Raw genomic sequence first — 144,179 nt, forward strand, 5'->3', positions numbered from 1 at the left:
TCCTAATTCCCTCTTGTATCATCATGACTAACTCTAATCTAAGGCATTTACAGATATAATATTTGTACTTTAAACATATATCTTTGTATGGTGTTCCTTACGGGCGTCTCCTTTGTAGCAGCTCTGGGTAGCGTTGCTGCAAGAGACTTCAGACGGAAAAAAGCACGTCCCAAACACGCCGATGAAGCACTGGCGACACTGCAGGCCATAAGCTGCAGATAAAAAACAGAGCAAGGTTAGGCTTCAAGTCGAACTCACTCCACCACATACTTTAGACTTTATCTGACGCACGGTAGTTCTCGGAAATCACTGTGCCCATGAGGGAAGTGACGGGCTATTCAGGTGGAAGAATGTGCCTACGAGCGTCAGTTTATCTTTTAAGACTTCGCTAAACCTTTTTGGTAGATGGTTTTATAGGAATTCACATGTTTTCCTTCTTGTTTACCCCCGACACTAAAACATGTACAATAAATTGGTCAAGTAAAAGGGGACATCATTAACTAAGTGGGACTGACGCCTAAATGTGCTATACAGGTGGTCACCACTTTCAGACCTAGTTTAGGACCGGTTTATTATGCTAATCCGGGTGATACTTCAAGCAAAGTACAAACTCTTTTTTTGTGTGAATTGAAAAATACAATAAGATAACACCAACTACGCACTCACTCACTCGCACCCACCCTGTCCCACCCCGACTGTCCAGGCATGGTTAAAAAAAAAAGGAAAAGGAAAGAAAATCAATCAAAAAACACTAGTAAACAAGAGACACCACTGCTTTTAAATGTTCCACTGATTTTGTTTTCACCTTTCCAAATGTCTTTTCACATTAAAACAATATGAGTGAATCAAACTACAAAGAATAAACACTGTTCTTTATCTATTTAGTGGCCCACTCTTAAACAATGTTAAGCACGATAGCAATACAATGGATACACCTTCATGGGAATCATAATAATATTTGTATCTTACCCGCTGCGATGAAGATGCTGAAGACAGTCAAAGTCTTGCACATGGAGTTCATCTTTCCTTTCAGGTGAACAGATAAAATATCAACAATCTGAGCTCGTCCTAACAATGGTGGAATTAGCAGCTTGTTTGGAGTGAAGTCAGTGAAGAGTTTGCCGGGGACGTTGTAGGAGTCAAAGTGAACCCGATCCAGTTTGTCCGGTTTGAGACAATAGGGGTGTCGACATGCACAGTCTCAGTTTACGACTCACTAATTGTTTAAATGTTCATTGAATCTAAGTAAATGTTTGAAGGGAAAGTAGTGAATGTTTTGTTTTATAGTGGAGAGATGGAAAAAAGTATACATTATCAGTCTAAACATACAATTTATGATATTATTAATTATGTACACAGAGCAAAGCGATAATACTTGTGACGATTTTCTTTCTCGTCATAGTTCAAGGAAGTGTTGTAAGTATTTGTGAGAGCAGTTTCCTTGTTAGATTAAGCCCCTCTGTTCATGAGAAGAGTTATGTGAGTTCGGTGTTGAATGTCCGATTGATCATGCGTTACGTTTCCAACAAGAAGTGACTCCAAGTCGTTACAACGGTGCTGTGCCCAAACCAAAACCGTATTTACATTTGTTTGCAACTCTTTAAGTATTGGGTTGCTATAGGAGACCGATTTGTGATCAAGGAATATCTTTAAAGCAAACCAGGAAACTAGAATCAGATTATTTGCAACAAGGTAATATTTTTACTCGAACAAAATGAGGAAAATCACAAACAGTTTATTTGATTTCCAAAAGCTTTTAATGTGGGTTTGTTTCCTTACAATCTTTTTGAACAATGAGCTCCTCCCTTAAGCGTTAGTGAGTTAGCAGCTTTGTGATTTCAATTCCGGGTCAGTTTGACTTTATTTTGGTCACATGGCTCAAAAAAAAAAAAAAGATTCAAAGTAATTGTATTTTCATTATAAAAGCGCAGGTCCGGTTTAAATGTAAAGGGCTTCACGTATGAAACATCCCCTGATTATTCGTTTAGAGGAAGTCTAATACAGTTTTTGGACACTAAACAGGGATATATCAGTATTGGCTAAACAATCTGACTAACCTTTCACGGTTTATGAAAGTATTATTTACTTTTTACATTGAAATACGTGGTTTTGTTTTTGTGGATGACACAGGCAGAAGGCACAAAGTACATAGCCTATCCTTCACTTTATTTCAATCCAAATACCGTAAATACCGCTAAAATGTGGCTTGTCATGTGATTTTAAAAAGATCTTTTTTATGATCCGTCCTTACACATCACACGACAAAAACCTGCTGCCGAATAGACGTTGATTACGAACCAAATGTCCAATTCCAAAGAAAAAGAGCATCATATCCTTATTGGAACTGTCACAGTCTTACAAGTCTTAACTGCACAAAACAGTCTGTTAAGGGGAGACACTGCAGGCAAAACTCCATTTATTCAGTTTTCAGGTTTTGGGCCAAATTGGTCTCTGAACATGTAAGCTTTCACCCGGAAACAGAAAATATGCCTAATCTTCACAATAACATGTTTATATATTGCGCTGATTCAATGTTCCCCCATAGACTTATATGGGACAATGCAATTTCAAGGGCCTTTTTCTCAAAACACATTTTTTTGTCATTCTGGCGACGCTATGTCCACGTCAGTCGGACCTAAAGACTTCAAATTTTCCAGCCTTGGACTGAACAATATTTGGAAGATTTTTTCAAAGGGATTTTTTATTATCTAATCCATGGCCCCATTTATTGAGTTTTGAATGTCAAAAAATGAGGCGAAAATTAATTTTTTTACACATTTTTCCACTAAAAAACAGCTTATTTTAAAACTAAACAAGAAATCCAAAATCCCCTCGGAAAAAATCTTGGCAACTCATTCATCAATAAAATGAAACAATACATTTGAATGCAGCTCTATCCATTATTCAGATTTCGTCATCGAAAAGATGGGAAATTTGGGGCATTTTTAGGCATAAAACACCATGTTAAAGATAGACCAAGATAAAATGACAGAAAACTTGCCATGTATTTTTTTTCTCACATTTATGCCAGTGATCTACAGCAAAAGTTTCAAATTGATATCTGTAAATTTAATTTTTTTCCCTATTCACCTGCAGTGTCTCGCCAGCCAGAAATTCAAGGTTAGTTTGGGGTTTGTACATTGTTATAAGCCAATACTGTATAGTCATAATGTCATGATGTCATTGCTGCAGCCCAAAATAAAACACATTGTTCCACTTTCTGCAGCCAAAACCTGCGCTGGAGGGACAGTTTACAGACTGAAGTCGAAGTTCATCCCGAGAGCCAAAAGCAGAGCTCCCAAGGCCGACCCCAGAGCCAGAGGGGCGAGTCCAGGCCCCGCCCGATTGCACAGGTTGGTGGAACAGCATTGCGTGGACAATGTCAGATTGCTGTTGATGTTGTTGAAGAGAGAGACAGTGGTGGTGCTATTGCAAGTGCCTGGTTCAATGCAGCCTTTAGAGTGAAGCGTCTCTGCGATACCAGTCAGTGCTGAGGAAATAAAAAATAATAAAGAGACGGTGATACAATAATCCTGACTCTTATCCCAACTATAAACAAGTATAAAGACAGTGAGTTACCAGGAGGTATAGTCAGTGTTTTCTTGGCTTTAGTACAGAAACAGAGCTGCCAAATGTTTATCTCTCGCTGCCCCTTGTTACTCTGCTGTTTCTATCATCCAGGTTCTTACTGTGCTCTATTGTGTTAGTTTGTTTGATGTAATTTGCCATAAGTTTATCTAGTTATAAAGCATAACAAAGGAGTGGGGGAAAAGTCCACTAGATATGGAAGAAGTTCATGACCTTGATTCAAAGAAAAAAAGGTTTTATGAAGTAAAAATGAATCAATGTATGAACTGGCATTGATTCTGCTGCTGATGGTGATTATTTCAGTTGTTATTTATATGTATATTATGTCATAATTCAGTTTTTTCAAAGTAGGGATTAGCTAAATGGAGATAATGACTAAAACCATGACTGAATAAACAAACAAGCACCATTTTAGTCTTAAAAAAAATAACTCAATTGGGTTGAAATGAAATAGATTATATATAGAAAAATGTATAGTCTGCTGGCAAAACCAACACTGCTTTTGAGTATGTGCTGCTGTTATGTTGCATTGATGCCATTTAAAAACTGCACATTTTGTGGACTTTTTTAACTGAGGAACATTTTTATCAATAGACAACGTTTTATTTATTTACTTTGTTGAATCATTTTTTTCTGCTTTTGTTTTGTAATTGTTGAATTCTAAAATTTACAGTTTACCTTTTTATTTCTTTATTTAGTGACAAAAATGTTGACATAAACTGAGGCGTTGTCATGTTTTCATTTGTGTATTTTTCCCCATGCCAATAACACATAAATATTACACCATGTCGCATTTTCATGATGCAATGTTGCCTCCTGCTGAACATTACAGAGATCGTTTTCTCTGCTGGAGCCAGTGATTAAAGGTTGTCATTCACTGTCGAGTTTAACCAGGGCCGTGACTGTGTTTGACTTTCCATTGCTAATCACTTCCTGCCAGGATCAAATACAGGTGGGTCTGTTTGCCAAATGAACATAGCTTCAAATAATGTTATCTGAACATGTCCTGTTATCTGAACATGTCCTGGGAATTTTTTAGCAGCTACAGCAAACTGTTTTTGTCTCTTTAGAACAATTACTGTACAAAATTCAGACCAGATAAAAACATTAACTCTTTACAGAAAAGGTCCAGGCTCAAACCCAGGACCATCAGCCACTGTGGCGAATATTTCGAATTTCAACATCAGTAGGCAGGTTGAGGCAGTAGATGTTTTAGATTCAGTCATTAAGCTTATTACGAAGAGTGCACGACTACAGAGATAATACTAATACTGTGGTACTCACATGCGACTCCAGTGTAGCAGGAGGTTTCAGCAGCGGAGCAGTTGATCTGTTGAGAGATGGCGAAGTATCCGAGGATCAAGGTGTCACTGGTGTAGCACATGAGGCTTTGCACTGGAAACACAAAAGTGCAAATCAAAGCCTTATACCTCACAATGCAGTATATGTCGGTCAGGGGTAGGGGTAGGGGCAAGTTTCCTTGGTATAGGGCTGATTTTCGTCATCGTGAAAAGACCAAGGAATCTGAATCTGCCCATTTTAGCCTTAAGTAAAGCATCACTTTCTACAAATGCCAATGTTGTACATCATATATGACCTACGTGGGTGTTCTGTTTGGACATTTTGAAGTAATTGACAATATTTCTCACATTTTTACAGTACTTTAACTCTAAGAATGCTAAATTACTCTCTGATTTGTGTAATAATATTTCTCTAAATCATCTTGAGGGCCATAAGTTCTATGACGGAGGGCCAGATTTGGTCCCAGGGCCTGACGTTGCAGTAGGTTGATTTTTTGCCATGAAATGTATTTGACCAGGGGGAAATTTGGCCGATTACCAGGCACACTCACTGCTGCACCATTTGAAAAGACAATGTGTTGATTTCATGTTGCTTGTATTTACATGCAGTTTTAAAGTGATGCTCTGCAATATTGCAAAATAAGGAGAAAGATAATATGAAATAAACGATCAAGCTCCCTCCTCCTCCTCCTCTCCAGATTAGTCAAATTTGAAAGGCGTATGAAGGGAAAATACAGGTGAAATATTAGAATATCGTTCAAAAGTTCATTTATTTCTGTCATTCAACTTAAAATGTGAAACTAATTTATCGTTTATAATTTGTTATAATTTTGAAGATTATGGTTTACAGCCCATTTTCAATTTTTTTTAATTTTATGACATCGCAAATAAAGTCTGTACATATCTCACTTTGCATGTATTGAGTCTACATCATATATTAGTTTCACAGTTGAAGTTGATTGACAGAAATAAATGAACTTTTGAACGATATTCTAATATTTCACCTGTATTTTCCCTTCATATGCCTTTCAAATTTGACTTTGTAATCTGGAGAGGAGGAGGAGGGAGCTTGATCGTATATTTCATATTATCTTTCATATTATCTTTCTCCTTATTTTGCAATATTGCAGACCGTCACTTTAAAACTGCATGTAAATACAATTAACATCAAATCAACAATATTTAAATTTTCCGAGTTTCACTTGTTTTAGAGTATATATGGGTATCACTTTATTTTACAGTACCTTGATACATTGTACCTAACTTCAATTTAGTACAATGTAATGAGCTTTGTAACAGTCTGTAATAACTTGTACCTCTGTAGTACGTACTCAATGGAATAACTTGTATTAGTACTTTGTAGGTACATAATGGGAGCCTTAGGGTTAGGGCTAGGGTTGGAGTCAGAATTATGTCTTATTACATTGTGTACCTACAAACAACAAATACATATTATTTCATTGTGTATCTAACCCATTGGTACAACTTATTACACATTGTTACAGAGCACATTACACTGTACGAAATTTAGTGATGTACAATGTATCAAGGGTAGTGTAGAATAAAGTGTCACCAAAATAGGCCTTCCCTACAATCTGGTGACCTCATGAATTATCTTGAAATGGCCCCGACCCCCAGATTGCGAACAGAAAAGAAAAGAAAAGGCTTTCCTCAATAAAACTATCAGTACAAATGAATCTGAAACCTCTCTTACCTGAAACAGCAAGCACCAGAATGGCCACACAGCTCCACACAAACGTCTTCATGATGATGTCTTTCAGTGAGTTTCTGTCCAGAATTGGTCTCAGGTTTAAAGCGCCAGTACGTGAGTGATACATATATATATACAGATACGTCAGCAAATCTGATAAGAACATTTGTTTATGGTTCGGCGAGATTAAAAACTGGAGCCACCCACTTTTGACAGTCTTGTATTCTATTGTCTGTTCATTTTTATTATTTTTTTTTATCTGACAGAGAACATTAGGGACTCTTTAACTTTTACTCCACTAGACCAGGCAGGAACAACCAGTTGCTCTCCAGCCCTTTCTCGTTTGCTCACCAAACACTTTCTACGTCACATTTCAGATGCAGTTTATTTTTGTTCTGAACTTACTGAACACAATCTGCAAACTATTGGTTCAATTATCAACTCATTTCCTTTGAAATGTCAACATGGCTGCTAATTCTCCAGGGTGAACAACGCCTAAGTCGTAAATTACACAAGTGTCTTTGAAGCGAGAGTAGATCTGTGACATTTTTGTTGCGGAAATGTAGCTAGTTGAGTAAAACAGGTTGGAGACCCCTGGTGTAGGCACTCAGTCATCCAGGAATTTCCCATCGTAGTAGAGATTTAAAGTGATAGTATGTCAGATTGCAAAAGGGAGAGAGAGAAATTTCAAAATTAAACAATCAAGCCCCTCCCCCTTCTCCTCCTGATTGGACCTGGCAGTTTATGTTTATGTAAATGTTTTGGCCCCTCCACCCTTGGAGGAATTTATTAAATGGAAAGATGGTAATCTTAGAACCAGATCAGCCACTGGAGGGGACTGTGAGGTTGCATTCAGACGAATTTTGTAAATAGTGTCACATTCAGGGTCATTTAAATAGCGAGAGGAAGCAGAAAAGTAAAATATACTATTTTGTGGTTGTGCTGCTGCTGCACCTAATTTACCACTTGTTTCTGTCAATATCATCGTATTATCGTGGCCATGCCGCCTTTGCTCTGCCCAATCCCGTCAGACCTTGGAAGCTATGCAGGGAAGGGCCTGGGCAGTACTTGGATGGGAGATCGTTTGGGAACATCAGGAAGCCTCGCAAATGTAGTGAGCGAGTGAGTGGTTGGTGGTGGTCGGAGAGGCCGATGGCGCAGACTGGTTGCCTCGCTTACGTCAGTCTACCCCAGGGCAGCTGTGCTACAATAGTAGCTTACCACCGCCAGTGAGTGTCCAGAAAAGTGCTATATAAAACCGATGCATTATTGGGGCCCAAAATCTGATGTGTAAATAAGAACATGCTGTATGAGTAAAAGTTGGGGACATGACTCTGCTGCTGATCCACTTTTGTATTTATTACTCATTTTGCACATGAGCAAACACTTGGTAAATGGTAAATGACCCCTTTATGTCCATTTTTGTTTTTTTAAGTAATTGTTACGAGGACTAAATCTGACACATTTACACAAAGTAACTGTACTGAGCGTTCACCATTGTGCACACTGCAAAAAGTAATTTTGACATAAGTACTTTTGTCCTTGATTTGAGTGTCTAATATCAAGAAATCTGTCCATGGAGCAAGAAGTTTGCATTGATAAAAGATAAAAGAAATCACAGCACTCAAAACTAGATAAAGCAGGTAATTTTACTTGAAATAAAACTGTTTTAATTGTTTCATCTTAATTTGTAAATATCTTGCCCCACGGACAGATTTCTTGATATTAGACTCTCAAATCAAGGACAAAAGTGCCTATTTCAAGAAAATGTCACTTATGTTAAGATTACTTTTAGCAGTGCACTGTCCTGTCCATATAATCAAATAGAGTAAAGTACAGACTGTCACTTTAAATATTGTCTACTGGACTGGGTTGATTGAGTTGAAAATGTTTTGCTTCGATCTTCTCTTTTCACGCTTGTACTTAAATGTAAGACTTACTAATATGTAAAAAGAAAGTCCAAACCTTTGTGTTACTTCAGTAAACAGTGCTTTAGACAGTGCAGGGACATTAGCCTTACAAGGAAGTATTACTATGGCAAGTGTTTTGACCTCTTAGAAAGTCACATGAAAACCACAACACTGATAACTTTTTAGATTTTATTGTTTTTCACATTGAACATTGATTAAAGGATAAATAAAAAAAAAAGAAGTTATGGAAGATTTACAGCTCAGCATTTTCCTGAAACGCTCCATCGTCGACTTCCACAAGAGACTCGAGGCTTCAACGCGATTCATTTAACGATACAATGGCCACAGACCGGATAAAGGAGGGGCGTCCCAACTTCTAGCATCGGGGGTCGCAATGGTCATTTGCAAAAAAAGATTGTTAGCTGTTAACATTTTATATTGAGAATGAAGGAAGTATTCAGGCTTGGCACTTCATAAAATCTTTCCCAAAATATTATTACGGTTTGAATTAAACTAAACTTTAAACTTCAAGTTAAAAGTTCTACCAATTCAAATTTGTATTAATAGTTTGGACGCCCCTTGTTCAAATAATCATGGTACACAGGGAGCAGCTTTCGGTCAGATTTATTGCTGTGCAAACAGAGAGAGGGATAAGAACGGGGATCCGTTTACATGTAGCTCCCCCAGACCGCAGCCAGGGCGGCGGCACTGAGCGCCACGGACAGGCTCATGGCGTTGGCTGATGCTCCGCCGGTGAGGTCGACCGGGTTGCACTTGTCGGTGGAACAACACTGACTTTGCATGGTGTACGAGACGGTGAAGAAGGTCGGGCCGAAGGTGCCGTTGGTGGTCATGGTTGCATTGGTGGGGCAAGCGCTACCCTCTGTGCATCCCTGTTGGTTGAAGCCAGCGAAGCTAGACACACCGCCGAAGGCTTAGGGAGAGAAAAGAGTACAATTAAACATATGGTTGGATCGATCGATCAATCTATCTATCTATCTATCTATCTATCTATCTATCTATCTATCTATCTATCTATCTATCTATCTATCTATCTATCTATCTATCTATCTATCTATCTATCTATCTATCTATCTATCTATCTATCTATCTATCTATCTATCTATCTATCTATCTATCTATCTATCTATCGTGACCCGGAGCGCCGCATTGCAAAACACTACACCGAGAGACAAAGGCCGACTAAGAGCACCCAGAAAAACTGGATGCATGAGTTTGACCGAGCCTCCCAGAATGATCCTGGAACCGGCTGATCCGGCTGCACAGAAACAAAAGCCACTGACTCATGCTCATGTGATGTGCCTTAATTGTCGCTATAGTTTCATTGTCTCATTTTGTGTTCAATCCAATGGAAAATGCCAGTCTGGTGAGCCCGTTTATGGGCCTGTTTTTGTGATTGTAGGTTTGAATGAGCAGAGGAACTTGTTGTGCAAGTTTTTCTTGTTTCCAAATGAAGAAGTTTGCGTCAGTCTCACAATCAAGCAATGTTTGTATTTATATCGCGCTTTTCAACCACCTCTGATACACCTCTGAAGTAAAATTCCCATAAATTTTCCCTGATAGACTTTTTCAATGTTTTTGCATCCGTTTTAAAGCACAACAGAGGCTAATCTGTCATGAAAAAAAAAAATGATTCAAACTGATTCGAACCAGTTTTTGGAAAAGTTAGTGGTCAAAATTAGTTGGATTTTTGAAACCGCTGTTGATGTCTGTCATGTGTGATGTGGAAGGATGGTTTAGGTGGTACTTACTGGCTTTTGAGGTGTAGCACACGCTGGTGTTGGTGGTGCAGGTCAGAGAGGAGGAGCTTAAGCAGAAGCCGAATACACCGAGTGAGCACTTGTTGCAGTCCAGGGACTCCACTGAAATGGGAGAAAAAGGTTAAAACCACATTCCAAAGATAGATGTTGAAACGTATCCAGAACAGTAAAGTAAATGCTTTTTCTGTCTTCATTTAACGTCCATTGTGCTCTATATTCAACAAATTTGGGAAAAACAAAATATATAAAATCTAAGTCTAAGTTTTCGTAAGTGAGACCTAAGTTATTTTTACCTAAGTTCTTCTTATTTTTAACCTAGACACTTTCTCTGACTTCATTAGTCAAAAGCATTAACGGTTGACCACACCTAAGGCCATTTTCTGCACCTAATCCTTAACCTGAGCCCCGCCCGTTTCAGGTAACAACCAATATTTTCTTATCAAACAGCAAACGTCTGTGTGTGAATTAGCCGACGCCATCGTCATTGAGAGCGACTGTTATCTCAAACATGTGTTTTCCGTTGCCACAAACAATACAACTAATGGCCTCGATTGTGTGATTCAAAATAACTATTTAAGCTGCTCTGGTAGTGGAATGATCACAAAACAATAAATCGAAAAGACTCAAAACGAAGGCCACATTTTCTCAATTTAAATGTTCCCGCCTAATTTCAAGACGATTTTTCAATTCTCAAATATTTACTTATTCCCAACTTCTTGCCTGATAAAACAAAACAAAACAAAATCCCATATAATTATTGACTCGATTTTTGTTAATTACCCAGGTAGATGGAGGCGATCACAGCGACAATTCCGATCAGGATCTTGGCCATTTCGTTGGTTTTGTTTTGGGGAAGCTTAAAAAAGAAAAAAGTCCCTTTGCTTTGCTTGTCTCTTGAGGTTGGAAGGTGGAGAATGATGCTGCGCTGGACTCCGGCCGCCCTTTTTATCGGGACGACTCGAGGAGCAGGTCGGACCAGAACTGATGCTTTGGGGAGTGGACCGGAGCCTTTCTGTCGTATGAGGTGGAAGGAATGTCAGCTATGAGGCTTACCAGAAGGAACTACCTTCAGGTACATGCAGTCACACACACACAACGTCAAATTCGAAAAGCGCCAAGGAAAGATTTTGTAAGATGTTTGAGAAGGAAGTAACCAAAACAAAGTAATTTGAGTAGATAAGTAAAAAAAAAAAATCAATTCACTCAAAGTTCGATGATATTTCTCATTTTAAGTACAAAAATCCTTATTTCACTGACAGATATAATACTTGGCAAATCAAAATTATTTAAAATAAGTGTAAAATGTATTAAATGTATTGAGTAATTTTAACTTATTACAGTGTTTTACTTAAACAACACTAGAGTTACTTAAAGTTGTGAAAAGAGAAATGAATGAATATAATAGTCCTTTTTTACCCCCGAAGATCTGTACCAAGGAAAATGCTAGTACTATTTTGTCATGCTCAAGTGAAACAAAAAGCAAGAGACAATGGCCCAGTAGTTTTATGAGAGAAGAGTTGAATACAGATAAAACTAAGATAATTGTCTGTGGCCCACAAAAACAAAGAGAGATTGTCATCGGTCATCATTCACAGGGACCGAAAAGTCAAGTTAGAAATCTGGGGGTAATCATGGACTCAGGCCTGAATTTTAGCAATCAGATTAAGTTCATCACATCAGTGGCCTACAACCATCAGAAAAACACTGCTAAAATGAAAAAACATAGTGTCCAAACCATCCCTCCTGGAACCGCCACCTTAACATGGTGGAGGGGTTTGAGCACCCAAATGATCCTGGAGCTCTGTTGTTGGGGCTTCGTGCCCCTGTAGGGTCTCCATTGGCAAACAGGTTCTCGGTGATGGGTCAGACAAGGAGCGGTTCAGAAGCCCCTTATTCTGTGGACCCACCACCTGCAGGAGGAGCCATTAGGGGCTGGTGCAATGTGATCTCCACGACCCGGATGGATGGATGGATGGATGGATGGTGTCTAAACCAGACTTAGAGAGACTATTCATGCATTTGTCTCCAGTCGGTTAGACCAGTGGTTCTCAACGTTTTTTGTCTTTCGTTCCCCTTGGGCCTTTCAGTGGTCAACCGTGTACCCCCTACGTCAAGGATGTTGCAGTTTATTTAGAAAGTAATTATTGAAAAGTGGTGTTTGTAAGAAAAAGGACAATGTTGCAGTCAAAAGAAACCTAAAATTATTCTTCTCCCTTTTTTCAATGTGAAATAATTCCAAGTACCCCCTGCTAGGTCCTCGAGTACCCCCAGGGGTCCCCGTACCCCTGGTTGGGAAACACTGGGTTAGACTATTGTAACGGCCTGCTCATTGGCCTCTCAAAACAAGCTGTCAGACAGCTGCATTATATCCAAAATGCTGTGGCTCGAGTCCTGACCAGAACCAGGAAATACAACCATATTAGTCCAGTGCTCAGGTCTCTGCACTGGCTTCCTGTCGCTCACAGAATAGATTTTAAAAAGGTTCTGCTTGTGTACAAGTCTCCTTGTGGCTCCGTGAGGACGTGAAACAGGCTTCAACCCTGACTATGTTTAAGTCCAGGCTGAAAGGACAAGTATTTATTCCTGCCTATTGATTGTATTTTAACACATTTATATATATGCAATGTACTTGATTTGTTTAATTGCTTTTTATTGTATTTTTTATTGTGTTTGGTTGTTTGGTGTTGCTGTGAGGGACAGTGAGTTGTCACGTACATGAAATGTGCCATACAAAGAACCTGCCTTGCCTATTCTTGTTGAGTAATGGAAAAGAAAAGGCCAGTCAAAGACTTGTTGGTCAGGTCAGTAAATACAGGTTTGTAGTGAGCCCTTGGGGAATGTGAGTCATTGCTGGTGGTCGGGGCAGAAGCGTCAACATTGTTTTTTGTGGATGAAGATAATTAACAATTTTTAATCTTCATAATGATGAATGAAGGTTTATTTCGGTTACAAACATGGAACAAACTATATACAGCATAATGAATGTATGAATGTATGAATGAATGAATGAATGAATGAATGAATCCTATTTTATTTGGACCATAAAAAGCAACACTATACTTATACAACCTGCCACGAGTGAGAAACCACATCTGCAGCTCAATACATTTACAAATTAAGGGTGCATTATGCAGCTTTTCATGTGAGAAAAAAAAAGCGGTTGTATGAGTGGTCAGCGTTTGGAGCAGGGAGTGACCGAGTGATGTTATTACACCGGAAAGTAACGCTCAACCATGGACTGTTGTATGCGACCTGGCAGCTCACTGTGGAGACGGACAAAAGGTGGACTATATTTTGGCAGGAAAAGGGATGAACTGTGAAGGGAACAACCTGCTCTGGAGAACTGAACTAATGCTGAGGCCAAGTAAAAGCTAATTTATTATACAATTATGAACTATTACTGCCGTCAACACTTTCCCTTCAAGGCCAAGCAACGGGCTCAACCAGATAAGAACTGAGCTCCTTGGCTCATATTTTGCATATCATATTTGCACTGACTTTCAGGATTGTAAGCAACTGCACACACATACACCCCCCAAACCACGCCCCCGTCGTTCTGCGTCTGCCTCAACCCATTTATTCAGCGCCACAAGAAACAAGAAAAAAATTCTGCCTTGTGTACTGTGTTTTTCCCATGTCTTGATGTTTTTTATGTGGGCTTTGCCTTAACTTGAACCTGATTGTAATTTTGCATATCTTCTTTTGTTAGGCGCATTGAGTTGCCTTGTGTAATAAATGCACGGTATAAATAAACAGGCCACTGTTGTCTCTATGATGCTCCAGGATCCATTTTATTGTAAGTTTTCTGGTCAGAGGGTTTGTCAGTAGTGAAAACCTTCCAAACAACTGATCGGAGTGTCTTAGAGATCACTGTGATGGAAAGTAAAGCTGACCACTCATACAGCTGCTACTACTACTATACTATGAGGTCAAATACGCACTAATATCAAGGTATTGAGCTTCACATGTGGTATCTCACGCGCGGCAGGTTGTATAGGTTGTTGTTGTTTTTTTTTGGTCCAAATAAAATAGGATTCATTCTGTATGTGGTATATAGTTTGTTCCATGTTACACAAATTATGCTGAAACATCTACAACAGTTTTATTTATAGGTAAATTTTCATTCTTTTATCTAGTTTTTAGTGTAGTGATTTCTACACACAAATATCAACCTGTATGTTATTTTATCTTAGTGTCCTGTTTCTTTTACTTATTAGGCTTCCTTTTGTTATTGCTTGAGCACTGTGCTCTAAATCCAAGTTGTCAGGGATAGTCAAGGTGAACACTTCCTACAGTTACAAACAAAGAGGGTAACCGAGAGCTGCCGGGGCCTATTATGCCAGCCTGGTTACAGCACAACATCTAAACGAAAAACAAAGGACTTTTAAATGTAAGTCAGAGTGCCTCAGATTCTCTCTCTTTTCAGTCTTTATCAAACAAGTACAAATGTTTTTGCTGCTTTGTTTTCCATATATAGGGGAGCCCGGGTATGGTTGTAACACTTTTTGCTTCAGCACCTGTAACTCAGTGAATTTTTGAGCCAGAGTTCTAAAACTTTTATGCAAAGTACCCACATTTGTTAACTACAAATGGCACCAATTCAAACCTCTGAAAGAATATCACAAACCTTGTGAGGTGATGTGAAATACACAGTGGTCCTTTGTTACAACCTACCCACCACCGGGGTCAGTTGTAACAGTTAAACAAAAGAAGCAAAAACAGAGGCCACGTCATGTGATCTGCTTCAAATAGAGGTTTATTTAAATAAAAGAACAATGTCTCTCTCTCTCTAACCTGTCATACGTGGAGTCAGTCCATATTACAGGTCTGCTGTCTGAGTCAAATAGTCAACACTTCCTCCAGAACCTCAGAGAGAACATTGTTGATGCTTCAGTATAACCTACACTGGGACAATCACTGGACCTTGTTCTCTCAGCTTCTGCTGTGTTTTGCAGTATCTGCTCATTGTTATATGGCAGATCACATGTGCTTTGGAACTGATCTGACTGACCTTCTTTCTGACCTCATCAGAAGCTTTTTTTAAACATTAGCACACATCTGCCAATCCTTCTTTTCCACTGTCTAGGCCTTCTGTAAAAGTATTAAAATCAAGTAATTATTAACTGTATAGGAGATGATTCATGTTACAACCATCCCCACCCCTGTCAGCCATTGTTTCGCTAACTGTATTAGCATAATGGTTTGAGATTAGTAGGGAATATGTGCAACACATTTTGCCTGAGAAACTACAATTGAATCTAGTCTAAGTCATATGGTTTTATGTGCAATAGTATAAACACTAAACAAAATATAGTCTTGGTCAAAAAATGTACTTGACACCCACCATGTGGGATCATTGAGGAAGTGGGTACATTTGTTCATTTGACTCATATCTTATCCCTGAGTGGTGGAATTGGTGATGTTACAACTGTCCCCATGTTACAACAACACCCGGTCTCCCCTACACAACAATGTATTCATATATTTGTTAAAGAATCATTTTAAACTGTTTCTTGAGATCGTCCCACAAATCGACCCCTTTAACAGAAGTACTGTTCCCTCAAACCAACATAATATATTTTTAGGCAGTATTTTCTTCTTGACTTTATACACAAACAGCAGTTTTCAGACTTACTAAATTGTACCATTTAATTGCTTTAAATTCAGAGAATATTGTGTTCGGTGAATGATTGACTTTCCTTTTTTATTTGGCTTTACTTTCATCTTTTAGCTTTGCGTTTCAAGGAGATGCACTGCATAACATTTACAGTGGGGAAAAAAAGTATTTGTCCAAAATCCAATAGAAAGTCTGTGGGAAACTGACCAAATACTTTTTTCCCCCACTGTACTTGACTTAAAACATGCACAACAGGCTAATGCTGCTGCGAGGTACAAGCCTATAGCAGTATAATAACATCTAGCCGGGCGCTGCTCTGCCCCTGACAAGACTGTCCCAAAAGCACTGAAGGATGGGTCAAAAGCAGAGGACAAATTTCTCAAGTGACAGAGTCTGAGTAAACAAATACCAAAATGCCAAGAGCCTGTCGATATGTGTTGATCTATCAGCTCAAATGATCACAGACACTTGAGCTGAGTGCCAGATCCACTTATCAGATGTTTCAGCCGATGCAAACCTCTTCACCCGTGCAAACCCAAACATTGTTCACAGATTCATATGAGCTAAAAACTATATAAAATAGAGAGAAGCTGAAATCCTGTGTTTCCATACTGTCAATGTGCAGGAGCCAATGGTTTGTGCATGAAAGACCCATAAAGAAAGTCCACAAACTAGAAACAATCATCGACGTCAAGGCTAAAAAATGTTTTTTATACAGATGCTGCCATAAACTTTTTTTCAAAATGGCAAGTTTTTTTTTCTTTTTAAATTGACACTGGTTTAAAGCTACCATCAGTACTTACCCAATACTATCCCATCAAACTAAGTAATAAAAACACAAAAGCCCTTTAACATTAAAGGCCTCGAGACGTTTGTGGTGTCATTTAAAACCCAGCTGTAAAAGTGGAACTAATGATGTTCTTGCTTTGGTCAAACTGTAGTTGAAGTTATATTTCAAGTTTTTTCCCCTCTTGGCATTTTGGTAATTATAAAAAAAATACTGTAATACAGAAACTTGTTTTACACTGAATTTATTTTGTGATTCACTTGAGCAAAATCAGACTAAACCGAGACGAGATTCAGTAACTATTGTGTTTTATAAGGAACATTTAAGGATTTATTTGTAATTCTGTTTTTACAATATAATCCCCAGGTGGGGCTTCAAGAGGAAAACTTAAACTAAGCAGTAAAAAACAAACAGTCAGCAACATTTAATTTTGATAGTCAATAAATGGCATTGGTGACTCAGCATTTGATGCCTCTCTATAAAAACAAAAGGGTGTGGTCAGATTCCTTATTTGATGTTCACTGTCCTGAACTAACATGGAGCAGTCGAAAAACTCTGTCTCTTTTCTTTTTACATCAGCTTTTCCCAACCATTCCCTTTCTAAAAAATCTAAATTTATGAGGTTGTGGATGAAATGATTTAATATGATCTTTTTTTTTAAACAAATCTTTCCTTCTTCTTAGAAAACACGCAAGTGAGTGTTGCCTTAAATATGTCCATGAAGTTCATTGAAATTCAACTTTACATTGTAAAACTTCTCAAATAAAGATGTTGTAGTGATTTCATGATCTGCTCTTCAGTCACTTTCCTTAGTCACTAATCTTACCATGAGCTCTTCATGGGTTTGGGTAAGGGAGAGTTTGTGTTTTGTGGGAGTTTAGGGCCTTTGATATGGTTAGTCTGGTGTTATAAGTGATTTGTCTCAGGTGCTCTGTGGAGTGTGTCAGACTGTTTTTAATGCAGGCTAGCTGATACCATAGAAATGCGCTAGCCTAGCACTAGCCTAGTGCCACGAAACTCTTCAAATATAAAAACTGCATGAATTACAAAAAAATATCTTCAGAAATCAGCAACACTCTGGCTAACGAGGAAATGAGGCCCTATGTATAAAATCCAGAAATATCCCTTTCAATAACCACTTATGTATTTGAAATATGGTTGTTTCTTTGGCTCAGAAAACTGAATATTGCATGTGTCTAGCTCAGATTGTGATACTGTTGTTTCGAAAGCGTCTCCGGCTCGAAGGTTCTTTGGAAATCGTGTTTGGCGCCTTGAATCATGACTGAAGAATCCCCTGAAGCAGGCCAAAGGAATCTTCTGGAAAAACCAGTTCATCCGGTGATGGTTACACGAAACCAGAGAGCAGATCAACACAAAGACATCCTTTTGGTTTGGTTTAATCACTTTATTAAAATCCAATTGAAACAAAACCCATTTAAAAATAGCGTCAGTCGAATCCGCCGCCGTTTCAAACACAGGCAATTTTCATGAGGCAGGAATTCGACTTCTGACATTTCAATAGTGTATTTACAAAGGCATTTAAAAGCTTCCCATGCGCCAACACATATCAAAAATAAAACCAAGCATTTCTGTAAAAACAAGCACAAATTTGAAAAGGCTTTAACCACAATGGCCTCCCGTTTATAAGTGATATAAATTATTAAAACTACAAATCATTGCGTGAAATGCTTTGGCTGTGAGGATGGGGATTTTTTTTTTTTTTTTCAAAACCAATAAAGCAAAACAGAGGAAGTGGCGAGACAACACAAATGATAAATATGCTCGAGGGCTTTACATTGACGTCGCTGTGAAGGATACGCCGACAGACGGACTTGGACGTTAAAATGTGCTGCGAGGTGAACATTTTTGCAATCACTGGAATGCAAAATGTGCGCTAATTTTTGTAAAACATCGTCTCAGTCATCATCTGGCCTGACTTATCATTTTTGAATTTGTTTGTTTTAGCTCAAGAACTAAAGAGAAACGGTGTCTTTAAAAAGTAAAAAAAAAAACACAGTAAAACATCCCCAATAATAGACGATTCCCTGTGAGCCAACGTAAACCGGGCAGAACGTTGGGCGGATTTCAAAGCGTCCTCTCGGACTTGACAGTTGTTGATAAAGTAATGGCCTCTGCGTCATTGAAGCTAAACAAAAGTCCAATTCATATCAAAGAGGCAGGTGAGCGGGTGCATCCCTCTCAGCGACTGAAACCAAACATCGACGATAAAACTCTGGATGGGACTTTGCCGACGCCGATCCATTGGAACCAATAGGTGGCGTTCACGATTTCGAATGTGATGATGTCATAATGGCAGGTGGAGGGCAGGGTCAATACAACTCTATGGGAGAAATGCAGTTTTTGGAAGAAATCTACGAAACGAAAATTGACAAATGTTTTTCCTCATCAGTATTTGATCGTGATTCGATTCACAAACCTGACATATTATTTTTATGTCTGAAAGTCCTTTCTATTGGACACGGTCATGTTTTTGCCCCCCCGAAAAAGATTGACCTAGCGTCCATTTTTGACCATTGTTATAATCTGTATGAGAGCGACTAGTCCAGTGCTGGAGGCGAGAATATTTTTCCTAGGATAGTTGGCAGATCAAGCAGTCACAAGTCATGAGAGTGAAACATCACACATATATCCAATTAGCTTAACCCTGACCCTGCCCTAGCCACTAACCTTAAGGATAGTGGGCCGGTGCCTAATCTTAAAGTTAGTCTCTGATTGGATGATGAATGTCCACCGTTTACCAACTATCCTAGGAAAAATATTTTTGCGTGCTGGAGGGGTTCATATTCGTGTTCATTTTTCAGTAAAATTACGCCCCGATAAACACAATGCCCTTTCCTGCATTATACAGTAACCACAGTGCTCAGATCTTTCACTTTTATTCAATTACTTTTCGGGAACAATTCCAGAAGGGCCGCCACATTTGCCACAGCAGCGGTAAGAATGTCCCATCTAGAGTTTTATCATGTATATGTGGTTTGGCACAGTAAAAACATCTCGCTGCTTTTGGAGGTCGGGGTTAGACGAGAGAGTTGGCGGCGAAAACAGCCATGACAGAGGCCAGGGCGAGCTGCAGTGCCCCGGGCAGGCCAGCGGGGGCGCTGTTGCACAGGTCGGTTTCGCAACAGGTCTTGGTCATGGAGTAGATCGATGTGTTGCTGGAAGAGGGGAAGTTGACGTTGCTGGATTTGTTGCACTCAGCAACGGCCAGGCAGCCCTTCATCTTGAGGACCAGGATGCCAGCTGCAGAGACAGAGGCAGAGTCAGGCCACATCTGTCAAAGGGTCTGTAGGAACGGCTGAGGTACAGCAGATGTGGAGAGAGACACATGGATCTATACTGAAAAGGGAACTGTGCCCAAAATCAACACATCGTTACCGTGGGGTCCGGTTACATCTTACAATGTTTACTGAGCACTGACACAGGTGAAGTGAGTTCAGATGCTTTGTCATGTCACTGTGTGAATGAGGAGGTGCTGACAGGAAATCAGGTTTTATTTTCTCGTCAGGTGATGGTTATGAAACTGAAGTCAAACTTTAATTAGGTCTTATACATTATATAGGAAACATTTTTTCAAGTGCAAAATTCCTTAAATCCAACTTCTGTAGAAGTTCAATTTATTTACATTTCATAAACTCATAGTTAAAACTCTGTGCTCTGAGGTGTTAAATGGAGCAGTGTTCAATAGTGTTCAAAATTTCAAACAAAAAAAAAGAAGATAGACCCTGGGCTTTTTACTTTTGTCATAAACGTCAGGTCAGTCAGTGATCTTGGTCGCTCAGCATTAGTGCTTACCTCCTTTTCCTTCGCCGCTGAAGCAGTGCTCTCCGGCAGCACAGGTGACCTCTGAGGTGGCGCATAAATCCCCAATTCCAATGTCACACTTGTAACAGCGCAGCGCCTCCACTGGACACACACAGAACAGACACTTTACTCACACCATCACATTTGTGACAACTGTATACATACAAGATTATACATTATAATTCAGCAGATCAATGTCATTTCGGTTCATTGGACTTTCATCTCTCATCTGAAAGGTGGCAGCTCAATCACTGCTGCTGCAATACCGCCGCTGTGTCCTTGGGCAGGACTCTTTCCAAAGTATAATGTTGTATGAATGTGTTCATTTCTATGAAATGTCCTTTAACCAACAAGAGAACCTTTTAACAGCGTCTAATGCAAGTAACACTAAAGATGCTGAAGAAAAAGGGTCAGGACTTAACCAGGGTTGATGATTGAAACAAGGACTGATCAATGACATATTAGTCCAGTGCTCAGATCTCTGCCCTGACTTCCTGTCGCTGAGAAAATAGATTCTAAAAACAGCTCGTACAAGTCTCTTCATAGTCTAAGCATTAAGGTGCATCTCTGACATGTTGGAGCCATATGAATCATCTCAGCTCTGACAACCTCAGGGAGTGGTCTCCAACTGGTCCCAGAGTCAGGACTTAACGTGAAGAGGGTGCGTGTCCGTTTTATGAAACTAAAATCTGAAACAGACTTAAAGATGTGAGACAGGCCTCAACTCTCACAATGTTCAAATTTACGACCAGTTTGCATTTAGCTGTGTTTTGAAAGCTAACTCTAGTTTATTTGCACCTTTTTGTGTTGTATTGTATGTATTTATACTTTATTTCAGTAAAAGAAATGTGAAGCACTTTGAATTACTTTGTGCTCCACAAATAACCCTTACCAAACAAAGCTTTTGATTAGAAAATATTCAGAAATACGATAATTGCAGTTTGTACGGGACATCCTGAACAAAAGCTACTCAATCACATCATGTTCAAAACATCCGCTCTTTAATGTTGGCACCGAGACGAGCTACAAGATGTACCAGAAGCACTGAACCTGACTGGCAGCTTGGAGCTCAGAGTTGTTGGGCACCTTTCACAAGAGGAAAAATCTCTGGGTCTGTCTGCGTGAAGGAAGTTAAAAGTTGTAGCATTTTTTGATGAATTCATCAAACATGACTTTGACACATCTTTATTAGTTATTATTAACTGTTGTGTCGTGTGTGCTTTGGAGCAGAAAACAGACTGAAAGCAAAAGCTTGATTTATAATGGTTTGAACACAAAATGAGTCAGTAAAGCCGTTCTTGTGCTTAGGAATAGTCAGTTTTTACCACACATGGCACTTCTTATTCAAAACAAGTTTCAGGGTAAAAATGCTGCTCATTGCCTCTTATTTAATCAGGCCATTTTGTTTGACTTGTTTACTGTTCAGCCACTATGACCTCCCTGTAGAACATCTGTAGAAATCTGGTCACACTGGTTGGGTGTAGGGTAATCACATGGATGTAATAACACTGCAATAAAAACTAAAAGTAAACTGCTGACTTGGCTGCTCCCCTCAGACACTGAATGTGTTGTGCTGAATATTACATTGGACAGTTTCGGTGCATCTAGATGTATTTTAGGACCTAGTGATCGGCCGCTGCCTGTCCTCTACACTTCGGTGGAAAGTAGGTTACAGCAAATGATCTTTACTCTCGCAGGTGGAATTCCCCAAAGTGAGTGACATACGTGCAGGGCTGAAGGAACAGGTTGGACCGGGACAGGTGTCAGCGACGGGAAGAGCACACGGCCTGAGGACATCACTCATGTGCCTCGTGTCAGACGCCTGCTGTAGTTCAGCTTAGTTTAAGGATTGGTACGTTTACAAAGATAGGAAAGCATTTTCAGTTTGTTTGCGTACATATCCGTCGTCCAGGCAAGTTCCTTAGCCAATATTTCAATGATCTGGACTCAGGTTTTAATTGATGTAGAGGGGGACTTTTTGAAACCTTTTGTTGCAAGGATCCCATTGCAGTGTTGGAAGTATGTCAAAGAAAATCAAAGTCTTTGTGAAATATAATTTCAAATTTTGATGACATCCCTTTCAGATTGGACGAGAGACGTTATTAACCTTAATATGACATCGCAATGAGAAATTTCTAACAAGTGCACCAATGAAGTAATCGCAAAAGGCCCATTATCCTATAAATCCTGTTAATAATGGACACCTTTGTTCTGCGTTCCTCCTCCTATATCAAACAATACAGGAGGGTGAAATAGGTTTTGTTGTAGTGGCTACATAATACACATGAGTCATAATGAATCATTATTTTCTGTGTGCGAGTCTGACGTCAGATGTGGAGACTGCTCCTATGCTTTATGTAAAGTTGGATTAACAATAAAACACACCTATCAAGTGACGTCTCTTAATGACATCATCAAACTAATGAAAACACTCATTCATTTACTGGCGTTGTTGAGAACACGTCGTTTACAACAACCACAGGTGGGTTTTGAGTAACATATTTTGTCAAAACAATTTCATTTTCACAAAAGGAAAGTCATCATTTGTAAATAATAAAATGTGGACTCGACACGTGACTTGTTTTTTTCTCAAATCCACATTTTGATTTTCCTCCGAAGGGAAAATAACAGGGACAGTCTCATCTCCATCTATTAAATGGAGTAATTCAGTTTTCATTGTTGATTTTGTAAAAGTTAATTTAGACACTTCCCTCAAACTAAAGGCTGTGGTTAAAGGGGTGGAGCCGTTTATTCTGGCACGTTTATTCTCAGCCGATTGCTCCGAATAATGAAATGAGCCACACCACATGATGCCGTTTACAATGCAACTCCCATCAGCTGACAATTACAACACGCACTGCAAGTTTTTCTTTTTTTTTATTAATCCACTCCACACCCAGTCAGTTTCGGTCACACCTAAATAAATAATATTCTAACCACCATGTACTTTTATCGTATCAATGTCCATACTATGATCCACCACACATTCTTGATTCATGGCTAGCGCAGCTTTACGTGCAAAACTAAACGCCGACTGTCTCAGCATCACATGGAAAAGTTGCAATTTAAAGTGGCATGTGGTAAAACCGCTCCCCATCGACGACATCTCAGAGAAATGTTGTCCGACGTGTGTTTTTTCCCCTGAATCCAGTCCGACCTGATGCTGGTGTTTAAGTGGCTACTGATATTCAAATGCTACTGAACTCATTTACAGAGCAGCAGCACAGACTAATGAGGACAATGCTGTTTGTTCTGTCTGTAATTGTTCTCTCTGGACAGACTGGCCTCTCAGGTGTTTGTCAAACCCTTCACGCTCACTGAACAAACACAGGACCTCGACTGTGACTGCGGGGAAGTAAACCACCGGATAAAACATTCAAGTTACGCAACTGGTCAGGGGGGAGCCTGGTGTACATGAATCGCCTAAAAATGCTCTTGGAAAAAGCATTATTTTGCTGAAAGAAAAATGAAATTGTCAAGAAAAATCAGCGTCACAGCTCTACTTCCGGATCCGCAGATGTGCAAGAAGCTACAAAAAAACTTTTACGATATATGCTATTGGCCGATATCATGCCAATAAAAAGGTTTCCTGTTTTTCCAATCAGAGCCTTGAAATCTCCCACATTTCCTCCAGTTTGGCTTTACTCAAATCTGAAAGCTTCTTGAACAAAGTGTCAAAATCGCGACAACAACGGGGATGAAAATGCAACAGCAAAACAAGTGACCAAAAAAGCAGCAAAAGAGCGACAAAAATGACTGATAATACCCCTAAGAAAGCGCCCCCTGCTGTCACAGTTCAACACTGACACATTTTACAGTCTAGAAGCAACATACAGCCTGAGAAAAAACCCAGTAAAAAGAAACGCAGAGTTCAAGTCTTCATTTAGCCCCAGAGTTAGATCTATTTCAAAGTTCCATTATTTGATCTTATTTGAAGTAGATTTAGTTTTGCATAGTCCTGGTTCAATGATGTTTCTCAGTTAATTCTGTCTTTTTGTTAAATTTCCCGCCGTCACTAGACCCGTAAACAGAGCCGTGTACGCGTAAGATGGTTACATTATGTGTATGTATGTTACGACACAAATGATGCAAGAGTCATGTGCAGGTGTTAATTAGAAATGAGTTTGATTTATGGAACAATTTCAAGTAATCCATCAGGTTTAGCGCAAACGCACACAGGTTTTCCGACCTCGTTCTCGGAATAGTTTCTAAACCATCAAACATTTAACAGATGAAGCTGATCTTATCTTATCTGTGGTTGTTTATTTGCCATTAATTGAGTGAGACAGATGCTAGAAAATATAAAGAGACATTCTTATTGTGTTTTTAAATCATGTTTTTTAAATAAATGAATTGTTAATCCAACAGTTGAAATTAAACACAGCCACAGTGTCTAGTTGTAGGCCTGTCACAATAGCAAAATTTGAAGTTCAATACATTGAGGGAGGCAAGAATATTATTATTATATTACCATTATTAGATCTTGGAAGTTAAGCAGGGAAGGGCCCGGTCGGTGCTTGGATGGGAGACCGTTTGGGAACACCAGAAAGCCGAGTGAATGTAGTGTATAGGGGAGTGGTTGGTGGTGGTCAGAGGGGCCGATGGCACGGACTGGTTGCCTCGCTTCCGTCAGTCTAACCCAGGGCAGCTGTGGCTAGGGAGTATGGAGTGAATGAATAATGACGACAGCGTAGCGCTTTGAGAAACTTGGTATAGGCTTGTAAAGCGCAATACAAGACTACAAGTGTTTATTATTATTAACCAAGTGCGTTTCTCCAGTTGAACTTTACCCAATTACCAACGCCTCATTTGAAAGCTAAGACCTACAAAACAATCTAAATGGCTACTTTTTTGCTCGTCGTCACTTTTTTGACATTGCTTTTTTGTTGGGTTTTCATCACATTTTCAGCACTTTTTTGACAAAAGCTCTCTTCTGGCTTTTTTGTTTTCGTCACACATTGTGTCACTTTTTCATAGCTGTTTTTGCTGCATGTTCATCCTTGTTTTTGTCTCTTTTTTGACACTTTTTTCAAGAAGATTTCAGATTTGGGTAAAGCCAAACTGGAGAAAATGTGCTTGGTTCAGGTGGGGGTGTTTTTTTGCCACTGAAACCAACTCCATTTTTCTCTCTCCACAGTAATCTCTGGTTTTAAAATATTAACAAGGACTGGACAATATGGGAAAACAAATGAGTCACGATTTTGTTTCTCATATTGATCGATCGATTTTTTGATTCAATTTTATAGTTTCATAATAAAGATAAATAAATGTAGCCGATTCCTGAACACAGACATGGCTTTTATACAAACAAAAACGGCATAAACACACAACAAGTCTCATCCAATCTCCAAAACTAGGGGCCGTTTCTGCAACATTTTCCTGTCGTTTATTGAGTGATAAGCTGATAATGTATTTATTGTTACAGGCCTAGTGTCCCGTCTCTTAAAAGTCGCTCTTGCGAAGTATTTGTCACGTCCAGATGCTGCTGAGTCATGTACAGTTGTGCACGTTGACATTTATACACTCTCTCTTCTAAACTGTTGTTGTCACGAACTGTTCCTGCCTAAACAGCGAGTGTCAGTGAGTCACGTCTTTACAAAACCTCAGGCTTCTCCAAAAACCCACAACTAAATGAAAAACTAAACTATCACAACTTTAAGGTCGGTTTAAATGCGGAATTTTGTGTAACAATTATGAGGAGAGACATTTTACTTCAGGAAACAGCGGGAGATTTTGGAGTAAAAAGCCTTGACGTGCAAAATCCAGACTGACATTGATTACTCATGTCATTCCCACGACTCAGACTCAGAGCCAACACAAAGAAGGAGCCACTTCATAATTATACATGTTCAGTGAGATGTTTCTTCAACACGACATGGATGTGAACAACATAACAGCCTGATGATAATTACTACTTTACGTAATAAAAACAATGATGGTTCACAATAACTCAAAACAATAAGAAAACTGAGCATATTGTTTAGTCATTGATATATTTAGCGATAAAGTAGCCATTTTGTAGAACCACTTTGTAAAACTCGACATATATATGAAACAGCTACAACACAAAACAGATAAAATGTTGCAGAAAACAGTCAACAATCTCCTCCAGAAGCCAGAGACATGAGCGGGAGCGGTCCATGCAAATCACACACACTCCTACTGCCCCCTGCTGGTTACTCTTTGAACAGCACCTCTGAAGGACAGCACTGGTGCAAACTTTCTGATCTCTTAAACACCCTTTTTCCACTTTAGAAATAAAAATGGAAGTAATGCAAGTCATTGATGAGTCGTCTTTTATAATTTATTGATACATTAAAAACTTGCCATCTCTTTAACTGTTACAGATAAAAGGCATACAGTAACTTGGGAAATGAAGCCGGTTAACCCCTTAACTCCCACCTGAACCGAGCGCATTTTCTCCAGTTTGGCTTTACCTCAGTCCAAAAGCTTCTGGAAAAAAGCTGTGAAAATAACAACAAAACTGAGACGAAAACAATGATGGAAATGTGACAAAAAAGGGAGAAAACATTGACAAAAAAGTGATGAAAAATTGATGAAAAAATGGCAAAAATGTCATAAGAAATGGACAAAAATGGATGAAAAAATGACAAAAAATTGACAAAAATGTGATACATATTTGACCAAAAAATTACAAAAAATGGACAAAAAATTACAAAAATGTGACAAAAAATGACAAAAAAATGACAAAATAGTTACAAAAATGAGTTGAATACCCAACAAAAATATGATGGAAAAAAAAACCTGATGACACGAGGAAAAAGATCCTCTCGGTTCAGGTGGGAGTTAAGAGGTTAAGTCACGTAACTAAGTACAGATCACGTGCAGGTACTTTGTTTGTGTCACACTGCAAGTTTCTGTTGTTCTGCATAAATAGGGCTGTGAATCTGGAGGTTTTGATTTGTAATTCTTTAGTTTCTACCTCTCACAATAGCAGGAAAACGCTGACATCTCCAATAACACTTACAATGACTACTCTATTCTTATCAACTTAATCCACAGTATCACACATCCATCCAAAGCATCTGATGTGGTCAAAGGAATCCCAAACCGCAGACACTTATCCCCTTCAAAACGGCGGTGTGACCATTGTGTCCTGAGCAAAATAACGCAAGTCATGAACAAACAAATGTGGCCATAGTAAATATTAAAATGTAGGTAAATTATGAGCTGCTGCAGAAACCAGCAACAGAAGAGAGATGCAAACGCAAATGCCTCTGTGCAAATACCGTCCGTGACCGGCGACAGGAGCCCAGAGGGCAAACGAAGGGGTGTGACGTTAAAGCTTATTTGTTTTGTTTTCAGACTCTTGTTGGCTTTACACATATCAAACAATGCAGTTGAGTGAGTCACCGTTTAAAAAGGCAGATAAAGTAACCACGTTCAAACTCTAGAGGGCAGACACTTCCAGAATAAGACACACCTGCCATTGAACACCCAGCCTCCAGGCATCACCGCAATTCAAACAGATCCTTGTCTCCCACAAAACACACAAAACTGGATCTGACCGGACGGGCTCAAACAGCTCAAGATCTGGAGGTTCTTCTCGAATCATCATCAAAAACCCTTCACCTGGTGGATCTAATGTCACAAAGACACTTCCCAACATAAACAACAACAAAACCTCCCCTCCTACAGTTTTCTCTTTGTTCTTGGTCCTTTGTGACGGATCCAGGTCATCGTCTTATTTCTGGTGAGACTCAAAAGACATTTAACACCGTCAGCCGAAAACATGCCTGATGCTTACATAAGTGATTTGAAATAAAAAAGTGTAGTTTTATTTAGGTGTTTCCCAAACTCTCCCAGTCTCCATAGTCTACAATCAAAAGGAACAAAAGGAAAGTTCAGGCTGGTCCTTTGTAAAGCAGGAACTATTGGTATTCCAAATCTCAAGGATGAATACAACCCAAGCCAGTCACAAAGGACTTCAGGCAGGGTCCTTTGTTTCCTGAGCAAATATATTTAACTAACTATGTTGCTATGATATTCAACTGACTGCAACAGGAAGGGCATGCACAATGAAAAAACACTGTAGGTCGAAGTACTTGATTGAGTTATCTGAAGTACTGATCTGACTGGTCAAATATTATTATTAAAGGTGGCTCAGTCAAATTGCTACTTGAGTGAAAGTACTAAAGTATTTGCTGTAGAAAATACTATAATATTCAAAAAGTACGTGACAGTTGTGAATAACTTGAAGATGAAGATCGTGCCCAGATTATCCATCTGTACGGCAACACGGCAGGGACAAAACTTCTATGTAATGAAGGTTAAATCACCAACTGGTCTGGGTTTTCGTGAATTTGGATCAAACCCAGTCCAGTCACTACTATGAACGATTGCACAGCGCCACCTACTGTTCATGAAGGGTGCATTACAAGGCTTAAGACGGAACAAACTATGTGGCAAGTAGAAAGTAGAAAGTATTATATTTATTTGTAATATTTTCAAATCAAAGCAAAAATCTCACCAGAAATACTACTCAAGTAAAGTACAGATCCTCAACACTACTCAAGGACTTAAAGGCACACTGTGTAACATTGTAGATCATACTGTTGCCACTGCCAGCAATACAAAACTGCGGTAATCCAAAAAAAAAAACATGTTTAAATCTTTTATTTGGCTGCCTTTAGTTTGTTCAGGTTTGTTTTTAGGTATTTTGCCAACGAATAAACCATCTGTAAAAAAAAAATGGAGGCAAAAGGGGAGGCAGATTTCTCACTGGATCACCGTAGTAACAGAGTAAATGCTAAACGATAGCAAACAAACTTACAAATCCGGCAGACTTGGAACCAAATGAGGAAGGGCTGGGGCACTCTGAATTTGCATAGAGTTTTTATTTACAACGTAATCGACACATTACGACTATACAGTATGTGGTCGTCATCAGGAAGTAGAAGCGACAGGTGGGGCTCACACCTGTGATGTCTACTTCCCCTGATGAAGACTCCAGCCCCTCCTCATCTGCTTGTACTTCATTCAGTTACTGTGTGACATGTTACACTTTGTGGCTTCAAGTGAGTTGACTTTGTTACCGGCCACCTCTGGTAAAAACCCTCCACATGACCGCTGATTCACTGGAACCTCAACTGGAAAAACAAAAACAGTATGTTCCATAATATTTTCATTCCCGGCCCCGCCCCAGTCAGTGCGCTCGTCTCCATCGTCCCTCTGCCCCTCGGAAAAAATGTAAAAACCTTCTTTCCATTCACATTCGGTCTGTGTATACTTTGTGCGAGAGCGGTTCATGCCACTCTCTCAGACTAAAGTGTTTACTCAAACCCAGCTGACGGACAGACAGACGGTCCAGCCTGTGCTCCCCAGAGACCCACACGCCCATGGACCCGTCCCGGCCACAGACTCCAGAAGCACAGGAGCCAAACACGCCTCCCGCCTGTCATTACCTGCACTCGCAAACAACTATTTCCTCTAATCCTAAAGCTGCAAGGGCCCACACCTGTAGGCTGAGTGCATCCCCCAAACATGGCATAAAGTTCTCGTCAGGAAAGGTGTGGTCTGAAACAGGACACCCAGAACAACAAGAGGCAAAGGCCAAGCAGGACAAAACTGAAAGAAAGGCCCTAAAACACAATAGTGCCAAAGGACAAACAGTGTCTCGAGTGAAGAGCTGCCTGGGAAATGTGAGACACAGGGCTGCTCCCGACTGTTTGGAGGCGAGGAATTTCTCATATAACAACACGCAGGTCGAGGCATGATTCAGACGCCCGTAATAACACGCCAAAACTCAATATGTGCTCTGCAGAAGACTAACTTTAGCACATTACGTGAAACAGAGGTGAATCAGCGCGGTCACAGGACTTTGAGGAGGATTTGGGAGGTTTCAAGAACTGTCGAAGTTGAGAAATCAAACCAAGAGAGGCAGAAGTAATCCGTCTAGAGCCAGATTTGTTGATGACGGTAACCAGAAGTTCAAACAAGCAATTCAGAGAGTCAGTAGAGGCATTGTGATTATCAAGATAAGATAATCCTTTATTGATCTCAACTCCCATGTCCTTTTTTCTGACAAAGTCTAGAGATTGTGACATGTACAATGAACATGCAATACATGATGTCTTGATGTTCGGTGCCACTACTGAGATAATCTGTCATGGGTGTCACATATTCCACAAATACATGCAGGGTACAATGCAGGTACATCTTGTCCAAGCATCCGTTCATAATGCATGGCCTAAGTCTCTTAGCTTACAAGACAACATAGTTACAATAAAATATGATTCTATAGAACTCTTAGGTACTCTTAAGTGGGGGGAAAACGTGACACTAAAAAGGTTATGAGAGAGATCTTAATCTTTGTATGCAGTGTAAACAACTCCAGATATTCAACAGTTGCAGCCACTGAAGAAGTTTTGAAAAAAATATTTCAATACCTATAATTTCATGCAAATGTGGATTTCAAAGCAACAATTCATAAAGGCGTGTCTATCAGATTCTAAACGGTGCTGTGAATCTACAGCCTGCGGTTCACTGTAAGCAAACTAAGGGGAAGCTGAATAGGCTTTTTGACTAGTGATGAGAATGCACTTTAATTTGCCTGTACCAACCTATCTGTGGTAAGCAATCACACACTACTTTGCAATTAAAATTGAAATGAAACGAAATCGATCGGTCGGAACAGGAAGAAATGTAGTGGGTGGTTATTTGAATTTTTGTATAGCTTTTTAAAATAATAATACATCACCTACATATATTTTGTTTTCACATTTAAAAAAAAAAGGAAAAAGGACATGGCACAAACAGTTGAAAAGTGACATCACCACTCTTTTGAGATAATCTAACCACCAGTAATAGCATTAAACTATAAAACTATTATGATATGGATAGTTCAGAAGCAAATGAAGTACTTATTACTCCAACAGCACTAATTTTCACTCGTTTCCTCCGCCCTGACAGTGAATTTGCCGTTGCCTGTTCTGTTGGTGGGGCTTAACGGATCCTTCTCCTGAACACACCCAGCTTTAACTCCCGACTTTGCGACAAATCCCAAGGAGGGAAGAAAAAAAAAAAGTGTCTCCGTGACGTTTTCTTGAATCTTTACAGAAAATATTGTTGGCTTAACCATCCTGTCTTTAAAAATGTAATGTAACTAAATGACATTAAATTTCCGATCGATTTTTGACGTCAACGTAACGTCATTTAGTTACATTGCGTCAGTTTGTTGATTGAAAAAGAAAAGAAAAAAACGGAAATAGTTAGGCTTTATCTTACCTGCAGCGAAGCAGAAGGCCACGGCGATAAGCTTGAGAATTGTTGGGTTCATGTTTGCGTGGAGGTTTTTGGTTGAAAAGCTGACAGCGCTCACAGTGAAGAAGACCGTTATGGTAAAACTCCGTCAAATGAACTTTTTCTTCATCACTGAGTTTATATACAGGCGCCGCCCCGCAGTTGCCCCACCGTCCAATCGGAATCAGGGAGGGTCGCTATGGAAACGCCACGCCCAATCGCGGTCTCTCATCAGAGGCTACGCGACTGTACACGCTATGTGAAACGACGGCTTATAAGGTTTGACCGCAACTCTATTGGGTCACATCAAGGTTGAGGTTTTCAAACTTTTCAATCGCTTCAGAAAGTATTTGACTGTCATCCATGTGTACTAGAGGACAAAATCAAGTTAAGCTGTGGAATTTAATGTGACAATCACGTGATGCAATGACACGCTATACAAAACAAAATATAGCTTACAAAACAGAAACAAGACAAGACAAAAAAAAAAGGGTCCCCATGAGTTTATCCAAAATCATTGATATGTCCCAGTTTGACACGGGAACTGTCCCAGGTGTCCAGGTTTTTTGGCAAATATGATCCCCAATCAATGTCATTGGGCCATGTGAATGTTAATTACAATGATTTAAAGGGATGTTTCAGGATTTTTGATATAGGGCCTCATTTCCTTGTTATCCAGAGTGTTGCTGATTTCTGGAGATATTTTTTTTGTAATTCATGCAATTGAAGAGTTTCGTGGCGCAAGGCTAGTGCATTTATATGGTATCAGCTACCCTGCATTAAAAACAGTCTGACACACTCCACAGAGCACCTGAGGCAAATCACTTATAACAACAGACTAACGATATAAATGTCTGTGTTGATAGAATAATTTCAACCATTTTGCATTTAAATGAACTTATATTTGAGCAGCATCGGCTTCGTGGTTGTATAAGCTACGCAGCGGCGGAGTGATCTGCTAGGAAATAGTCCCTCAAAATGCGATCATTCATGTGATGCAAGGTCAGTTATATTCCAAAAAATGATTCTATTGACACAGACATTTATATGGTTAGTCTGGTGTTATAAGTGATTTGCTTCAGGTGCACTGTGGAGCGGGTCAGACGGTTTTTAATGCAGGCTAGCTGATACCATAGAAATGCGCCAGCCTAGCACTAGCCTAGCGCCACGTAACTCTTCAAATATAAGAACACTTTGGATAACTAGGAAATGATTCTATGTAAAAAATCCTGAAATATCCCTTTAACCAATTAAAAATCTACACTATCATCTAAATTCTGATTGGATCGTGTCATTACCAAAATACATAAAGTTTAACCATTCTGGAAAAAAGAGTGAACATTTGGCTCCCTGCAACAAATTCCCTACTTGTGTCCCAGTTTTTAAGAGCAAAAATCTGGTCACCCTCATCTTGCTTCACAGAAAGAAGGTGTAGAGTTCAGTTCCCAGGCCTGGTGGGACCATAGTGTATTGATTTGATGCACAGATGTTCCAGGGATGCATACACTCTGATTGTACATGGAAGCACAGAAGTTCTTGCATATACAAATATTGCTTTGAACTATGTTTCTCTGGGCATTCTCTGGTTTCCCCCACTTCCAAAAACATGCAGGTCCTGTTGGCACACAGTGGCAGTGCCAGAGACCCTACATCTGATGTACAATTTCATGGTACAATTGTATAATGACAAATAAAGGACTTATTTACTTACTTCTCTGCAGCAGTAAAGACATTTCTGCTCAACCGATAGAATACATGTGAATGCATTTTATTGGCAAATGTTATGCTCCTTTGGAATAGTCATATCGTTGGTATAGCCAAATCGTTGGTATAGTCAAATCGTTGGTATAGTCAAATCATTGGTATAGCCAAATCATCGCCTCAGTTTACTTAGGGTCACATCAGTCATCACTTTTCAAACTGTCCAATGAAATGATTCCATTCCCATGAGAACAATGACCCCCTTCTTTACAAACCAGGCCAGACTAATTTAATTGTTTCAAAATATGAGCACATTATGTTCTGCACAATTTCTCAATAGTGTTATTTTATTAATGTACTTTATGAGAATGTGACATGGCTTTAAGGTTTGCAGCAGATACCCACTGTTTTTTGTGCCATGAATGCAATAAGACTATAAGATTGGATTTGGTTGATGCCAAAGTGTTTCGATTTGCGGAACATTGAAAGGCCTGTGTTTACCGGGTCATAGCATCATAATCTAACGTTGATATTTGAAACGTTGATATTTGTTGATTTGAAGTTGAAGTTAGTCCAAACAACATTTGCTATTGCTATTTTATTCTAGTTTACATTTCCATGCATTAACTTTCTGTCTGATGTAGATAAATCCTCAGTCACTCCGAGATGAGACTTCTACCAGGTGACACTTGAGAAAAACAAAGCACCAGTTTTAAACATTTCATCGACCTCCATGGCTTGTGTACTCCTCCTTTAACTAAGTATTTTATTGTTTACCTGCAGAGTTAAAGATATTCTGTCAGCTCAGGGTGATGCGGCTGCAGTGACATAATGCACCATGTAGAGGTAATCGCTGTTTGCCGTCCCATTGAGTTCCTAACCACAGAAACTATGGTGCCTGGGCTGGTCCTGGACTCCAAAAACAAACAGTGCAATGGTGTTAGGGATTTTAGTGGGACATTCCTGAGTCACCAAAACAGGTGTAACACTTCAGTGATTTGCATGAGACAATCATTGAAAATATACAGTAATCTGAGTGTACTTGTCCTTTAGTTAATGTTAAGAGCAGCTAAACCTTTGTAAACTCACATGTCAGAGATGCCAAACAAGTTCCTAATGTTATAGACATCAACAGTGCTTTTTTGAGTTTGAAAGAGGACCTAATGTATTTAATATCTGGCAAACTGTTCAAGCTATCTTTATCATTTTAATGGGAACAGTACAGTTTTGTTTGTGAGTCATGTGACCACAATTTGTTTAACGCAAATAATGTCAAGCTGAACCTGAATTGAAATCACAAAGATTGACTGTAAGCAAAGTGGATTCAAGTGTTGCGTCCATTTTAAATATTTTTGGTTAACATTGATGTGTCTGCTTTTCTTTTTCTCTCCCAGAAGTCGTGGTTGGTTTGAGTCTGGTCCAGCAGCTGTGAGGTGGGAAAGGTTCTGAACAAGGAAGTAATAAGGATTTTTTAGAAAAAGTCAGCTTCAATTTCCTTCTGTCTTACTGCCACATCTTTTACTCCGTGGTTTATTAACTAGTCAAGCTTACACTTTATCACTTTATCTGTTTGCTTTGGGCTTTTAGGCTGTCACATATGATCGACTTTGTGCCGGTCGAGACAGTGTAAACAAACTCAGATTTGTGTAAATGAATGAATAAATCTCTAATTGAAATAAATAAAAGTACTCAGTTTTATCCCCTTTTTTGCTATACTGTCCAATCTACTGCATCCTACGGGCTAAATAATCATTAAAAAAGCCGACTAGTCATCCCCCATATAGGGCCAGTTTAAGCACAGTGAGAAGTTAAATAGACACACTTTCTCCAGGCATAACTCAAATCTAAAAGCTTCTTGAAAAAAGCATAAAATAGCGACAAATCGAGAAGAAAAATGAAAAAAAAATTGGATGAAAAAGAGACAAAAATGTGATGAAAAATAGGTAAGGCAAGTTTATTTGTAGAGCACAATTCATACACAAGGCAATTCAAAGTGCTTCACAGTTGCATAAAATTACAAGAAAACAGATAAAATCAATAAAAACCTCAACATAAAATTAATCAATTACAGTAAAAGGCAAGAGTGCAGATGCAATATTTTCAGTAATATGCTCGGGCAAAAGGAACTGTTTTCAGCCTGGATTTGAACATTGTCAGAGTTGAGGCCTGTCTCACATCCTCATGAAGACTGTTCCAGATTTTAGCTGCATGAAACTGAAACGCAGCCTCACCATGTTTATTATTGACTCTGGGAACCACCAGGAGGCCCCTCCCTGACGTTCTCAGGGCCCGAGATGGTTCATGCGGCTGTAACATGTCAGAGATGTACTTTGGTGCTAAACCATGAAAAGACTGGAACACAAGCAGAGCTGGTTTAAAATCTATTCTCTGAGCGACAGGAAGCCAGTGCAGAGACCGGAGCACTGGACTAATATGGTCGTATTTCCTGGTTCTTGTCAGGACTTTGGACTTTGTCATAAAAAATATTGCAAACTCATTGCACTTAGATGTAGAGATAAGTTCTAAGGGCAGTGGAACTGGAGGGTTAGTGAATCTGTTTACTGTGGAAACCAGAACACGCACATTGTTTCTGCAGTTTGATTTTAGAGAAGTACTTCTCCCTTGCTCCACGCAAATTCTAGTTGAACACACAAAGCACTTCTTTGTAAACCTCAAAATTAATCTGTAGCTTTGACTTCCGGCATTTCCGTTCGGCTTTTCGGCACTCCCTTTTCTGTGCCCTGACCGAATCTTCACTTCTCCAAGGTAGACAAAAAATAGACAAAAGTTTGAAAAAGAGGGAAAAATGTGACGAAAATGCAACACAAAATCAACATACGAGCAACAAAAAGTGGCAAAAAATGTGATAAAAAAAAAACAGTTAAAAAAATGACGACGACACAGCAACAACGCAAGGAAAAAGATCCATTTACATCAGTTTTGTACGTCTCAGCTTTCAAATGAGGCGTTACTCTGGCTGGAGGCTGCAAGCTCCAGTCGAGAAGCTTTTAGATTTGGGTAAAGCCAAACTGGAGAAAATGCAGGTGATTAAGAGGTTAATAATTATGTACAATCTTAAGATAGTAGGTGCAGTTCTAAGTTTTGTTCCACACTGGCCTAACTGGATTTATCGGGCAGGTGCAGGCAAGTTTTGAAAAAAAAAAAAGGCTACAGGCATAAATATTAGTTTTAAGACGTTTGAAATTGAGTCGTTTTTTGTGAGTCACGGATAATGTTTCTTAAGAAAAAAAAAAAGTCTGAACCTGAATCGAAATCACAAAGCTACCTGCTCATCTGTCCTGCCTTTCTCATGTTTATACTGTCACAGAGAGTCAACAGGAATAAGGACAGCCACGGAGTACTGCGTTAAATACATCATAAAATGCTAACGAACGATTAGCCACTGTGACTAGCTTACAGGTATAACATAATGCAATATAGAAAAAGGTCTTCTGGCGAATGAATGCCTTGTAAATGTTTGAAACTTTCAGTGTGTATGGAAGTGCTTTTGGCCAAATCGGCAACTTGGTTTGATTTTGTAAATTCAAACTTTTAGAGATAGATATTGACCAGTTTCTGCCTAATTTAAGTCTATGGCAAGCTGTCTGTTATGGCGCTGACTGTCCTGCGTAACCATGGAGATCACTTTTAAAGCAGAACTATGTAACTTTTTCACCTTAATAAAACCTTTTCTTAGTCCCTCTGAGGGTAATACAAGTGTTAAAGGAATAGGCCACCGTTTTTACATACTAAGATATGTTCTTACCTGACCTTAGTCGAGTTAATATATCCCCGTCTGGTCTCTGTCACGCAAACGGAGCACATACGCAGCCTCTCCCACATGTCATATAGCTCCAAAAAAGCTCAAGATAGAAGCTACCAAGCTCTTCCACATGTTCCCTATTTAAATAAAGTTACGTGATGTGTTTTCATGCGAAGTATATTTACACAGAAATGTAACATGTCGATTTTATAAGCAGATAAAAAGGAGTACTATATTGTGAGGCGTAATGATACGAGGAGCAAAACGTCCGCGCAGTAACTCCTAAAGACTTCCCCCGCTCACTTCCGTCAATAGAAGCTGCGTGACTTGTAGAGAGCCTTTTACAACAAGCAGAAAATATATTTTCGGAAAGTGCTGCGCATTCCTACCTCATGGTCGAGGTCCTGAGTCCTGTGTCGTCGTCCAGGGTGAGTTGGAAATCTGTGAAACATTACTACACTATATACTTTCTGCTTGTTATCACAGCCCAGCACGATGCACGTAAAAGGCATTGTTCACAAGTTATCGACGCTTCTTCAACTGTTCTCTGCTAGCTCTCTCTACAAGTCACGCAGCTTCTATTGACAGAAGTGAGCGGGGGAAGTCTTTAGGAGTTACTGCGCAGACGTTGTGCTCCTGAATCATTACGCCTTACAATATAGTCTCCCTTTTTATCTGCTTATAAAATCGACATGCTACATTTCTGTGTAAATATACTTCGCATGAAAACACTTCACGTAACTTTATTTAAATAGGGAACACGTGGAAGAGCTTGGTAGCTTCTATCGTGAGCTTTTTTGGAGCTATATGACATGTGGGAGAGGCTGCGTATGTGCTCCATTTACGTGACAGAGCACACGGACAAAGACCAGACGGGGATATATTAATTTGACTAAGGTTAGGTAAGAACATATCTTAGTATGTAAAAACAGTGGCCTATTCCTTTAATGGGATGACTGTTATTTTTTTTCTCCCTCTGGTGTTTCTGGCCAGAAAACCACTCTTTCAACCTTCCCTGCCTCCGACCCGGCAACCCCAATACACACTCACTGCTCTCAGTTGTCTACAATATCACTTTTAGTTCACATTTCTGAGGTTTATGACAAGGCGGACAGGTAAGTCCTGACTACACTGCGTTCCAAATTATTATGCAAATGACATTTTTCTAAGATTTTCTAAATTGTCAACTCAAATGAGAGTCAGTATAATTTTTCAGTCTTTAACTGGTAGAGGATCATTTAAATGTGGTGGAAAAAAATTCCTAGTGACAACAGTATTTTTTTCAAAAATAAATATAGTAAAAACCTCAAAATCCACTGTTCCAAGTTATTATGCAACTCATCGTTTCAATACATTTTAAAGCTCGTAATTAACTGAAAATGGTCATTTGTTGTATTTGTAGCATTAGGAGGTCATATTTACTGAAATCAAAAGCTATTTCAATCAAAAAAAATATTAACAGGTCAAGTTATATTCTACCATAGGAGCCCTTGTGTGATAGCAGCTTCAAAATTCTTACATCCATTAAAATTGTAAGTTTTTGGACAGTTTCTGCTTGGATTCCTTTGCAGGATGTTAGAATAGCCTCCCAGAGCTGCTGTTGGATGAAAACTGCCTCCCACCCTCATAGAAGTTTTTTTTGTTGAGGCTCCAAAGGTTCTCAATAAGGTTAAAGTCAGGGGAGGAGGGGGTCCACATCATGAGTTTCTCTCCTTTTATGCCCATAGCAGCCAGTGATGCAGAGGTATTCTTTACAGTATGACATGGTGCGTTGTCATGCATGAAGAGGATCCTGTTAGGGAAAGCACAGCTCTTTTTTTTGTAGCATAGAAGACAGTTGTCAGTCAGAAACTCCACATATTTTTCAAAGGTCATTTTCACACCTTCAGGGAGCCTAAAAGGGCCTAAAGGGGCCGACCAGCTCTCTCACCATGATTCTGGCCCAAAACATGACTCCGCCACCTCTTTACTGACGTCACAGCCTTGTTGGGACATTGTGGTCATTCACCAACCATTCACTACTCCATTGAGTTAACCATCCAGGGCTACACGGTGCTCATCAGTGAACAAGACTGTTTGAAAATGAGTCCTCATGTATTTCTGAGCCACTCCAGCCGTTTCTGTTCATCAGCGTTCAATTAGCCATTTAGGGGAGGCCCGGATAGAAGGTTTATGCACAACTGCAGCCTCTGGAGGGTCCTACACCTTCATGTTTGGGAGACTCCAGAGGCACCAGCAGCTTCAAATACTTGTATGCTGCTTTGTAGCATCTGTTCTCATAATCTGATGTGTTTGTCTGGCAGAAACCGTCCATATTGTGCCTTTATCGGCACAAAATGGAGTGTGCTCTGAATCATCCACAGATCTCTTATCTGTATGATGATTAAGCTTAATCTTTCATGAAATATTGAAGGTTTTCATACCTAGACCAAGGCATTCAACTATTTCACACTTTTCATCAACAGAAAGTCCCTTTTTCTTTACCATATTGCTTGAAAATGATGATCTGCTTAATAAAGTGGAACACCCTTTTTCAGTAGTTTTTCCCTTAACTGGGCTTAACCCGACAACTAATCATCCCAGGTCTCTGAGATTAATGTCAGTGATTCATAGAGCCCCAAGACACGATACCATCCATGAGTTTCATTATTATTGCTTTTTTTTTTACCTTTTTGACACAAAAATCCAATTTGCATAATAATTTGGAACGCAGTGTATATTCTGTCAACAGCTTTCGGGTTGTTGCAAAACCTTGTTATTTGGTTTATCACGATCAGAATATGCAAACAGGCTATCGGGCAAAGCTAACTGTGGGCCACTTATGCAGTATTTACAGCCAAGTTTGACAAATCGTCATTATATAATTGGGTTGTGGCACAATGTACAATATCCCTCTCTCCCTTTGTCTTTTCTGTCAACGTAGTATTTATTCACACGGATAATTAATGAGTAGAAGAAAAAAAACGCAACATGCCATGACAGCTGAAGTGGCGCTTGTGGGTCTTTACTTAGTTCTGCTTTAATAAACCAGTCAAACAAAAACACACACATTTTAAAGCACTCCCAGTTTATCAGCCTCTTGAGCAGTTTGATAGCGGTTTATTGAAAGTGAAGTATCGCAGCTGACGCCATGGTAACGCAGGACAATCAGCACCATGTTGGCAAATAACAGACAGCTTTCCACGGACTAAAGATGCATTATGTAACGTTTTATGCAGAAAACAAAATTTGACCTTCCCAGAATCTGCAATAAATCCATCATCAGGCAAAACAAGAATCCCTAAAAGGCCCTGGTGTGTCTTAGAGGCCACCGGGAAATACCAACTTTTGTTATCCACAGTTTCTGCCTCCTTTAAAAGAGGCAGAAACTGATCAATATTAATCTCTTAAAGTTTAAAATAAATTGTCTTTATGGACAGCCGAACTTCCATTCACACTGAAAGTTTTGAACATACATACAGAATCTTTAAGTCGCCAGAAGACTTTTTATACTTTTTTTTAATATATTATGTTAGACCTGTGTTGGGACCGAGTGGGCCTTGGTCATGGCACTATGAGAATATGCCTAATAATAATGATTTGTGATTGTTTGAATAAAGTGTGGTTTGTTTGTTTGTTTGCTTGAATAAATAAAGTATGCTCATCAATAGAGGTTTTACAAGGCTGTAGCCTAGTAGTTCAGGAAAATGTGTGCTATGATCATATTATGCTTTAACTGTTCATAAATAAACCTGCATTGTTTTGTGAATAATTGTAAAAAATATTTGCCATTTAAGCATAGAAGCTATTCATAAGTACATTATAGGCTCATAGGAGATTGTGAGTACAGAATCCAAGTACTGCTTAGAGTTTTGCTAATATAAATTGTTACTATCATAAAACAGTGATAACATGATTATGTATATGAAACGATGATGTTATAAAATGTATGTTAATGTTTGATTAGTTATCATATTATGAATTTTATATCTGGAAATTTGTATTTTTAATTAAGGGACAGTTGTGGTTTTGGGCGGGTGTAAAGACGGCCTTCTCAGGGTGAAGACACTTCCCGTTCAGTTATGCTATACAAAACCATTAAACTTCTGCTACCCCATAACTGCCTGAAAACACTCCTCGTTCTGTTACCCCATAACTGCCCTCCACATTTTGCCCTTATTAAGCTAAAAGACACTGCTCGCTTAGCTTCACAGTGTAAATGCACACCTTGTTTGGTATATGAAACTGCATATGACAGTTACAAATGTAAGAGGAGGGGTTATTTGTGACAGAGGAACTGATCAGTGGAAAGATTGTGTAAAATAGGCGGACTTATCGGAAGTCCCTAATGGAAAATGTATATAAACCCTGTGCCAAATGTGTTTGGTTGTAGATCTTCTCTACTCAGAGCGGCCACAGCAGCATTTCCTCTGTCTACTTTGTATCGTTTGTCTGTCTTTAGTCTGTACTGTATATATATATCTTTTGTATGTTTCAGTGGGACAGCATCAGGGGTACAATCTGCATTTATTAGTCACTTAGTTCAAGTACAATAGGTACTTAGGTCAGGTTCATCCTGGCATTGTTGACAATTGTGTGCCTAGGTTGATTGTGGGCCTCCTGAGTATGGTGGCCACGTAAAAAATAAATAAACTATATAGAGCACATTTTCTCTCGCCCGTCGCTCTTTGTGGGAAACCCTAAAGTTAAATCCAGGCTTCAGCTCCAGGACATCCACCTTTTTCTTACACTTTTTTAAAGAGGGGGTATTATGCTTTTTTCAATCACATGGCACAGTCTATAGCGCACTACAATGATGACGAAACCTTCTGTTGGTCTGTAAATGCAGTAAATTAGAATAACTGCCTTGTATAAAATTGCTCTCTCAAAATGGCTGTAGTGAATGTCTTGAAATAGGCCTCTGTCTCTTTAAGAACCTCTGACCCTTTCCGACACGCCCCCTCCACACGCTGTCTGTGGCATCAGTGGGGAGGGGGTTCTGCTGAGGAGCAGTGGTTGGTTACTCGGCTGGTGACGAAAGCTCGGAGGCGTCTCCAGGAGGTGGGGGCGTTCCTAGGAGGACTCAGGCAAACCTATCCCTAAAATGGCTGCCATCAGAGTTTTTACAGATTACTCAAAAATACGTGAATGTGCCAAGGCAACACTTCAGGCATGTTTTTAATGAGGGAATGACGTAATAACATGATGTAAAGCTTGAGAAAGTAAATTTTGCATAATACCCCCCCTTTAAAGGGAGGTCACTCAGCTTTGTGAGGTCAAGGAATTTAGGGGTTGAACGAGAAGGAGTCCACAAGGTCCTCACCTTAGTTCTTAAAAAGTCAGAATAGTTCTATACTGAGTGTAATTTCTGACAACCTGTAAACTAATCCCAGTTGCTAATTATCCGTTAGCATTTTAGCATTCATTAGCAAAAACTTAGAAGTCTAATATAGGGCTCTCTGAACATGTGGAGATGAAAACAATCACTATATTAGATAACACTTTTGCCTGTGAATGACATATTGGGCCCGATCTTGTGCAGTCGGGGCGCACTTTGTGATCTTGCCACTCCAGACATGGCGCATTTAAGTGGGTTGAGACACAGACATTTTCCTCCAACCAGATCGACTCCGCGTCCAGGAGAGTGGTTGTGTGGTTGTGGGGGGTGAACATGTGCTTTTGTTTTGCTTCGCGTTCACGCCAAGCGCGGGCCGATCCGCGCCACAGCGGACGCTGTAGCTCTTTTTCTCTCGAGACGTGAACATTTACCTCACGATGGGGTAAATAAAGTTTTTAGTTTGACCTGTGAGAGCCTAAGGCTTAAGAAAGAACGCAAGCCAGCGCAATGTAAACGAGGAAGTGAATGTCAGCCGTGTTTCCATCAGTGCAGTCACCTCCTCTTCTGACGCCCCCTCACAGGTGGCGGAGGCGAATGGCACATATAGCGCCGCCACTCGGAAAATAATTCGCCAAGAGCCTGCGCCACCCCGTGCGCCGCCACAAGATCTGGCCCATTGTGTACGATAAACTGAATCTTTCTCGACATCTGCAGATCTAAAAAAATCGTGCGGATTATGTTTTAAAGTTAAACATAACTGTACCAGACACATCAGGCTCAAAATTCTACAATCTATTTCATAACATTTCAAACATAAATTAAATTGTTGTGACACGTGTTAGCTAAATCGTGCTAAATCTAAAGTTAAAGGTACTTTTCTTATGCTAACTTCATATTGGAAAAAGGTGCTTTTGTCCAACCTTAGGACTCATTGCCATTAAAGGGACTAGATGCAAGTTGGCCATTTTATACTCCCTTCTGCCACCTCAGGTCATACGTGTAACTGCACCTTCTATATTAAGCTCGTGCATGACGGCAATTTAGACCCGAAGTAACAACTTTTTGAGTGACAGTGCAAGATTTTAGAGGCAGTTGTGGTGAACAGGTCTGGACTCATTCTACACTGCTGGAACACGTAATTTTAACATTTTTAAACTCCGTATTGTCCCTTTAAACATTGAAACAGATCTTAAACTTTATAAAACTGATGAGAAGATGATAGGTGAGTGAGGTCAGTGAGATAGGTCTACAGGTCGCGTACTCCAAATCTGGACATTTAGTTTGTTGGGTCGTTACTCTAAGTGGGCTACAAACATTGATCTAGAGTCAAGACCAAATTTCTGTTTATATCGGACTTTCGCCTCAATGAGCAGGTTATGATGGTAGTCAAATGACATTTCATCACAATACGACAATTATTCAGTTTAACCTCTTAAAGGAATAGTTCACAGTTCTTCCATACTGAGATATGTTCTTACCTGAGCTTAGACGACTTGATATGTACAACCTGTCTGGTCTTAGTGCCTGTGGAAGAGCTTGGTTGCATCTAAGTTCACCCCCGTTTGGAGCTATAGGAATACATTGGGAGAGGCCAAATGCTAACAACATCTTTGTTTTTTTTGCGTGACTGAGGGCACACACAAAGACCAGAAAGGTACATCTTTTACCAAGCACATTTTCTCCAGTTCTGGCTTTTTCCCCCTACACTTTTTTGTTGTGTTTTCGTCACATTTTTGTTGTGTTATTGATGCTTCTCTCCCATTTTATCACTGTAAAGAAGCATTTAAGTTTTGGGTAAAGCCAAACTGGAGAACATGTGCTCGGTTCAGGTGGGGGTTAAGAGGTTAATAAATCCTCCCAAATCAAATGACAACCACCCAGTGCCAGCGATCTCCAATTGTTCTCAATGAAGCCGAGAGCGGTGTGACTATGAGCAGTTCTTAGCTTTGTGATTTCAATCCAGGTTCACGTTGACATGATTGGCATGAGAGCTTACTATTACTACATTCATTATTATTGACTCACGCCAAAACAATTTTACAACCCGCTTTATATCAAAATCTAGATGCATTTTTGATCTCTAACAGCCACAATGCTGTTTGGCAAAGGACCAGCAACTGTCACCACTTGCTGTGAACAACACGGCGCGACGCGGGACGCCCCACCGATTTCAAACACACCTGCAGGCCCCGACTTGTCCCTGACGTGGCCCATGATTCCCGGTGTTTGCAAACAACACAAACACAATGGATTAGTTTCTGCGTTGAGTCAATTGTTTGCTATCTGGCTATGGGGCGGTGTTTGCTGCTGGTTTAATTATTATCCCGTCGAGGCCTGTGTTATAGGCTCGGGATGGGGGAGCGACGTTTTGAAATAGTTTGGTGGAAGAGGTTTTGACAGAATGCCCCGCTTGACGCACCCACGGGGATTATTACTGATGTGTGTTTCTCAAGTGAACCGGAGCAAAAGGGCGGGAACGGGAACTCCATGGTTTTAATTACCAAAACGAGGCAGCACTTCACAGCAATGGGAAAACAAAGGGAGATGCTAAGTGTGTTTGAATGTGCAAGGAAATTAAAATTAAAGGAATAGGCCACAATTTTTGCATACAGAGTTATGTTCTTACCTGAACTTAGATGAGTTGATGCATAACTGTCTGGTCTTAAAAAAAAACAAAGATGTTGTTAGCATTGAGCCTCTCCTCCTCTCCTCTATGGACCCAAACGGGGGTGAAGTTAGAAGCGACCAAGCTCTTCCACGTTTTCCATATTTAATACAGTTGCGTGAGCATTTACACCAGGGGTCCTCAAACTTTTTTCTCTGGGGGCCACATTATCATTCTTGACTGTGATGTTGGCTATAACAGAATCGTATGTGTAATTGTATTCCATTTATTTTTATTTTCAAATAAAACATCATTGCACTTGTTTCAGCAAAAAATCAAACAAACTGAGGCACTCCAAAAGTAGAAATATTAAAAAGCCTTTATTTAAACATGGCTAGATTAGGTAAAATTGCCAATGCGGCTCTAGGAGGAAGGCCTAGAGCCCAAAAGACTAAACTTATATAACTTTTTACATCCGAGTAGCACTCCAGCCTCCCAATTTTTTCAATCATTGCACTTGTATTGCCCTTTACAAGCCTGTGTCACAAGTTTCTCAAAGTGCACTTTAGTCATTATATATTATTATTATGAGTTGCCTTGTGTACGAAATGCGCGGTATAAATAAAGTTGCCTTGCCTTGCCTATTCATTCACTCCACACTCTATGGTGGTAAGCTTCATATACCACATGGCCATAATGTGTTATTTATATCCTGACCTCTTATGTCAGGACACGTGTGGAATTATTTTTTATTTATTTAAGTTGCCCCCTAGTGGCTGGAATGAGTATACTGGTTATTTAGTTTAAAAAAATCATAACTCTTGAGGACCCCTGGTTTACACATCCAAGAATAGTCACAAAAAATTAAACCTGTCGATTTTCTAAGTGGATAAAAAGGGGAACTATATTGTGCACTTACAATATATATATAAAGCACTTTCAGTTGTCAGTATGTACAGCTAAATAGATTAATTTTAAGCCTTGATTCTTGACATGGTCAGTGGACCAGAAGAGTCTCTGTGATGGTGATCGAACACTTTTAGATGTTTTAGGTCAATGGAGGAAATGGCAGCACCCTGAGGAAACCTATTCAGACCCAGGGAGATGTTGCCAGCTCCTGAAGGACTAAAGATATTGGCGGAGGCAAAATGCTGTCACACCAATTTTCGTTTACCCTCAGGAATCTTGTGGCGTTGGTGTATTGCCATATTTAGTTTCAGAAATCATAACCTGGATATGTGTCTGTTTTGGCAGAGGGGGCCACCATTAAACCTATCATTTATTTATTGATTTGTTTTTCAGGGACGATGTAGTCAACATAGATACAATAAAGGTTTGCAGCTGATAAGTCACCACCATAAATCCAGCCCAGTACTTTGTCATTGCAACAAATTGCCATATTTACTCTGAATGAATTAAATGAGAAAGCAGCACACATTAAGTTTCCAAAAGATAATAATCAAAGCGCAACTGGGAGAAGCATTTAAAAGTATGGCTCTTTAGTTTAAACAAATCAGCTCCAAAGCGAGGATTAACAATATAAACTTTAAGTCAAAAACCTTTGTATGTTTCTTTTCTGTAACTGTGTGTGTATCAAAGTCCCAGCCCTAATAATTCTACAAAACATGGAAGTGAACCAGGACTAAACCAGGACAAAGCCGAGACCTCCCGCGGACACATTGTGGCCTTGTTTTGCAATAGACATTCTCATCATACTTGCGTGTTTTGATGCGGCAGGACGATGGTTGACTGTAAATATGACTATGGGTGTGTCTCGGTCACATGACTCTGAGGCGGCTCAAACTTCCACAGCATTTAATCTTTCTGTAACCGCTCGAGGAACACAAGTCCACCCAATGACACTTACTCTGCGGTCGAATTCTATCTATGACGAAAATGTGACAACTAAAACGAGGAGGAAAGAGCTTAGGCTTCAGCTTTCAAATGAGCGTTACCCTGGCCTACAGGCTGTAAGCTCTCAGGTCAAGAATAGATTTGGGTAAAGCCGAACTGGAGAAAATGTGCTTGGTCAAAGAAGGGGTTAAGACGTTAAAGGGATATTTCAGGATTTTTGACATAGGGCCTCATTTCCTAGTTATTTTTTTATTTTATTCTTGCAGTCCTTATATTTGAAGAGTTTAGTGGTGCTAGGCTAGTGCTAGGCTAGTGCTAGGCTAGTGCTAGGCTAGTGCTAGGCTAGTGCTAGGCTAGTGCTAGGCTAGTGCTAGGCTAGCGCATGCCTATGGTAACTAGTAGCCTGCATAAAAAACCTCTTCAAAATCATGGGGTCGTCCTCCAAACGTTGCCATATCTGATTTGTATGAAGCTTCTTTGTGGATTCCACGTGTAGTAAAGCCGGCCGCAGGTAAACAAACTACTGTAGATCCGGTAACCTAGCAGATCACTCCGCCGCTGCGTAGCTTGCAACCAGGAAGCTGATCCTGCTCAAATATAAGTTCTTTTAAATGCAAAATGGTTATATTTTAAAAACTATTCAGTCAACACAGACATTTATGTGGGTAGTCTGGTGTTATAAGTGATTTCCCTCAGGTGCACTGTGCTTGGGTCAGACCGTTTTTAATGCAGGCTACTAGTTACCATAGACATGCACTAGCCTATCACTAGCCTAGCACCACTAAACTCTTCAAATATAAGGACTGCATTAATTAAAAAAACAACAACACTGGATAACTAGGAAATGAGTCCCTATGTCAGTGTGTTAGATGTATTTACCAGCAGTGACTTTTTTCCCTCCATTTTTTATACTGTTTTTAGCTAATGTTATAGTCTATGGGAAATGTTTGCCAGTTCGCACAAACATGGCGGATTTCCATGGTAACAGTGCATTTACAGCCGTGGTTTTCAAGTCTTTCACACTAAACGCCTCTCATGAAATAACACTTATTACGACACTTTTGGCGGATGAAATTCCATGTAAATTTAGTCGGCTGAATCTAAAATGAATCTGATCAACTTTATATTCATGTTATTCTATTCAAACATATTTAACCATATTCTCTGCTTCATGGAGCGTCTCTCCTCCATATGAAAAAAGCACAGACCTGTTTTCACGACTTTTCAGTTCGGAACGATATTACCCTCAGATCAAAATTATGATGAAATATTTTAGTCGACGATGGATTGTTTGGCGAAGACGGTGATAAAAAATCGTCTCACGCTCAGGCACGTTTTACTGCTGTATGAGAGATTTTGGGAAAGGCAGAGATTGCGAGTAACATTTAACATTTTTGTTGCAGATGTGTGAATGTGACTCAAGCTCTTTGGCTCCTATGGAAACTCTAGGACTAACCCCAAGCCCAGGACAAGAGTCTATACCGGGACAAACACTGACTCATGCACTCGAGGCACTCTGGCAGATCCTCCCCCCTCTTGGTGACTGTCCCGGGGCGTTTCTGTGGAGCGGAGGATCCCACATAACTCCCATAACCACAAACCTGCTGCACTTGTAACTATGACAAACACTGAACGCGTCATAGGAATACAGAGTAGACAGCACTTCAGAAGACTATTATTTGAAGAGCCTTTATCATTATCATTGGGAGAGAAGACTCTAGTCTAAGTATCCTTTTCCTCAACTACTTATGCCTCAAAGTCATGTCACAAAAGCATGAGAACATCTTGAGATAAGAAGACTAAGTAAATTTGCCCTTGATTTTTGAATAACTAAAAATTGCTCAAATGTAAACCTAAAAGCAGTTTGAAAAGTCAAAATGTCTTGGAAAAAGTAAAGTAACTCATTTCAAGAAATCTATCCATAGGGCTTAAAGGATATATACAGAGTTTAAAAATGTCAAAATTAAGTATTTTCCTCCCCCCACATGTTCCAGCCATATCCTAATGTGTAAAAAGAGCTCAAACCTGTTCACCACAACTGCCTCTAAAGTCCTGCACTGTCACTCAAAAAGTCCGAATCATGCATGAGCTTAGTATAGAAGGTGCAGTTACATGTATGACCTGAGGCGGCAGTAGTGAGTGTAAAATGGCCAACTTGCATTTAGCCCCTTTAAAGTGCAGGTTTTAACCTCTTAACCCACGCCTTAAAGGAGCAGGCCACCGTTTTTACATACTGAGATATGTTCCTACCTGAGCTTAGACCAGTTGATGCGTACCTGTCTGGTCTTTGTGCGTGCGCTCAGTCACGCAAATCGACCAAAGATGTTGTTAGCATTGTTAGCCTCTCCCAATGTATTCCTATGGCTCCAAACGGGGGTTAAGTTGGAAGCGACCACACTCTACTCTAGACCAGACAGGTACGTATCAACTCGTCTAAGCTCAGATAAGAACATATCTCAGTGTGGAAAAACGGTGGCCTTTTCCTTTAACCAAGTGTGTTTTCTCAGTTCAAATGTAAATGGTTAAAGCCTATAGGCCAGTGTAACATCTCATTTGAAAGCTAAGACCTACAAAGCTCATCTAAACTGATCTTTTTCCTCACGTTGTTTGTTTTTGTCTATTGCCTTTTGTTGCAGTTTCATCACATTTTTTCCACAATTTCATCCCTTTTCGTCACTTTTCCATTGCTGTGTAATGGAAATATTTGAAGTAGAATATGTTCTATATGGTTAGATCTACGTGATAAAGAAGCAGTACCAAGATCTGATCCAGACGAGCCAGATCCAGCATTGTTACTCACAGCCGTTCCTCTCACCTCTGCTCTGCCTATTGTTTGCAAAACTCGTGCAATAATCTATGTATCAGCTGCTCTTTATTCCCTGTACCAGCATCACTTATTGACAGCCTGCACTAGGACTGTGACTTTAAACCTCGATATTCTATTTTATATAATCTAGTTTTTACCCTATTTTTATTTTTTCTTATCTTCTTACTTTTATAATTCCGCCCCTTAAGATTTTTGCTTTTACTTACTGTACATAAGATACCTTGTTTTTCTACTATTTAACTGTTTGCAGTGAGTGATCTTATTGAATGCCGACTGTAACAAGTGAATTTCTCCGATGTGAGATCAATAAAGGATTATCTTATTCAATCAACACTCATGGCTCTCACTGATCAAGCCTTGATCGAGGCCACTCCTCGCTGTTCTACTGAAATGTATTGTATTGCAAAGAGACTTCCTGAGTGTCTCTCAGGAAGCCCCTGAGAGACACTCTCCCCCCCCCCCCCCCCCCCCCCCGTGCTGTATGTATAAAAGCCTCTGTTTCTGTGACTCAATAGGATCGTTTGGTAAGAGAAAGCCACTATGCCACACTGTCCTTTCAATAAATCTGACCTTTTCTTTCATCAAACTCATCAGAGCTTCTATCGAGTAAATAGTTTTTCCCCTTACAGCCGTTTTGTGGCTTTTAAAATGTGTTTTCGTCACAATTTTTGTCACTTTTTTGTTGCGTTTCTGTCCTTTTTGTTGCCCTTTTGTTGCATTTTCATCCTTGATTTCGTCTCATTTTTGTTGCTAGTTTCACACTTTTTTCAAGAAGCTTTTTCTTGCACTTTAAAGGGACTAGATGCAAGTTGGCCATTGTATACTCACTACTGCCACCTCAGGTCATACGTGCAACAGCATCTTCTATATTAACCTTGTGCAGGACAGTGCTTCGAACCAAACTAGCAACATTTTTGACACATTAGGACATGGCTGGAACATGTAAGAAAAAAGAAAATTAAGAAAAAAGATTTAATTAGATCCCCTCCAGGAAACGCCACCTTAACGTGGTGGAGGGGTTTGAGTGCCCGAATGATCCTGGGAGCTCTGATGTCGGGGGCTTTGTGACCTTGGTAGAGTCTCCCAGGGCAAACAGGTCCAAGGTGACGGGTCAGACAAAGAGTGTGTCAGAAGCCCCTCATGAGAGACCAACAGGCCTGAGAACCATGAGGCCGTCCTTCTGTGGACCCACCACCTGCAGGAGGAGCCATAAGGGGCTGGTGCAATGTGATTTGGGCTCCAATAGCTGCCCCCACGACCTGGCAACGGACAAGTGGAAGAAAATGGATGGATGGATTTATTTAGATCTTCTTTCTAAAGTTAATAGTAAAAAAAAAACTAGGACAACTTTACTCCTTTCCAAATCTGATTTTGACTCTTGATAACCTTTTGTGATGTGGTTTTATATTGTACATTTAGATTTACTTTCTAGCAACCTCTAGTGATGTTTTTATGTTTGTATCATTAGCTCAAAGGTATGTTATAGAAATAGGAGGAAGAGGAACAAGCCTATGTCTGTCACAGTAGGAAAACTAGGACTGTCGCCATAACAATTCATAACAAAAATGGCTTAAGTAACAGAAAAATGTTGTGACTGAAACTCGTGACGCTCAAAAGAGATGAGACCTATTATAACCTCCCATGTCTTTGGTCTTAATTGGATCATATGAGTATTTTAGGCAGCGCTGCATCACATTCCTGTTGGTCTAATTCCCCAAAAGTCTAGAGGACAGTGTGATTCACCGTTTGAAAGAGCCCTGTTTGTTTTGAGTTTGCTCAGAGTCATGTGAACGCATCACGCCCAGCCACCAGCACGCAGCTCCGGGATCAAAGACTGTAAAGTGGGAACAAACGTCAGTGCCGCGGTTCAAAATAACAACAATATATTGTACTTTTGTTGTTGCTGCTGTTGACCAAGCAACACTTTCAGCAGACGATAAAACACGTCTCAGTTAAAGTTAAAGTCTCAGTGGGGTCGACTCCCGGCTCCTGCAGACTCTTGTTCTGTCCCTGGTCAAGACACTTCACCCTCCTCCATGTCTTTAACCTTAAAATAGTAATTAATCAGTAGATACGGTTTTAAAAAATATGTTTGTATTACATATTCCTGTTTCAAAAATGTAGCTGAGTTACAGTACTTTGAGTTACTTTGGCAAAATATAAACTGAAAATAGTAATAATACCACAGAGTAAAAGAGCAATCTGAGATATATTTTTCCTTCGCTTTCCCCGTTGTCTCGTGTTTTGTTTTAACGACATTAGCCACACGCAACTGCAGACATTACACAACAGTATGAAACTTGATTTGGTGCTGTATTTAGTTTGGGAGGAGTTTGGCATTTCAATACAAACCATTATAATGCACTTGTACTCTTGAATTTTATGTTGATGTTTTTATCTGTTTTCCTATAATGTTATGCAACTTTGAAGCACTTTGAATTGCCTTGTGTTTGAATTGTGCTCTACAAATAAACTTGTCTTGCCTTGCCTTACTCAAGGTACTTAAATTGCAATTACTAACATATTACCGTGTTTTCGTTCCATATATTCCTCAGTTACTGAAAAAGTAAGCGAGTAAATAAACCTGACCGGCATGTTTTTGGAGGTCGGGGGAAACCGTAGCACCCGGAGGAAACCTGGCTGACTCCCTTCAGTCTCCTCTGATCCTCTGAAACAGTGCAGCACCTCCTGGGTCTGTCCCCGTTTCAGAGCATGGTGTCCTGCACTGGTCACCTCTTCCACCTCCTCCGCTCCACAACTGTCTTTCACCATCTTCTCCTCATTTGTCCCGTCCTTGTTTCCTCTTCTTGTGCTGGAGGTGTGGGGGCTCTCGGTGCCTCTTTAGTGTCTCAGGAGAAGAAATACAAAAAAAATGAAGGGACACTTGAATAACACAATGTAACCCTTTATTTTAATGTCCCGACATTTTATATATAAATAAAGGGAACACTTGGAGTTACATTGTGTTATTCAAGTGCAGTAGCCTATATCTTTCAGTAATTCGTGTGGGGAGTGCGTGAGGAGAGGTTGGAGGTGGTCGAAGGCGCAGAATTAATAAGATAATGTAAAGTGTCCAAAACAGAGCTTTTTTAAGCAGATGTAATGTATCTCTTCTGGTCAAAATTTCCATAAAATACAGTGTTGAATACATTTCATAGACCTAAAGCCACACCGCGCACCATTTCAGCCAATAAATAGAATAAAACGCAAGCATTTATTTGATTACAGATGTTTTTATCATTGAAAAATACCTAATAAAAGGTCGTCATCAAATCCATTCTTTGATTACCTCCAGTGTCGAGCTGCTCATCATTGTAGGAGCATGTTTTGTATAATCCAAAATGATCGTCCTCTAACACTGTGGTTCTCAACTGGTGGGTCGAGAGCTTCACCGTTGGAAACACTTCCGGTCTGTTAAAATGACTGTTTTATTTTTTTAATCATCTGCAAGTCTAGACCATTGACAGTGGATTGCTAATTATACTGTCAATGGTCTAGACTTTATTAATTTTTATTCCTGATGACGGTCAATCCCAAAGTCTGGCACATCACTGTCCCCTTATCAATCCAAAAATATCTCAGGGCCGCCCAAATCATAATAATTTACTATATTCAAAAGATTGCATTATTTTTACGACAGCTAAAATGACATACAACACAACGTATAGTAATGGCTGCAGGCTAAATACTGGTTTAAACTGGTTTATGTCCAAATAAATGTATTTGTCCTTTCAAAATGAATGCTTGCCTTAGGACAGTACTTCCCTTATGCTCTTTTGAATACTTGTTTTTCTGGTTTAGAGACGGTTTCCTGCAGTGGAGATAAAAACTAGTCAAATTAGGTCCATTTTAGTCCTGATTTTCCAAGGCCTGGAGGTTGTGGTACTAAAATATTTAAGTACATGTGAAAAGAGAATATTTTTTTTTTTAGAATAGTTGAACGGATTCCAAAGACTCCCATCACTAATATCCTCTCTCTATATAGCTCTTCATTTTCCTAATATTTACGTCTTCCACACTGTAAACCCAACCCTTTTCACAAGTTAAAAACGTGATATTGGTAATAAATCGGGTCAAACTTGTATGAAAAGAAAATATAAGTTTATTGAGGTTTCCGAATCCTGCCCACCCTCCACAGTAAAACACAGGGAGACGTTCAGGATGTGACATAAATACATCGAGAGGCGAGAATCAGGTCTATTTACTTTACATAGAGTTCTCGAAAAAACATGGAAACTAGAAACATGAGTGAGCAGGTTCAGACGTCTTGTTATTCCTCGGCGAGATTCTGTTCACGTCCAGCATCAGCCGACAACTCCGTCCCATCTGAAGCGGACGAATGTTTGTTCCACGTCACTTTAAATCCGTTACGTCACTGAGTATATGAACACGAGGAGCACTTGAGATGGGACGGTGCCGGATGTGAACGGAAACCTCTTGTGACGACCCAGAATCGCGAAGAAAAGCACTTCCGGGCAAATCAGCGAATAATGTTGAAGGTAAAAAAGGTCTGTATTTAATTTATATATATTAACAGGCTACATGATATTCCAGTAATCCCCAAAGTTTGATGTTTTTTTGTTTATTAACCTGGACAGCAAAGAGTTGTTTCTTTTCACGGTAAAATGGGGCAAAACTCGATACTATTTCGCGATGAAATGAAAGCCTTTAAACTAGATGCACCAGAAGCGTCTTTGCTTCTGATACGGACACTGGGGGTTTGAGTATCTGCCGATATCCGATATTAACCGATACCAAGAGACTTCCTTTAAAAGTGTCTTTCTCTGAGTGGAAAAATGAATGGTCTTCTTTTCTCCATTGTAAGATGGAATCGCCCATATATGGTCATGTTTGTAAACAGTCAAGGGGGAAAACAATCGAGAAAAATCTAAACTTTCTCAATTATTCAAAAACGACTTTAACAAACGCTGAATTATGAATATAGTTTTCTACTGAAGATAGACTGACATGGAGAGGAGCAAAGTGGTTCAACAGCCAATAAAAACATAAATAACAGAGAATCCGGCTAATGCTAGCACTATAGCTCCGGATAGCTAGCGCTAGCTACAACTGCTGTTTTTTCACTTCTACTGAACAATCTGCTGTGAGAAAATATCCATACTGGCCCGATTTACACTTGACTTTATTTATATGATAAATAAGTTCATATTCCACCAGAAAATGGCTAAGAGTGTTTCTATTCTATTTTCCCCCTTGGCGAAGCCACGCCCTCTTCTATGACGAGATGCCGTCTGTATCTATGCTATTACAGATCAATTATCAGTTATATATAATAATAAACTAATGGAAAACAGTAAACAGAATAAAAGTGTTAGATCAGCTATTCTTTAACAGCATTTCATAAACTTAAAGGAATAGGCCACCGTTTTTACATACCAAGATATGTTCTTACCTCACTTTAGACGTGTTAATATATCCCCGTCTGGTCTTTGTTTGCGCGCTCTGTCACGCAAACGGAGCACATACGCAGCCTCTCCCACATGTCACATAGCTCCGAAAAAGCTCACGATAGAAGCTACCAAGCTCTTCCACGTGTTCCCTATTTAAATAAAGTTACGTGAAGTGTTTTCATGCGAAGTATATTTACCCAGAAATGTAGCATGTCGATTTTATAAGCAAATAAAAAGGGGGACTATATTGTGAGGCGTAATGATACGAGGAGTAAAACGTCCGCGCAGTAACTCCTAAAGGTTATTGACGGAAGTGAGCGGGGGAAGTCTTTAGGAGTTACTACGCTCCGTTTGCGTGACAGAGCGCACGGACAAAGACCAGACGGGGATATATTAACTCGACTAAAGTGAGCTAAGAACATATCTTAGTATGTAAAAACGGTGGCCTATTCCTTTAAACACTTACCCACTCCAGCAGTGGTTATCTTTATTTTATTAGGCTACATTAGGTATTTCTATCATAGTGTCTGACCCAGCTTTGATTATTTGCCGTTAGCATTAGCATAGGCTCCCGGTAGCTTTAGCATGCTATTGTTAGCATTATGCTCGACAATCTATTTAGCCGAGGATAAAACTAACTCCGCAATCGAATTCTCCAGGTTCTTGGCTTCAAAATGACATACAGCATGTCCATATTCACTTGGATTTAATTGGTGAAAGCTGTGTTTTAAAGGCGGCGAGGGCTAAAACTGGTATCGGTTCATACCCAATATCTTTTTTTTTTCAGTATCGGTGCATCCCCTACTTTAAAGAATCCTTTCACTCGTTCATAAAGAGCAAAATCTTTTCCCAAATCATTTGCACGATTTGATGCCAATTCCTGCAAAAAGGATAATAATAAACCAAATCAAAAACAGCTCTTTCGCTGTCCAGGCGGATCCAATCTCAACATATTCAGTGATTTGCCCAAAAGGTTCTTCGTTTGTAACATGTCGCCCAATAACTAGAATAAAGTTCAGGCATTTCTCTCTGTACGGGTGTTTTTATTGGTGAAAAATACCGATAAAACATGTCTTTCCTGGGCTCCCATCTCCTCAGACACGACTTGTAACTTTCCTAACTCCGTGGAACCTGGAAACGGACTAAAACGTCGGAAAACAAAACTCTAAAAGGGAAAAGAGGGAACGTGGAGTTTACTTTCTTACAATGTCTTGTCTTTTGTAGACGTTTCCACGGCGATGGCTGCGTAGTATAGTAGTAGTAGTAGTAGTACTGTAGTATAAATAGTGGGTAATGCGATAATGGAACGTACTCAGACTAAAAAAATCCTGGTTTCTGTGTTTTAAGGCAAATTTAACAGATTCATTTGACAACACTGAACTAGATGAGTTTGTATCGTGTTTATATAGGGCCTGAGGACATGCATGAGGGAGGGGCCGGTGACGCGTGAAAGAGGCAATTTGAACCATAATTATGTCACGTTATGTAATCTTTTAAACTAGGCAAACATTTAGGGATTAACCAGGTTGTCGGAATTGCATTTATCTTGAACGTTTGCCATTTTTAATCCATCGCCTCATCTCCATTTGTTACGACTCGCTCTACTATCGTATTTTACATTTTGAAGTCATTACATCCTGGTTATTTTCAAAAGGATTCTCGACTGGAATGACTCCGAGACCCACCGTCGCCCTCGGACAATCCAAATAATAAGAAAATACAGCTTTTTTTCTTACACAGATTGCTGTTATATAAGCGTTGAATGAACCTATAAAGCTGCCGGGTGGTATTGTAGTATTTTAAAGGATAAATATTGAAAGGAATGTTCCCCGGGACTGGCTTGTGACCCACTTTTGGGTCAGTTGAAAAGTGGGTCGAGGGCACCTTCTTCTACATTCAATATTAACCTTCTTTAACTTCTTTAGCGCATCCAGTTCAGCTTTACCCAAACCTAAAAGCTTCTCTACTGATGCTTACAGCCAGTGAAACACCCAATTCTTTCCAATTCTTTTTCCTTGTTTTGTTGCATTTTTGTCACTTTATTGTTGCTCTTTCTTTACTCGTTTGTTGCTGTCACTTTTTTGTGGCTTTTTTTGTCACCTTTTTTTGACCTACAAAACTGATCTTTTCTTTTGTAGACGTTTCCACGGCGATGGTTGCGTAGTATAGCAGTAGTAGTAGTAGTACTGTAGTATAAATAGGGGGTAATGCGATAATGAAACGTACTCAGACTAAAAAAAAAATCCAGGTTCCTGTTTTTTTAAGGCAAATTTAACAGATTTATTTGACACTGCTCACTTTTTTGTTGCTTTTTCTTTACTCGTTTGCCACTTTTTTGTTGGTCTTTTGTGGCTTTTTTTTACCTACAAAACTGGTCTAAACAGATCTTTTTCTTCACGTTGGCGTTCCTTTTTTCATTTAATTTGTATCACTTTTCCCCCCCTAATTTTTGTCGCTATTTTGACACGTTTTCAAGGCGCTTTTAGATTCGGGTAAAGCCAAACTGGTGAAAATGTGACCCGTTCAGGTGGGGGTTAAGAGGTTAAAAGTATAAAAACATCTGAATCTGTAAAAATAACTGTTGTTTTAGTCATATGTTTAGCTTTATTAGATTTATTTAACATTTAGTCAACATTAATTTGTGGAGAAATGACAGTATTTTACATGATATTTCAATATTATTTGTCCTTGGATTATGGCGGGTCCTGACAGTGTCCCAGTTTGAGAATCACCGATCTAAAGTATCTAAAAAAAAAATGTGCCCACAGTCTTGCAATGACAAAACTGTTGACTTTGTTGGATCGTGACGTCAGCATTGTGAGTGATTCGCGTTCTTATCTCACAAGAAGGTCACGGGTTGGATTCCCTGGCTGTGTGAAGTTTGCAAACTCCTCTTATCTACCTGGGTTTTCCTCTAGGAGCTTTGGTTTCTCCCATGAACCCAAAACATGTACGACAGACTAATCCTCCAGCTAGATGCCAAGCTTCTCAATCGTCTCCTGCCACCGAAAAACAGACTTGAGTGGTAAATTTTTGACTACCTTGGAATGCGTGGCATGTTTAAGGATTGCTTAGAGTATGTAGACAGGCGTTAACCATTAATGGGCATTTCTTTTGTAAGTTCTTTAGCACCCTATACTGAAACTCTCAAAACTAAAATGGTTTTCATCATAGTTGCAAATTGCCCCTTTCAATCTCCAAACACAAAGCTTTCACTTGACTACGTTGTACATGACTTAATCCCACAGATTTCCGTTTCATTCTAGCATTTCATATTTGAATCTTTTCTCGAGCCGCGTTATTGTTCATGTTGAGCGTATTTTCATGCGTTTTCAGTCGCAAATACCTGTTTTTACTGTGTGTTTGCTGTGTTTGTGCGCGAGTTGCAAATCATTTCTGTCCGTTTAAGTGTCTGGCTCACACTCGTTTTTTTTGTCCTAATCTAAAACTAAAATAATACAGTCTTCGTTTTTTGAGGGATGGGAGGGGGGTGTGCCAGCTGCGAACGCCCCCCCCCCCCCCCGTCGTCGCCCTCTGGTGGTGGCGGTGGTGAGGGGAGACTTTAGCGAATGGCCTTGACTGGACTCTTGAAGCTGGAGGCCGCCTGGAGCTGCAGCTGGTAGGCCATGGGGTGGATCTTAAAGCCGTACAGCCTGAAGAGGAAACAGACAGAGTTGCATTGATTAACGATTCGAACAAATGAAGTTAACCTCTTAAAAGGAACAGGCCATCATGTTTACTTACTGAGATATGTTCTTACATTAGCTTAGGGCTGGGCAATATGACCAAAAAGTAAAATCTCCATTTTTCTTTTACTCAGTTTACGATTTTATTTGATGTGAACTTTAACAAGTCTCCTGATCTTTCCCATGACGAAAACTGCTCAGAGTCCTGCTCATTAATATTTCATAATGTAGCTACAATCAGGCCCGTTAAGAAAACATAACCTTTTATTTAAAACCTCGTAATAAGCCGTGGAGTTTTCAAGTGTTTTAGTTTTATCGTCTTCATGCCTCTGCTGTGATTGACAACCGTTTCCATGGAGACTCAAGGGAAAGGGGTGGAGTTAACCTTTTACCACCCACCAAAACCAAATCCAGTCTCTCCTCTTTGCCATTGTCGTCACTTTTTATTTCCCTTATGTGTTTTTGTCACTTTTTATTACTTTTTTGCTGCTCTTTTGTCACTTTTTTGCTGGATTTTTGTCTTTTTTCTGCTGGATTTTTGTCACTTTTTTCTGGATTTTTGTCTTTTTCCTGCTGGATTTTTGTGTTGTTTTTTTGCTGGATTTTTGTCTTTTTTTTGCTGGATTTTTGTCTATTTTTGCTGGATTTTTGTCTTTATTTGTCACTTTTTTTGCTGGATTTTCTTCATTTTTCTGCTGGATTTTTGTCTTTTTTTTTGCTGGATTTTTGTCAGATTTTTACTGGATTTTTGTCACTTTTTTGCTGGATTTTCTTCATTTTTCTGCTGGATTTTTGTCTTTTTTCTGCTGGATTTTCTTCATTTTTCTGCTGGATTTTTGTCTTTTTTTGCTTGTGATCGGTTACAAATAATAAGTCCGTCTGAATCTTCGGCGGCTGCTGCAGCATCGTAAGCTCCACTCAACGTAACGTAATAACTTTGAGCTCTATATTTCAGACACTTGTTGAAAAATATGTAGGCTACAAATGGTATCATTATATTTTAGAGGATGCCAGGCAGGCTGAGGGCCAACCACAGTATATCTGGAAACTTGCTTTATTTAATAAATATTTTATTCTTGGGAAAACTAGCAATGTGTCTTTTTTAATAGAGTTTATCGAAACAACATTCATTTCTTGCTTTTCCCTGACACACAGATAAGTCAGGCATCGATAAGAGAATCGGTGAAGAATCGAATGGATAGGTAAAATTATTGATGGCACTGATATCAATAAAATCTTATAAATTCCCATCCCTATTCATGAGTATTCTCGGAGCTCTAACCTGATTAAAATGGCACAAATCAAAAACATTTGCGTGGTTAGTCAGCTGCTGAAATAAATGTCAATAGCTGCGCTACTGCTGCTGCAAACCAGACATGTGATGATTTGGCGGCCATTTGTTTTTCCGCAGGATACTTTTCCTTTTTTGACCAGCCACATGCAAATTGAGACTCAACTTCCTCTAAAGAAGCAGCGTAGCGTGCACTGAGATCATGTAAAATTATTAAACTTGCAGACAACTCGGCTGACGTCTGAGGGCGGGACTTTGGGCGCCGCTTGTGTGACAGCGCCGCGTGATTGTTAAAATAATGTTACTCCAATGCAAATTTGAAACAAAGCCTTTGATACACACCACACCTTTTGAAGAGGAAATGTTTGAACAGGAGACCAGGTTATTTGTTTTCTGGGCACTGTTGTATATGCAATGGCATGACTTGTATAAATAATCGGGCACAAAACAGGACGTACTAAATTGAATGGGCTGCATGTTAAACCACGCAGAAGCTACATAAGACACAGCCAAGCTTTGTTGCATATTATTAGTTTTTGTTGAGTAACATGTGGCTGTACAAAGATGTAATGTGCCTCGAGTGTTTCGCCTTGCACACGTTTTTATGTAAATGTTCTTATAGTTACGCTGCTGGCAAAGTCTCTGTCCTTAAAAACCTGTTACTCTGCTTAAAGTTCACTTATGTAAAGCACAGAGGAGTACGAGTCCTGTTAATGTCATTGACTAACCGCGGCACAAACTGGTTGGCGGGTCTCTTGGGTCTGTACTCGGGATGGACCATGAACAGCATGTGAGGAAACCCGGTGCCGAAGTAGGCCCCGTCCGTGTGGTGGTGCCGGGACGACTTGGGGGTGTAAACGTCCATGCATTTGGGGCAGTAGAGCTTGACCATGGCCTCGCCCGGGATGTCCGACAGCCCTGAGGGAGAGCGGAAAGAGCATTTGGTGTTAAAATGTGGAAAAAGATTGCAGTGCCGAGATGTCGTGATCAAACTTTGAACAATATAAATATATACAGACGGCATCTCTGGAATGGCCCATATATGGTCATGTTTGAAAGCAGTTAAGGGGGAAAACAGTTTGGAGAAAAATCTAAACTTTCTCTAATTATTCAAAAAACGACTTTAACAAATGCTGAATTATTGATATAGATTTCTACCCAATAAAGATACAAAGACATGGGGAGGAGCAAAGATGTTCAAGAGCCCATAATTACATAAATAATGGAGAATGCTAACTTGATGCTACATGTTAGCATCGTGCTAATGCTAGCGCTAGCTACAATTGCCGTTTTTTCACTTCTACAGAACAATCTGCTGTGAGAAAATATCCATATGGACCCGATTTAGACTTGACTTTATTTGTATGAGATAAATAAGTTCACATTTCACCAGAAAATGGCTAAATAGAGTGGAAATTGTGTTTCCCTAAAGATTCCGTTTTCCCCCTCGGCGAGGCCACGCCCCCCTCTATGACGCGACACCGTCTGTATCAATAGACCCTTTGTGTTTTTAACTGATAATATTCCTCGTGTTTTTACTATTGATATGTTCTGTCTGTTTCTGTTTTGTTTGTTTTTGTGTCAATTGTAGCACTTTGAGATGTGTTCTTCATATGTAAAGTGCAATACAAATAAAATGTATTATTATTATTATTATTATAATTGTTTGTAAACATTCCGGGCTTAGCAGGAAGCAGGAAGTGAGATTCCTATCTATTTCAATAGATACAGACGGCATCTCGTCATAGAAGGGGGCGTGGCCTCGCCGAGGGGGAAAACAGAATCTTTTGGGAAACACAATTTTCACTCTTTTTAGCCATTTTCTGGTGGAATATGAACTTATTTATCACATACAAATAAAGTCAAGTGTAAATCGGGTCCATATGGATATTTTCTCACAGCAGATTGTTCTGTAGAAGTGAAAAAATGGCAGTTGTAGCTAGCGCTAGCTAACCGTTAGCATTAGCATAAACATGTAGCATCATGTTAGCATTCTCCGTTTTTTAATGTATTTATGGGCTGTTGAACCACTTTGCTCCTCTCCATGTCTTTGTATCTTTATTTAGTAGAAAACTACATTCATAATTCATCATTTGTTAAAGCAGTTTTTGAATAATTAGAGAAAGTTTACATATTTTCAAAATTGTTTTCCCCCTTAACTGTTTTCAAACATGACCATATATGGGCGATTCCAGAGATGCCGTCTGTAGCTGTTGTCATAGTAACAATAAACAAATGTCTAACTCTTGTTGGAAATATCAGATGCATCTTATTTTATCGTCTAAAATGTCGTTCCTCTTGTTCTGGCACCTTAAGTCACAACAGGACCACATCTTTTAGTTGTAGTTTTACACTTATTATCACTAGTTTTAGTTTAATCTAATTTCTCTTGATCACTTCCTGCCTCCAGCTGATGTCACTGATGATGTAAACAGTTACAGGGTCTATTGCTGGGTTGCAGGTTCTAGAATATGATGATGTCATCGGGCCCAGCGGGGGGCAGGAGCCAGTTTTTCCTATTAACAGCATTACACTTTCACAAGTCGTAGCTCAAAAGAAAATGTATGAATTAGAAAAATGATCATTAATATCAATCACTGGGTCCATGATCTCTCTGTACAAGACCAAAAATTTCCCCAAAAACAAAATAATTTTTCCTCCATACAATAGCAGTGGCCTTTAGAACGCTGTGATGTCACCTGCAACCATAGACTGTAGAAAATAATGGACGTCTTATGCTCACTCCTCCCCGTTTACCAGAATGACCACGGCCGTGGGGCAATTCATGGCGGATTTACAGGCTCCCCCTCCCCAGCTCTGACGAAGCATGTTCCTAAAAAGGACATACGGGCGGGATTTTCACTGTAGACTCGGCCCTTGCGTGACGTGTAGCTCGCGCTGCTCCAATGCTAACAGTCCGAGCCTCATTAAATACGAGATTTCAAAAAATCATATTACGAAAACCAGCCTGGTTTCATATATTGTTATTAACCCAGCGTTATCTCAGGAGGAAGATCTAGCCTAGTCTAGCGTTGAAACAATTGAAACCAGGCTTTAAAGTAGTTTTTAACGTGTCTAAAGTCCAATGCTTTTCAATGGGGGCCTAGCGGCGATATGGAGGTACTACAGCAACGGCGGAGCAATGGCGGCCCCCACGTTTGTGGTCAAAAAGCAGGGCAGCCAGCGGCCATTGCCTGCAACCCAGCAATACAAGGATCTACAGGTCAAATACCACAGTTTGAAGAACATCCTTGAATTTTGAGCTGGTTTATCCTTATTTTAGGCTTTAATTTAGTCTTGGGTTTAAGCCACGTCTCAACACCAGCTCCTGATTATACCTTTTACTGGCTAATCATTACCAATAAATTACAAATAATTTCTGAGATGGTACTTGCTTAAGATTAAGTAAATATCTATTCCACAAAACAATCCTGTACTTTGGCTTGAGTTGGGGCGAGGACAGGGGTGACACTGCCCCCTTATGGTCTACGTATGTCATTACACTAATTTACAAAATGGATGGTGTCCTAGCAAGCTCCGAAACGTTTCAATTGTCAGTGGGAGTAAATACTACGCTGACAGAGAAGGCGAAGGAAGAGAGGGATATTGTATGTTTAGTTACACATTGGAAATAATTTTTTCCACTCAAACTTGGCTGTAAATACCGTTTAAAGTGGCGCTAGCCCGCAGTTAGCTTTGCCTGCTAGCTTCTTCTTTGTGATTCTATTAGTGTGTATTGGTGCCTCCGGTCCGGTGGCAGTCAAGTTGCAATTGTGGTGACACCAGGGGGAGATGAAAGACCCCCCAACCATCGCATTAACACTTGTATTACCCCCAGAGGGACAACGGAAAGGATTTATGAAGGTAAACAAGTTAACTTAGTACTGCTTTAACCTCTTAACCGAGCGCATTTTTAACACTTTTTCATTTTCATTCTTGTTTTCATCTAATTTTTGTTGCAATTTTGACACTTTTTCAAGAAGCCAAATTGGAGAAAACCTCTTAACCCCCACCAGAGCGAAACAGGTTAAGAGCCCTCAATGCAAAAACAAACAAAAAAAACCCAAGGTGAGGAGATGCAGGTTATTGAAATGACCAAAAATGATTGTAAAATTTAAGTTAAGAGTTTAAATGAAATAGTTTGTGCCCCCAGAGTGTTTCTCTGCTCAGACGTGGATTCCTCTTTTTCCTTTTTCACTCGCCGCTTCAAGCACCCGCACCAGACAACACCACATGATACAAACATCAGAGGATTTGAACTCATGTTTGCTGATGGATTTACTGCGTTTTGTCTGTTGCTTGTGCGTGAGGTCTTCCCCTTCAGCTGTATCATCATTCGCAGTAGCACAATTCTATAGCTCATTGTTCTCATTGAATTCGGGACATTTTTGTCAACTGTGTTAATAAAACAGCGGCGCAAATACAGTACAATACCATTTCATCACAAAGGCCTCAAGGCGGTGCCTCTCGGAGCTCTTGACTCCCTACGCACTTTATGAGCAAAGAGCCACGGCTTACAGGAAATTATCCAATACATTCTGTGTGTTTGATCATGTGACCAAGGAAAAACTATGGTGAATTTGCTTTTTTGCTTGAGGATGAAAAGCAGCAAAGAGTGACAAAAACGCAACAAACCAGGCGACAAAAAAGTGATGAAAAAGCAACAAAAATTAAACAAAAAAGCAACAAAAACGTGACAATCTTGGCCTATACCTAACCTATAACCTTTAGATTTGGGTAGAGCTGAACTGGGGAAAATGTGCTCATTAAAGGAGCTACAGTATACCTGATTTTACTTCTAGAAATGGAATGAAATTTATTTTGTCCTCCTTTAGTATATTGTAAACTCAAGTGTTTGAGGAGAACAGTGTGTATAAAATTATAAAACTCTTAAAATTTGTATCAATTTTAAGAACATATTTTTAATTTATATCTTTGTGAAAGTGACCCTGCAAGTTGTGAAATGTGCCTATAAACATGTCCTTGTTAAGAATTTGGATACTACAAATATATTAGTTTGGACCACAACAAACTTTTTAATTTAGTGGCTTCGTCTTTCATTGTTTGCAATCAAAAAAATCTGGTATAGGGCCTTTAAAGGGACTATACAGAGTTTAAAAATGTTAAAATTATGTATTTTCCTCCCCCTACATGTTCCAGCAATGTCCTAATGTGTAGAGAGTGAGCCCAGACCTGTTCAGCACAACTGCCTCTAAAATCCTGCACTGTCACTCAAAAAGGTGTTACTTCGGGTCTGAACTGCCGTCATGCACAAGCTTAATATAGAAGGTGAAGTTACACATATGACCTGAGGTGGCAGTAGTGAGTATAAAATGGCCAACTTGCATCGAGCCCCTTTAAGGCTGGGGGTAAGAGGTTAAAAGTTTATGTTGGCTTGGCATTAGCTTGTGTTGTAACTGAAGTGAATTGAGTTTATTGCATAAGTTTGCTGTAAAGATTGAAGAAAAGCTGGGCACACAAACGTAGGACAAAACGGTCTTTCAGCTGCACAGATTCGTGGACACTTGTCTCACACACAGCAGCGGTGAGTTAGTACTGCGTGTCCGTGGTCGTAAGCCGTGATAGACAAGTACCAATCTGTGTGCCACTTTACAACAGAGCTCTAGTGTCTGTACTTCCTGATATAACTTTCAGCTCATTTTGGTTTTTTTTTACAATGGGAAATGGTTCATCGACTACTTCACCTAACGCTGTACTTCATAAGGCGTACTACAGTTAATTTCCAGTACAGACTGTGACTCACCGATGGGGAGCATTGGCTGATTCTCGCAGTAAACTCTGGGGCAGTAGCCGAAGTCGCCTTGTTGATACTTCTCCAGCTACAGTAAAGGAACAAAAGAGTAAGGTTTGATAAAATGCATTTCAGACATACCATATACTCCACTCAAGCCACAAAAATGCAATGGTATCTCTACTTTGGCTGAAAACAATACGTGGCCAAGGCTTCACCTTTATAGTCTGGAGGTAAGAATTTTTTTTAAAACTTTTGATCAGCCACACGACCCTTTATGTCCGTGTTTCCCAATCAGGATTATGGAGACTAAACTTTTTAGTTTTTTTGTTAGTTTAGGGGTCCATGGAAACAACACGCTTCTAAAGTCTTTGTTAAGTTGACCACATTGTGCAAATATTGGCAGAATTCTCGAAGTCGGGGGTGCTCGGAGTAAAAATTAAGGACTCAAGGGATCCGTGCGGCAAAAAAGGGCTGGGAACCACTGCTTTTTGTAACGCTGCACGAGTATTCAAATACTGAGATGACACAGCTTCCTACCATTTGAGCGATTCCTCGGTTTGTGAGGATGTATCGAGCGTGAATCAGACCGTACAACATCTCCGCTGCCTGTTCGATCAGATCACTCTGGTTAGGATTGTCCTCCAGCTCCTCATCTGAAAACACGGGAGAATAAAGTTGAAACGTATCACAAAGGCAGAGAGTAGAAACTTCAAGAGTACAGGGCGGGAATATCAAAGCACAAAGAGTGTCATTGCTCATAAAGGGAAGTAACAGCACACACAAAGCAATAATTTTGAAACGCTAGGAATAGAGTGTCTTGTAACAGTAATAACGTTGATACATAACAATATAGACCATACCACAATGCAATAAGGCTACACAAATAAAACTCTTCCCTACAGACAATCATGTGATGACGCCGTCGATTTGCACCGTCCCATTGGCAGAGTGTAATAAAGAGACATCACATTCTAAAGCTGTTCATCAAAGCTCCTCAAGAGTAATGTTGACCGACCTGGTTCGAGGTCCAGGATCATGTCCAGAGCCTGTCGATAGTGAGGGACCTGTTCATTGAGACCCGTCAGGTTGAACTTGTCCTGAATATAGTCTTCGTCCACCTGAAGTAAAGAACAACATATTCATATTCAGATGACACTTATAAAATGTGGAGAGTTTTCATTATTTGCAGCATTTTGTCAACTACTTTTGTGTGTAGCATCCAAATGAAATTAGTTAAAGAACACATATTTTGCTTGTCTTGAAGAGACAGTGGCTAGAAGAGATTTACAACATGAACCGGTATATTAAAAGTCCATACATAAATAAATAAAACAGGCAGATAATGAATAACTAGAATTGTAAAGATGCCTCTAAAAATGAGAACCTGCCTGGCCCATCCAGCCCATTTAAATGCTCTATACATTTGTGACAACGTAAAGGTTTACATGCACATGCAATTAAAAAACGTCATAGATACACGTTTAAGATAATGTAGTGAATAATGTCAAGACTCACCTCACAGAAAAACTCATTCCCTCTGAGTCCGCAAAACCAAGAAATCCACGACACCTCTTCTGAGCTGCTCATCTCTGTAAAACAGTCGACTTTATAACACAATCACTGAATAAGAGACAACACGAATATACAAAGAAAGGAATTATAAGTGAAAGGAGAAAGGATGCTTGAGAAGTACTAAATGATTAAGCTATGCTAAGCTAACGCAGCTAGCATAACAATATTAGCATTAAATTTATCAATGAGTCCTTCGATTAAACCAGTCTTGCTCGTACCGATCATTTACTTTAGTTGTGCACATAATCCGTTCGCAGTACATTGCATACTTAACCTCAAAAGACAATAATTACTAAAACCGGTGTTAGCATGTACGCTACATGCAGGCTAGCGGCTAAAGACACCAATATGGCGCCTCGTAGCAAAGGGCCACCCAAATATCAGCCTTTAATTCAGCTTTTTGTATGATCGTTCAGTGTTTTAAGGCAACCGTTTCAAATATGAGAAATTATTACCTGATTTTAATCTTTTATTCCTCTGGAGAAACCGATAGTCTCAATTTAAAGGTTATTTTTTTTTATGTAAATAAAATGGACACCGCCTGGACTCTGGATGAGACTCTTCTTCGTGGGTTTCTTCAGATGATGCGCAACATGGCTCTGGCAAAATGCTGCTGCCACCTTCCGTAGATCTAAAACAGGGCAACTTCTTGTGCTTAGATTACTCTTTCTAGAGTTAATAGCTCAAATCGCATTTCAACACAAAACAAATTAATACAATTACTTAGGTTTCCTCTACCGTTCACTTCATTAGTCACCTTACCAAAAAAATGTATTATTAATAGACATGCAATCTTTACATTTCTAGATATCTTTGTACTTGCAACTTACAGCTTGGTTTGGCAAGATCTGTACTGGTAGTTTGTTGTATTTTAAACTAGACTGTGCCATTCTCAGAACACTTATATTTACTACTGAAGTATCTGTGCCTGGTCATGGGGGTGGCACTCTCTCTCCCAGACTTTCACTGCAGACACCTCCCAGTGATGGAGTTGTTTTTTTCTGAAGCCTCAAGCCTCCCATTGAAAAAGTCAAAGCTCAAGTCATCCAGTCAATAAAGAGAGACACATTGTCATTTTCCATTAAATCAAAAGTAGTTTATTTAACTTTGCCTTCTCTGTATAACTTTTATTATAATAAGACACTTCTCTGCTTGTACATTGCTCCCTTGAACTAAAATGGCAACATTTTTTTGTGGGAATGTAAGTTGGGGTAGACAAAAAGAAAAGAAAACTTAGATACATACCAATATACATACATGTGTGTATATTACGCTTTCATTAATAAAACCTTAGATGCTAAAACGGCTCCAACCACTTTGAATTTCCGCAGTAAAAAAAAAAAAAAAAAGCGGAAATCTATTACAATCTTTAGAGTATTTTTCAGATACGCTACGCTTTTATTTTTGTATTTTTTTTCTTCTTCTTCTATACAAACATTAATGCACACATCATCAACATGAGAGAGGAGTTAAGGAGGGATGTGGTATGTCTGCCAGTGTTAAAAGTGAACAGTTTAGGCCAGTAACAGGCAAAGAGACACATGCTCTCAAGTCAAAAAGTCAAAAGGGAAATCAGACGTCACCTGTTTTAAAATCTTCAATTACTTTACATATACACACAGTTGAAAGTATGCATGTGGATGTATTTAAGGAACACAATAGATTTATAATTAATATTGGTTAAATAAATGGGCTTAAGCGTTCGCCTTAATATGCTATACTGTACTGTAGCCCTATGGTCCCCGCCCTTGACCGACTTTTTTTACTTTTTATTTATTCATCGGAGATGCCAAGAAAAAACCAAACACACGCATGCCACGCACTTGTACACGCACGCACACACCAAATAAAATGCCCAAAACATCGGGACGTCCCAAAAACTGTCGTCAGTAAACGAAAAAAACAAAACCCCAACTTACAGCAGTGATTTGTGAGTGTACACGTTCAGCCATTTTGTTAAGTTTCTCTCTTTTTTTTTCTTTTCTTTTTTTTTTTTACCATCTTAACGTCACAAATTTAATATTTTCCCGTCTGAACACTCGAGGTTAGCATTATTTCATTGCAGTGGAAAAGAAGCGAAAACAACCGTGTGGTGAAATGTAGGTCCCAAGTTGTTACGAGTTCAGCCCCGGTTAAAGCGCATTAGGGCTATAGCACGAGTCCAGTCTTCTCTTCCAGGCATTTGTAGCCCAAAAGTACAAGAAACCAAAGAGATGAATGCATGTCATAATAAAAGGAGTGCTTATAAGAACACATTAACAATCCTATGAAAGTCACACGTTTTCATATCCAGACTTGCACACGTTTCATTCTCCTACGATTACCTGAAGTTTATTTGTGAAGTGAAATAATAGCTTTGTTGAGAGAAAAAAAAAAAAGCCACCGAGTTGAGTAATTCAGTCCTCAAATGGTTAACAAAATTCAGATGAGAGGAAATTAGACTATGCTGTCCATAAGTGAATGTACGTTTGCTGCAGGTTAAGAAAGATGCTACGAAGAGGCTTAATGGGGAACAGGCATTTCAGCCTAAAAAACAAAACTAAAAACAAAAACAGTCTGACAAAAAGCAATCGAGGAGTAACAGCAGGTCAGGGGCAAAAGGAAAACGGCGACAAGTAGAAATTATTCATATTTTTTAAAAATGGTTTATATTTGCAGACAGTAGATCAATGGACTGAGGAACTAGTGGTGTGTGGACCACCTCTCAGAAAATACTGTTTATATACCGTTCAAAACATAAGCCCCAATTGCAAACTAGCTTCTATCAAAGCTACAATATTGCTAGATTGGGCACTGAACATATCAGCGCACATCACTAAGTAGAATGACAAAGGAAAGCGTGACAAATTTGAGAAAACTGATAAAATAGTACCTGGGGTTTGTTCAAACTCACCAGTTTCAGTCCACTCCTACTGTGTATGGTCTAAACAGAAACGGAGGAACCAATAGATTTGGGATTGTTTCATAAAAGATGTTTTAATGACCTGCTGTCAATGACAAAACATCTGTTTAAGTGAAAATTGAAAGGAGGATAAGTCACAGACATTTTACATTGTTCTTGTTAAAAGATGACACTGCACTGCCCCCTGCAGCCCGAGTGTGGTACAGACGAACACAGGTACATAAATATAAAAGTTAGATCCAACACTGACAATTATTCCCACATTTTCACTTCACTCTTTCTCTCGTGTCCCACTGTTTTCTGATTTCATTGTGCTTTAGAGGCAGGTGAGTGGAGCTCATACAGACGTGCACCTCAGAACCACATGCTTCAATCCAAGAACCTCAGGCGAAAGCTCATAGGGCACAACTGAACAAACAGAATTTACATCAAACGGACGGTCGTTAATGTGGGCAGAGGTGAACACATCTCTGTACAATGCAACGTCTCCATCTGCTGCGGGACAGGGCTGTAGCTGAAATGTTAAAATGATTCACTTTCTATTTTTTGGGGAGGGCCAGTTGCCCCGTTTCTCTCCTCGCCCGCCGCCGTTGGCCCCTGGTCCCCCTCCAGGAGGCATACGGGGGCCTTTTCCTCCCCCTCCTCCAGGGTTGACCCTACGGTTCTGCCGTTCCATCCCAGGCCGCTGGCTGGAGAAGCTCCTTTTGTTGGAGGGCTCCTTGCCGGACAGGTCACCGATGTTGGGCCCACTCCGCCCCGGGTGGTGTCCGTGGTGGTGGTACTTTCCTCCGCCGTCACGCTCTCTGAACTCAGTGAAGTCGCTGCTCTCAGAGGCCGTCTCCCACTCCTCGTTGGCCTGGTCTGAGTTCTGGTTGGTGAAATCAGGGGACTTGGCCCCGTGATGGTGGGGGCCATGGGGTGTCCCGCTGTTACCCTGATTGTAGTGGTGATGGTGGTGGTTGTTGGTGTTCAGCGTGTTGTGGTTGGAGTTTGGGGCATTGCCTGAAGGGGGCAGAGTAGCCCCATTGGTTTCAGCAGTAACAGCATTAACAGACGGCGATGAGGGACGTCCCGTGCCAATCACCCCCACCCCTCCGTTGATACGAGCTGCATTCTCGCGCTCCTTCAGCCTCCTGAACCGCGGGGGCTTGTCCTGTTGGTGCTGGGACCGGCCATGGCGCCGACGTCTCGGGGGCCTCTCAAAGCCACTGGGGGGAAACCCACGGTTTGGAAGGGGCAGGGGGTTGGGGCCTGCAGTATTGGGTGTAGAGTTGGATACTTGTGGGATGACTGCCCCGTTCTCAGAGGCTCCTGGAGCAGGGGTGGAGGCAGGCAGAGCTTGAGCCGGTGCTTGGCTCACAGGTGGGCCTCCATCATTGGACTTCTCCTTTTTCTCCATGTTTGCGCCTCGTCCCTGGTCTTTGGGGCCTGGTGCTTGGTGTTGTTGCTGTCGTCGCGCTGAACCGGACTTGTTGGGTCCCCCATGTGATGTAGAGATGGGCCCGACCCGGTGGCCCCCGACAGGACCTCCCATGTTGCCACTGCCACGGTACATGTTAGACCCGCTGCTGCCGCCACCCCTGCCCCGTCGGGAGGGAACCCCCCTGGGGGTGAACACTCGGGTCTGGTTGGCTCTGGGTGGGGCAGAGTTAGGGGCACTGGGGGTTTCTGGCCCATTCTTGGTTGTTTTAGGATGGTCCTCTTTGTCTGAGGGCCCTAGGTCACTGGTCCCGCTCTCACTGCCCGTCTCCGAGCCCCTCTCTCTTCTTCTTTTGGGAATCTCCTCATATTCAGAGCCCTCACTGCGGGTCTCGCTCCTGTTCCTCGCCCTGGCCGGATTATGCTGGGACCTGTCTGGCCCATGTCGACCCCCTCCTCCTTCCCCTTTTGAGTCCTGGTGGTGCCCCATAGATGAGCGAAAGTCTCTTCCAGTGCGGCCACTCATCCTGCCGCGGGACGCCCCTCCTGGGCCCACGCTGCCGGTGTAGGAGCCTCTGTAGCCCCGCCCTCTGCCATAGAACTCGCCTCCACGTCCACGCCCGCCTCGCCCTTTGGCAGGACCTCCATGTGGGCCAGACCTCTCAAATGAGCGCTCCCTGTCCCTCCTGCCGGGGCCTGTGGACGACAGCTCTGCGTCTTTTGGACCTCGTCCAGAGGATCGCTCTTTGCCCATGTTTCTGGGTTTGGGGTTTGTGTCCTCTTTTGGGGCAGGTGTATTCTGAGACGCAGAGGGAGCAGAGGCGGACTGAGCTCCATCCTGCTCTTTGTCTTTGCCAAAGCTGGACTTCTCTCCTTCAGCTTCTTCCTTCTTCATTTCTTTGAGAGCTGGTTTCTTGATGGGACCGGCCCGTTTGTTGGGATTCCCTCCGGTTTGTTGCGGTGGTTTATGCTCAGGACCGTGGTCATCTCTGTTGCCCCTTCTGCCATGTCCCACTGGGTTACTGCCAGGTCGCGGGCCCCACTGTGTCTCAGTTTTGTGTTCCCGGGGGCCTCTTTGGTTCTGTTTGGGATGGGAGTGTTGCTGCGGGTGTTGCTGCGGGTGTTGCTGCGGGTGTTGCTGCGGAGACTGGGCAGGGGCTGGTGGGGTGGTTGCTGTGTGAGGGGCATAGGCTGGGCCCGCTTTGTCCTGTTTGAGGTGGGTGGAGCCAGTGTTGGTGCGCTCACTGTGGTCATCTCTTGGGGCAGGCTGAGGGTGCTGGCCTTTGGTCCCATCGTCTCGGGTCGAAGTGGAGGACGAAGATGAGGAGCAGGAGGAGGGCAGCGGTGGGGAGGCGTCCGTTTTCTTTGGGGGGGCCTCGCTTGCCCTGTCCCGGTTACCCTCACTCTTATGGTGCAGAGGGAAGTGGGGCTGCTGGAGGTGAGCAGCGGCCTCAGGGGGGTGCTCTGGACGCCCGTTGCGGTCATAATGCGGATGTGGTGCACCCCAGATTTGGCTCTGCTGCATTCCTCGAGGTGGGCCCTCATCTTGGTGGCTGAAGCCCCTCTCTGCTCCCCTTTGGTGGGGCAGCCTGCCTCCTTGTTCTGGGAAGTTACTGTAGTTGCCCCGTCCGCTCATGTAGTGATGTGGATGGCTCCCAACTTGCGCCCCAACTGGGGGAGGAGGAGTTTGGTTGGATGTCCCAGTGGAGTTGGGCTGTTGGATGGGACCCAAACCGACCTCACGCATGCGATGAGGGGGTGTGTCACTCCTAGGATAAAAAAACAACATAATTTAACTGTTAGCAACAATGCGTTTTCATTTTCTCACATAATTACTACTTAAAGCTGTGGTAATATTTTATTTTGCAATGTAAACTGACACTGCATTTGTGATAAAACATACACACTGTCTAAATATAGCATTTCCCCCTTGGAATGACACACAGCAGTCTGTAAAAAGCAGGGCTCATACCTGGGGCCTTTGGGCATGTCGTCCTCATCCAGTGGCTGTTTTTGCCTCAGAGGAGACGTCAGGCCGCGGCCCTCTGCCCCTCCAGGGAAAACCTCTGGACCCCAGGCCAGTTTAGGGTCCATGGGAGGGGTCCCACGATGTGGATGTCCCTGGTGCTGCTGCCGGTCAAAGGGGTCTGAACCGGAGCCTCCAGAATCAGACCGCTCACGTCCAATGAGACCTTTAACACAACATAGAACAATATTTTAAAGAGAAACCATTGCAAAAACAAACTTTTGTGTTGATTACAACACAAAGATGCACTCACCAGAGGGGTGCATGCCTGCTGAGTAGTAGTCCATTGGAGGGGGGCGACCCTGCATCATTCGAGGATCCATGTAAGACATCATCATCCAGCGTGGGTCAAAGTTCAAGGGCAGAGGCGGCTGTCGCACCATGTTGCCAGGCTGGTACATGGGTCCCTGCTTTGGACCTGGTCCCTGCTGAGGACCAGGGCCTGGAGAAGGGCCTTGAGGCTGAGGGGACAGCTGGCTCTGGGACGCCTGCCACTGCTGCTGCTGCTGCTTCAGCAGCTGCTCCTGCAGAGAAGAAACAGTGGGTTAAAGATATTCTTTACATTAGATAAGAAAGTGTAATCTTTGAAACAGCTGGATAAGATAAAGATAGTTTGTCGATTCACAGAGAAATTGAAATTGTATTACTCTCAAACCCTTGGTGCAAATTGAATAAAATACAATACACTTTATGACCTTCATGTTTAAATCAGCTGTTGTTTCATAACCACTTCCTCGGAGCCTCAGCTGTCTCAATTTATTGGGCTTCATGCTGTTCATCAACTGAATGTTTGAGGATTTTTTTGGTTTACATTACATGGGTAAGGATTTGAGAGACAAACTGAAAATGTCAAATTACAAAACGCATCCACGAATATCAACACATGCTGAGCCTTTGAGGCTCACACTGACTGCTGCAATGCCAGTGTTGAATGAAAGACTGTTGCAGAAACAAACAGACCTGCTGCTGTCTCTGGAAACGCGGAGGAAGAGACTTCTGGTATTTGGAGTAACCTGGTCCTGGGGGCCCAGACTGACGACCTCCACCCATCACCTCCATCTTCACTTGGTCTCGTTCAACTCCTCGAATATGAGCGCTGCTGATCGGCTCCTCTTTAGCCTCTGGCAAAGGCATTTCTAGGACAGGCTGCTGAGGCTGTGGCACAGTCACAGGACACTGCTGCCCATCTGAACAGAAGGAAGAGTGTGACTGGTTTACTGAGGAGCCCGCATTATTTACACACTTGTAAAATGTTCTTTTTGATCAGACCAGTGTAGGAAAGTCGGTTGGAAAACAGGGCCAAAACTGTGTAAATAAGCTGCCAAGTAATGCCACAACAACATCATGTGACCAACTCTGAGGATGATGCAGAAAGTCGAAAACACACTGGTCTGATCAAAAAGAAAATGTTTTACACAAAAAGACCAAAGTAACCTTTTTGGATTAGTATTTACTCATGGAGTAAAACAAGTTTGAGATGACCTCACCTGCTCCAGAGTCATAGCTGCTGTTGCTGTTGGCCCGCTGCCTGTCGATGACCAAAGGGGCCTGTCCCACCGGAGCAGGCAGGGGGGGCTCGTCACGGTCCACACAGGGGGAGGCAGGCTGGCTGGTGTTAGGGGAGGAGGCAGACAGTGAGGGGCTGGGGCTTCCGGCTGTGGCAGCATTGGATGTCCCGTCGAGGCTGGGGGTCTTGCTGCTCGGGCCCTGCTGTTGTTGTTTCTCATCGAGCCTCTTAAGTTTTTCGGCGCATGCTGCTCTGCGCTCCTCCTCCATGCGCCGCTCCTCTTCCTCTCTGCGGCGCCGCGCTCGCTCTACGGCAGCAGAGATCTCTGATGACGATTGTTTACGTCGCTGCCTCCAGGTCTCGTCCTCATCGTCGCCCTGTGCACCGTGCACCAGCAGTGCCTGGGGAGGCGTGCCTCCTGCTGGAGGGTGTGGGGCAGGGCCTGGTTTACCAGGGATCAGAACTCCTGCCGGGGTGTGGGACCGGTCCTACAAAGAGGATGACGAAAAACAGGTTGAAGTTCTGAATCTAAGGTTACCATATGGGACACCAACATAAAAATGTGAACAAATAATGCGCAAAATGGTGACATTTAGTAGAAACTGAACTATAATGACTCTGCCCTGAGCCTGATGTGATGGTAATGGCACATGACTGTGAGCTGTGACTATGACTGTCACCTGTCGGTAAAAGGAGTAGGGCCCCTGTGCGAGGAGAGGCCCTGGAGGAGGAGAGGGCTGCTCTCGGGGACCGCCCAGTCCAGGCCTGCGCCCCTGTGCATAACAACACAGTTAACCTACACTCACACTGGCGTTATTATGACAAATACTCTGTCTGCACTGCGAGCCTGTCTGGAACACTCCTGTTTAAGTTCAGGGCTGTACCTGGAAGTTGGGTGGAGCTCCTGGACCCCCCCAGCCACTGCCCCCCTCCGATGGCAGGGGGCCGTTGTCAACATTCGTGGGGGGAGTATGTCGCGAGTCACTATTCTCCGAGGGTCGAGATCGGGACGCAGCCTGAGGGGCTTCCTGAGACCTCTGATCACTGAAAGTATAAAAGAAACATTAGCCATAATCTTGCAGCCTTCCTTACGATATGGATGTCTCATGTGGAAAGACAATTAAGTCAGTAATGCATGGTTTATGTTTTAAGGCAACTTACTGAGACTCATTCTTATCGTCTTCTCCTTCTTCCTCCACCTCTTCCTCTCCTTCATCGTCACTGAACTTCAGTTTGGCGGAGTAATCGATCTCCTCCTGTGCCCCTGTTACACACACACAACAGACATTGAAGGAATACAGCTGCATCTGACGGTCACTTGTACATTTTACTTTAGTTTTAAAAGATAAACTGACCTGCCCAGCCCTCATCATTGTCATGGTCCAACTCATCCAGCTCCTTCAGGTCGTCCTGTTTCAGGATGGAGGGACGCTTCACCACTTCTGTGTCGCGGGGGCCGCCCTGAGCCCTGTCCGGCCCCTGCCCTCGAGCAAACCTGCAGCAGACACAGTTTAGAGGTAAATCCCCTCACACACAGTGGTTTTCTACTGATGCTTTGAGTCTGAACAAACTGTACCTCGGGGCAGGTCCTTCACCTGGAGGTGGGTATCTATAGGGTCCCTGAGGACCATAGGGTCCCGGGAAGGGCAAATAAGGAGGAAACATCTGGGGGGGAAAAAAACTTAAAATCAATCCGTTTGTTTAGAGTTTTCATATAAAGAAGAAAGAAGAGACTTACGAATGGAGGCATGATCCCTCTGTAGGCGGGGAAGCCCGGCCCCACAGGCGGCTGGGGCAGAGCCATGGCGGGACTGCCGGCCGGAGGGTTTCTCTGAGGTCCATGGGTCTGGTTTTGAACTGGGACCCCCGCTGCCCCATCCATTACCAAAGCCCCTCCAGAGCCCCCCTCCGCGGCCCCCTCTCCAGTGAGGGTCAGCGCACGGCCCCCACCGTCCCGCCAGCTTGTAACGTCTGAAACAGAGAGACCTGGCGTTAAAACAGGGATAACATTTCCAAAGAAAGAGAGAGAAACAGACACTCACTTTGGGGGCGGAGGCTTGGTCCGGGCCCATACCACTGATCTGCAGTGGCCTGTTCTTTGCCAGCTTTGTCCTGGTCTCCAGCTGCCTGCAGGGTGGGAAACTCCTCTCGAGAGAACGGCGACGGTAGGTTTGATCCCTTTCCACCTGCAGCGGGAGCAGAGTTCAGAGCCTCAGTGTTTCGGGTTCTAACTGTACAATGTAGCACAGAGGTGAAGCACTCACCGTCCCCTGGTGTTCCATGTGTAACACTGGCCTGAGCCCAGGACCTTGCCCCTGCGGCCTGGACTGGAGCCGGGGCCAAAGCCTTCAGAAGAAACAGTATCATTATCATCTGTATAAGTATACACTATATTATCTGTAGACTAGAAAGAGCAGTGTGTACTTTGTCGGCCGGCGCCTCTGGGACTGGGGGAGTTCTCGGTTGGGTCGGAGCAGGCATCGGTGAAGCCACAGGCGGCTGCGACTCCGGCTGCGCTGATGACAATGCATCGGTACTGAGGGCATAGAGAACACCGTGAAAAAACAATGCAATACTTTTGAATAGGCTACTTTGGTTTTCAGAGTATTTATAACGCAAATAATAAAAGATCACAAATCATCTTAAAGCGCATTGGTCTTTTCAGCCCTACCTCTTTGGGTCCGCTTGTTCCGGTTTGCTTGCCCATCCTGTGCCGTCTTTGGGAACGAGTGAGACGTTTGGGTCGTTGCCTTTGTTTTCCGCCTTCAGACTGGGCAGGTTGGCAGGAGGGGGCATGCGCCGCGCGGAGGCAACTTTACCAAGAGACTGCAGGCCATGGCGGGGGGTGACTGCAACAATTCACATTACTACATTACTACATTAATAACAAACAAAGGTGTAAATGACCTCTTGTACAATGAACTGTATTTGACTTTGTTTCCATTATTATTCTGCAGCCTGACGATTGCAGAAGAGACGTGAGGAGAGGAATGATACGAGCAAACTTTACAACAACGACCACTCGAAGCACATAGGTGTTTTACTATGACCATAACTGAGATTAGGAGAGCCCAGAACAAGAGGTTTGTATTCGGGCGCACACTACGTTAAAAATCACATTGTGACAGCACACGTTTCTTGTAATCTTAAAATCCTTGGAGTTGCTCTTGTGTTTTCTGAACGCGGCGCGGGGCCAGCTGCTCCAACGGAGTGGGAGACGCCTGAATAAAACATAGACCTGACACAGAAGTGGAACAGCAGCGACAGTGAGGCTCTGTGTGATCGGCCTCACTGACTTCACTCTCACTGACACAGGCGGCTCAGGCCCAGGGGCCGAGCGAGTGAGTGGTTTAGCAGTGACGTTCAATATTACTCAAGAATATCCAAGTTGTTCTTTAATCACAAAGAGTTAAAGATTTTCATAAATTAATACAAATATCAATAACATTGTTTTTTTCTATATATATATATATATATATATTAAAAAGTCAAACTAATCAGAATATGGCTCATCACTGGTGAGTCGTTAGCCGCTGTGAGCAAAAAGCTTAATGTCAAGCTCTGCAAACAATTGGTCTGCTTCTCAAGTATCTCAAACACTCTTTTGTTTGCCACTTGCTGATACCAATAGTTGGCCTGTAGTTCCAATATAGACCTCAACAAATTGATCGAAGCGAGATACTCAAAATAGACAGAAAGGCAGAAAACTGACTCCTCCTGTGTAATATTTACAGAATCAGCAGTTCTGTGCTGTCGTACGCTCTATGAATCTCATCCACTTCCTGCATTAAAACATCAGCAGAGAGGCTTTTAGACAGCAGCGCGGCTAATGCATCACACTGATAGCGGCTGAAAGGGGGAGACAATACAGCGCGCTCAGGTATTTGTAATCACCGCAAGAAAAGGCCTGACTCTCAATTGGACTGAGAGCAAGGAGCGGGAAGATTTCCACATCAGACAGGAGCTTTAACTCCACTCTACGACTGGAGGAAAGTCAGCATAAAGGCATCTGTCGGCGAGCGGAGACAGCTGACGGGCGGCCATTTTGAAAACTAATACTTCATGGGGTGCGGGAGATGAGGGAGGGGAGTAACGGTAACAATGAAATGCTTGTGTGCGCGACCAGAAGGGTTTAGGCCCGTCACAGTAACTACTACGGTGGCCTGTCCCCTCATTTCGACCGCCAAGTATCCTCAGGTATACGTAGCTCGCTGCACTTTTCATTTCGTACAACTATGTTACGCAATGAATGACGTGACGACTGTACTCACCAACAGGCTTTTGTGTTTCAAGGCTCTTTCCTTTGTACGTATCAAACAGGTTGAGGGATGCATACTTGGTTTTGCCTTCCTTCCCCTTTGCAGTTTGCCCAGAGCGCTCTGACATTGCGCTGTCCGCTCATTGAGTATGGTGAGGCCTGAGACTGTGGGGAGACAGGGGACAGTGATTAGATACAACAGTGAAACTACAACATGGCCCAGTGTCCGTAATGAAACACTCTCTTTGATGAAATATCGAGACCTCAACAATAAAAAAAAAACCTCTGCACCAGACTCCTCCTTTTCAAAAATCAAGTTAGACCTATTATTGTAACTGTAGCATCAAAACAGTGACCAGCAGAAGATCAGAGCACGTGGACAAATCATTAAGAGATCACAAATCATTGATGCAAGTTTGACTGGAAAATAAAAATACACATTAGCTGCAATAGTCTGAGCAGCAATAGTTATTGTGTTAAAGAAAGATGCAGCTTCCATCAGTAAAATACTTGACCACTCACTCAGTCAAGTATTTTACAGAAGATCCCAGGATTCCTCTGGGTGCTCTGGTTTCCCCCCCTCAATCCAAAACATGCACAACAGACTGATCCAGAAAGGTGATTCGAACCATGAGCCTAGATCTGAAGAAGAGTCACTGCTGTCAGATGCAGAGGACAATAAATTCTACCTAAACCATAACTCGGCATTGAAGATGGCGACAGATCCGAACAGTAACTTATTCTCTACGACGATCCGGTACAAATCACAATATTCTGCTTGAGCCTGGAGATAAAACTGTACGGCATATCTGTGAAAACAACATCTGCACAAATCCAGAGTGATTCTGCGCGAGTTAAATGGCGCACCCCGCCTCTCGCCCCGCGTCCCATTAACTGCGATTAGCCGGGACAGACGAGTGAGCCGCGGTGATTACCCCACACAGAGACATGCTTCTAAATGAAGAGGTGGTGTAATTGCTACAGGGGAAAAATAAACTTGAAATACCAACAAGGACCGCACTGCACAATCGACCTCAGGATTGTGTAATCCAAACCGCATTATTCTCAGTCTGATATTATTAGTCTGGTGTAATACACTCATTGAGATTTTAGGTGTGTAAGACGTATTTCCCAGCAGTGAGTCAGAAGTGAGCAGGAGGAGCCCTTTTCTCTACTTTTTAATGTTGTTTTGGAAATGAGTACGCAACTTATAATATTTGATACAGGAATCTCTACGTTGCAAATGAATCGATAACATTTTGTGTTGACAAAAATGTGTAGGCTATTACAAAGAAAACGCCTGATCTGACCTGGCTGAAGACCACTTAACTTAAAGCCACACCGCGTAAGATTTCACCCAATAAACAAAATTGAAACACAAGCATTTATTTTATGATAGAAATTTTCACTATTGAAAAATACCTCAAACATGTGCTAAAACATGACGATAACTTTACAGTGAGTGAGTACGTCTCAAGCTCGTCTACATGGAGATGTCGACTAAAGTCAGTAGAATTGAGAGTTAAACAGGCTAGGTTCTCATCCAGATCCATTCTTTGATTATCCACTGCAAAAATAGCATTTTCTGTGTTGAGCTGGTCACTGAGAGCAGGTTTTGTGTTGATGGTAACAGTATAGTCCAAAATGTTATGCAGCGTACCTTTAATAAAAGGTAAAGGAGAAAAGGATTTGATGTTTTGATTTTTAAGGCCAATATGCTTCATTAATGCAATGCCAGTGCTGGAGTTTATCTTGCTTGGACTTCTTTTTTGTTTTCATGTAGCTTTAGTTTAAATGAGTGCCACGGAGCAAAACTTATCCGAGTGAAACACTGATGCGTTTGTTCTTTTCATCTTTGTGTCCACTGCAGAACAATGATGAGATGATGCACAGATTTAAAGTGACTCTATAAAATCCGTTTATGATCGGATACTATGCCGTGTATCTGACCACAACTGACCTCATAAAGCTTTAGTTGTGAAGTCATGGCCTCCTCACAAGTCAAGATGAATGAATTGAGGAGGAAAAGGACTCGTTTCAAATGACCACAACTAACACTAGCCACCGAACTATACGATGCAACGCAGTGTGTTTGATTGGGGTCTGACAGACGAGAAACGGGATCAAAATCAATCACCAAGAGGCTTCTATATCCACCGCCATCTGCCTCCCACTGACCATCCGTAATCCTCGAAAATTACAGAACGCACCGCAAATTTGGCAGAACACACATGAGTAAATGCATCACAGGACGGAGGGACAACAGAGCAACACCGGTCAGTTTTGGCGGCACGACTAAAGTCACCGGCATGACTACACTGCGCTGCCATTGCCAGACGAGATTAGAAAATTAGGTCGTGGGATGGACGGCCAGCTTCGTGCTCATGTGGGGATTAACTCGGCCCGTCGGCTCCACAGCTGCAGTGACCAGAGACGAGTTTTGGGAAGAAGGGGCTAAAATGCCAGTGGGGACAAAAATTATGTTGATAAAAACACCTGATGATGCAGATAAAATGGACAATATTGGCATGTTTTTGCTTCATATTGGATCTCATCTTAATTTTCCAATTACATTTTAGAGAATTGAGACCATGGGCGAGATTTAAATCTGCTGTGCAGCCCGAAACTAAACGTATCAGATAATGTAACTGTATTTCTATTTTCATTCATAAAAAAGTGGATTCCTACATCCAAACCACTGTTAATTTTTAATTTCAATTTAGTTTTAGTCTTTTGACGAAAATGGAATTCAATTTTAGTCGAGATTTAGTCCAAAAAAAAAAAAAAAATCTTTTTTCAATCAATTTTCAATTTTTTGGTCGACTTTGCATTTTTAATATTCATTATAATCATATTTAATCTTGTTCCTCTGCTTCATGGAGCTGCTCCCACATGAACAGAGCTCAGAGCTGTTCCTTTGCCAGTGAATTTATATGATATGAGGCTCTTTCAGACTGTCAGTGGAAGTGTGGATGATTTTAGTCTCTCCTTTTCGTTTTCATTTAGTCTTATTTTAGTCGACTAAAATATCTGGACATTTTAGTCAAAGTTTCAGTCTCATGAAAAACTTTAAATTTAGTTTTTTTTTAGTCCAATTTTAGTCTGCAGAAATATCTCTTTGACTAAAATTAAGACTAAATATTTTAGTTGACGAAAGTAACACTGATCCTAACATTGTAAAGAGCCAAGCGATAAAAATATATATAAAGTTATTGTGGACTTTTTTGGCTTTGTTAGACAGGACAGCTCAGGGTGAATAGGGGTGAAGCTGGGACTGGAACCCGTGATGCTGGATTGTCCCATGTACAGAGCAGCAGCCCTAACCACTAAACTGCTGGCCGCACCAATGCACCACTATTTTTTAAGTGAGACACTAAATGTTTGTCCTCTTGATCTGAAATCTATGCAGTATTGCTATGATCAAGAATCAATCTAATGGTTAAGTAAAACGTGCAATCAAGAATACAACTAAACACTCAACTGTTCCATTGAAATTACTGCAAGTGTTCTTATTAGTACAATGGAGGAGTGGACAGTCCCGCACAAAGTGGCACGTCAGTTCACTGTAATTTAATGCTGGAGTAGCCTTAGCTCTGTTAGCCGCACTCCAGTGATGCTCGCGCTGGGAGGGGACTGCCTGCGATGTTTCATAATGAATTTCCACTGACTGAGTGTAACAATGTCTTATCAGATGTTCTTACTTTGAGAGTTACTATAAATATCGACGCATCTCATCTTTTCTGATGAATTGCAGTGTATATGAGCCGCAGGGCAGTTGAGGCTGTGGGTTTACGCAGAAAAGGGATTTTAAGGAGAGAACAAAACAAAATGGCGGTGGATACAGGCCTACTTCAGTTTAGGCAAAAGCACATAGCATCGCTCTTCATCCTCCCATGGCTCATTTTCCATGTGTAATAACAGTAAAATAGTACTGACTTTTCACACCAGGGCGTGGTATACCAGTATGTACAAAGACTTGTTGAAATTGTATAATAAAACTGATATTAGCCACGACTACCAGAATATATGTGGGACATTTGATTTATAATTGTAATCTCAGTAATGTATGCATATTGCTGTTATGTTATAACTGTGAAGCAATTGTGTACCAACATGTTCAAGTGAACAATTAATTATATCAGCAAAATTAAGTAAATTCTGACGCAGACGCAACGCTATGTAATCCACTGTATATGCGCTAATGTTAGCTTCAGGATGATAGCAACAGTCGAAGCATCATTTTCCTACAAATCCTGTAACATTCCCAACATTTCCTCAATTTCGGGGTGCACTCGAAAGCCTTGGTCAAGTAAAAGTGTAGTATACGCCAAACAGTATAACTAAACAACACTACCTTAGTGTTTAAATTGGTATTCTTAGCTTAGACTGATGATTTCAGGGCTAAATGCATCATTTTGCCTATGCATCCCATTATAGTACATGTTCAATTAAATAACACTGATCCCACATCAGCAAATAAAAATATATATGTTACGAGCAACATACAACGGATGATTTCACCAATCCGAGCACAATTTTCCAATCTAATCCCATTTAAAAGCCGACAGCATAACTTGAATATTGGTGTGGGGATTTTGTGTTTACTACGCTTACTATAATCACTAAATAAACAAATATAACCCGACTTCACATTATTCACATTATTGCATTTCCGGACATGGATTATTAAGGGAAAAGCACCGCAGAAACAAATCACTGAGAAATTATCATTTACATTCTACTACATTCGAGTTGCTAACACATGTAGCCAGGCTTAGCTAACAACAGCTAGCACTAAGAGAGGCTCCCAAAATAAAATACAAATCGATACAATATTCCAGATTCCATAAATGTTGCCGCGTTCTAGAGGAAGTTTCAACAAAAACACAAATGATAGAGATCAATCAGCCTTATTTCCGATCACTAACCTGCTCCTATGCCGACTTGTCTCGAGCATTTATCAGAATGAGGTTAGCTTTAGCATTAGCGTTAGCATTAGCTTTAGCCTGTGCTGTGTGTCACGTAGCTCTTAGCAATGATCGAGCTTCGAGCTAAACAACTGCATTATCAAACATACCCTCTTTGTACCGCACCCTGACCCGCTGATTCAACATTAAACAATGCATTAAAGCGACAGTAAAGGTATGGCTTACTTGCACTCCTTCTCGTTTGTCCCAAATAAAATTAAAAGGGAAAAGAAAATGGTACAGTGGACTCGATCCGTCACTGAAGAGCCGTCAACGGCTACTGCCGAGAGATGGAGCCGTTTGCAGAGAATGGTCCGCAGGATTTAAAATACAAATAAAAACACTTTTGAGCGCAGATACGGTCAAATATATATTTGAAAATGTATTATATTTTATATCAGCCGCACTATAAATGTAATCCATGATACAGGTGCAGAAAAGGAGAACATAATCCAAAATAGTTTTAAAGAGCATAAACAATTTAATTTGTTATACACATGAGGGAGGGAAAAAAATAAAAATAAATACGTATTTTTTTAATGCAGATTTTTCTAAAATTGCCTCGTATGGCAATCTTCACTTTAGCTTTGGCTTGTTTGGCATCTTTCCAAATATTTTGGGAACAGTAAAGGGTACTGCTGCTATAGTGAATGGCACTGAAAGTTGATAACTCATTGTATAAGCCTGCGAGTTCAGCTCACAGCACAAAAAAGTGCATGTTTGTAGTGTTTTATTGATTGAAGAGATGTTCACCTTTGGATGCAATGCTTAGGGCATATTATCTTTAACTTTTAGATTTATAAAACATTCTGGATATCAAAATGTAGAAAACACATTTCCATTTTTCATGTATTATTGCTGCACTTTTTCATTTACATTACATTCTCAGAAAAGAATTGTCACATCATGAGCTTATCAAGCCAACATTAAAACATTTAAAACGAAGAGGAAGACGGGGGGGGGGGGGGGGGGGAATGTTTCATAAAAACAGAAGTACACTTTGTGAACGACCACAGCAGACAACCATGATTGCAGCAGTGCAAATTTGGAGACACACATTTTGTATCCATACATCAACAAAGCCAAGAAAACAAACTTAAAGTAAAAGTTGCTTGATTCAAGACCAACACAATTCATTTTGTGTGTCAACTTTAAACGCTTTACATCAGTCCCTTTTTGTTCCTGAGAAAATGGTGCGAAAAAACAGTCTTTTCCCGTTTTCAATTTATCAACTGGACCCTGAGAAAACAAACAAAGGATTTGATTAGAAACATTTACTGTACATCAATGTGTTCAGCTCCGGAAACTACAACTACGACCACTAAAGTTGTACATTATGGTAAAGAAATCAGGTCTGACTCTAAACTGCTGATATTTTTCATCACAAATTCCAAATACAATTATTGTCCAATCTTTATAATGACATTCACATTATATAAGTATATTAATGATGGTGAGATGGTGACATATTGGGGACATAAAATTAACAATATTGGCAACACAACATTGACGTTATTATTTCCCCATCAGTTTTTAAAGATTAATCAATGGTGAAATTTAATTGCTACAGTAGCTCTCAAAGGAACAGGCCACCGTTTTTACATACTGAGATATGTTCTTACTTGAGCTTAGACGAGTTAATTTGTACCTGTCTGGTCTTCACACGTGCCCTCAGTCACGTAAAAACAGCGCAGACGGCGTTAGCATTTAGCCTCTCCCCCTCTCCACTATAGCTCCAAACGAGGTCAAGATAGAAACTACCAAGCTCTTCCTCGTTTTTCCTATTTAAATATGGTTACGTGAAATGTTACACTATAAAGAATAATTACACAAAATTAAACAGTGTGGATTTTCTAAAAAAGGGGAACTATATTGTAAGGCGTAACAATACCTGGAGTAGTTCGACATTCACACAGTAAAGTGAAGAGACCTTACTGCGTGGATGTCGAACTACTCCTGGTATTATTACGCCTTACAATGTAGTTCCCCTTTTTATCCACTTAGAAAATCCACATTGTTTAATTTTGTGTAACAATACTTTATCGCGTAACACTTCACGTAACCATATTTAAATAGGAAAAACGTGGAAGAGCTTGGTAGCTTCTATCTTCACCTCGTTTGGAGCTATAGAGGAGAGGAGGAGAGGCTAAAGGCTAACGCCGTCTGTGCTGTGTTTACGTGACTGAGGGCACGCGTGAACACCAGACAGGTTCTCAGTATGTAAAAACGGTGGCCCATTCCTTTAACGTGCAGAAGGGTGACATTTTTTTTGGAAACATTCAATCAAAGAACCACAATTGTGGAGCGTATTGATAATAGAATAAATGCATCTTATGTACAATGAATACAAACTTTAAATGGTGATCTGTAAACGGAATTCTTACTTTGTTAACTCTTACCTCTTATCGGCCTCCATAAAGGTGAATCTTCACAAACGACACCGTCTCGTCAGAAACTTTGTGGCCCTTTTCGTAGATGAGGTAAATGTATTTTCGATCTTCAGGCGACCCGCTCTTCAGGGACGTCAGGCAGGAGTAGGCGCTGGGTCCTTGCCAAATCTGGACGGCTTTTTTCTCCCAATTTTTACCGTGATCCAGCGACCAGCGCAAGGTGAGGTTAACTCCTGAAGAGAGAGAGAGAGAAAAAAAAATCAGGATAAAAGTGCATGTTAAGCTAATATTTCATGATGTTGCAAATCTATACTTTATAATCTACAGTCTGATACTCTTATAGATACAGAATCGCCCATATATGGTCATGTTTGAAAACAGTTAAGGGTAAAACGAATATAGTTTTCTACCAAATAAAGATAAAGACATGGAGAGGAGCAAAGTGGTTCAACAGCCCATAAATACATAAATAACAGAGAATGCTAACTTGATGCTTCATGTTAGCATCGGGCTAATGCTAACGGTTAGCTAGCGCTAGCTACAACTGTTGTTTATTCGCTTCTACTGAACAATCTGCTGTGAGAAAATATCCATATGGGCCTGATTTACACTTGACTTTATTTATGTGTGATAAATAAGTTCATATTCCACCAGAAAATGGCTAAAAAGAGTGGAAAATTGTGTTTCACTAAAGATTCTATTTTTCCCCTCGGTAAAGCCACGCCCCCTTGTATGACGAGATGCCGTCTGTATATGAGACCGTGAATGATCTCATTAGTGTATTTAAATGTATTGAGCAGACTACACTAATTATTTCTTTGAATGTCTCACTCTGTGATAAGTTGAGCGGGTTGGTGAAGAAGATAATTCCGTCCTTCTCCAGGGCTCCTGCGGCCACCACGGGGTCGATGAGCTCGTAGTCGAACGTGACGTCGTCGATGGGCAGAGACAGGCCTCCGTCGTGGCTGCGGACGATCACGCGACACCTGCAGTGGTAGTTGTTCTGGTTTCTCACATTGATAACAATAGAACCATCGGGCAACTCGTAAGGCTGGAGGGAAGAGAAACAAAGAGAAGTGTTAGCTTACCACTGAGGTAAAACGAAACTGTTATTTAGGTTCGCTCTGACGTAAATGCACTGCCTGACCAAAAAATAATAAGTCGGCGCAATAAAACGGTCACACACTGGCTCAAACACTTCAGTGGAGCGCCTTTTATTACAGCTGTGGGATTGTTTCATAAGCTTCTGCTATGTCAAAAGATTTATTTCCATCGAGTGTTGAATACTTTTTTCACCTAAATCAAAGGCTCCTGCACATCCCAATGATTCGCAATGAGCTTCAGATCTGGACTCTGGCGGCCAATCCATGAATGATAATGATGTCACGTGCTCCCTGAACCACTCTTTCACAATGTGAGCCCCATGAATCCTGGCATTGTCATCTTGGAATATTCCCGTGCCATCAGGGAATAACCTGGTCATTCAGGATGTTCAGCTGATCTCATTATTTGGGAAAATAGTGTTACTGAACCTAGACCTGACCAACTGCGGCAACTCCAGGTCATAACAGTTAGTTACATCCAAGTGGTGACTTTAATTCTTTTGGTCAGGCAGTGAACAAGTTATTTGACTGATTAGTTCTACTTTTTCACATTTAATAAAAGGCCTTTGGAGATACAGACTGAACAGAAAGGGGACAGATAATAAGTTGAAACATTAATTCCAAACCAGATTCGTCACACCTTGGAAATTTGATTCATTATGATTAATCACAGTCCATTTTAAAGGAATAGGCCACCGTTTTTTACATACTGAGATATGTCCTTAGCTTAGATGAGTTGATGCGTAACTGTCCGGTCTTTGGGCGTGCGCTCAGTCACGTAAATAGACGAAAGACGTTATTAGCATTTAGCCTCTCCCAGCATATTCCTCGCTTATTACGCCTTACAATATAGTACCCCTTTTTTATCCGCTTACAAAATTGTCATGTTTAATTTTGTGTAACTACACTTGGATCGTGTAACTTTTCACGCAACTGTATTTAAAAAGGGAAATCGTGGATCATCTTGGAGCTATGAATATGCTGGGAGCGGCTAAATGCTAACAACGTCAGACAGTTACGCATCAACTCGTCTAAGCTCAGGTATGAACATATCTCAGTATGTAAAAACGGTGGCCTATTCCTTTAATGTTGTAATATTCATGATTAATACTTGACTACTATGGATTCACATTCTGCTCAATTTCATTAATCGATTTATTGGTTACCTTGTCAAATGATTATTGTTGTGCAGGACGATTTATATAAACAAGATTGTAAACATGATTCCCTTTCCTGGTAGTAATAGTAGTGGGACAGTACCTGGCATTCATCTGGATTGAAGTCCAGGTTTTTCTTGGGCTGGTTGTAGGGGATGCTCTTCAGAGCCGCTCCGTTGTACCAGTTTTTCCCGTGGTCGTCGCTGAGGATACAGAAAACCCCATCTCCTTCTATCGTCCCGTGACCGCACACAACCAGACGCCCCTTCGCTGGCTCGTACTTCTTCTGCAGTGGAAAATGTACGAGAAATTATAATAAGAAACTCCGTCATAGTTTTTTCCAGTAGCTGACAGAAACCCGGTGAAGTAAATATGCACTTGTCCCACCATTGCCATACCTGTATCCCGTACCCAGGCCCCGGGGCGAATGCTTTGACCCCCAGCTGTCGGGAGAGGTTTCGGGGTTTGCTCCAGCTCAGCCCGTCGTCCAGGCTCTGGACCATCATGGTACTGGCCGGTTTGCACTGGAACTCGTGGAAACAGAAGCTGTAAACGATAATGATGGACCCAAACTCCTCATCCACCACCACCGCGCCCAGGTTCAGCCCGTTCGGTGCCAGGCCGTCGTCCAGGATGAAAACAGTGGGGGACCATGTGGAGCCTACGGGACGGAAGATGTGGTGAGATTACTTTCCTTTGGTTAAACAGGAAATCTCAGACATTCAGGTAGGTGGACATTTCTTGATTAACAGGGTGGACAGTTTTGTGATTAAACTAAATCCCTTCTGCCAGGACCACTCACAGTCCCCAGGCAAACTCTGCCAAACTCTAGTGCAATTACACAGGAAAACTCACACATTCAGGTAAACAATAAGGTTGTCTTCAGTTGACAACCTCTTCCCCAGAGGAAGTGAATTATTTAATCACAAAACGCCTGAATTAATACATTCACAGCTGTACTGATTCATCCATAGGGCTGGGGACCGTTTATCGATACCTGTATGGAATTGAAAAACAGTTATGGTACTACTGGTTTTGAAAAAAAAATCTAAATATCAAAAACAGGTACTGAAAAAAATATATCTTGAAAAGCCAAGTTTTGATTCCTGTTGGGTATGAAAGGAAACTACTTGGTTGTTTCACTTCTAACAAATGATACCAATTCAACACATTGAGGCCGCGCTGTTTTGGGGATTTAGCTGTTGAGTGCCAACAATCCAGACCATTTTTCATGATATTTGTAGCACCACAGCATATTCTATGTTATAGCTATGGACACATGCTATGGCTCGTTTGAAAGGTGAGAATCTAAGCTCTCCGTAGGTGTTTAATTCTACGTGCCACGGTTCCTGAGAAATCCAAAACTAAACAGAAGCTAGTTTAGATCAAAATCACAGTTTTTTTTCTAGATTCGGAGATAATTAGTGTTTTATCCAACACTCTCTTTTCTGATAAACTTAAACAAGATGTTTCTCAGTCGTCCTTGGACCGATTTTGACCATTTCAAAACTCGATCCAGAGAGCGAGAGAGAAGTGTCGGGTTTACAGCTGTTCGCTAGACAAAACCACGCCCCCTCAAACTACAAAAAAAAAGAATATATATGTAAAATGTCCAGATTGTGACTCTTCACAAGTTTTTGATCATCATCTATTTCACTTCTGTTCATCACAGAGCTACCAAAATCCCACATAAGGTGTATTAGAGTGTCTAGTTTTTCCGTTTTTCCGTTTTTGGCACTCGATGTGTTAAAAGAAAAAGTAATTTATGAAATAAATTGACATTTTTCTTTATATAAGACAAGCACCACCCAAAATGCTCTCCGTAAAGGTGAGATTTGTATCTGTGAAAAGCGCTTTGTAATAAACATTTCTTACCTACATTCTCACTGCCTTTGATGAACACTTACCAGGATGTCAAATGTTATGTACAGGCCATTTTTTTTTTTTTATTGCTGCTAATAAATTATTTTCTTTCAATAAAAATCTAATCTAAGTTGGTTGATTTTCACATCTGTATATTCTCAAATGAAGACTTCAAAAACAAACTAAATTCTTGCATTTGTCAGTTCCTGTTATCAGTGATTTTCCATTGTCCACGTTCATGTCCATGTCTACTGCCCACGCTACTCTTTTTACTGGGAATATTATTGTCATACCTTTGTCAGTGGAGCGTCTCATTGCGACAAACTTGGCTCCCACGTCGCTCGCCGATTCCTTGCGGCCTTCGGTGAACGCCAGCAGACTTCCCTTCGGAGTGAACGTGAGCAGAGGAATCCTGTACGTGTTCACCGCGCCCTGCGCCCCGCTCACCCACAGCAACTGCTCCTCGTAAATCAGCGGGTCGATCTGCAAAAACAACGACAAACGTGAGAGGAAATGCATCTATTCTATTTTATTTGACCTGGTAAACTACTGAGTGCCTGTGTTGCAGTTACAAAAACAATGCAATAAAGGGCAAGGATGTAAAAATTCAAAATGATGCAAAATATTACTTTACTTAAAAGGGACTATACAGAGTGGTAAAATTATCTAATTTCCTCCCGCTAAATATTACAGCCATGTCCTAATGTGTAGAATGAGCCCAGACCTGCTCACCACAATTGCCTCTAAAATCCTGCACTGTCACTCAAAAAGGTGTTACTTCGGGTCCGAATTGCCGTCATGCACAAGCTTAATATAGAAGCTGCAGTTACACGTATGACCTGAGGTGGCAGTAGTGAGCATGAAATGGCTAACTTGCATCTAGTCCCTTTAAAAAAAAAAAAAAGAATGAATGCATGAATGAGCGTTTCTGGGTTTGTTCTATATCATGTATTTGTTGTTAGCAGTATGTATTGTGTTGAATTTCTGCGTAAAAATAATTAAAGCAGTGTTTTGCCTTGAAAGGGGCTAGATGCAAGTTGGGCATTTTATACTCACTACTGCCACCTCAGGTCTTATGTGTAACTGCACCTTCTATATTAAGCTCATGCATGACGGCACTTCAGACCCGAAGTAACAACTTTTTGAGTGACAGCGCAGGATTTTAGAGGCAGTTGTGTTGAACAGGTCTGGGCTCATTCTACACATTAGGACATTGCAGGAACATGTAGGGGGAGGAAAAAACATAATTTTAACATTTTTAAACTCTGTTTGGTCCCTTTAACTGAGCACATTTTCTCTAGTTAGGCTTCATGGATCTTTTCCCTTGCGTTCTTGCTGTGTTGCCGTCACTGACTTTTTTAAATTGCTTTTATGTCACTCTTTTGTCACATTTGCACGTTTATGACTTTTTGTCACTTTTGTATCACATTTTGTCGCTAATTTGTTGCTTTTTAAACCTCATTTTGTGTTGCTGTTTTGACACTTTTTTTCTTTTAGATTTGGGTAAAGCTGCTTCACAGCTAGAAGGTCCTCGGTTCGAGTCCCACCAGGACGGGGCCTTTCTGTGTGGAGTTTGCATGTTCTCCCCTTGTCTGCGCAGGTTTCCTCCGGGTACTCCGGTTTCCCCTACCACTAAAAACATGTACAATAGGTGAATCCTCCAGCCAGTGATTCTGACCAGCCTGGCTGCACATCATGGAGATGGGTCCACTGCTCCTTACGGGCTGCCCCAGTGGCATTAAAATGCAGAGGACACAATTTCCTTACGGAGACAATAAAGCAAACAAACAAACAAACAAACTGGAGAAAATGTGGTCGGTTCAGGCAGGGGTTAAGAGGTTTAAGGATAGAGGAACGTGGATTTATTTTAGATTGAAAAAGGTGAAACAAGATACAAATTCAAGATTATTTTTTAAATGAATTTTACCGTAAACCTGGATGATTGAGGAATTATTCTTTTTTGTCATAATTATCAGACTACAGTCAATAACACCTGTTGCGTTGGAGTAAGTCACCACTTCCCAATCTAACATCTGATGGGAAGTAACAGCTTTGGCCCTTGAAGAAGAGAATTGGATGATTCTCAAAACGTCGGCAACTATGTATAATAAAGATGTTGGAGATTGTTCCTTTTGTGTTTGCAGTAGAGCGTATTGTGTCGCTTTATTCTGAACACACTCATTCTTCCTTCTACAAATTAAAGGCACTAGAGCAGATTCATTTTTCTAGTAATGAAACAAAATTGTGTTAAATTAGACATTTGTGGGAAAAAACATTGTTCATCTGATTATAAAACATTCATATCAGTTTTATAACCTTGTTTTTAACCCTTTCGTGACAGTGACGCTGAAAAGTGACCTTGCAAGTGTGAAATGTAACTATCGGTGTAAACTCGCCCCTGTGAAGGATTGGGATGTTACAAATATTTTAGGAATGAGTTCAGACCACAACTAACATTTTAATTTAGTGGTTTCCTCTTTCATTGTTTGTAATGAAAAGAATCAGGTACAGGCCTTTTTAGTTAAGCACTTTCTAAGTAATCAGCGACACCCTAGAGCGGTAGGGGATACTTGGAGTACAAATGAAGGGTCCAAAGTGCTCGTAGAGAGACTGATCAAACCTGTCGGGGGGGATTTTACTCAAAGAGGTGAGCGTGACAGAAATGTGGTGTCACCTGACGCTTTCACAGACTCTTCTTTGCTTCTACCTTTTGAAGTCATATGACAGTGATTTTAAAACATACCATCGCTCTGCATGACAGTAGTGGAGTTGTTAAGGCTGTTTTATTGTATTGTGATTTGCAGAAGAAGAAAAAAATTGCCCATGATACAAAAGGTACAGTTGTGTAGCTCACACCCAACAATAAACACATTATAAAATACACTAGCCGAGAAGAAAACAACACTCTGGTCTGTTATGTTACTGAGCTTTACTCCCTTAGTTATTGCTTTGCTTTCTCAGCAGTTTTTTTCTTGGTGTCACAGGTTTGTCGATGGCAATGTCAATGTGTACGACAAGAATAGTTTATGATTTTGAATGTAGCTAATTGTAGTAAAGCTTTCAAACGACTGGATTGTGTTTTGCCTCTCATCCAAGAAACGTCCTCAGGTTTAAAGCCACACTGTGAAACATTTCACCCCAATAAAAAGATACTTTAAAAAGGAATAGTTCACCGTTTTTCCACATGATATGTTAAAGGGGGGGTATTATGCAAAATCGACTTTTTCAAGCTTTATATCATGTTATTATGTCACTCCCTCATTAAAAACATGCCTGAAGTGTTGCCTTGGCACATTCACGTATTTGTGAGTAATCTGTAAAAACTCTGATGGCAGCCATTTTAGGGATAGGTTTGCCTGATTCCTCCTAGGAACGCCTCCACCTCCTGGAGACGCCTCCGAGCTTTCGTCACCAGCCGAGTAACCAACCACTGCTCCTCAGCAGAGCCCCTCCCCACTGATGCCACAGGCAGCGGCTGTTTCCCAATTGCCAGGATCCTCGGCGTCTCGACCACTTCGGACGTCATTTGCGTCATCACAGCGCCGCCAAGTGATGTTCCATTTCACCTGGACCACTCGCCCCCTCGCAGCTCGACTCCTCCGTTTGGCTCATTTACGAAGGATACAGCAGTGGATCCTCCGCTGCCTCGGAGAGCTGAAATGACCCATGATGCACTGCAGCATAGTTTCTTTTCTTTTTTCGCAAAACTTTATTAGTTTTAACTCACTTTAAAAATGTTTTGTTCAACATAAACAGTTTCCTGGCCTCTGTTGTTCATAAAACATTTGTTTTAATAAGCATAGATTGACATTTGATTATATGATTTGACACGTGACATGACGCAGCCGCTCTCTCCGGAGGCCGTTCCATTTTAGCTCAAATGCGGCGGAGAGAGGACACTCCGCTCTGTTTTGGAGGAGCCACCACCGAGGACGTCAACGAAGTGGCCAAACGGAGGACGGATCCTTGCAATTGAGAAACAGCCAGCGTGTGGAGGGGGCGTGTCGGAAAGGGTCAGAGGTTCTTAAAGAGACAGAGGTTCTTAAAGAGACAGAGGCCTATTTCAAGACATTCACTACAGCCATTTTGAGAGAGCAACTTTATACTAGGCAGTTATTCTAATTTACTGCATTTACAGACCAACAGAAGGTTTCCTCATCATTGTAGTGTGATATAGACTGGTGCTATGTGATTGAAAAAAGCATAATACCCCCTCTTTACGATATGTTCTTACCTGAGCTTAGAGTTGATACGCACCTGTCTGGTCTTTGTGCCCGTGGAAGAGTGTGGTAGCTCCCAACTTCACCCCTGTTTGGAGCTATAGGAATACATTAGGAGAGGCCAAACTCTAACAACATCTTTGGTTGCTTTGCGTTACTGAGGGCACGCACAAAGACCAGACAGGTATGTACAGTATCAACTCTCCAAAGCTCAGGTAAGAACATATCTCAGTATGTAAAAACGGTGGCTTGTTCCTTTATGATACAAGCTTTTATTTTATTACGAACGTTTTTATTGTTGTAAATGAACAAACAAACACGTGTCTCCACAGATCACACCGTAGCTTTACTGGAACCGTGACGTTTCCAGTTCGTTTCCATGGAGACGTCAACGAAAGGTACCAAATAGTTCCTCATCAAATCCATTCTATGATAACCCACTGCAAAAAATAGCTTTATCTTTATCTAGCTGGTCATTGGGAGCATGTTGTGTATAAGTGGCAACAGTATAATCCAAAACGTTGCGCCTTTAACTTAGCCAATATATTATTAGCAAATTGGTTTGGTAAATGGTGCTAAATCAACACATTTCACTCATTAAATACTTTAGCTACTTTTCAAACAGATGATCCCAAAACGGTAGAGACTGACTCAACTCGCAACTACCGTGTAATAAACAAAAAGCATAGTAGCCCAGTGCATGCATTATTTCAGATAAATCTCCAGTTCTTCCGTAGCCTAAAGTAACTCCCCACCTCAAGGTTGCCGCTTCTGTCGCCGCTGCACGAGAGCCACGCGAGGCTGAAGAGCAGCGTCGGGAGCACGAGCCGGGCCATTGTGTCCGTGCAGGAGATGGCATTAAACACCAGCGACTGAAGACAGAGAGAATGAGTGGGGGAAAAAAACCACTGAACAGAAAGTGAGGGGGAAAAGCTAAAAGCGAGCGGAGAGTCTCTGCCGCATCTCGAACTACAGGGAAATCATGTGACCAAGGTGCGGTCACATGATCACTGTTGATAACTAAAGGCGGAAGTATGACGGATAAAAACTAAAAACTTTATTTAAACATGATTTTTAAATATGTTTCCAGATGCAGTCTTGACTTTGGGCCGTAACAGCGATGAATATGAATTTTCATGAAAGTGCAGGATTCTGACAGTTTTTAATGCTTTTGAAAATATGACTTATTTAGAAGGATAACATCAGTTGCAAGTTCATCAGTTCTGACTATAAATATAAGTTTATTTCAGTGAAGCAGCAATTTTAGTGTTGGGCAGAAATAATAATTAATAATAGTAATTTGTATTTGAATTTTTAAGCCGCTGACAGGAAGTGACATAGATGAAGGTAAATGGTGCATTCATGTGAACTGGGGAGCTCGTTTTCCCGAGATGTGACGTCATTGTCCCCAGTTGGTATTTTGATGTGAATTCCTCAATTGGGGAAGTCGTTCGCCTGAGTTCCGAGGACCACATGAACGCACCAAAAGTCCCACCGCTGTTTGCCTAATTTCCCATTGACTTAAAGGGACTATACAGAGTTTAAAAAACATTAAATCATGTATTTTCCTCCCCCTACATGTTCCAACAATGTACTAATGTGTAGAATGAGCTCAGACCTGTTCACCACAACTGCCTCTAAAATCCTGCACTGTTGCTCAAAAAGGTGTTACTTCGGGTCTGAAGTGCCATCATGCACGAGCTTTATATAGAAGCTGCAGTTACACGTATGACCTGAGGTGGCAGTAGTGAGCACAACTTGCATCTAGCCCCTTTAACATGGTTGGCACAGCAACAGTTTCAAATGGTTTGCCTTCATCTATGTCACTTCCTGTCAGTGTCCAGTAAGAAAGTGAAACTATAAACATCACAAAAATGGCCAAACTAAGGAAACAATCTTTAGCAAAAGCTTAAATATTATTGTGTTAACTATGTTTCAGCAAAAAAAAATGTGTCTAATGTGTTTTATGCACTTTAACATTAAATTCAAAATAAAGACTTTAATCACAGAGGGCAGAGGTTTGTCACATGCCGAGCACTGAAGAAGGGAAGAAATTAGTTTCAAATGCACCTACATAAAAGTACTGCTACCTCACAGGCTTTGATGTATTTTTATTTATTTATTTATTTGTTTGATTGTATACTTATAGCACAGCACTCCCGATGTTGACCACAAGAGGGCGCACTTTGACCAAACATCTCAAATCATTCAGTTCAATTCTCTGGTTCAAAGGTGGTGTGGCCTAAAAGCAGTACATCACAAACACTGCGCAAGACCTGCTGTAAGTTACCTATTATTAAGTTATTAAATCATTAGTCTTAAGTTAGTGAAGGGAATGTTCTCTTATGGTGTGGTGGCGCTTGCTGAACTGGTTTAGTATCATTCAGAAAGACCAGTGTGACACGTAGGTTTATACTTTGCTTAGATAGATCTACACTTTAATTTTGGGAACTGCCTCTACCTATCTAAATAGGTTATTCTAAATACATCTGAGTGACCTTTACTGCAGGTGTGGTTTGGTGTTTGGTGTTTTATAATTATTAATAGTTGCTGCTGGGCGTTGAGCACATTTTGTGGAATAGTTTCATTTTGATGTGTAAGTAGCACCTCATAATGAAAGTATTCTGTGTAAAATTAGAAGTGGTTCTGGATAAAGTCATACAAGATTCTGACCGGACAGCCTAAGCTTATCGCCTGCCAAACCTAGGACTGTCAAACAAAGTGAGGATATTGTAAGTTTATACCTTTAGGTGAGAGGCTAAATTCAAAACCTGAAATGAATAAAGAAGCTCAGCCAGTTTCGGTGAGGATTTGTTGTCTGTCATTTCTAGGAAACCTGATTTGTTCTGGCCATTTTAAGTAATTCAAGTGTGGGAGAGTAAATGCTTAATGAATTTGTCATGGCCGAGATGTGGCCTGTAGATTAATCTTACAATGTAGTACAATACTAGAAACAACTGTCATTATGTCTGAAGCTTGTATTGCTGCTACTGTCAGAAAATATTTGGCAATGTACCCAAATTCTTGAAACTATAGTCATACACACACCTATCATACTTGTACATATTGTGCTAAGCATTTAAAAAGTTTTAGGCTATCAGGTGCTCATTGGATCTAGCCTTGACCTTAGTAAAGGCTGTACTTCCTGGGGTCCAGCAGACAGGCATTAAAACATGTCATCATAATAAATCACTTGGAGGAGGCCCCAGGGAAGAACAAGCACACACTGGAGGGTCATGTCTCTGATCTGACCTAGTGTCGGCTCGGGATCCCCCCAGGGAAGTCTAGGCATCTCTGCTCAGGCTGCTGCCTTCCTGACCCTGGATAAAGCGGAAGAAAATGGATGCATGGATAAATCAATTTACAAACACAGCACATGTATGTATTGTTTTATGGATGTGTTGCTCCCTCTTGTCACTCTTGTGAAAGAGATTGTAGATCCTTATGAGTTTTAACCATGTTAAATAAGTGATTAAAAAATAAAATAAAATATAGCAAGGACAGGGTCGCATATACAGTATGAGACAATGAAGATGTACAATGGAGATTGAGTGTAAAAAAAAAAGTTTTCTACACCAACATGACGCTCAGTTTGTCAATCATATTTGTAGAACCAGGAAGTCAATGCCTCTTCATGTACCCATGTTTACAAAAGTACTGGGACTCTGGAACATTTACAGACAACTTGAACCATGTAGTAACCATGCGATTTAAAGGAACTATACAGAGTTTGAAAATGTTAAAATTATGTATTTTCCTCCTCCTACATGTTCCAGCAATGTCCTAATGTGTAGAATGAGCCCAGATTCACCACAACTGCCTCTAAAATCCTGCACTGTCACTCAAAAAGTTGTTACTTCGGGTCCGAAGTGCCGTCATGCATGAGCTTAAAGGGATATTTCAGGATTTTTGACATTCATTTGTCATTTATCCAGAGTGTTGCTGATTTCTGGAGATATTTTTTTTGTAATTCATGCAGTTCTTATATTTGAAGAGTTTCGTGGCGCTAGGCTAGTGCAAGGCTAGTGCATTCCTATGGTATCAGCTAGCCTGCATTAAAAACAGTCTGACCCGCTCCACAGTGCACCTGAGGCAAATCACTTAAAAACGCCAGACTAACCATATAAATGTCTGTGTCGATAGAGTAATTTTAACCATATTGCATTTAAACGAACTAATATTTGAGCAGCATCAGCTTCGTGGTTGCATAAGCTACGCAGCGGTGGAGTGATCTGCTAGAAAATAGTCCCTCAAAATGCGATCATTCATGTGATGCAAGGTCAGTTATATTCCAAAGATTATTCTATCGACACAGATATTTATATGGTTAGTCTGTTGTTATAAGTGATTTGCCTCAGGTGCACTGTGGAGCGTGTCAGACTGTTTTTAATGCAGGCTAGCTGATACCATAGGAATGCACTAGCCTTGCACTAGCCTAGCGCCACGAAACTCTTCAAATATAAGAACTGCATGAGTTACAACAAAAAATATCTCCAGAAATCAGCAACACTCTGGATAACTAGGAAATGAGGCCCTATGTCAAAAATCCTGAAATATCCCTTTAATATAGAAGGTGCAGTTACACATATGGGCTGAGGTGGCAGTAGTGAGTATAAAATGGCCAGCTTGCATCCAGCCCCTTTCAGTAAAAAAAAAGAAAAAGTCCTCTATAATGTTCATGTAGTTCCTTGTTCATAACGCCTCTGTTTCCCTTTTGCAGAGTCGTGTGCTCATTTGTTCCTGACGACAGCACAGACAGCTCCACCTGTGTGTCTGAATGCTGCTCTGTTGCTCCGGCTGTTTCTGAGGTGAAGCACATTCCTGGTGAAGTCATGAGGCACAGCTGATCCGAGTCACACGCCTCCCAGAGCAGAAACAGTGCGGTCGATGCACTCCAGAGGCTACCGTGAGGAGGATATGGGGCTCATGCTTTTCCCGGTGATGGACGAGAGGCGTTGACCTTTCAGAAGAGGTAGGTTTTTATGTTATTCATTTGTACTGTCCTTGTTTGTTTGGAGAGCAGCTTTCGTCTAACACATACAGTGAGCAGTTCACATCACTATTAATGATTTCTATTTCTCATGTAGCTTTCTGAGGCTGAAATCATCATATAAGAGAATAAAGAGTGTAAATGTTAATAAGCATAATGAGGCTACTTTAGCGTGAGGTTTGCCAAGGGTTAATAGGAAAAAGTCTTCCACACACTTCCATTTCCGTTTGCTTTCTAAGGCTTCAGGGCGTTTCATCCAAAAACGAATGAGCCTTGGATAAACATTAGCAACGCCAAAGTGTCTTAACCTGCAGTAGCTCGGTTACAATAATACAATAGATTCATAGAAAGGAATGACATCAAGTCCATTCAAGCCTAATAATCCATTGTAAGTAGTTTCACACAACTCGTGACAGAACAGGGTAAGTTGGTCGACAATAATAGCTTGGATTAAAATAGAGTAAAAGAAGTCAAGGGTGAACATGTTGGCAACATCAACAAAACTCATTCAACAAAGAGAAATGCTAAAGACTTTTGGTTTATTTGGTCATACAATAAAAGCTTCAGCTCCAAATGCACGTACGTAATTATGTAATGTTGCATTTTGAAGTTCATAGACAGAATTGCGTGTGTTTTAAAAGCAGAACTGCAGTGGCTTTGAACAAGTGATGAAATGAGACAAACTCGAGTCGGGCCCCGCTTCCTGTTTGATGGTTAATCAGGGGTATTTTATGTTAAAGTGCAAAACTGTGCCACTGCTTTGCCATTTTTAAAAGCACAAACTTACACACAGGAAAAGAAAAACAAAGGACAGAAAAGCAAGAAAACATTCAATCAAACTCACAATTTAAAGAGCATTGACAACAAGGACAAGAAGAAAGTTAATTTTATTGTGAAACTGAAACATGCTTCAGTGTTATCAGTATTGGCGGTATCTGAATTTGCAACAACCTGCAACAAGAAGATAAGACATCATAATAAACACAGATGTTTTGCAGATTACCACGATTGTAGTGCAACAATCTCTACAACGAGAAGCGTTTTTAAGAGAGGAAGAGCCGGCGTTTAGGTGTGGAGCTCACATCACACCACAGAATGTCACACTTCTCTTGGAAATGTGCAGCGAGAGCGAGGGGGGAGAGCGTCAGCAGCAGCAGCCTGGTACTCGTGTAGATTATAGTGTAAATCCTGCGCGTGTTGCTTGATTTCAGATGTGAAGCGGTTGCCGGAGGAAGCGTCGACCGGAGGGACCCAATAAGGTGCATGTCTTATCTACGTGGCACAGAAAACCACAGAGAGAGTGTGTCGTGAAGCTGGAACAGAAACGGTTTACAAATGTCTATAAACAAGACTTTTGACAACAGAAGTGGAAGAAGAGCACAGGTAAATTAAATGATTGTTACTGAGGATTTCTTCTGCTGAGCTCCTGTGGTTAGAAGTTTATTATTTTGACCATAAGAGCAGAGGAGAAGCTTCTGTGAATAGAAGCGAAACATCCTCAACTCAACCAAACCATTGAAGCTTCACCGCGATTAACCCCGTAACCCCCGCCTTAACAGAGAGCATTTATTCCACTTCAGCTTGACCCAAATCTAAAAACGTCTCGACTGGAGAGTTACAGAGGTACAGGGTATAGGGTGAAAGTAGCACCTCATATGGAAGACCTACAAAACTCAGCGAAACTGATCTTTTTCCTCATGCTGTTGCTGTGTGTCACCTTTTTCAAGTTCTTTTTCATCACATTTGTGCAACTTTTTGTTGAATTTTTTTCACTTTTTTGTTGAAATTTTGTCACTTCTTTGTTGGGTTTTTGTCACTGTTTTGTTGATTTTTTGTCACTTTTGTGTTTATTTTTTGTCACTTTTTTGTTGAATTTTTTTCACTTTTTTGTTGAATTTTTTTCACTTTTTTGTTGAGTTTTTTTCACTTCTTTGTTGGGTTTTTGTCACTTTTTTGTTTATTTTTTTCACTTTTGTGTTTATTTTTTGTCACTTTTTTGTTGAGTTTTTGTCACTGTTTTGTTTATTTTTTTTTACTTTTTTGTTTATTTTTGTCACTTTTTTATTTTTATTTTTTTTCCACTTTTTTGTTGAATTTTTGTCACTTTTTTTGTGATTTTTTTGTCACTTTTTTGTCACTTTTTGTCGTTTTCTCTTCATTTTTGTCCCTATTTTTTTCAAGACGCTTATAGATTTGGATAAAGCCAAACTGGAGAAAATGTGCTCGGTTCCGGTGGGGATTAAGCGATAAATACTTCCTGGACGAATGACATCTTAATATTAAGCCTTAATTGATCCTGCGTCGGGGGAAACCGATAACGTGTAATGTTCCGCAGTGTGGCTTTAACTGACTTCAAATTGTGGTGTAGAAACAGAAAGCCTGTAGATAATAACTGTTCAAAATGAAGTAAAATGTCCACTTCATTGTGTAGTAAAACCGCAGTTTGTAATAGTTTTCTAATTTTACTAACACTAACATTTTACTAAATACTTTATATTTAGAATTAACCTCTTAAACCCCGCCTTAACAGAGTGCACATTTGTCACTTTTTTGTCACTTTGCTCTTTTTCAGGTGGGGGTTAAGAGGTTAACATTTACAAAGCTTTGCTCATAATTTGTTACTCATTCATAAGCAGCAAAATAGTGCTTACTTTTTTTATTCTGTCAGTGAATAAGTTCTGACTTGTCCCTGACCTTTATCAGACTCAGGGATGGTGCTCTACGTCTCTATAATTCTGTTTCTGCTTATTCATGTTAACAATGGTTTGTAAACTGCAAAATGTCTTATAAATGATGATACAAGTATTTAACAAAGCATTACGAACATACATTTTGACACAAAATTAGTTTATTTCACAATGAATAAACATTTTTTTACATTTTGAACTGTTATTACAAAATCCAGATGGTTCACATAAAACCTTGCCTCACCCTCATTTTTGGACATGTGGCATTTCATATTGCATTATTCTCTCTTTCTGTTCCTGTATATTTACTGTCACTGAGTGTGTTGAAACCCTTGACCTTCTTTTGGCTAAAATCCTCAACTTTCATTAACTTCAAAATCAGTTCTTTTTCTCACGTCGTTGTGATATTGATGTGATTATATCTGGGTTTGTCGTTGTATAATATCAGAATGCGGTGATTAGTCGTGGCTTTGATGTGCGCATGATCATCTGTCACGAGAGAAAGTCACCATCCCCACTGCGAGCTGAAAAATCAATGTAAATGTCTTTACTGTGAACTCTTTTTCTGTCTCAGACTCCGGTGAAACATGGCCGACTGTAGCGGAGAGAGTCATGTGATCGAGCCGAGCCAGGTTCGACAAAACGAACCCCGAACCGAGAGCGGCGCGCCCAGATATTTAAACGGTAACGGCCCCTCACAGACTGAATCATGAGCCAATCACTCCCCGGGTCTCTCCTTCAATAGAAACTTATCTTTGAATCTAATTTGACCTTTTAAACACGCCACGGGAGATCGTATGGAGTTACTTGCATCCGTTGGCCCAGTTTCCAAACACACTCCCATACATTCATCAGTGCACACAAACACTGGAGGTAAGGAGGGTGAAGTGTCTGGCCCAACAACAACATGCTCTGTCTTTGAGGGTTTGAACCGCCAACCTTTGGACCAGTGAGTGAAGGGTGCGTACCTATGTTCCCCAGGTCCTATCTAGAACTGCATTATTTTTCTAGTCTAGCCTAGTCTATAATTTCCAATAGGTCGCACGAACAGAAGCAATTCCACATGAACAAAGCCAGGGGTGCCCAAACTTTTTGTCTCTGAGGCCAAAATGAAAAAGTGCCTGCAAGCGTGAAACACATATAACTGCATATAATAATAGTTACTTTATTTTCTTTTTTGGTATATATTTATGTATTATGTTATTTATATATATTTAATTCTATTTATGCAAATAACATGCTACATTAAAACAAATGTTAAAGGGACTATACAGAGTTTAAAAATGTTAAAAAGAAGTATTTTCCTCCCCCTACATGTTCCAACAATGTCCTAATGTGTAGAATGAGCCCAGACCTGTTCACCACAACTGCCTCTAAAATCCTGCACTGTCACTCAAAAAGGTGTCACTTCGGCCCGAATTGCCGTCATGCACGAGCTTAAAGGAATAGGCCACCGTTTTTACATACTGAGATATGTTCGTACCTTAGCTTTGACGAGTTCTTTAGGACCTGTCTGGTCTTCACCCGTGCCTTCAGTCACGTAAACACAGCGCAGACGGCGTTAGCATTTAGCCTCTCCCCCTCTCCACTATAGATCCAAAACAGGTCAAGATAGAAGCTACCAAGCTCTTCCACGTTTTCCCTATTTAAATATGGTTACGTGAAGTGTTACACTACAAAGTATAATTACACAAAATTAAACATGTGGATTTTCTAAGCGGATAAAAGGGGGGACTATAATGTAAGGCGTAGTAATACCAGGAGTAGTTTGGCATCCGCACAGTAAAGTGAAGATTACTGCGCGGATTTTGAACTACTCCTGGTATTACTACGCCTTACATTATAGTCCCCCCTTTTATCCGCTTAGAAAATCCACATTGTTTAATTTTGTGTAGTGTAACAAAGACTGGCACAACGTTCAGTGTCTCCTCGGTCAACACATATGAACTAAGATCAATTTGTTTTGTCATACTGGTCTGCAAGTTCAAGTTTCAAGTTTAATGGTTTTGTATAGCCCAATATCACAACAGAAGTCGCCTCACAGGGCGGCAACAAACATCAAGGCAATAAAACAGAGCAATAAATATGACAATTAAAAGTTCAGGTGAATCCAGGCAAATATAATGTCCAATAGGAGGTAGTGACGAGCGGCGTGGGTGTCCCCCGTCCTTAGACTCTCCAGCACGGCAAGGAAAAACTCAAAAACCCGGCAGGAGAAAAGAGAAACCTTGGGGAAAACCACAGAAGGAGAGATCCATTCAGTCCATTCAGTCTGCAGAAGTGGTGACGATATAAAAAAAAACACATGCTAGATGGCTGGTTTGGGGACCTAACCCCTAACAAATAATGATCAAGTTAAACATCTGTCGGTTTTCTGTTTGGGGATTTCTTTTCACTTTAGAGGAGATACGATGGACCGAGGAACCCTCTCCAGATCTTAAAGAGGGGGTATTATGCTTTTTTCAATCACATAGCACCAGTCTATAGCACACTACAATGATGACGAAACCTTCTGTTGGTCTGTCAATGCAGTAAATTAGAATAACTGCCTTGTATAAAATTGCTCTCTCAAAATGGCTGTAGTGAATGTCTTGAAATAGGCCTCTGACTCTTTAAGAACCTCTGACCCTTTCAGACACGCCCCCTCCATACACTGTCTGTGGCATCAGTGGGGAGGGGGTTCTGCTGAGGAGCAGTGGTTGGTTACTCGGCTGGTGACGAAAGCTCGGAGGCGTCTCCAGGAGGTGGGGGCGTTCCTAGGAGGACTGAGGAAAACCTATCCCTAAAATGTCTGCCGTCAGAGCTTTTACAGATTACTCAAAAATACGTGAATGTGCCAAGGCAGCACTTCAGGCATGTTTTTAATGAGGGAATGACGTAATAACATGATGTAAAGCTTGAAAAAGTCCATTTTGCATAATACCCCCCCTTTAAGCCTGAATCGTAGGACTTCCTGTAGTTGGAAGATCGTCTAACTTCCTGTAGTTGGAAGATCGTCTACTTTCAAAACTGAACCACTTACTTTTAAATGAGAAAATCAGCTCTCATTGCATAAGTACAACGTTCGCCTCTAGATACTGACTGAATCATGTTGTTGTTTTTCTGCGCAGGTCAGTGTGTTTTGACGATACGGAGTGGATCAATAATAAACCCTGGATTTGACCTGGCTCAGTGCCGCAGCCGACTGGAGCTCAACGGATTTCAGGTCTTTATGATATAAGTTCAAATGACAGGTACAGAGCATGTAAAGGGAAAAGGCTGATGCAAGAGTTTCAGACACTTCGCAATAGTTTGTGGAAGTTCAGAACATAGAAGTGAAAGTCTGTTACTGTCAATGTTGCGTAATAAGGCACAAGACTGAATGATGTTTTTTTGTACCTGAGTCATAATGAAATAGCAGAATACCTTTGCAAATAAAGTCAGTTTCATATTTTAGATTGTTATGAAGCACTGATGATTGAATGATACATGTGAATACATTTATCTCATCTTTGAATTTCGATGCTTTATATAATTTTTTGTGTGGTACTACCTGTATATCTTGTCTTCTCTCTTTCAGATCCCAGAGTCAGACCTGGAGGTTCCTCTGAAAACGGCCCTCGATGTTCCTTCAGTGAAGAGATACATCATCTTCAACTCCTCCATGTTTCATTTCCTCATGGCCCCAGTGAGTTCAACCCTCTTCTCCAAGAAGTAGCTCAAAAATGTAATGTTCTGCCAGGCAAAATACGCAGCAGATGAACGAAAAGCCTGTCATTTATATAATTACACTGGCGAGAATAATGCACGTGCAAGGCTATTTTTCATCCGTAGTCCCTGGATAGATGTAAATAGTCTCCATAAGACAAAAAAAACATTAAAGTTCAGTGAGACAGTTGTGAAAGTCTGTGTTTCTGTAGGGGCGCTGCTGAGACACTTGTGGCCTGAGGCAGATGCCCCTGAAAAGTGCCCCACTAGCAAAAGATACTGGCAAAATCTTTTATTAATAAACCGAAATAATAATAGCAGTTCTATATTTTTAGCTCCTATACAGCTCCTTTTACTTTTGTATTAAATAAATAAATAACAAAATGGATTCGAAATAAATGTGATTGTGATTAGAATTTAAGAGGAGCGGGAGCGGTCGGTTTGTCAGGGGTCGCGGGAGGAGAGGTGGGGTGTAGTGCCCTTTTGATTTTTGAGCCCCTGCCCCTCTGTAGCTCTCTGCACGGCCCTGCAAAACAGTGCAAACAATAAAGTGTCATATGAGACATGTACAGGCAGGGGGGGTAATGACTACATGACTGCTGTGTAATGAACCAGTTCTTCAGATATGTTTTAAACAGTATGTATGTGGACACTGCAGCAGTATGTTGGGATGGAGTTTTTTTGGCCGCAGTTGTAGAAAAGGCGTCTTGACTGAAGGCACTTTTGATAAATTGGACAATGCAGTCTCCTCAAGCTGCTCCTCTGGTCACACGCTGTGAAGATGTGGGGTTTCTGATGCTGACAAACTGAGCTCCTGAGTGGAGGAGATGATGGTTGTGTATTATTTTTTATGCATGAGGCAGAGGCTTGAATACCTAATGAGATTTTCCCACTTTAAAAGTTTAGGCTGAGAAACTTCAATATTATATATAATAATGTAATACTACAGATTCTTTCATTCCTGTCCAAATCCGATGTGGAACAGTGTCCTCCTGTCCCCACTCCTCCCTCATGTTCAGTGGACTGTTGACCCCCTCTGCTGGTGATACTTTGGGCCTACAAGTGATTTTTTTTTAGTAGCCACACAGACCTTGAAGACTGTTCTTGTTTAATTTAGGAAGCTAAGATTGGACAGTGTAGGAAAGTTTGCTTGGTCACGGGCCCATTTTTGTCATAGTGTAAATATCTAAATGTAGTCCTGGAGCAATGTTTCCCAACCAGGGGTACTCGAAAGACGTAGAACTATTTATACTTGGAACTATGTCAGATTGAGAAAAATGTGAGCACAACTTTGTCTATGCATTTATAAATAGTTTCAACTGCTCTAGGAATTTTTCAACGAAAATCTACAATATTTTATGTACTGCATCTTATTTTAATGGTGCTTATGGCCCCATCTATGCTGGGGCCATATTTGACCCCTGGCCTAGGGCGATGGTGGGTCAGTGATTAGAGCCGTGGTTCTCAAACTGCGGTGTGTGTAGCATTGGTGATCTTCTGCAACTGTTTAATCTAATTGATATTATATTCATTTTATCCATCCATCCATATCTGGGTCAAGCAGCAGTCTCAGCAGAGATGCCCAGACTGCTGCCTCCGCGACCCAGCCCCAGATAAAGCGGAAGAAAATGGATGGATGGATAAAATGAAAATAATATCAATTCGATTCAATTTGTATACAGTTGCAGATGACCACTGTTATATTCATAAATAGTGATCATTTCATTTTTGCTTTTGTAATGCTTTTAAGTTAAACTCTTAATCCCCACCTGAACCGAGCACATTTTCTCCAGTTTGGCTTTACCCAAATCTGAAAGGTTCTTGGGGGAAAAAAAGTGTCAAAATAGAGGCAAAAATGAGCCGAGAACGAGGATGAAGACTCAACAAAAGAGCGGTAAAAAAAATGTGACAACAAAAACGCAACAAACGACCAAAGCATAACAGAAAAGTGACAAAAGAGCGTTGCGACAAAACAGCAACAACGCAAGGAAAAAGTATGTCTTAGCTTTCAAATGAGGCATTGCATAGCCTGTAAACTTTTAGATTTGTGTTTAGCTGAAAGGGAGAAAATGCACTTGGTTAAAGGAATAGGCCACCGTTTTTATATACTGAGATATGTTCTTACCTCACTTTAGACGTGTTAATATATCCCCGTCTGGTCTTTGTCCGTGCGCTCTGCCAGGCAAACGGAGCACATACGCAGCCTCTCCCACATGTCACATAGCTCCGAAAAAGCTCACGATAGAAGCTACCAAGCTCTTCCACGCGTTCCCTATTTAAATAAAGTTACGTGAAGTGTTTTCATGCGAAGTATATTTACCCAGAAATGTAGCATGGCGATTTTATAAGCAAATAAAAAGGGGGACTATATTGTGAGGCGTAATGATACGAGGAGTAAAACGTCTGCGCAGTAACTCCTAAAGGTTATTGACGGAAGTGAGCGGGGGAAGTCTTTAGGAGTTACTGCGCGGACGTTGTGCTCCTCGTATCATTACGCCTCACAATATAGTTCCCCTTTTTATCTGCTTATAAAATCGACATGCTACATTTCTGTGTAAATATACTTCGCATGAAAACACTTCACGTAACTTTATTTAAATAGGGAACACGTGGAAGAGCTTGGTAGCTTCTATCGTGAGCTTTTTTGGAGCTATGTGACATGTGGGAGAGGCTGCGTATGTGCTCCGTTTGCCTGGCAGAGCGCACGGACAAAGACCAGACGGGGATATATTAACTTGGTTAAAGTGAGGTAAGAACATATCTCAGTATGTAAAAACGGTGGCCTATTCCTTTAAGGCGGGGGTTAAGAGGTTACGTGGCTTTCCTGTTTGGTTTACATCCAGTTTTGACATAATTTAGGTCAATTTTAGACCCGGTTTAGTCCAGATTTCATGTTGCCCGAGACCTCGTAGTTCTTGGAAGGTCAATTATGTTACGAGGTTGTGCTTTGTGGGAAAAGTTTGAGAACCACTGGATTAGAGCGTTCATCCACCGATCCAAAAGTCACTGGTTTGAATCTACTATTACTACAACTACAGCTACAGCTACAGCTCCTGCTTCTTGTTACTTTCTGTTTGTGTGTTACTTCCTGTGTGTGTGTTAACTCTGTGTGTGTGTGGTAACTCTGTGTGTGTGTGGCCTCTTGTGCAGGTGCTGTACCTCGTCCTGTGGTGTGCGGTGTTCTCCAGCCTGCACTCGTACCTCACCGTCACAGATTACTGGGTGCTCTGTCTCTGTGTCAGCCTTGTGTCCATCTTCCTCACCACCGCCATCATCTTCACTCTGCACCACAGCAACAAAGAGGTACGAGGTTTAAAATGAAAATAAATAAGGATTAACTTGGTCTCCTTCTTTAATCACAGGGGTTGGTTAATTAATAAATGTGGTGCATTTTAATGGACAGGTCTAGCGCCCCCTGTGGCAGCAACAGCTCATTGTTTGTAGTGAAATTTGGACTTTGAGGAATAAACTGAAAACTATTTTGTGTTTAAGTGTTCTCGGGTTGAAAGCATTTGCATGTCAGTTGTATTGTACATTATAAATACTATAAACAAACATCCTTTTTTAATGTTTCTGTCAGATTAACATGAATTTGGACGTGCGGTTGATCGCGGTGAATGAGAGACTGGTCAGACACAAGCTGCTGGTGGCTGTGGCCGATTGGGTCGAGAAATGCTCCAGCAATCTGCAGGTAAGTACTGGAAATGTAGCTCTTACCACAGGGGTAGGCAACATCAGGCCCGCGGGCCAAATCCAGCCCTCCAGCATAGAAGTTCTGGCCCTCAAATCAGAGATCAAAGGCCTGTTCATCTCTTAACCCCTTTAACCCCCAAATCTAAAATCTTGAAAGAAGTGTCAAAAGAGCGACAAAAACATGATGAAAGCGCAACAAAAAAGCTATGAAAAAAGGCAAAAAATGTGACAAAAAGTGTCAAATAAGTGACATAAAAAGCGACAAAGAAGCAACAAAAGAGCGTCAAAAACATGACGAAAATGTGGTGAAACCAAGACAACAACAAAAACGCGAAATTAGAATCAGTTCTGTAGGTCTGAACTTTCAAATGAGGCGTTACACAGAGTAAAACTGAACTGTAGAAAATGCGCTCAGTTAAGGCAGGGGGTTGGAGGTCAATTCCTTTATATTTCTAAGCAGAACAGACTGAAGTCACTATGATGTACGACTGGCATTTGTTGAAAGTGATGCTTTACATAGGGCGACAATTGGGCGGTTTGTAGGGTTGGGAAAAAAATGGTAGGTCAAATTGATTCATATTTAAAAAAAAAAAAAGATTTTTAAGTTTTGTTGATTTTTTTTTAGAAATATTATAATTTTTTTAGATTATATATTTTTTTCTAGTTCATTACCCTCTGCTCAGAGGGGGAAAGTCCTGCTGTACAAATGTGCCAAGAAGAACAGAGCTCACCTCAGGATTTTTTGTTGTTTTATTGCTCAATCCAAATACATTATAAAACATTTGGATGTTTAACAATCTTTGTTGCACACGGTACAGTGACTTTTCACTGGGGGAATTGAATCGAAGTGTAAATCGAGTTATTTATTTAAAAATCGTAGATTTGGGCGACTTTTTTTGGGGGGGTTGAAAAAGTCGTCCAGCTCTGGCGGTTCGGCCCTCTTACAGTCTTTTGACGATGAAGAAAATTGGCCCTTCACCAATCAAACTTTCCCCTGCTATCTTGGTAAAACCTGGCGCAATTTAAAAAGGTTTACAAAGAGTCCATATAGGGCCCCCAAAGCTTGTCTGCTAAACAGGTACAATGAAAAACATTAAATGGAAGGAAAAAAAGGGGGAAGAAAAGGAAAATTACATTTATCTAGACCAGTGGTTCTCAACATGGGGGGGGGGGCCGGGACCCCCAAGGGGGTTGCGAGACAAATTTGGGGGGTCGCCAGATCATTTTTTTCTTTGTTTTTTAAGAATTATGTAGGCTAATGTTCCGATTTCTCATGGTGTGACCGGGGCGGGGGGTCACGAACCCCTTTAACTGTTATAATGGGGGTCGCGGCTCCAAAAGGTTGAGAACCACTGATCTAGACAAATGCACCAGTTTAAACCAGTATTTAGCCTACTGCCATTGCTAGACGTTACCTTTTAGGTCATCTTTGCTGTAAAATTAAAACATATAACATTATAATATTTCTTTTCAGTGGAGTAAATTATCATGATTTGGGGGGCCACGAGAGATTTTCTGATCAATAAGGGGGTCGCGATGTCCTGAACTTTGGGAATGGCTGCTTTATGGAGTAACTACTTGATTAAAGGTGCACTCACTATGCAACTTTCTTTTCCTTTTTTCCCCAGTTTCAAACCTGTTTTAGGCCTCTCAAATAAACACATACATATATAGGACAGTGTTAGGGGTGTCAGTATCATCTTATTAAATGTTCTCTGTTTGTCCTGTTTAGCTGTACTTCATTTACTGGGACATGTCTCGCTGTTTGAGAGCTTTGACCGAGTCACTGGACGAGGGAAACTATGAAGCCCAAAACATTCATGTGAGTTTCTTTCTTTTAGCATCTTGAGTGTATTTTGTGCCAAAGTAGCAGTGCATAAATTATCAACCTCTCACCCCCCGCCTTAACCGAGCGCATCCGTTCATGTTGTAGAAGAAGCTGCAGAAGAGGCTGTCCCACCTGGTCCTGGTCGGTGAGGCTCCTCCGACCCCCTCAGACACCGGGACGTCCCACACAGAGACACAGGAGGGCGACGTGGAGCAGGGCGCGGACGAGCACAGGCCGCTGCTGCGGAACGAGGAGCCGGAGCGCAGTACCTCCTCGGGCCAAAGGGGGGCAGCACATCAGCTCACCACCAACTACAGCCTGGTGCCCGACCCTGCACTGCCGGCCCAGGTCAGACCCAGGCAGATTTTAATGAGAAACTGGTCGATTAGCAGAGACAATTCCACATTAAAAACCCAGAGAATGAAATGTATCTATAGGCCTGCATCTCTGAGCTCTTTGATGGTTGAATATTTTTTACCCCTGGCCCAGTCTCTCCACCGGCTGCGCTTTAATGACCCGTCCTGGTGCGGCTGTGATCAGGAGCTGGACAGATGACCATAACAGATTTATCATGCAAATTTATTCATGAGCAGCCAGAGCTTCCAATATTTCACTTTGAAGATGCAGCCAAAGATCTCAGCAGAATTATTTCTCCACGACGCTTTGAGTCGCGCACACCTGCTCACGCCAAATGATAGTTTCTTTGATCTTTAAAGGCGTTCTTCTGGTAGCCACAGCTTCACGGGGGCAGTTTGATGGGATTGTGGAAGCCGTGCTATCCTACTACACCCGTACAATCACAGAGACATGATGTGAAGTGTCCTGGCAAACGCACAACACAAATATATAATGCAGCTAGAAGGAATTGAAAAAACAAATTTGGATATACAGCTTGATTGTTTTTTCTTTTTTTTTTCGAGATTTTGTTAACAATTTAAACAGGAACTTTTACACTGCTAAACTCATACAAGAATCCCATGCATTTCAGAGCATGTTTGCAGATGTTTAAAACTACAGGATTTTGCACATAGTGAGACCCTACGGAGGCAGGATATGTATTTGTTTACATTAGACTTTGTGATTGACAGTTAGAGAATTAACAATGGTGTTCGAGGGGATAGATAGGCAGCAGTCTGGATGTCTTATACAGGAGAAGTTTATTTACCATCGGTGCGGGACCAAGAGACATGAACTCGGGACATTGCGCTAGTCCTACCATTCAAGTCTTTCTATGCTTCTACAGAAAAGGGATAAATACCCTCCGAAAGCATCAAACTGATACACAACATATTAACAGTGGTTCCTGACCTTTTTTGTCTCGCGTATCCCTGCCAATATTTTACAAAGTGAACAACTATAACCTCATTAACCTCTTAACCAAGTGCTTTTTCTCCAGTTTTACCCAAATCTAAAAGCTTCTCGACTGGCGCTTACAGCCTACAAGACCTACAAAACGGATCTATATGTTTTCCTCTCGTTGTTGTTAGAGGATAACATTAAATCGCTATATATCATACTGGGTCAAGCTGTAAAGCTGTACTATCTCTGTCACAGCCTCGACTGTGGTGCTCAGACTTGAATGGTAGGACGAGCGCAATGTCTCGAGTTCATGTCTCCGGGTCCTGCAACGATGGTAAATAAACTTCTCCTGTATAAGACATCCAGACTGCCGCCTATTTTTCAACACCATTGTTAATTCTCTAACAGTTGTCGCTTTTTTGCCCGTTTGGTTGTTGTCGTGGTTTTTTCAAGAAGCTTTTAGATTTGGGTAAAGTGAGAGAAAATATCCTCGGTTAAGGCGGTGGTTAAGAGGTTAAACTTTCCCTTTGAAAGTAATTCTGAAATAAAATTCAGTTTCGCCTTTAAAAAAAAAATCTGAAATAATTCCAAGCACCCCCACAGGCTCCCCGTTCTGTCTTATACCACTAAAAACATGTACAATTGATCCGCTCTGGGGCGAAAACACAAAAAATTTGATTCTGATTTTCTGGGTGACTTTACATATATACTTAAAGGGACAAAACGATGTTAAAATTATGTTAAAATTAAGTATTTTCCTCCTCCGGCATGTTCCAGCCATGTCCTAATGTGTGGAATGAGCTCAGTCCTGTTCACCACAACTGCTTCTGAAATCCTGCACTGTCACTCAAAAAGTTGTTACCTCGGGTCCGAATTGTCGTCATGCACGAGCTTAATATAGAAGGTGCAGCTACATGTATGACCTGAGGTGGCAGTAGTGAGTATAAAATGGCCAACTTGCATCTACACTTTTTACCTTTTAATTGCACTTCACAAATTCTTTTTTTAAACTGTATTGTAACCTCTTTCAACTTTTTTAACTGTGGCTTTTATATTTTATGAATGAATGTTTGACAGTGCACTTTCAGCTACTCGCACCTTTTTTCCACTGTGGTTTTATACAGCAAATAATAAACTGAATCTGAATCTGATTGAAGTGCAGTTGTCTGGGCATCAACAGGCTATAATCTCAGGGAGAAATCCTCCTTTGGGTCCTCATCTTTGTTTTCATGTTTCTTCTTCTTCTCTCTGCCCAGGCCCGAGCGCAGCAGTTGCTGATGGCCTACAGTGCGTTGTACATTAAGCTGCTGGTCTCAGAGCGACTGTCGGGACCGTCCCACTACAGGATGCGCCCAAAGAGGAACCACTGCACCACGGCCTGCATCTGTCTGTGTCAGTACATCCGCACCAAGGTCCTCCGGTAGCACCAGACCAGCGCCCCCTACGGACTATTGATATTTTATTTTATTTATTGGAGGATTTAGTATTTTCTTTGATGCTGAAACCACAGATGTTCTTGTCTGGGAGCTCAGGACGGTTTGAGTTTCAAATATTTTGAAGAGGAGCCGAGGCCTTCCATGTGAATACACTATTTCTTTATGTAATCAGGGGTTTTCCACAGATGCAAAGGTTTTCAAAAGATTGTCACCTTGACCTCACCTTGACCTTAGAGCCGAGTGGAGGCCTGCACTAGCATTAATGGATTCATGACTTTTTTAGAATGTCTGAATATCAAGAACATCTTTTAAAATGTTGTCACCACTTTTGGACATCTTTATGAGACAGTGACCTGACCTTCATTCATTTGTGCTGAGAGAGAAGACGTTGAACCTCGTGACTGTTTCTGTTCCGTGTGGATAGGTCCAACCATTATTGAGATATTAACTGTAAAACCAAGTCAGAAATTCATAATTTTGATGGTCACCATAGTAACCACAATAAGCTGCCTTCATGTGGTCTCGTAATTATGGCAAATACCACTTGCCGAGTAGATAATTGCACATGAACGCCACCTCGTCTCGTATTTTCCACTGGGAAAAAGGCATATCATTTTGATGTTTCTGAGATGAGATGACCTTTGACCTTTCACCACAACAGAGCGCAGCGATAATACAGTTGATTGTTGTGAAGCCTACGGTATGCATTTAAAGGGGGCCTATTATGCAAAATCGACTTTTTCAAGCTTTACATCATGTTATTAAGTCATTCCCTCATTAAAACCATGCCTGAAGTGTTGCCTTGGCACATTCACGTATTTTCGAGTAATCTGTAGAAACTCTGATGGCAGCCATTTTAGGGATAAAACGCCTGATTCCTTCAGGAAACGCCCTCGACCTCCAGGATACGCCTCCGACCTTTCGTCACCAGCCGAGTAACCAACCACTGCTCCTCAGCAGAACCCCCTCCCCGCAGTGTCTAGCCCTAAGATGTAAACAGAGTCATCATGGATGATTAGCTTCATGTGTTGTGAACCGGAGCCACAGCAGACTTTTACAAAGACACACATCAGTGTTTCTGTTACCGAAACACCCAGGATTAAAACCGGTGACAAGAACACTTATTTCAGTGTCTGGTTCTGCGCTGGGCCTTGATGATGCACAGAGCCTCCAGAGAAAGCTAATGCTAAGCTAAACCTCGAGTCATCACGTGAAAACGAGAAATATGCACAAATAAAGTCAATAAAACCACCACACACATAAAGAACCGTTTAACAATGATCACACACGGAGCCAGGCTTGTTGATTTGGAAGTTTATTGCTCACATTTCATCTACAATGGGTCATAGCCGAGTGGTTTTCTCCCGGAGCTAACAAGCTAGCCGCGACAAGCTAACGGGAAAATTCACTGAATACAAGCATATTATGCATTGAAAACGTCACTAAAACAGGCAACAGCTTGAAGCAGCCTTTATGATGATCACACACGGAGCCTGGCTTGTTGATTGTGTAGTTTATTGCTCACATTTCATCTACAGTGAGTCGTAGCCGAGTGGTTTCTCTCGGAGCTAAGGCACTATTAGCCGCGACAAGCTAACAACCTTCACCTTCACAACATTCATTGAAAACAGGCAGCATATTATGCACAAATAACGTCAATAAAGCAGCAACTACTCGAAGCAGCCTTTACGATGATCACACAATGAGCCTGGCTTTACACATTTGTGGTTTATTGCAGACTTTTCATCAACAATGAGCTGTAGTCGATTATAACAAGCTAACGGGTAACCTCGAAAAACCATTGTCCACTTGCACAGATAATGTCCGTCTTTGAATCGTATGGGCTCCTGCAGATCCTGGTGTCGTCCATGGGGGTATATTTAGAGATCCATAGGGCATGGCAGATGCAAAGAGATAGCCTCCAAACAAACAGCAGTTATTTTTCAGGCAAGAGCCCCTTCCAAGCGTCCGGTGTGGAAGGTTCGTCTCCAAATAATATCCTGTGTGGCCATTGTTCACAAAGTGATAAACAGTAGGTCCTTTCCAACAATAAAAATTAAAATGCACCGATCGTAGTTTCAATACTTGAGACAACGAGCGGAGTGTTGTGATGCCACAGACAGCGTGTGGAGGGGGCGTGTCGGAAAGGGTCAGAGGTTCTTAAAGAGACAGAGGCCTATTTCAAGTCATTTGCTAACGCCATTTTGAAAGAGCAATTTTATACAAGGCAGTTATTCTAATTTACTGCATTGACAGACCAACAGAAGGTTTCGTCATCATTGTAGTGTCCTATAGACTGGTGCTATGTGGCTGAAAAAAGCATAATACCCCCTCTTTAACTATTTAGCCACTCAGTTTTAAAGGGATAGTTCGTGATTTTTGACATAGGGCATCATTTCCTAGTTATCCAGAGTGTTGCTGATTTCTGGAGATATTTTTTTTGTAATTCATGCAGTTCTTGTATTTGAAGAGTTTCGTGGCACTAGGCTAGTGCAAGGCTAGCGCATTTCTATGGTATCAGCTAGCCTGCATTAAAAACAGTCTGACCCGCTCCACAGTGCACCTGAGGCAAATCACTTATAACACCAGACTAACCATATAAATGTTTGTGTCAATAGAATAATTTTTGGAATATAACTGACCTTGCATCACATGAATGATCACATTTTGAGGGACTATTTTCTAGCAGATCACTCCGCCGCTGCGTAGCTTATGCAACCACGAAGCTGATGCTGCTCAAATATATAAGTTATTTTAAATGCAAAATCTATCAACACAGACATTTATTTCGTTAGTCTGGCGTTATAAGTGATTTGCTTCAGGTGCTCTGTGGAGTGGGTCAGACTGTTTTTAATCCAGGCTAGCCTTGCACTAGCCTAGCGCCACGAAACAAAAAAAATATCTCCAGAAATCAACAACACTCTGGATAACTATAGGAAATGAGGCCCCATGTCAAAAATATCCCTTTAATATAGAAGGTGCAGTTACAAGTATGACCTGAGGTGGCAGTAGTGAGTATAAAATGGCCAACTTGCATCTAGCCCTTTTAACGTCATCCCCTTAAACCTAAAAGCCGAACTTTTTGTTTTACTGATCAGATACAAAGTAGCAGCAGGTCAGCGGTTTGTAGACGACTTTCTAAAGTTAATTTATTTCTTTATAGTGTGTTTTTCCCTTTGCTACGCCACGAAAGCACTTGCACAATGCACTTGCAACAACAACTTAACTGGAAAGGATCATCTTTACCGGGGCACATGAAGGCAGCGTGCGTTCCAGGCAGAAAAATGAATCCTCTGCCACGAACAGGGACTATTTGGATTTGTCAAACAGTGTCAGAAATGCTGTATTTTTTCCTTGTTGTACATATTGTTGTCTGGTTTGAAGCCCCGGGAAATATTGACATATGTGATTCCAGATTTCTATTTGCACATTTGTTTTATTCACAGCACTGAGTCCAACTGCTCAAAGCACACAGTGTCCCTGCTTTACATATTTATATTGTACTTGCACCTGACAATCACTGCACATTTCATGTTGAAAGTATTTGTTAAACAGATCATCGTTATGAGGGTTTCTTGTCTGTATTTTAACTAGAAACATGGATGTCAATCTTACTCGGTTACATAATAATTTGCCAGTTGATCAACTACAAACTGTATCATGGATTTTTTTTCCCGTTGCTCTTTATGCCACTGTAATGCTGAATACTGATCACCCCTCGAGAAATGCCATTGTACTGAAACAAGGACTGGCCACTGTTTCACACCCAACAGCCATTTCTTTGTGATGAGAAAATGGTAAAAAACAAAACAAAACAAAGCCCAGACTTTACTGTTCTTACCACGCAGCTCAGCAAAGGTAAAGGGAAGATGGGAAATGGATGAATAATAAAGTTATCATTTTATAAAAGGAATGTAAAAGGTAAAGTTAAGACAAGATAATAAAAACAATTTACAAAGGTTAACAAAAATAAACCTAACCCAAGAACAAAAAGTGACACAAAACGGGTGACACAACGTAACTAACTGGAACTGTGTGTCTCTGAACACAAAAGTTATTGTTCACACCAAAGTGACACAGAAAACTAAATACAGGTTGGCCATACGAGTCCAAAGTGTGGCTTTTTATAGGTGAGGCTGATCAGGGCCAGGTGCTCAGATGTCGCACCAATCAGGACCAGGGACAAACAGCCAATCAGAAGCCAGCTTGAAACCAGTCCTCCAATCACAGCCCGGGGCTCGCACAGCCAGGGAGGCAAAGGAGGAAATAAGCTCACACAACAAAACTTGGTACAAAATGGAGGGAGACTGGAGGGCTGGGGCCATAGCAACTGTAACCGGTGCTTCAGGCAGTGCAGGAACATAAACCTCTTTAACTCCCACATTAACTGAGTGCATTTTCTCCAGTTCGGCTTTACCCAAATCTAAAGGTTTCTTGACTTAAAGCCTATAGGCCAGAGTAACGCCTCATTTGAAAGCTAAGACCTATGTAACTGATCTAAACGGATCTTTTTCCTTGTGTTGTCGTCACTTTTTACATTTTTGCCACTTTTTTGTTGCATTTTTTTTCTCACTTTTTTGTTGCTCTTTGGTTGCTTTTTTTGTTGCGTTTCATCACATTTTGATTACTTTTTCATCAAATTTTTGCCACCATTTTAATAATTTTCAATGCTTTTTTTAAGAAGCTTTTAGACTCGGGTATCGCCAAACAGGGGGGAAATGTGCTTGGTTCAGGTGGGGGTTATGAGGTTTTAACTTGCAAGGTTTTCAAGCAAAAGATTCGGCAAAATATCAAGTAAGAATAATGTTACTTTGAAATAATTACTCAAGTAAAAGTAAAAGGAGAAAATGTTACTTGAGTACAGTGACGAACTACTGTGTAACTGTTTGAGGGGAAAAGTCTGATTTATTTTCAATGATGCCATAAATCATGTGGAAATTTAGCTATTTTCCAAGAAAAAAAAAAAGGAAAAATACAGAAAAACTGAATTATTGTAAAAATAAATAAAAAAGGAGGGTAAACTACATCTACTTATCTACTTTATGGATCAAAGTGAAGCATTTGCCGCTTACATATTTTCTCACAGTGGAAAAAGTAACTATTTTTTAAGAGTACAGATACTTCTAATTCTAATTTTACTCAAGTAGAAGCAAAAAGTACTATATAATACAACTTCAATTTCTTCAAAAAGTTACATAAGTACCCAAATCTAAAATCTAAAAAACAACAACAAAAAAAGCATCAAAATAGTGGCGAATACGAGGATTAAAATGCAACAAAAACACAACTCAACAATAACAATGTGGTGAAAACGGTCTTAGCTTTCAAATGAGGCGTTAAACTGTTGAGAAGCTTCAAGATTGTAGCTGTAAATGTAACCGAGTACCCGCCTCTGGTTACCATGGAGACCCTTGTTAGTGTTCTGACGTCCAAAAGATAAACCTAATGAAAACTCTCCATTAAATGTACCCTGCTGTCCGATCTTAAACACCTCTCTCCTCGTTGGCCACATGGCGCTTGTCTCTCGGTTCTGGAGATGACAGCAGACAGGAACCACAGGCCGAGTCGCCCCCCCCTGCCCCAGGGCATGCTGGGAGTTGGAGGCAGAGGCCAGACACGTGCAGCGAGAGGCCAGGTCCAAGCATCACGGAGCCTCTGCTGTCGGCCCGGGCTGTTAGCGGGAGGCTAAACGGACATCTGTGAAAAATACACACTCTCACACAGACCCACGCAGAGCCGGGGAGAGACTGAGCTCAGGCGTTTCAATATAAGCAGCATTTAAACAGAATAATGGTTCATTATATACACATTTTCTACTATTAAATAAGAAGGCATCACAATTAATGTCATAATAAGCATTTGTTAGGCCACACAAAAGAGTCACCACTGTAGAAAAGGTTACACACTTTACAATACTCCAATATATTCTAAGTAAAGGTTGCTTTACTTAAGGTTTTTAGAAATGTAGTGGAAAGTATTATATTAATCTTTCAAAGTAAGTGAAAAATAACAGTAATTTCTCAACAAGTAAAGCACAGATTGTTCCCTTTGTCACACAATAATGTTTCTCTGGATTGTATTTACTGTGACATTATTTCGATAAGTTGTGATGTCACAATAGGGCTGGGCAATTGATCGAAATATATGAAATTGCAATCTCTACTTTGGTCAATGTTAATAATCGCCATTAGACTTTAAAATCGTCAAGTTTACAGTCATTTCCTTGGCAGAAACAGCACTTAGTTTTGGATGAAACGATGGAAGATTTTTTGTGTGTTAAGTGATGAGGATGGGACAAAATATCGGACACACTGTCGTTGTGTCCTTGGGCAAGACGCTTCACCCACCTTGCCTCAGTGTCTGCGTACATTGGTGTATGAATGAGAGTGAATGGGTGACTGATTCCTTACTTTGAAGCGTTTAATAAAGGTAGAAAAGCGCTATATAAGTTAAGACCATTTACTATTCATTTAATCAACTTTGCTTTTATAATATTTTTTATAATCATATTTAATCAAGGTCCTCCGCTTCATGGAGCTTCTCCCACATGAACAAAGTACAGAGCTGTTCCTTTGGCAGTGAATTTAAGCAAAACTGTCATTAGAGGTTTGATTTTAGTCACTTCAGATTTTAGTCGACAAAATGATATGGACATTTTAGTCTTAGTTTTAGTCTGAATAGCAACTTTTGATTTTGTTTTAGTCTAATCTTAAATTATGAATATTTTAGTTGACGAATTTAAAGCAGTAGCTACTAACTCATGCCCCTAGAGTGCTGAAATTCACGCATTTATGTTCACCTTTCGGGAAATAATTACGATGTAAATAAAAGCAGAACTAAGTAACTCATGCTCCTAGAGGCCACAAGTGCCACTGCAGGTGTCGTAGCATGTTACGTTTTTTTACTCATTATTTGTCCGTGAGAGTAAATACTACAAAGACAGAAAAGACAAAGGGAGAGAGGGATATTCTGCATCCAATTACACAATGGAGATCATTTTTTTCACTCAAACTTGGCTGTAAATGCTGTTTAAGTGGCGCTAGCCCGCAGTTAGCTTTGCCTGTTAGCCTGTTAGCTTCTTCTTCATCATTCCATTAGTGTCTATTGGTGCTCCGACTCGTAGGCAGCGAAGTTGCAAGGGTGGTTTTATGGCCAGAGACACTAGAGGTAGATGAAAGACCCCCCAATCATCCCATTAACACTTGTATTTCCCCCAGAGGGACTACGGAAAGGATTCATTAAGGTAAACAAGTTGCTTAATAGACTATAACACTGCTTGGAATATGCCCAAATCCATTGATGGAATAACCTGGTCATTCAGCTCAATCTTTGGCCACATAACGTCACTGAGCCGAGATCAGGCTTGAGGATCACCATTTTTTTTTTTTTGGCTGATAAAGACGCCTAATTATCTGGCACAACCGGCAGCCGCCTATAGACACAGTGAAGCTCATCAGTGAACGGCACCGTGCGATCGGAGAGCGAGATAGAGCCGTGACAGAGTGAGAGGAGGCGAAAACCGGGCCAACTATTAATAGCAACGACGCAACGAACAGAGGAGAGGCCAGAGCGTGCAAAAAAAGAAAAAAAAACACAAGAAATCTGCACACAAAAAAACAGCGAGAAACACGTCACCTTCGATTTTCCCGTTTGTCGTTTATTCAGACAAGTCGAGTCAGAAGAAACAAACAATGCATGTGCGACAATGAACAAAAGAGTCATCTGAACATCATTGTATTTAGTCCCCAATGGTACAACAGTAGTACACTTTACAGCAGCTCTCGTTTTTGGACAAGCAATCTCCGCATTTACAAGCAAGAGGATACAAAATAGGGCGTATAAATTAGGGGAAGGTGAAAGCAGGAGGCCTATGGGGGAAAAGCATACAAGTTTTTGAAGAAGATGACAGGAAGTGGGGCCATAGCAGCTAAAAAGCCATCTGTACAACACTATAGTCAAACCAAATACTTTTAATTACATAAAATACATAAACTTTTCTATTTGTGTCCATCGTTAACACTTATATATGTAATAACAGCTTTATTCAATACTTTTAAATATAATTTCATTGAGGAAACATAGAACAGAGGAGAGATATGTCATAGGTCCATTTGGAAAATACTGGTTTGATTGAGAGGAAAGTGCTGAAGACAGTTATGTAGATTCTCTTTGTCTCGTCTTCTCTCAGCAATGAACATTCAGTATCATGTTTCGTGAATCAGAGTAGCCACTTAGGAGCAAAAGTGAGGAGAAAATATTTATCTCGAAAAATGTAAGGGTGAAAATAAAGCCTATAAAGTCCAGCGTTTTGCTGCTTTTCAAACAATAGGCAATGTTTTACTCATACATTTCTCATGCTTTTACTTTGAAAATTACAAATGATCACATCTTTAGGCCAACTACTGAACAAATACACAAAAAGTTCACTTCACACTCAACCTACTACTAATTATATGTGGTCGCAACATCATAAATAAAACAATTTGTTTGGAACCAGAGGCGGGTTTGACACTGTACTTATTAGAGTAGTTATATTATTCAGTGCTTTTTACTTCTACTTGAGTAATACTGTAATAAAGTATCTTACTTGAGTAAAAGAAAATAATGACTTGTGCCTTGTGAGTAAATTTTAAAGTTACAAAGCTTCATGTCGACCTAAAATACAGTGGGAGGAAAAAGTATGTGAACCCTTAAGAATTTCTTCTGTGAATGTTTATATGTTACGGCCAATGGCTGCTGGCTGCTCTGCTTTTTGGCCACAACACTGGGGGCCGCCATTGCTGTAGTACCTCCATATCACCACTGGTCCCCCATTGAAAAGCATTGGACTTTAGACACATTAAAAACAACTTTAAAGCCTGGTCCCAATTTTTTTGGAACTATCTAGAGCTAGATATTCCTCCTGTGATAACGCTGGGTTAGTTACAATTAAGGGGACCAGGCTGGTTTTCGTAAGAAGAATTTTAGAAATCTCGTACTTAATGAGGGTCGGACTGTTGGCATTGGAGCAGCGCGAGCTACACGTCACACAAGGGCCGAGTCTACAGTGAAGATCTCGCCCTTATGCCCTTATACATTTTATGTTCAATTTAGGCAGAAATGTAAGAAATTCCAAAGGGTTCACATACTTTTTCCTCCCACTGTATTTAGATTGTGATTGGTTCCCCTTTTTCTTCAGAAATATACATATTTAATACATTTTGGGGAAATTTTATTTGGAAATAATAGGATTTTCACATCATTTCATGTTCATATTTTTTGTCACAACTGAAAGATAAATCAGACTTTTACGCTCAGTTACTCACAGTACTTATGTGACTTTTCCCCAAGTACGTTTTTACTTTAAAGGGGCTAGATGCAAGTTTGTCATTTTATGCTCACTACTGCCACCTCTGGTCTTATGTGTAACTGCAGCTTCTATATTAAGCTCGTGCATGACGGCACTTCAGACACGAATTAACACCTTTTTGAGTGACAGTGCAGGATTTTAGAGGCAGTTGTGGTGAACAGGTCTGGGCTCATGCGGGGGAGGAAAATACTTAATTTTAACATTTTTAAACTCTATATAGTCCCTTAACTTAAAGTTAAAACAAATTATTTCAAAGTTACTCCTACCTGAGTAAATATTTTGGCGACTCTCCCCACCTCTGGTTTTACCAAACGATCATTGCCTTTTGGTTATTTCATATGCAATTTTAAGCAGTAAAAAACTCAAAATTATTTTGAATAGAGTAAATTGTTTTCATTGTGGGGCGCTGTTGGAAAGTTGGGATGATAATAAGGGGCAGCAATGCTTCAGACTTTTGGAAAAGCTGGATTACTTCTTCCATAGAGACAAATCTGTCAAACATTTTGGCACCTAACGTTTACATAACTTTCTGTTAGTATATCAAAAATAAAAATACTGGGCTGATCTGCCCTTATTTTGAAGCCACACTGTGGCCTGATCTAAACACTTGAGGTTCTCTCCCAAATGTTGCTTCATTTTGAAAACCTACTGCAAAAACAGCTCATTACGTGCTCAGCTGGTAATTGGAGCGTCGCTTGGATGTTTTTTATGTTCTGAGTCGAGTTTAGTTGCTGAACTTGCTAAATTCTCTCTTACAATCCTTTCTTTGCTCGGGGTTTGGAGATACTGCTGACCACTGGAGATTGTCACACCAAACTGATTAAGCTCTCGCATTTTTGGTCCAAGTCGAACTCTCTCAAAGTATGAATTTACTCCATAGACAAAACGACTCAATTTTGGAGGGGCTTCTTTTCTCATCACTTTGGCTTCAGTGCGCTCTAGTCCACTCTCATAATTCAGGCTGGTTTTGTAACAGTTGTTATAGCTATTAGGGAATCCAACGTCGGCTGGCGGCTGGTGTAAAAACATGGGGGTGACATGCAGGTCTGTTGGTTCATTTACAGTGATTCAGAGGTAAAATATGTGCAACACAAAAGAAAAAAAGGCCAGAAAATACCTTTAAAATATACATGTGCAACTCTCATCTTAGACCGTTTTGATCATCTGCAGCTTATCTCGTAAAACCACACAAACTCTCCCATAATAATTCTGGAAATACTCTAAACTTCGACACAACTTGCTCATGCACGATAGTATCTCGACACAAAGCAGCCGCGCCGTCGTTGACAAAGTGCAGCGTCATCACAAGAAGATATCGAACCAGAGCCAGTTAATAAAGTGTCGTAACATCGATGACTCTCCGAATAACAGCATAGATACAGAATAAATAATCCTCAATAAATAAAACAATGCAATAGCTCGAACAACATTTTAAAACTAATACAAAGTTTGGTTTTGCCCAGTCCATTTGGTGCGTACAGTGCCTTATGTATAATACAGGTTTGATCAGACAAAGCATTTTAAAGACCTTGGTGTCGATGCAGAACATTGGGGAAACTCCACACGGCTGCGATTCTCGTCCAGTAGGGCTGCACAATTTTGCACAATTCTTTGTTAAAGCAATGCAGTTGTGATCAGATGTGTGATAGATAGAATCGAACAATCTTATGTGTGTGCTGATGATGATGATGAATCAGATATAGGTTTCAGTTTTGTTGTTTTTAAAGGATCTTGTACTGTCTACTGTCTTTGTGATGGGACAATTTTTTGTCCCATCAAAGATGTCGGACCGAGTTTCCCCACAATGGCCCGAACTCAAGCCTCAGTCAATGTCTTTATGGAGTTTAGTTCGCTGTTGAGTGTGATCAGATTAATCAAAATGATAGGAGGATATAAGCAACATAATTGTTGTCAGTGCGGCCATTTTGGTGCCTTTAGCAGAAAAGTTTGGCGTAAATACTGTACAATACCATTCAATCACAAAGACCAGATGCACAGTGCGCTACAAGCATAAAGCAAACAGCGGCACTGACCTTTGCAACCATTAAAGTGATAGTCTGGAAGTCTAAATGTATTACAAATGTGCAAAATCGATCACCTGGTCTCGCATTTTGATGTAAAGTAAGTAATAACGCACTACCGTTCAAAGGTGTGGGGTCACCCAGGCCGGTTCTATGGCTTCTCTAATCAGAACAACAGTTTTCAGCAGTGCTAGCAGGATTGCACAAGGGTTTTCTAATCATCACTTACACTTTAACAGGATTAGCTAACACACTGTACCAATAGAACACTGGAGTGTTGGTTGTTGGAAATGCACACCATGTCAAATGCGTTGTTGAGACTGTATTTCTGATTATCCTTGTTGAAAAAAGCAGTGCTTTTCTTTCAAAAATAAGGACATTTTAAGTGACCCCAAACCTTTGACTGGTAGTGTATATATTCCTGGATCTCAGCAACTAATCAGAGTCTAGTTTCCTCCCACGTTGACCAATGAGACGAGCTTTTCCTGCAAATCCCCCTGTCTGGTCCAATCAGGAGGGAGGGGGAGGAGCATGATCGTTTACTTTTGAAAATCCTGTTCCTGCTCTCCTCATTTTGCAAACTCAGAAGGGCTTTCTAATTAAAGGGGGGAGGAATTCGATTCTTTACTTTCAAATTTCACTCTATCCCTCACTTTGCAAACTTACAGACTATCACTTTAAGATTGCAAATTTGATCCAATTGAGGTAAATTGTGCAGCCCTATCGTTATGCCATCTCAAATTGGCTACATCCAAATCATGTGAGCTCATGGTTCTTTTCCTAACTTTGTGAACAAAGCGCTCACTTCATGCGTCGCCCGTCTCTATCATCATGTTTTGCCTGGTCAATGCAAATGGCACTATTTTTCTTACAGAGAAGCTCAAACGATGCATTAATAAAATCTACAAATTACTATCTCTAAATTGATGCTCAGAGCATGTTTCACCCACATCAGCAAAGGCCCCTATGAATAAAACAAAAGACTAAATAATTAAAGAAAGAAGCTTTGTTCTCCTGCTGCAGCCACCGGTTTGGTCTGTGTAAATACTAATCAGCGGCCGTGTTTGCAAACATTTTGTGTGTTTGCGCTTGGTTAGAAAGAATTTGATATTATTCGGTCGGCATGGGATGGCAAGACTATATATAAAAAGCCTGAATGAATCCACGCCAGAAGGATCGGTAAGTCAAGACTGTCCTGATGGAGGAACCTGAGGAAAAGGAGCATGAATGTTTGCTTGTCTACGTCTGCCTTCAGACCCATAAACTAAATTAAAGGGATATTTCAGGATTTTTGACATAGGGCCTCATTTCCTAGTTATCCAGAGTGTTGCTGATTTCTAGAGATATTTTCTTTTTATAATTCATGCAGTTCTTATATTTGAAGAGTTTCGTGGCACTAGGCTAGTGCTAGGCTAGCGCATTTCTATGGTATCAGCTAGCCTGCATTAAAAACAGTCTGACCCGCTCCACAGTGCACCTGAGGCAAATCACTTATAACGCCAGACTAACCATATAAATGTCTGTGTCGATAGAATAATTTTAACCATTTTGCATTTAAAAGAAATTATATTTGAGCAGCATCAGCTTCGTGGTTGTATAAGCTACGCAGCGGCGGAGTGATCTGCTAGGAAATAGTCCCTCAAAATGCGATCATTCATGTGATGCAAGGTCAGTTATATTCCAAAGATCATTCTATCGACACAGACATTTATATGGTTAGTCTGGTGTTATAAGTGATTTGCCTCAGGTGCACTGTGGAGCGGGTCAGACTGTTTTTAATGCAGGCTAGCTGATACCATAGAAATGCACTAGCCTAGCACCACGAAACTCTTCAAATATAAGAACTGCATGAATTACAAAAAGAAAATATCTCTAGAAATCAGCAACACACTGGATAACTAGGAAATGAGGTCCTATGTCAAAAATCCTGAAACATCCCTTTAAGGTTATCATCATTGTGCCAAAATGACTGGATTTGTGTGCCGCAATTTATCCGGACAAAATAGTGCGTCTTCTGTTGAGCAAAACATTAAAAGTAATACCAACCCATGCCTTTATTACTGGTTAATATTTGTATGTGACAGATTGCACAGAGAAGGAATTGCAGCAGCAGACTTTAGCAGTGCGTTCCCATCGCTATTATTATCACTCCACGTAATATTTCTATCTAAAGTAATGTGTTTTTTCGCCTCCACTGCCCGGACAAAAAAGACACCACCTGGGCAGCCTCGCTTTAGATCATTACTTCATGGTCAGCAACACTTCCATCCCATAATCATGAGCAGATAAGAGGTCTTAAGATATAAAATACTGGAGTTATATGTTTCTTTTCTCTACTTTTTTACATCGTGGTTGTTGCTGAACATGCAGTAAAGTCAAAAGTAGGGTTCAGTTTGCAGATGGTGCCTTTTCTTCACTGCGTTTATCCTATAGTTGTGTTTTAGCTGTTGCTGTTGTCGTTATGGTTCCCAGTCGTCGTCATGGTGCTGGGAGGCGATGATGACCACTACGGTGAGGATGGTGCAGAGGACGATGGAGGCGATGCCCACGGCCAAACTGATGAAGGAGAAGTTACGGGCCTCACGCGATGCGATCTCCGCGGTCACCATGTCGCCCCGCGCGATGGCCGTCCGCACCTGCGACCGAGACAGAGAGGATGGTATTAAATCAGAGCTTCATAATGAGATTAACATCGAGGAGATTAGAAGAAACAATATTTTTGAAAGGTATTTTGGCTCCTGCATCTGCACCTACAATGCATTTTATATTTCCAGTGGGTGTCATGAAGGAGGGTCTGAGGACGGGGCACGGTGGGGGTAACTGTCCATCTGCTGCTTCACTATGTGGTCATTACATTTGTTTGTCTCTTTCACTGTTTGACGGTCATTGCTGGTTCCCAAACTGCTCTTATGTTTAAGGCAGGGGCGCTCAAAGTGAGGCCTGGAGGTCAAATGCTCAGGCATCCATAGACAAAATATTCTTGGCCCTCAGGCTTCTTCCTGTGTTGAAAGTTTACAGCAAGTTTATTGTTATTACACGATTACAACCTCAGTAGCTACAGTGTTCCAAGTCTAAATAATAAAGGGGTAGTTCAGTGGCTCCCAACCTTTATTTTTGTCTCAGGTACCTCTTTCATTTCTTCTCAAACCTCCCCTAAACTCTCAGGTGCAGCCAATTACTTAGAAAACTTAAAAATAAAGCAGAAACACTCAAACCTTTTACAGCAAATTACCATTGAATTAATACTGAAATACCGTTCAGGTTCACATTCATTTTAATTCTGCAAAATTTCCAAGTACCTCTGCTAAATACTCGCGTCCCCCTCGAGTCCACGTACCCCTGGTTGGCCAACACTGGTGTTAAGTTAAAACCTCAGCTAAATCCATACAGTTGAATGTTTCACTGCATTAACCACTGTCTGAGGCCATCTATATTTCAATACACGACCCACAATTGGACATCAATGGTTTGAGGCAACTGCTGTTGGGCTATTCTAGCGCAATTTGATTTTACTTTAGTGGATTTAAATGAATAATGCAGGCCATTATCTTTATTCTTTCTCTGAAGTTCATTGCCAAAATGGCCATACCGCCGTTGCTCTGCCCAATCCCGTCAGACCTTGGAAGCTAAGCAGGAAGGGCCTGGTCAGTACTTGGATGGGTTACCGTTTGGGAACACCTGTGCGAATGTAGTGAGTGAGTGAGTGAGTGGTTGGTGGTGATCGGAGGTGGTTGCCTTGCTTTAGCCTCAGCCTACCCCAGGGCAGCTGTGGCTACATTAGTAGCTTACCAGAACCAAGCATGGAGTGAGTGAATGAATAATGCAATTTAAAGCGCTATATAAAACTAATGCATTATTAGTATTATTTTAACAAATACGATTGGTTGGTCTGGCTGTGTGGAGACATTTGGCAAATTGTCTGCTTAAAGCACATCTTTTTTCTAAAGTGTTCGGACACAAACAAATTCATTCAACACCTATTATTGTGCTTAACTGTTGTGCTTAAAGGGATATTTCAGAATTTTTGACATAGGGCTTCATTTCTAGTTATCCAGAGTGTTGTTTATGTCTGGATGTTTTTTTTAAAAACATTTTTATTCATGCAGCCCTTATATTTGGAGAGTTTAGTGGTGCTAGGCTAGTCCTAGGCTAGTGCTAGGCTAGTGCATGTCTATGGTAACTAGTAGCCTGCATTAAAAACAGTCTGACCCAAGCACAGTGCACCTGAAGGAAATCACTTATAACACCAGATTACCGATATAAATGTCTGTGTTGACTGAATAATGTTTTTAATATAACCATTTTGTATTTAAAATACCTTATATTTGAGCAGCATCAGCTTCCTGGTTGTAGCTACGCGGCGGTGGAGTGATCTGCTCAGTTACCAGACCTACAGTAGTTTTGCCGCATTACTACACGTGGAATTCACAAAGGAGCTTTCTAGAAATCAGATATGGCAACGTTTGGAGGACGACCCCATGATTCTGAAGAGGTTTTTAATGCAGGCTACTAGTTACCATAGACATGCACTAGCCTGGCACTAGCCTGGCACTAGCCTGGCACTAGCCTAGCACAAGCCTAGCACCACTAAACTCTTCAAATATAAGGACTGCATGAATAAAAAAATAAAAAAATCAGAAATCAACAACACTCTGGATAACAAGGAAATGAGGCCCTATGTCAAAAATCCTGAAATATCCCTTTAATGTAAATTGGTTATTTTATCTTGAATATGACTTTGTTTTGTTTTTCCTCTGAATTCATCCCTTTGGACAAACGGTTGCTTTCAAATGTGCTCCAGAAATACAGATTTGATTGATTGATATGTCGTGTATGATTACAGCATTACACGAGACGAGTAAATCATCTGTCACAAGAAATCAATTGCATCACAGCGACAAGTTTTGTTACAAATGACAACAATTAAACCTTCAGTCTATATAATTCAATATACTCTACAATGGATAGAAATTGCATTACAGTCCGTCACATCCACTAAAAGGATGAAACGCTAAGTCTGACGTGCATTTCTGAACCTCCAGCATGAGTTCTCATTAATAAAACATAAGAGGATGTGACATAAGTAAACGGTAGCAATTTTTAACTTTTTCAGCGAGTCCCAAAATGAACTTGCCGCGCAGCTTTTTCTACTCGCGCTAAAACATTCACTGTGTGTTTTCGTGTCTATTATTGCATTCGATTTGGGCTAAACCTTTAGGGAGAGCTGTAGCTGTAGATTATTCACACATCCATAATTCAAAAGCCTAAAAATAGCCGGAACCAGTCGCATATCATTTACCAGCAGAAGTCTGTATGTTTTTAGTTGACAATGGCGCCTCCATGAGCGTATTGATTTCGGAGTATTGTGCTCCCTCTTTGTGTGAAAGAGGCCGCTGGAACGGGACATCACAGCAGTATGCTTTAAAGCCACACTGAGCAACATTTCACTAACTGGAATATAATACACACTTACAATGACCAAGAGTTGTTTTTACAGTATTAGTGGAAAAACATAAAAAAAATACATGCCCTCTTCTCAGACCTGACTAACTTTGGGAGCGGGACATCCCCAGCTCGTTTCCATGGAGATGTAGCCAAACACAAATCTAATAGGACTCTTCTAACATCCGGGTAATTTCAGAGCGATGTGGCGGTGAAAACAATGGCGGTATTAGACAGTGCTTTTGCCTGTGAATGACAGATTGTGTTTCTCAGTAAATCCTGCCTAAAAGCTGTTGTGTGGTTGGTTGTTCCATTCAAGTTTCAAAAGGGTACAAATAGGGTTTCTCTCCATTAAAATACATTGGGGTGCCATTAAAACTGAGGATGCATTGCAAACATTTCAAAATGAGGTTACAATGCATTTAATGTCATTACACGCGTTATGCTTTAGCTAAATCTAAAAATAAACTCGCCTAAGAGCTTCTCAAACATTTTCTAGTCTGCATTATGTTTAAAGCAGTACTAAGTAACTTGTTTACCTCAGTAAATCCTTTCCGTAGTCCCTCTGCGGGTAATGCAAGTGTTAATGGGATGATTGGGGGGTCTTTTATCTCCCCCGGTGTCTCTGACCAGAAAACTACAATTGCAACTTGGCTGCACCGGGTCGGAGGCGCACTACAAAAAAAAACGCAACATGCTACGACACCTGCAATGGCGCTTATGGCCTCTAGGGGCTTGAGTTACTTAGTACTGCTTTAACTTAGATCGTGATTCAGGGAGTGTATTATGGCTAGTACATTTATGATCATTTATGATCTAGAGTGATCTATAGTTTTCAGACTTTATTGATGTGATGTTGCGAAGATTTGGTGACTGGTCATAACAATGAGGTCACTGTGAAAATGATTGCATTTAACTTTAAACCAGGGGTGTCCAGAGTGCGACCCAGGGGCCAAATGCGGCCCTCAGACCAATTTTTGGTGGCCCTCTGCCTTCTTGCTGAATCGGTACACTTCATCAGAGATAGTCCTTTTTATTTGAAATGTTATACTTCTACACCATTCCAACCTAACAATATTTTATTGTGAGACAGAGCTGGCACAAAGGGTTTAAGCCTAAATAAAGATGTGGGGCACAATTTAAACTTCTTTTAGTCGAAGGTTTTGCAGCACTAACAGCGATCTATGGCCCTTCACCCTGTGTACACTTCAGTATGCGGCCCCACATTAACAAAGTTTGGACACCCCTGCTTTAAACAATGATTTAGAATATTGTTGCTTTTACTAATTTCTCTAATGTAGTGGAGCAAAAGGCACAGATACCAGCTATAAAGTGTAGCAAAGTATATGTAAAATCATCATAAACATTCATCATAACATTTATATAAAACTACCTCAAATGTGTTCTTTCCACCCCTGTCATGAGCATTCCCCATTATCTTTCCTCCTTCCCTTTCTACCAAAAAGTGTTCTCAGCCATTTTAATGATGTTCACATTCTGAATAAGTAAACAGAGTATGCTTTAGTTGACAAAGCCTCCGTGCACATATCGATTTCATAGGCTCCCTCTCCCTCTCTCATTGTGCAGAAAGAGGCCACTGGACTGGAACGAGGCAGGCCTATGCTATGTCTATGCTTATGTCAGCTCCACTCAGCGCAGAGCAGCACCAAAGGAAAAATCTATTCCCCTGACAATAGGGCCGTTACGTAACGCGCCGCGCCGCTGTGGACGCGCGGGTCAGACGATGCAAAACACATGTGGCAGATAGGTGGGACTTATCGTAGCGTGTCAGACACAGCCGGTGATGCCACAGAATGCGTGATGAATGAATTAATAGAAACAAAATGTCCCTAACTGGGAGAATCATTTGGCTTTTAAAAGGGGCTAAACAGAGCAACACAACAATGGCTACAGTCCAAGTAAACACGAATGAAACCAGATCTAAGCCAGGGCAAACTTGGGCTGCACAAATAACTGCATTTTAACTGAAATTGCAAGTTTAATGGCAGTAATCATCAAATTAAACGTACAGTCTCCCTTGCAAACACCAAAATATCTATGAGGCGTAATGTATAAATTATTTAGCCTATAACACTTTTTGCAATGCATGTGATTCTTGCATTAGTTTAGCAGTTCCTATTTCCGTCTCTCACATGTTAATTTTCCCAAACGTGTTAAAAATGTGTAGCTTCTGTGAACTGAATCCTAGATACAGAAGCGTCATTCAAGCCGGGGAGGAAGTAAACCTCTCATCACAAATTATCACTCATTGTAGCCATTTTCTAGCTGCTTCTAGCTGTGACTATTATCACATACAGATCAAGTCAGTCATTTTTTCCACAGCAGATTGTTCAGTAGAAGCGGAAACAAAAGACACTCATTGCTAACGCTAGCATACGTAGCATCAAGCTAACTTCCTGGTAAGCATTGTCAGTTTTTAAGTATTTATGAGCTGTTGAACCACTTTGCTCCTCTCCATGCCTCTGCATCTTTATTTAGTAGAAAAATATATAAATAATTTAGCATTTGTTGCAGAAGTGGTGGAGAAAGTTTATTTTTTTCCTCTCTCTGTTTTCCCTCTTTGGCTGTTTCCAACATGACCATATATGGGCATTTCCAGAGATGTCGTCTGAAAACTCATCAGATAATGCTGCATTCATGTGGGCTGGGGATGTGACATCATTGCCCCCAGTAATAGTTGGTTTGTGCTTTTTATGTGAGAAAGTGGGGATTTTTATGTCATCAAATAAAAACGCTGATTAGCGCTTAGCTCAGCTAATCATTTAAAGGCACACTGCGTAACATTTTGGACTATACTGTCGCCATCAATATAAAACATGCTCCCAATGACACAGATAATGCTATTTTTGCAGTGGGTAATCAAAGAATGGATTTGGATGAGAACCTAACCTATTAATCTCAAATTCTGCTGACTTTAGTCACATCTACATGGAGACGAGCTGGACTGTAAAGTTACAGTCATGTCTTCGTAGAGCTGAGCCGCTCACAGCAAAGGCACATTCATAAGATATTATTCATTTTCAATTGTGATTTCAGTGACAGAGGGGACAAAAGAGATGGAGAAAGTTTTCCAGAAGGTGTGAGCGAAAACTCTGAGGACAGAGCATGGAGAGGCTGACCCAAGATACATTTAGCCTTTTTTAGCTCCTGCTCCTCCCATAGAGACTGTAGGTCTCTTTGTTTAAATCAATGATTCTAGAGCAAATCTTTACAATGTTTTGCTTCTTTAAAAAAAAAAATCTTTCACAGACAAACCTTTTAAACCAGCAAACAAATGAAAAAGTTAAGAGGCTCTCTAACAGCAGTAAAGGTTGTAGAGAATACTTTTATTGAATTGTGGCTTTAAATGTGGGGTTAGTGTCTCAAAATATGTTACTCAGAGGATGACGACAGCTCACACTTAACTCAAAAGTAGCAGTGTTTAACAGCTTGCATTTTCATGTGCATTTTCCAACGTTCCAGAACTAGATATTGTTCCAAAATTGTGCAGCTCTCAGGTAAACAAAGATACTTCATCAGTGGCCAATTTAGGGCTAAAACAGAACTAACATTAAATACATGGCCACTGCTAAACTTCATGCACCTATTTATACAAAAATCTCAAATCTATTTCAAGATTGAAGTATTCCTTACTAAATAATACAGTAAGTGGTGATTAAACTGGCACACAACCCATATAAGGACTATGTTTTTAAACCAAACTAGGACAAAGGATTTCACCAAGTCTAAAACTGAGCAGCATCCACTCGATATGCTGCAGACTTTACAACAGTGTGAGACAGTTAGGGTCTCAGCGTATTTGCTCAGAAGTGATTCGAAGATGATTGCAGCGGTAAAGCGGACACAGCAGAAAGAGAAAATGTGCTTTCACCAGTAATTTAATATTTTCCACACGTATGTCCCAAGTCTAGGTTTCTGCACTGATTGCATTTGAGACACACGAGCACTCGGCAAAAAATGCAGAAGCCATGGCATGATTTTACTATTTGCAGCCCTCAAGCAGACCTACAGTATAAAAAACACTTTTGGCTTTTCATTGATAATATAATAATAATAATATCGAGTCTTGCACTTGGTAACTGATCTATTCAACACATTTTTGTCAATACTAGCATACCATTTTTTGATTTATTGTTTAAAAAGAAAAAAAAAAAAGTTCATTAGATTGTACAAAAACAATTCTATTCAGACTCTTACTTTAAAGGGACACGACAGAATTTACAAATGTTTAAAGTAGCCTCTGTATTTTCTACCCCCTACTCTCTCCAGCACTAAAATCCTGCTCTGTCACTCAAAAAGTTGTTACTTCGGTTGTGTAGAATTAATAAACTTGCAGTGAAAAGTACCATCTTTGGCGATGTGTGCCAATTCACCAAGGAGCATGGAGGCCATGAGAAAATGGTCTGAGGGCTGCATTTAGCTCCACGCTGCACTTTGGACATTCTTGACTTGAACAAACAACTTTTTCCCCAAAACTCTCATCACTCAAAAGCATCAGAGAGTGGTGAGGAATAGTTAACAATGTCAGTCTAAACCAGGACTAAACAAGAAGCAGTACTATGTAACTTGTTAACCTTATAAATCCTTTTTGTAGTCCCTCTGGGGGTAATACAAGTGTTAATGGGCTGATTAGGGGGTTGTTCATCTCCCCCGGTGTCTCTGGCCAGAAAACCACAATTGCAGCTTTGCCTGCACCGGGTCGGAGGCCCCAATACACACTAACAGAATCACGAAGAAGAAGCTAACAGGCTAATGGGCAAAACTAACAGCGGGCTAGCGCCACTTAAACAGTATTTACGGCCAAGTTTGAGTGAAAGAAATTATCTCCATTGTGTAATTGGGTGTACAATATCCCTCTCCCTTAATCAACTTAGTATTTACTTTCACGGACAACTAATAAGTAAAAAAACGCTACATGCTACGACACCTGCAGTGGCGCTTATGGCCTCTAGGGTCATGAGTTACTTAGTACTGCTTTAACTATACAAATTCACACACGTGCCCCCAGCAGGCTAAAACTTTTACCTGCTGTGTGTGAATGTGGCGTGGGACTAAATTAGTGCGGTGTGTCTAACCTGCACAGCTTTGATGATGGCGATGATTCCCGTGGGCCAGAAGCAGCAGACGGTGGTGAGGACGGCGATGGGCAGGTAGTCGTGGGGCGGTCTCCGGTCCATCAGGGTGATGCTGGGGGGCATCTGCATCGGGTGCATCTGACCTGGCTGGATACCAGGGTGTCCCGCGGCCCCCGGCATGTACGGCTGTCCCTGAACGCACCACAAAGAGAGAGAGAGGGAGACTCTGAAAGATTTTACTCATAAAAAGTCTGATTAGCCAAGATTTTACGTGATGTTTCCAGTTGAACAGAAAGACGTGCACAATGTGTCGCTTAAGTTATCGCAAAACTAGCCTCGCAAGTTTAGAAGAGACGGACTTCAGCCTTCATTAGTATCTTTCACTGAATTTGTAATTTTGTGTGACATTTTTGATCAGGGCGCAATGACGTTCAGAATCACGCTAAGAAAAGAGCCCTGGAGTGGTCCTAACACACAGACAAACTCACATTTTCCATCACTCCTTCACTGATTGAGCTGTCAGAGATTTTTGAGGGGGGAAAGCGAGCTTTTATTGATTGCGGTCTGAGTCATGGCCCATTCTCGTTCAAGGACAAGCAAAAGTTACCGAATAATGGAAGCAACCAGACCCGCAGTAACAAGGAGAGGACATACAGACGCCACCGGCCGCCAGTCTGGGGATGAAGAGACCAACTCCCTGCTCTTTTAGGCAAATTTCCCCATTGTGGGACAAATAAAGGTTTTCTTATCACTGCAGCTGTGGTGCATATGGACACTGGCTCCGTTGTGAATGTGAAGGAAGTAAATGTGTGTCTGTTGATGCAAATTATCCGTTATCCTGACAATAACCAAAGCATCTTGAGACCAAAGAATCATCAGTTTTGCCTCCTTTGTAGCATCTAGCATTGATGAAGACGGCACAACATCATGAACCACGTGACAATCCGAAACAAGGGGTTAGCAAGTAGTAAGTAAGGCAGTTTCCCCTTGACTATAGTGCAGCTTTGAGGCTCCGTAGCTTTTACATTTGACCCTTTATACAACTAAACACAGAAAGGACAGATGGCGTACTACCTCCGGAAAGAGTTATTAAGCGGCTACCCTGGGAAACGTTGAGAACTCTGTATTTTGATCAGTCTATTTTCCTATGCAGCATTAGCATTTAGCCATCAAACATTGCAAATTATGAACAATGCAGATGTTTTCAGCTGTTGTCAACCCATCGACCTCCATTATATGAAGTCAAAGCCTAGTTAGAAGTCATTAATGAAATGGTTAATATTAAAATTAACAAATAAAAGTGGCTTCTGATCCAAATGTTGAAACATATTAAATTTTTCCAGCTAATTGTGGGTCAGGTTCACTTCCACTAAACATCATCTAATAATTTGTTTATTATGAAGGAACATCAGAAATTATATAAATGCATTCCTACCTTGCCATTGTAGGCAAATGCTTCACCATTCCAGACCATGTGGTGAGAAAAAGCGTGAAGCCGTGTTTTGTGTGTTTGCTGCACAGACGGCCATAGGAATTAGGAACAGCTTCTACGACGCCAATATGGCGGACGTTGTCAGAAATACACAGATTGCCGTCTCCATCAATATAGACCTTTTCGCTGCTGACATCATCAGTGACATCAGCTGGAGGCAGGAAGTGATCAAGAGAAATAAGATTAAACTAAAACTAGTGATTATAAGTGTAAAACTATAACTAAAAAATGTGGTCCTGTTGTGGCTTAAGGCGCAAGAACAAGAGGAATGACATTTGAGACGATAAAATAAGGTTTATCTGATATTTCCAAGAGTTAGACATTTGTTTATCGTTACTATGACAACAGCTACAATGAAAATAGATAGGAATCTAGCTTGCCGCCTCCAGCTACGCCAGAAATGTTAACTAACAATTAAATGGTCTCTATACTGTATGAATAACGAGGATGCACAATACATCCCAAAATCCTTGGAATATTAGGTGACTCAATGTCCATATTGTTAGATCACAAAATCTATCTCTCATGTCTCATAAAGTGTTTTCTAAGTCCAGTTATTTTTATTGTCAGGAGGTCTCATGGTGAAATATGTTGTAACAGCTCAGAGTGTGATGCCATCGCAGTGAAACCTGTGTGACTCACCGATGCCATTGGATAAACCGGGACGTAGGCGGTGCAGGGCTGTAGCTGGAGGGGGTATCCCGGGTGGATGTATCCCACAGGAGGGTGCTGCATGGTCCCACCCGGCCCCTGCGTTTGGACCGCGTAGCCCTGCGGAGGTGGAGGGGCGCAGTGGAATTGCGTCTCCTGCAGGTAGCCCTCTGACCCGGCCGGAGGAGGGACGGGGTACCCGGGCTGCACCCCCGGCGGGACCCCACCAGCAGCAGCAGCGGCCATGTTTGGGTCTGGACCGGGGAGGTACGGGGGCGGCTGCATGGGCTGGCGACCCGAATCATCAAGACCTGAGGAGAAAATGGACGGTATGTTTTTGAATTGATGGTAATGTGTCGTAGAAGTCGAATAAATAAAGATAATTTTGTCCTCACTTCACGTTCTCAGTGTTACCAGATTTTACAATAAGATACATGTACATTAGTGTTCTGATGCTTTACAGTAGTGTTGATGTACTCACAAAAATCTGAAGTTCGTTATATTGAGGCAGGAAAATATCGGGATAAACCATATTAATGAAGACCTTTTTATGGCTCAAAAACGAAAGCTTAAAAATGACAGAAAAAGCTTTGCTCGAAAAGTACTTAAACACAATAAACATGAAATATAATGAACCACAATTTACTTCGGTTCAAAAATAAAGTAGTACATTTAAGGTGACCAGAAGTCCCAGTTTACCCGGGACAGTCCCAGTTTTGAGCCCTCTGTCCCATGTGATCAATCAGTGGATTTCTCCAAAATCATTGATTTGTCCCAGCTTTACACAAGCTCTGTCCCAGGTGTCCCGGTTTTTCACCAGCACCATGCCTAAAGCGCCTAAACTTGAAACTTGAGCCTTTCATAGTGACTGAGTGTTATGCGGTAGCGCTCCTTCTTGCACTGAGGGTGCCTCAGTCTGCCACTGAAAGAGCTGCTCAGCTTCTCTGCAGTCCTGTGCAGTGGGTGGGAGGTGTTGTCCATAATGGAGGTGAGCTTGGCTAATACCTTCCTGTTCCTCACCTCCTCCACAGAGTCCAGGGGGCAGCCCAGGACAGCTCCTGACCTTGTTCAGTCTGTTCTTGCCTGCTCACTCCAAAGACCTCAGTTTTAATCTGGCCACTCTAAGTACATGAGAAAAGTAGGGGGAAATGCAAACAAATACATAGACGAGAAATATTGAGCCTAAAAATGTATCTTTATCTTTCATTTATTGAACCATAAGTCGATATAGTGATCATTATGACAGCCCTACGTAATGATGTGGTTTTGTATACTTGACATGTACTTACTTTCTACTCTGAAATACTTCAGTGCTCTCACTCAAGTAACAATTTAACTGAGCAAATTTCCTACTTTACACATTGATCAGTAGTGTCTGTATTTCTACTCAAGTACTTTGACCACTGCAGTGCTGTCTATATTTGTATTGTATTGTGAGCAAAATGGCAGACTCTACCATAACTCTCCAGTTATAATACGCCCCAAACTCTATTGCAAAAGATTGAGATGTTTTTTAAACCAAACACCCATTATGGTCTACTGACATTGCAGTAAAGATATTAATAATATCGTTACTTTTGTAGCAGACAGATTCACTTTCATGCATAAATGAGGCCTTTTCACTGAGCACCAAATGTACAAACAACAGCACACATGCCTAAACTGGTGGCAGATAAAGCAATGCAAACGTCGTCATTAAGGAACCATTTTCATCTCTTGCTCTTTATCTTGATAAATCCTTCATCGCTTCATGGAGCGTGTATCTGCATCTCACTGTGAGTCCAATTACACTTAACTTTGATAAATCACCATGTCACAAAGCACAAGAGACATGAAGGCAAATAAACAAGCGGCCGCCGTGTAATTAGAAGCGCATTTGTAATATATTCCATGCATTAAACTAATTACTGTTGTGCGAATGCATTACTACCAGCACTGCTCTCTGATACCTTCACGCTGGTAAACAAATGTGATTTCAATTCAATTAAAGCCACAACAGAAAAAGCAAAGGCGCAGATATGAGAGGGAGTGAGTGTGTCTGGACCGGAGCGAGGCTTATCTTCAAATGAAAGCAAAGCAGAATTACACAGAGCAGAGCACTTCAAACCCTCCGTAAACGCGGCCGGGCCGTGACACTGACGGGTGTTTTCAAAGCCAGAGGAACCTCTTTGTTCTCGCTGCTCCGCCCGATTATGTTTATCACGGTGCATCAACATGGGTGGTGAGAAATAAATTACACAGGGAAATATTATTATTACACGTTTGTTGTTGTGACAGCACAGTGGCGCAGCTGTTAGCACTTTTCCCCCACAGCCAGATGGTCCCGGGTTTGATTCCTGGACCAGGTTTTTTGAGGGAAGTTTGCATGTTCTCCCCGTATCGCTAAGAGGGCTTTGACACGTATCGTTTTGCAATGTCTCACGATACCTTTTGCTGTAATAGATGCAAGTTGGTCATTTTATACTCACTACTGCCACCTCAGGTCTTACATGTAACTGCAGTCTCTATATTAAGCTTGTGCATGACGGCACTTAGGACCCGTAGTAACAACTTTTTGAGCGACAGTACAGGATTTTAGAGGCAGTTGTGGTGAACAGGTCTGGGCGCATTCTACACAATAGGACATGTAGGGGATAAAATTACTTTTAGTTTTAACATTTTTAAACTCTGTATAGTTAAAAACACACAAATACAAAAATAAATAAAATCCCTCCCCCACCCTAAAACCCACCCTTCACTCAATTACAACAAAGTTAGTTTCCACAAAGCAAAGTCTTTTACAAAGCGCAAAAAGGGCCAAATGTCCTCCTTTGACCATATATGTCAGCTTCCCCAGCGCTAAACATTAGTTTAATCCACTGTTTCACCCCAGGTCTTTCTGTGTCCTTCCATTTAAAAGCAATGACATATTGCGCATACATTTGCTTCCAAAAGATTTGAAGTTCCTCACACTGCCACATACAATGAACAAGTGTCCCCTTTTCTTCACCACATTTGATACAATCATCAGGAATACTAGGGTTGAAATGATGGCGTTAGAGCAAAGTATTGATACTTTATCAGCAATACTTTTTTATGCAACTTTTTGTACGGGAAAAAAAAGTTGACCTTATAGTAACCCAGCAGCTGTATGAGTGGTTATTATGGCACCTTTACTTTCAATCAGGGTGGTCTCTACAACACTCCAGGTTTTCTGGTGAGAGTCAGCAGTTAAAAGGATGAACTATTCAAAACAGTTCTAGACTCTTAATGTATTATTAGTAATCCATTAACTAGTAAATTAACAAGTTTTGTTTCTTGAAGTATGTTACAAGCTTAGTTTAGCTTTTCCTTTTAAACTACTTGCAATCTTCTTTTTATTTTTGCTGCTGTGTTTGGAGTACTTTGTGAGCACTTTGTTACTTTTATTGTGTTCATGCACTTACAACATTTCAACATTTGATTTGCCCGTTAGCCTGCTAGCTTCTTCTTTGTGATTCTATCAGTGTGCATTGGTGGCTCCGACCCGTAGGCAGCAAAGTTGCAAGTGTGGTTTTCTGGCCAGAGACACCAGGAGGAGATGAAAGACCCCAGAGGAACTATGGAAGGATTTATTAAGGTAAACAAGTTACTTAGTACTGCTTTAAAGCCCAATTCAAAATAGTTTGGGTTTCATTTACCAAGCATTTGCTCATGTGCAAAAGTGGATCAGCGGCAAAGTCATTTACGCAGCATTCTCTCAGTTAGATATCAGATTTGGGGGTCTTAGCTTTCATGGAAACGATAAAGGCAGGATTCTACATTTTGAAAGCCCTATTGGTTTGTTATTATGGATCTTAGAGGTCTTGAAAACACAATCCCAGTTTATTCTCCCTTTTCTCTGACTAGCGCTACTATAATCCCACATACAATCTTTCACACGATGGCTATTATTCATTACAGGCTGTGGACCTCTGATTCCACTGTGGCAGGACATCTGAGGAGAGCGGCGGCACCTCTGTCTCTCGGCGTGAGAAACATTAAATGAGCGATGGATTGTCTTGTTCTCACAGCGGGACGCACCGAGGGAACAAGGATGCGTTTTGAGTAAGGAAGGAAGGGAAGTGAGGAGATGAGTGATGACACTGGAGCTGGAGGGACTGACTTTACGTAACGGCTGCGACTGTCACGAGCAGCGAGCCGACCAGAGACTGAAGGAGCACGAACTAAACACACCTAACCTGCGAACAGAGGAAGTGGAGACGAGTCCTGTGGATGTGAGGGCCCGGTAATTCTCCAAGTTAATCAATGCATCGTGGTTTTTAATGGACAAGTCTAAGGCCTGTCCTTTGCCAGCAACAGCTCATTGTTTGCAGGAGAGTTTGGATTGAAGAGGAATAAAACTATTTTTGTGCTAAATGGTGCAGCAGTGGAGAGAACTTTATGCCCATATTAGTCCAGTGCTCATGTCTTTGCACTGGCTTTAAAACAGATCTTAAAGGGATATTTCAGGATTTTTGACATAGGGCCTCATTTCCTAGTTATCCAGAGTGTTGCTGATTTTGGAGATTTTTCTTTCTTTTTTTTTTAAATTCAGGCAGTTCATATATTTGAAGAGTTTAGTGGTGCTAGGCTAGTGCTAGGCTAGTGCATGTCTATGGTAACTAGTAGCCTGCATTTAAAACATTCTGACCCAAGCACAGTGCACCTGAGGCAAATCACTTATAACACCAGACCACCGATATGACATACTGACTGAATAATTTTTGAATATAACCATTTTTCTTTGAAAATAACTTATATTTGAGCAGCATCAGCCTCCTGGTTGTAAGCTAAAGCTACCCTGTGGCGGAGTGATCTGCTCGGCTACCGGATCTACAGTAGTTTGTTTACCTGCGGCCGGCGTTACTACATGTGGGATTCACAAAGGAGCTTTCTACAAATCAGATATGGCAACGTTTGGAGGACGACCCCATGATTTTGAAGAGGTTTTTTAATGCAGGCGACTAGTTACCATAGACATGCACTAGCCTAGCACTAGTCTAGCACCATTAAACTCTTCAAATTGGACTGTGTGAATTAAAAAATAAATAAATCTCCAGAAATCAACAACACTCTGGATAAGTAGGAAAGAGGCCCTATGTGAAACATCCTGAAATATCCCTTTAATGTGTTAG

The 144,179-nt window shown here is 40.9% G+C and overlaps 8 protein-coding genes across 9 annotated transcripts in view; 1 reads left to right on the forward strand and 7 right to left on the reverse strand.

The window, feature by feature from the left end:
* The window catches only part of LOC306973984 (uncharacterized protein), a 2,358-nt gene extending 1,272 nt beyond the window's left edge, over positions 1–1,086 (reverse strand). The window contains exons 1-2 of the mRNA XM_079571094.1: positions 970–1,086; positions 102–212 (exon numbers count right to left, since the gene is read on the reverse strand). Coding sequence (XP_079427220.1) covers positions 102–212; positions 970–1,021 — 163 coding nt within the window. The 5' untranslated portion in view covers positions 1,022–1,086. The remainder of the gene's footprint in view (positions 1–101; positions 213–969) is intronic.
* An 8,077-nt stretch (positions 1,087–9,163) lies between these two features.
* On the reverse strand, positions 9,164–11,206 carry LOC306974067 (uncharacterized protein). The gene is made up of 3 exons (XM_079571177.1): positions 11,072–11,206; positions 10,283–10,393; positions 9,164–9,444 (listed from the first exon to the last, which is right to left on the reverse strand). The coding sequence occupies exons 1-3, from the start codon at positions 11,121–11,123 to the stop codon at positions 9,179–9,181; spliced, it is 429 nt and encodes a 142-aa protein (XP_079427303.1). The 5' UTR covers positions 11,124–11,206; the 3' UTR covers positions 9,164–9,178.
* A 6,925-nt stretch (positions 11,207–18,131) lies between these two features.
* On the reverse strand, positions 18,132–31,878 carry LOC306974322 (sperm acrosome membrane-associated protein 4-like). The gene is made up of 3 exons (XM_079571516.1): positions 31,765–31,878; positions 20,509–20,619; positions 18,132–19,956 (listed from the first exon to the last, which is right to left on the reverse strand). Exons 1-3 carry the CDS (start codon positions 31,814–31,816, stop codon positions 19,733–19,735), a joined length of 387 nt encoding a protein of 128 aa, XP_079427642.1. The 5' UTR covers positions 31,817–31,878; the 3' UTR covers positions 18,132–19,732.
* A 26,047-nt stretch (positions 31,879–57,925) lies between these two features.
* Positions 57,926–68,143, reverse strand: csnk2b (casein kinase 2, beta polypeptide). The gene is made up of 7 exons (XM_079571068.1): positions 68,017–68,143; positions 67,505–67,578; positions 67,005–67,107; positions 66,527–66,642; positions 65,999–66,074; positions 60,963–61,152; positions 57,926–58,910 (listed from the first exon to the last, which is right to left on the reverse strand). The coding sequence occupies exons 2-7, from the start codon at positions 67,574–67,576 to the stop codon at positions 58,820–58,822; spliced, it is 648 nt and encodes a 215-aa protein (XP_079427194.1). The 5' UTR covers positions 67,577–67,578; positions 68,017–68,143; the 3' UTR covers positions 57,926–58,819.
* Positions 68,144–68,635: 492 nt separating this feature from the next.
* prrc2a (proline-rich coiled-coil 2A) lies at positions 68,636–84,950 on the reverse strand. 2 transcript variants are annotated; one of them, XM_079570702.1, is made up of 17 exons: positions 84,827–84,950; positions 79,687–79,838; positions 78,087–78,264; positions 77,840–77,951; positions 77,680–77,761; positions 77,458–77,601; positions 77,154–77,386; positions 76,992–77,080; positions 76,771–76,910; positions 76,577–76,679; positions 76,300–76,459; positions 76,096–76,188; positions 75,396–75,903; positions 74,869–75,095; positions 74,162–74,432; positions 73,855–74,074; positions 68,636–73,651 (listed from the first exon to the last, which is right to left on the reverse strand). In XM_079570702.1, the coding sequence occupies exons 2-17, from the start codon at positions 79,799–79,801 to the stop codon at positions 70,996–70,998; spliced, it is 5,331 nt and encodes a 1,776-aa protein (XP_079426828.1). In that variant the 5' UTR covers positions 79,802–79,838; positions 84,827–84,950; the 3' UTR covers positions 68,636–70,995. The 2 variants fall into 2 exon arrangements, with proteins under 2 accessions (XP_079426828.1, XP_079426829.1); XM_079570703.1 differs by lacking the exon at positions 76,096–76,188.
* A 2,092-nt stretch (positions 84,951–87,042) lies between these two features.
* neu1 (neuraminidase 1) lies at positions 87,043–96,342 on the reverse strand (the record flags this gene model as incomplete). The annotated part of the gene is made up of 6 exons (XM_079570664.1): positions 96,129–96,342; positions 91,447–91,636; positions 89,689–89,951; positions 89,394–89,576; positions 87,862–88,081; positions 87,043–87,263 (listed from the first exon to the last, which is right to left on the reverse strand). The coding sequence occupies exons 1-6, from the start codon at positions 96,207–96,209 to the stop codon at positions 87,043–87,045; spliced, it is 1,158 nt and encodes a 385-aa protein (XP_079426790.1). The 5' UTR covers positions 96,210–96,342.
* Positions 96,343–98,605: 2,263 nt separating this feature from the next.
* On the forward strand, positions 98,606–115,413 carry tmem268 (transmembrane protein 268). Its single transcript, XM_079571016.1, has 11 exons — positions 98,606–98,751; positions 100,182–100,345; positions 101,583–101,746; positions 103,625–103,734; positions 106,161–106,255; positions 106,610–106,717; positions 109,888–110,040; positions 110,318–110,428; positions 112,163–112,252; positions 112,364–112,606; positions 114,814–115,413. The coding sequence occupies exons 4-11, from the start codon at positions 103,638–103,640 to the stop codon at positions 114,979–114,981; spliced, it is 1,065 nt and encodes a 354-aa protein (XP_079427142.1). The 5' UTR covers positions 98,606–98,751; positions 100,182–100,345; positions 101,583–101,746; positions 103,625–103,637; the 3' UTR covers positions 114,982–115,413.
* Positions 115,414–128,324: 12,911 nt separating this feature from the next.
* The window catches only part of prrt1 (proline-rich transmembrane protein 1), a 19,620-nt gene continuing 3,765 nt past the window's right edge, over positions 128,325–144,179 (reverse strand). Inside the window, exons 2-4 of the mRNA XM_079571056.1 lie at positions 139,036–139,355; positions 136,902–137,093; positions 128,325–128,999 (exon numbers count right to left, since the gene is read on the reverse strand). Coding sequence (XP_079427182.1) covers positions 128,823–128,999; positions 136,902–137,093; positions 139,036–139,355 — 689 coding nt within the window. The 3' untranslated portion in view covers positions 128,325–128,822. The remainder of the gene's footprint in view (positions 129,000–136,901; positions 137,094–139,035; positions 139,356–144,179) is intronic.

The sequence above is a fragment of the Gobius niger genome, assembly GCF_951799975.1.
Source record: "Gobius niger genome assembly, chromosome: 14".
NCBI lineage: Eukaryota > Metazoa > Chordata > Actinopteri > Gobiiformes > Gobiidae > Gobius > Gobius niger.

Excerpts from the sequence above, each read along its gene's own strand:
- LOC306974067 (XM_079571177.1), bottom strand. The coding sequence starts at position 11,123 with ATGGCCAAGATCCTGATCGGAATTGTCGCTGTGATCGCCTCCATCTAC. Across the intron at positions 10,394-11,071 it reads GATCGCCTCCATCTACCTGG|TGGAGTCCCTGGACTGCAAC; the intron begins GTAATTAACAAA and ends CTCCCATTTCAG. Across the intron at positions 9,445-10,282 it reads GTGCTACACCTCAAAAGCCA|CCTTCGGCGGTGTGTCTAGC; the intron begins GTAAGTACCACC and ends TCTCTCCCTAAG.
- LOC306974322 (XM_079571516.1), bottom strand. The coding sequence starts at position 31,816 with ATGAACCCAACAATTCTCAAGCTTATCGCCGTGGCCTTCTGCTTCGCT. Across the intron at positions 20,620-31,764 it reads GGCCTTCTGCTTCGCTGCAG|TGGAGGCGCTGCGCTGTTAC; the intron begins GTAAGATAAAGC and ends GTGTGTGTCCAG. Across the intron at positions 19,957-20,508 it reads CAGCGGCGAAGGAAAAGGAG|CTGGCATCCTGGTCCTCAAG; the intron begins GTAAGCACTAAT and ends CTGTCTCTGCAG.
- csnk2b (XM_079571068.1), bottom strand. The coding sequence starts at position 67,576 with ATGAGCAGCTCAGAAGAGGTGTCGTGGATTTCTTGGTTTTGCGGACTC. Across the intron at positions 66,643-67,004 it reads GATCCTGGACCTCGAACCAG|ATGAGGAGCTGGAGGACAAT; the intron begins GTCGGTCAACAT and ends CCGTGTTTTCAG. Across the intron at positions 66,075-66,526 it reads ACCGAGGAATCGCTCAAATG|CTGGAGAAGTATCAACAAGG; the intron begins GTAGGAAGCTGT and ends CCTTTACTGTAG.
- prrc2a (XM_079570702.1), bottom strand. The coding sequence starts at position 79,801 with ATGTCAGAGCGCTCTGGGCAAACTGCAAAGGGGAAGGAAGGCAAAACC. Across the intron at positions 77,602-77,679 it reads ACATGGAACACCAGGGGACG|GTGGAAAGGGATCAAACCTA; the intron begins GTGAGTGCTTCA and ends CTCCCGCTGCAG. Across the intron at positions 76,460-76,576 it reads GACGATAAGAATGAGTCTCA|TGATCAGAGGTCTCAGGAAG; the intron begins GTAAGTTGCCTT and ends TTATACTTTCAG.
- tmem268 (XM_079571016.1), top strand. The coding sequence starts at position 103,638 with ATGGCCGACTGTAGCGGAGAGAGTCATGTGATCGAGCCGAGCCAGGTT. Across the intron at positions 103,735-106,160 it reads CGCGCCCAGATATTTAAACG|GTCAGTGTGTTTTGACGATA; the intron begins GTAACGGCCCCT and ends TTTTCTGCGCAG. Across the intron at positions 112,253-112,363 it reads ATGAAGCCCAAAACATTCAT|AAGAAGCTGCAGAAGAGGCT; the intron begins GTGAGTTTCTTT and ends TTCATGTTGTAG.